This window comes from Mus musculus, chromosome 6 (genome assembly GCF_000001635.26).
Source record: "Mus musculus strain C57BL/6J chromosome 6, GRCm38.p6 C57BL/6J".
Classification (NCBI taxonomy): Eukaryota; Metazoa; Chordata; class Mammalia; order Rodentia; family Muridae; genus Mus; species Mus musculus.
The window spans coordinates 117,657,482-117,801,660 of NC_000072.6; the positions used below are offsets into that span (position 1 = coordinate 117,657,482).

Consider the following 144,179-nt stretch of genomic DNA (forward strand, 5'->3'; position numbering starts at 1 on the left):
GTGTGGCTCAGCGTCTTTCCTGTCTCACTGCATGGGTGGAAGCTGTCAAAATCCCCCACCCCCCACCCCACCCCCAGACGCAAGGTGAAAGCCCAAAGACCCAACCCCTTCATAGCATTCAGAGTTATTAAGGAGCTGATGGCCATGTCAAGAGGACATTGATAATGGCACTGATGCAGTTCCTTGCTGGGATTGCCTCCATAGACTGCCCAGTCCTGTCTGCCTGCCACCAGGTCTGTTTTGCATCCCAGTGCTGCATAAGAACCCAGCTCAGCAGCCACAACCACACCTCAATCCAGCCTCACGGAACTGGGGAATTTTTCCCCTCTATGTGTGCCATCTCACATAGGGTGGAATTGGAGAAAGATTCTTTGTTATCCATTTCTGCTTCTCCCCTGCCCAGCTAGGTTGCAACCAAGTACCCCTCTCAGCTGCACAGTGCCCATCCCTGTGTTCAATAGACATTTCTCAGTTAACAGAACCTCTGTTCCACTCTGCCTGACCACAGCCAGACCTCTTTCCCTTTTCTCTTATTTACAGCCCCTTCGCTAGAAGCAGCTGAATGTCTCAGGACACCAAATGTCACCTACTTGGTGCCTGCCAGAAGGCATAGCCACAGTGCCCTGTTTGCTTAAGAAAATTGTCCCAAGGCTAGAGAGATGGCTCAGTAGGGAAAGTGTTTGCCATGCAAGTGTGAGGACATGAGGTCAGAACCTCAGAACCCATGTAAAGCTGACCATGGTAGCGAGACTCTGATCCCAGCATTGCTATGAGAGCTGGGGTCAGAAGTCTTGGGAGGGTGAGGACCAGGACCGTCTAGCCCAGCACTTGCAGCAGCAAAAGGGAGACTCTGTCTCAAAGAAAGTGGAAGATGAAAACCACACCAAGGGTTCTCTCTCTCTCTCTCTCTCTCTCTCTCTCTCTCTCTCTCTCTCTCTCTCTCTCACACACACACACACACACACACACTCACACACACACACACACACACACACACAGGATGAAGCAGGAAGCAACTAAGGAAGGAGAGGTAGAAGGAGGGGTTCCCAGCTCTGCTTTTCTCCATCATATTTGAAGTTTGAAAGAAAGAATGCTTCCTAGGAAGTGGGGGTGCCTTTGCTTTGCAAGTGTAAACCCCTGAGTGATTGGAAACAGATGTTCTCAAAGACCTTAGAAAGTCCTCATTAATTCCCAGGCAATATAAATGAGAGATATGACCTCCATTCCTGTTCTCACTGTGATTCTAAGACTCGGCAGTGTCATTGCATGCACCTTTCCTGGAGACACAACCTTGCTCAACCCAAACAGGACAGCAGTAGACAAACTGTGATTCCACCAGAGTCCACCTTAGGCCAATGGGTTTACTGGGCATCTTCACAGAGCCTGGGAAATGGGTTACTTACAGGAGTTTGAGTGATCTCCACACAGCTCCATCGCCACAAGGTCTCATTCCATCATAGATGACTGGTACCCTTTCCGTTAACCTTCCATTTCCTATATACTCTCATATCTACCAAGTAGTAGTTGGAGACAAGAATCTTATGTGAGAGTCTTGAGACCCTCCCTTCCCTCTCAAAAAAAGATTGTCAACAGTTCCATTAGCATTAATGTAGACCTGACTACCTCCATATTGTTCTGCTCATTTGGTTGCCATGTGTGATGGTTTGCATATACCAGGGAGTGGCACTATTAGGAGGTGTGGCCTTGTTGGAGTAGGTGTGCCACTGTTGCCTTGGGCTTTAATACTGTTGCCCTAGCTGCCTGGAAGCAAGTCTTCCTCTAGCCGCCTTCAGATGAAGATGTAGAACTCTCAGCTACTCTTGCACCATGCCTGCCTGGATGTTGCCATGTTCCCACCTTGATGATAATGGACCGAACCTCAGAACCTATAAGCCAGTCCCAATTAAATGTTGTCCTTATGAGAATTGCCTTGGTCATGGTGTTTGTTCACCCTAACTAAGACACCATGGCTACTTGCCATGATATTCTTTGCCCCAGTATGACACGGAGTGAGTATGTTATGCCTGGAATGAAAAGGTCCAGTTCAGCAATCAGAAAGACAGCAACATCTTTGCAGCCAAGAACTCTGGATTCCTAGATCTCTCAGCTTACCCTGAGTAAAGGTGCAGATAGCTGGGTAGAGCTGTTGTCCTCTCCTGATCTAACTCAGTAGGGTTTGAGACCACATCAGAAGGATGAGGGCAGATATTCCTGTGCTAGCATCATTCAGGAGCAGGTGGTAGCAGCAGTGATGGAGCCGCCCAGATGCCTCTATCTATGAATGATGTTTCACAAAGAGTTGCTTCTACTTCCAGGGCAGCTGAAGCTATCACAATCATCAGAGTCACATTTGAGTCCAACTGTGCCTTAGCATCTGCTCCTGGTGACACCCAGACTCTGGGGGTGCTCTATCTCTTCACTCAGATTGGGCTCACAGAGTAAATATGCCAGCTCCTTGCTTTCCCACCTAGATGGTGAGGTACTTGGGGGCTAAGGCCTTCTCCTACCCAGGCCTGAATCTCACTGGAAACTGAACTTGATAGTGACACTACCGTGAGGACCTCTTTCCTGCAAAGGGGATGACTGATTGAAGGTTTTGGGGGTGTCATCTTTCTGGGGCTTGTCCAGGGTCCCTACTTCCAATTCAGTTCCCATGTTGAATGAGATATTCTTGGAACACTCATTTTATAAGAGCCCTAGCTGTTCATCTTCCTTCTTCTAAAGGCTCATTGAGGTTTTTCTCTGTTTAAACGTCTATAGTCCATTCTGAATCATCTTCTAGGGTCCAGACACAATTCTTCTTGTCTCCATCTTAGGAAGACAGAGAACAAGTTCACCACGATTTTAGCTAGAGGCCGTCACAACCAAAAGAAAAATCAAACATATGGTTCTGGAAGATTATATAAGTCACACACACACACACACACACACACACGCACACACACACACACACACACACACACACACACATGTTTTACAGAGCCCAATACACCAAGGCACTCCAGCCCTATGGGGCTCAGAGGCCACAGGACTCAGAAAAGGCTGGCTATCCTGTGTTAAGAAGGAGAGCACACATTTCCAGAAAGTTTGCCCTAAGATATTTAAAAACAGGAGTGTTAATCTTCTCCTTTGTGACCTCTCTAACACACTTTTTCTGCCTATGAATGATTTACAAGTTCTGTGAACCAATTCTTCAAGGCACCCTTTACAAATGACCTTGCCTGGTTTCTGGTGCATCCTTGCCTGTTACCAACAGAGGGAGCTATTTCCTGTGGGACACTCATAGTGCTGCCAGCCACACCCTCTTTCTGAAGGCAGCCCTAGAATGGCTAGCTCCACGGGGCTGGGGGGTGGTAGGGGGGGGGCATGGATTCACAAGCACCCAGCCTCAGCTACACCAGTGACTCCAGGGCCCAAGATAACCCCATCCAGGCCCAGAGTGACCTGAGTCCAAGGAGCTTAACAGGTCAGCCTTTTTCTCTAAGCTTACCTTTCCTTATCACTCAGACCAAAGCACCTGCCTTGAAGCCTGATGACCTTCAATTTTAAGACCCATATGGTTAAGGGAGAGCACTGACTCCCAGGAGCTGTCTTCAACTTCCGCAATCATGGCTCGGCATGTATACCATGACAACCACAACCACTTTAATTAATTAATTAATTAATTGTAATTATTTATTAATACAATTATATAATTATATGCCATATTGTTATATCTATAATATATTGTATGAATTATATTATTTATATAATTAATTATGAATACATAGGTGAGTGAATAAATAAATGTAATCAAAAATTTAAAACACCATAGTAACATTCCCTAACAAGAACAACCAAGTTTGGATACGAAATGCAAGACACAGTGTTCAAAAGAACAATTATAAATAAACATGTTCAAAGAGCTTAGAAAATTCAAAGGAGACACAAATAAACACCTGAATTAGCAGAGAAAGGACAGGAATAAACTAATTGAAGCTCAGAAAACACAAACAAAGAGCTGAAAGACCTAAAGACAATCCAGTACATGAAAATAGAATTCAATAGAGATAAAAATACTGAAGGAAACCCAAACTGTAATGAAGCTGGATATAAAAAGAAATTCAATAAGAAAAGAAAAAAGTCTCAGTGGACAGAAAGCCCAACCAAAGGATGGCTCACACAGGAAGAAGAAAAAGGCTGGAGTCTGCAGACACGGTGGAGGAACTGGATCATTCAGTCAAACGAAAACTCGAACAATAATATATGCACAGACTACGAAAGATCCCGAGACACCACGAAATGAAACACTAAAGGTCCAGAACAAGGGTGGGCATTGGTAGCTGACAAAGAAAGTACCTATGCCTTCTATAAAGACAGCAGTTAGAGTCACAGCTGGTTCCCAATGGAGATCTTGAAGATTTTGTTTTGTCATCTTGTGTAGACATGTGTGCTGAATATCGGCTTGTGTTTGTAAGTTTAGTGCCCACAAAAACAAGAAAGGGGGAAGGGGTAGACCTGAGGGAGATGGAAGGTATTGGGGTGTACTGGGGGGAGGGAAAACTGCAGTCAAGATGGGAGAAGAAGAAAAAGAAAGAAGAGGAAAAGAAAAGAGAAGGGCATTTGCTCCCCTGGAGCTGAAGTTAGAGGTGGTTGTGGCATGGATCACTGATGTGCTGGGAGACAAACTCGGGTCCTCTACAAGAGCAGTGCACACCTTAACCACTGAGACTTTTCTCCAGCTCTCAATGAAAACTTTAAGAGCCCCAAATGCTTGGAGCAACGTAATTCAAGACTTGAAAGGACACAGACATAGAATTTTAAGCATGCATGTACCAAACTTGAGCATGCCCAATTTCTCAAAACAAATACTACCAGGGCATTAACCCACAGATTAATCCGACACTGTTATAGGAGGTGACTAATATCCCACTCCCACTGAGGGAAGTAAATCTAGAGGCTACAATGAGGGCAGTCCTTTCTCCAAGCTATCTCACATTAGAGAGACCTCAAGTTAATGACTTGGTTTCACATCTGTGGCTGGGAAAAAAAATATCTAGACAAAAAGGAACTTGGTGGACGAAGGGACTAATAGGCTCATAATTCCAGTAACAACCTGTCTTAGTCACTGTTCTGTTGCTGTGAAGGGACATCCATAAAGTCTTTAAGAGAAACAAATGATCAGACCTTGAATCTTAAAGGAAAAAAATAGTAGTAGGGAACAGCTGGACCTTACTCCAGGGGACAGCTGGATCTTACTCCAGGGGACAGCTGGGCCTTACTCCAGGGAACAGCTGGGCCTTACTCCAGGGAACAGCTGAGCCTTACTACAGGGAACAGCTGGACCTTACTCCAGGTGACAACTGGACCTTACTCCAGGTGACAGCTGGGCCTTACTCCAGGTGACAGCTGGGCCTTACTCCAGGGAACAGCTGGACCTTACTCCAGGGGACAGCTGGATCTTACTCCAGGGAACAGCTGGGCCTTACTCCAGGGTACAGCTGGGCCTTACTCCCAGTAATCCCTGCTTCAAGTACCAAGTGCCCAAAATCGCAGCTACTCTGCTTCTGACTAATGGCAAATGTGGCACACTTGCTACCAAAGATGAACACAGCAGAATAAACCAACAGCTACTTCAAGTAAGGTGCTACAGGGTCAGGAAGGCTGGAACAGTGGCTCAGTGGTTAAGAGCAAAGACTAGTAGTCTTTCAGAGGACTAAGGTTCAATTCCCAGCACCCATATGGCAGCTCAGAGTTTTCTAACTTCAGCCCTAGGAGATCTGACTCCTTCTTCTGGCCTTCAGGGGTACCAGGCATGTTGATGATGCACATACTGACATGCAAATAAAATGCAATACATATAAATTAATTTTTGTATCATTTGGTGCTTTTTCTACAGTGACATACAACCAGAAACCTTTCTATCCTCCTTAAGTACTGTAAGAGGGGAAACTAATAACTCCTGGGCGTAAGAGACTTCTCTTCAGACACCTACAAACATCCCCCCCATTTTCCTCCCCACTGAAGTCTGAAAAGCCTAACTTCTGTGAAGAAGTATGCCACTTTACTCTTACAGAGCTTACTGCTACCTCAAGCAAGAGATCAAATGGCATAGAGACATGGCTAGGGGCCTTGCTCATATGGTGGGTTTCTCTGTCATACCTCTGTTCCCCGTTCTGAACCTGTACTTTGGGGACCATATTGATCCTAGCATCAGAATGCAGTTGATAGAATGTCCTGGAAGACAAAGGTGAGTTAGCATGCTAAGATAATATTAATTGGTTAAATTCGTTACATTTTTAATTGTTAAAAGTCAAGTGCTCAGAGACTTCAGACGGTCACATTTGCACAAAACTGTGTTTTAAAACAGAAGACTGGATGCTGAGTTGACAAACAGTTAGTTGAAAGGGGTCCATGGGGAATACAAGGAAATGGTGTTTACTGAGTGACTGTGATGTGCTGGGCACAAGACTTTAGGAGGCTGTTACCAATATTTGCCTGTCATTCATAGGAACATGAAGATGCCCGCGGGCGAGTGCTTTATGTGTTAATACACATCTGATCATAGGAGCTATTCCACAGACCCCGGTACCTCAAAAGGAGTGACGTGGAAGTGGGCGGAGTGCCCAGTGCTTTTAAATCGTGATCTCAAGAGACTTCTGTCATCCCTGGGAGTCTCTAACTCTGGGATGTTTTACCTGGTTAAGTCAAGGGGTGTTCTCCATGACTTCATGCCTTCCTTCTCTGATACTTCTGAGACTACGTTCCCCTCAGGGGATCTTTCCCTCACCCTTTACACACTTTCATTCTCCCTTCATCCCCTAAACTCCTGCCCCGCACCCTCATCCTGCTGTAGTGAAATGTGTCTGCTTTGTGTGGTTTTTCTCTTTTTTCTTTCTTTCTTTTTTTTCCAGGAAAGAAAATTACTTATGTCTTCCAAAAACTTTCAAAAATTTGGACCCAACTACTAATTACCCCACATCTGCTTTGTCTCAAAACTGAGCCTGGACAAGGCAGGTATTATCTGCAGACCTCTCGGCAAAGCTCTCAGCACCAGAGGATAGATGAGCCATCACCCCATTAACAGATTGCACCCAATTTTGCAGGACTCCCACAGGCGGCCTCACAGCCAGCAATTTGCTAAGACCTTGTAAGAAGTAATTGACTCCAACCTTGGTCACACCAAGGGCAACGAAAACAACTAGAACTCTTAAACCAGAGAGGATAGAAAGGAAAGTCCAGACTGTCCCTGATTTATGGTGGATCTACTTAAGTCTTACCCACTCTATCAAAGGGCAGAGGTGTATCCATGCAACCGGTCTGTTTTTCGCTTTCAGAAAAATCGCATATGATATTCAACGCTTTGGGTTGATGGTTTTGCACAACAGAAGGCTGGAGTGAGTGTTCTGTGCATATTTAAGATAGACTAGGCTAAGCTATGGCATGTTGGAACTAAGTGTATTAAATGCATTTTGATATGAAATTTTTGATTTGGGGTAGGCTTATTAGGGATACAACCTATCATAAGTCAAGGGATATCTGTAATCCCCAGGTGCATACATTTAACAACAACAACAACAACAACGAAGACAGCCCTGCTGAGCTTGGTGGCACACTCTTACAGTGCCAGCATTTGGAAAGCTAAGCAAAGGGGCTGCAAATTTTAGGACAGCCTAATCAACACAGTGCAACACTATTTCAAACACAACAGCAACAACAATAACTCAAGGCCCTGCGTAGGTAAAGGAAGAAAGCAACAGTTAAGTGGGGTCTATAGAACAGGGGACGCTGCTGCACGCAGAACAGAGAACACGACAAAGGTCTCTGGTCGCCCCACCTCACTGCCCTACTCCGTAAATCTCCATGACCTAAAATCTGTCTTTAAGCATGAACACGAGACCTGGCATGCAGTTCTCCTCACATCTGGACCTCAAGCCACCTGCGTCTACAAGGTAAGCAGAATGGGACTGAATTCCAACCTTTCCAAAACCTGAAGACTTATATCTGAGCCACTCTTGCAAACACAATCCAGAGAGACAGTTCGCAGATTTGTTTAAGGAGCAGTGACAATTCGGATCCCAGATTCACTCTCAGGCTCTGATCTAATCCTCTCTCATTTATGCATTTAAAAGAAAGGCCAAGCATATGTTAGAAAAAAAGTTCAAATCTTTTATAGAAGGTAAAAAAAAAAAAAAAAAAAAAAAGACTAGTAAAGCCCTCCCCCTCCCACTTACAAATCACAGCCCCAGGCTTCCTGCATAAGGGAACCATTATGAATGGTATCTACGGGCCTCCAGGAAGGTCTTTGCATATGCAAGCCCTGGTGTTTGTTGAGTGCATTCATAGTCTCTTCACATAAAATAAAGCATCCAGTGCCCATTGTAACGTATTTTATCTCTGCATCTGCATGTTCAGGAATGCTCTGTGCTTTTTTAATTGTGCTCTTTCTTTCTTTCTTTCTTTCTTTCTTTCGTTCGTTCGTTCGTTCGTTCGTTCGTTTGTTTGTTTGTTTGTTTTCTGAGACAGGATTTCTCTGTGTAGCTCTGGCTCTCCTGGAACTCACTCTGTAGACCAGGCTGGCCTCGAACTCAGAAATCTGCCTGCCTCTGCCTCCCAAGTGCTGTTTCGTTTTATAGAAAGATGAGAAAGTATCTCCCCAGACTCCTACAGATTGGCACTTAGGTGCCTTCTGTTCTCCACTTTGCAGAAAATACCACACCTGTGCATGCATGTAAGCTCTGCACATACATTAACATGCCTGTGTGACACATACTTAGAGAGGGGACCTCAAGGTCCTTTGTCCATCTACTGCAAACTACTAAGTTGTTCTCTAAGAACATTGTGTAAATGTGCACTTACAGCAAAGCACAGGTAGCCTGTCACCTTTGGCTTACCAAACTGGCTTACCTACTCTCTGCCTGGCTGACAGGAGGCAATGTCACCCTACAATTTGTCTTCGTGGTCTTTTCTTTTGCTGCAGATTGCCTGTGCAATTTCCTTCTCAATCTTTCCATTGAGTTTCTGGGTTTTAGAAATGGATTTATATAATTCCTGACTTTATCTCATCTGACATATTTGGCAAATATTTCTCAGTTTTATGCTGTAACTTCAGTTCCATCGTCCTTCCCATTGGTAAACTTTAACCTTGTTATACGCTCATATTCATTGGTGTTTTCTGCTACACTTTCTGCACTTCACATTGTTTAAGGAAGCCCTACACACTCTCGGGAAATATGCATAAAGACTAAAGTAGAAAGACATGTTTGTCTGGGAGAGGAACTCCCACTTTCTATCCTGTATTGCTGTGGCTTACCTTAGAATACAATGCTGTGACTTTCTCCTAGAATACAATTTCTTAAAGCTGTAATTGGCAGAGTGGTCCTGTTGGGCAATGGTGGGAACTTTAAGAGGCGGGGACTAGGGGAGGTCTTTACATTATTGTGGGTGTGTCCTTAAGGAGAATTGTATGGCCCTGGTCTCCTCCTCCTCCTCCTCCTCCTCTTCCTCCTGTTCTCTTCTTCCTCCTCCTCTTTTCTTCTTCTTCTTCTTCTTCTTCTTCTTCTTCTTCTTCTTCTTCTTCTTCTTCTTCTTCTTCTTCTTTTTCTTCTTCTTCTTCTTCTTCTTCTTCTTCTTCTTCCTCTTCTTCCTTTTTCTTCTTTCCCTTCCTATACTGAGGCAAGATTTGCTCTCTTGATAGCCAGGTGGTCATGAGAATGAATGGAAATCTGCAACTGACAGGGGTGGAGAAGTGGCAAACATCTCCAGGATGAGACCGAGACCTGGGATAAGGGAGGCTACCAAGAATCAGTGGGGGTAACCTTAGCTGTGACTCACAGCATTAGGAACATGGAACCTGAAGAGGCTACCTCCTATAGCCAGGCAGAAACTCCAGTGGAGTGATAAGGATACCAACCCACCCACAAAACTTTTGACCCAAAATTTATCATGTCTACAAGAAATCTGGGGACAGGGGTTGGAGCTGAGACTAAAGAAATGGCCAACCAATAACCAGCCCAACTTGAGACTCATCCCATGGGCAAGCACCAATCCCTGACACTATTAGTGATATTTTGCTATGCTTATAGACAGGAGTCTGGCACGGCTGTGCTCTGAGAGGTTCCACCTAGCAGCTGACTCAGACAGATGCAGACACCCACAGTCAAACAGTGGATGGAGCTTGAGGACTCTTATGGAAAAATAGGAGGAAGGATTGCAACCCCTAATGGATAGGAACTCCACAGAAAGACCAACAGAGTCAACTAACCTGGACTCTTGAGGCTCTCAGAGACTAAACTACCAACCAAAGAACATACATGGACTGGATCTAGGCCTCCCTGCACATACATAGCAGATGTGCAGCTTGGTCTTCCTGTGGGTCCAAAACAACTGGAGCGGGGACTATCCCAAAAGCTATTGCCTGCATGTGGGATATGTTCTACTAGCTGGGCTGCCTTGCCTGGCCTCTGTGGGAGAGGATGCTCCTAGCCTTACAGAGACTTGATGTATGGGGGGTTGGGGAGGGATAACCCAGGAGGCCCCCTCCCACTCAGAGGAGAAGGGGAGGGGAGTGGGGAGAAGGATTGTGAGAGGGGGTGACCAGGAAGGGGCAGTGAGCAGGATGTAAAGTGAATATGTAAAAAATATTTAAATTAAAAGAAAAAGATTTACTCTCTTAATCTGATCTAGCCATGTTTGCCCTGCCATTGCTCAAATTGATAAGCCAACCAAACATGGGTCAGGGAACCTTGAGGAAGAATAATGAGAAAGATGGTAAGAGTCAGAGGAACAGTAATGCCAGCTGCTAGATAGTGTCTTCTAGATATGACAAAGATGCTGAACCCATAAATTTTCAGTACTGTAGCTGCCTAAACAAGTCCTTCACAGTGTCAACCTTAGTTGACATGCCAGCATGAGTGGGGGAAATTTCATAAGGTCACATGACTATGATGAACTGTAGACAAATGGTGGCTGCTGAGAGAGCACTGTTATATAATCTTAGTGGCCATCTCTCAACACTCGGGTATATGAGCAGCCCTAGTAGACTCAGTAGATGATGTACATAAGCTGTGTGGCTGAGGCAGTAATAACTAAAGAAGGTGTCGTGGATTTAGGAGGAGGAGCTGGAGGAGGGAGGGAGGGCATAGAAATGACATAAACAAGATCCTCATATGACATTCTTAAAAAATTAAAGAGAAATAAAATTACAATAGAAGTCATTGAGAATGTAGGACAGGAGAGAAGGACACTTGTTTGTCACCATTGGGAGTATGAACTGTTACAGCCACTATGGCAATAGGCATGGAGGTTTCTGGAGAAACTAAAAATGTAACTGTCACACAATCCAGCTGTACTACCTAAAGGAAACAGGACCCTAAGTCCTCTCTGGGAGGTACTTGTCACCCTGTGTTTGTTGTATAGACTGTTAACAGCAGCTAAGCAATGTGCCCAGATAAGACGAACATCAGCAGAGGAGCGCACAGAGACCATGTGGTGCACACACCCAAAGGACTCTCATCCAGCCAGAAACAACAGTGAAATTGTGCGTTTTGAGGCAAATGGAGGGAAATGGAAAGTATTATGTTAAGTGCTATAAGCCGAACTCAGAAAAATAAGTATTTCACACTTTCTCTTACATGCAGATCATATATTTTAAATTGTTTTGTTTTGTTTTGTTTTGTTTTGTTTTGTTTTGTTTTGTTTTGAAACAGGGTTTCTGTGTATAGCCCAGGCTGTCCTGGAACTCACTTTGTAGACCAGGCTGGCCTCAAACTCAGAAATCTGCCTGCCTCTGCCTCCCGAGTGCTGGTGGGATTAAAGGCGTGTGCCACTACGCCCAGCTATATTTTAATTTTTATCTATCTGTGTACATACGCTGGAGTTACAAGACAAGAAAGGGGACTGTGTGAATGGCATGTTCCTCTCAGTAATATTTGGATATTTGAAGACTTCCCAATTGGTGGTGCTGTCTGGGGAGCTTTAGGGGGTATATCTTGTCACAGCAGGTGTGGCACCAAGAGCTGGCTTCAAGAATTTAAAGATGCATTATTCCGCTTTGGGTTTGAGGTTCAGGATGTAAGCCCTCAGCTTGCTATTCCAGCCACTGTGCCTGTTGCATCCCCTTTATGGTGATAAACTCCTATTCCTTAAGACCTTGTGTCCAAATAAACCCTTCTTTCATAAGTTGGTCATGGTGTTTTGTCACAACAATAGAAAAGTAACTAAGATAGAAGTTGGTGCCCGGGAATGGGCTATTCTTGAGGCAGAGCAGACCATGCTGGAGTGTTTGGGGTTTTTGTTGTTTTGTTGTTATTTTTTTATTTATGTTTGTTTGCTTGCTCTTTGATGGGATTTGCTCATTTGTAGTTTGTTTTGAAGAATGCAAAAGACTGAAACTTTGGACTAGAAAGGTGGCTGATGCTCACAGCCAACTATTGGACTGAGTGTGGGATTCCCAATAGGAGCTAGAGAAAAGACTAAAGGAGTTGAAGGGGTTTGCAACCTCATAGGAAGAACAACAATATCAACCAACCGGACCCTCCAGAGTTCCCAGGGACCAAGCCACCAACCAAGGAGAGTACACATGGCTCTAGCTGCATATGTTGCAGAGGATTGCCTTGTCAGGCATCAGTGGGAGGAGAGATCTTTGCTCCTATAAAAGCTCAATAGATGCCCCAGAGTAGGGGAATCGAGGGTGGGTGGGTGGGTGGAAGAGCGCCCTCATAGAAGCAGGGGGAGGGAGGATGGGATAGGGGATTTCCCGGAGTGGGGGAAAACCAGGAAAGGGGGTAGCATTTGAAATGTAAATAAAGAAAATATCCAATAAAAAAATCTGATAGAAAAATAGAAATTCTGATAATCTTCCAGCCTTAGCTTCCTCCTGCATGCTGGGAACTTTTTTTTTTGACATGAGACACCATGCTTAGCCACTCCCAATGATGATGAGGGGTGGGGGTGGGGGGACACAGGGAGCAGAGGAGGAGGCAGTGGCAACAAGGAGCGTTGGTGGTGGTGATGTTATCAATATCTTACATGTCCAGGCTCACCTCAAACTCACTACACTACATAGCTGAATCCTGAATTCTCCTACCTGGACTTTCCTAGTTCTAAGATGGCAGGGCAGGCACATGCCTCCATGCCTGGCTAACATAGGGTTGCTAAATTGTCAGTTTTCATCATGGCTTGAAGGACAAACTAACAAAAACACTCTCGTTCCTTTCCAAGGCTGTGTTACTAACAGAAAGGTCTGACTGAACCCCCTCGGTCATCTTTTGTTCTTCAGAAAACAAAAAGCCCTGTTTTGGATCTAGGTGCCTCTGTACTGGGAATTGTACAGAAGCTGGGCATGCGCTCTGCCACAGAGCTGTATATCCCTAACCCAGAACCCACAAAGCTTCAGGGACAAAGAGAAAATCTTAATACTTGAAGCAAGAAAACACAATATATAGAACAAAATTGTAGCACCCCAAAATATCTTGCCACTGTGTACTGCGTTAGGGGCCTGGCTTCCCGTCAGCCCCCACTCACAGGGGGAAGGTGAGCCCGTAGCGCACATCTGGCTGAATTCTACCAGCTAACACCACTGCTCCTTAGCACGGAGCCATGCGGTGACTTTACTGCCATCTCGGAGTAACATCCAACGGCCAAGAGGTTTTGAAGCAAGAGAACCTGAGGTCTGATGGATTTTCCATCCTGTCTGTGCAAAATGGCTTCTAGTGAGGAGCACTGCCGATTTATTTAAGGTCCAATGGAAGATGAAAATAAACAAGTATTAATCCTGAGAACTTTTCTGGGGAATTATGAAAACAGTCTGTTATAAAATACATCCAGATGTCAGCCAAGGCTCAGGCAATTGGGATAATAGCTCCAAGTAAAATCAGCGAAGGTCAGCAAGCCAGGAGGAGGAATGCCTGGTTCACGGCGGCAGGGGAGGAGCGGATACCAGAAGGCCAGCCCGGAGCTGTCCAAGACATAATTGTTTAAATGACCTACGAAAAAAAGTTATGGATACAGCGGGTCAACACAGTTTTTTTTTGTTTTTTTTTTTTAAGATTAATTTTGTCACAGAGTAGGGGTAGGTTTACAGACCAAAATAAAAAGAATGTCATTTGATAATTTAAAAAAGCAGAAACAAGATGAAACTTTTAAAAACATCCTCTTGATTTGAGGGTTATTAAATTTTTATTTCAGTGAAAGAGAAAGCCCAAAGACTTTTAATTTTCTTCTCGTTAGTATTACACTCACCTAGTTCTTCTAAGATTCAAAAACCTGTAATCTAATCTGTGTGCCCGTGTGTGGCATGTTGGTTGGGTAAATGACAGTAGCTGCTGTCACAGAACAAAACACACACCTGAAAAGGGAATTGGCCTGCTGTGAAGGGCTGGAAGTACACCTTCCACAAATGAACTGCCCAAGGGCAGGGAGCAAGCCTTAAATTCACCACTGCTTCAATGTCTTTAGTAACAACCCACGTTTCTCCCTGTGTGCAGGGGAAATTCTAGAAAGCCTGTGTGTGGAGGCTGGTGCTGGAGAGAGCACTAACGTCTGAAAACAGGGAAGGTTTACTTCGTATACTTGTTACACTGCACTGTGCTGGCTGAAACTGTTACTCTGGGCGGGCATTGCTTTTGAAAAGTGTTTTGTTAGGAGATGGAGAGAGGGACGGTTTACTTCGTATACTTGTTACACTGCACTGTGCTGGCTGAAACTGTTACTCTGGGCGGGCATTGCTTTTGAAAAGTGTTTTGTTAGGAGATGGAGAGAGCACTGGCCCTGGCTGCCATTCCCATGTGGCAGCTATCTGTAACTCCAGTCCCAGAGGATCTGACGCCTCCTCTGGCCTCCTTGGGTAACCAGGCTCACACATGGTCCACAGACATACATGCAGGCAAAGTACTCATACACATAAAATAAGTAAATAAAACTTTTTAAAGTGTCTTTTGTATTTAGTTTTTAAAAGCAGGCGACGGTTGGGAGATACTGAGAGTCGGGCATTTGGTGAGCTGGTTCTCAAAAGGAAGCAGAAACCCATTGAAAATCCTGACACCCTATGAAATGTTAGAAGTCCCACAAGAAAAATAGTCTGACTCCTTATGCTTTCCAAAGAGATCGCTAAGTTGTTACATTTATTTAGTGCCCAGGGACGTCCAAGACCCAATCATTATCTCGTTAGCCTGATGGTTAGCCTGATGGGGCCTTCACTTTGAAATGTGAGAAAGGAGGGGTGGGGAGGGAGAGCTTGGAGGAAGGAAGAGATCTCAGACACGCTGTGAAAGACTTCCATCATTGGCCCCTATCTAGAGACCGACCTTCCTTCCTTCCTTCCTTCCTTCCTTCCTTCCTTCCTTCCTTCTTGGGACAGCTGATGCCAAAGGTGCTGAGCACTCCAGACAGAATATGTTGGTACAAATTCCTAAGGCCACCTCGTGACTGAGATCATATCAAGTCTAAGACAGAGCACAGGCTGTAATCCCAGCACAAGCAGGGCAGATCTGAGTTGGAGGCCAGCCTGGTGTACAAATTGAGTTTCAGGACAACTAGAACTTCACAGTGATATAAGAGAGAGAGAGAGAGAGAGAGAGAGAGAGAGAGAGAGAGAGAGAGAGAGAGAGAATAAAAAAAGAAAGAAAGAGTGGGTGGGCAAGCCCAAGACAGTAAATGTTCCTCCCTGGCACATCGGTAGGGTGGGCCAAATTCCCCCCGAACTGCACAACTGGCCAGAATCCTTGCTAACTTGTGTTAGAATAAGAAGATTTTACAAAGAACATCGGAAATGGCACAATCAAATGTTTAATGTCCAAAGACGCCTCAAAAGTAAGTCTGAGGGTATATTAAACTGAAAGACAGGGAAATGGGGTGATCCAGGGGACTGGGAGGATCCCGGGCACTGGGACATGCACTCGGAGCTGTGAGTTGAGGTTAGAAAGAAGAGAAGGACCATTCTTGTGGCTTATCTTCACTTTCCAGCCAGGTTCCACTTACAGACCCAGGGATGAGAGGGTCACCCCAACCCTGGGTAGCACAGGAGCCTAACAGTTTGGGGTATCCTGAGGTGTCCCTGAGGAAGAAAGCTGGGTTCCAAGTGCTTCAGAACTGAAAGAAGTCATGGTCCCTGTGGACTGTGCCTTCCTGTGGCTTTGTCACACTCCCAGCCTATGGCTATGGCTCCATGCAATGGTTAGTTAGCAAAAGCAAACTAGATAGTATGCACAGCTGTTGTGAATGTTAACATGTCCTTCCAACTTGACTAAGCCATGGGATGCCTTGACACCTGATCAAACTGTACCCTGCAGATGTGTCTAAGAAGGTGTATTTGGACAAGAATAAATCTGAACTGGTAGACTAAGTAGAGCAGATTGTCCTCCACATGGAGTGGATGCATCGAAGCAATCAACACCCCAAACAAAGGAAAAGCTAAGCATGCAGAACCTGCAGCTGGAGACTTTTCAGCCTTTGTGATTGTGTGAGTCAATAAGTCTCTTATACACACACACATGCACAAGCATACACACACACAAACACATACACACATAAACACACAAATATACACACACATACGCAAACATGCACACACATACACAAACATACACACACATACATACAAGTATATACATACACATACATACACATACATACACATACAAACATACATAAACATACATATATACACATGCACATGCCTGTACACATACATATATATATATATACATACATATACATACATGCACAAGCATAAACACACACAAACACATACACACATAAACACACAAATACACACACACACATGCAAACATGCACACACATACACAAACATACACACACATACATACAAGTATATACATACACATACATACACATACAAACATACATAAACATACATATATACACATGCACATGCCTGTACACATACATATATATATATGTATATATATATACATATACATACATACACACACATACACAAACATACACACACATGCACTTATACACACGTACATGCACATACTCACACATGTACACACACTATTGTTTCTGTTGCTTGGGAGAGCTCTAAGGCATCTGTCTTTATGTTTGTAGAGTTATCTCCTTAGAGTAAACGCACCAGGAGAGCTCTTCCCCAGCACCATCATGGGCTTCCTGGATGGACAGTGCACGCCCACATTTCCCCTTAGAAATGCTGACCTTCCCAGACAGCTCCAGCTCTCAGCCGCTTTGCCTCTGCCAGCTATGCATGCGTGCTTAGTACTGTTAGTCATCTAGTTTGCATTTCTCCTTTCATTCCTTTTGTGATCTGTGCTTACGTTTTTCATACATTTTATTTAGTTGGTGTCTCCTTAGAATTAGATAAATGTCTTCCAACAGCCCATGTGACAAAGTCTGAGCCCCCAGCATGATGCTATGGAAATGATAACGTTAGAGGTACATCCCATGAGAAAACATTAAGTCTTGGGAGCACATCTTTAAAGGAGACATTAGCACAGTCCGGTCCCATGGACCAAAACTGTGGGCCAAAACCAAATCTTGTCTTCTTATAAATTATAAGTTAATGATCACCGGTGTTCTCTGTCACAGTGACAGAAAGCTGACCTAATCTCTTAAGTCACACTGTCTAGTAACCAGACTCTGACGTGACAGTGTATGTGCATGCAGCAGGTTTAGCTGATGGGGTGGTTGGCCTGAGAAGGCCTCCGTATGCTCAGGCATCTAAATACTTGGTCTCTACTGGATGACTATCTGGTAGGTTTAGGAGCTGAAGGAAGTGGCCTTGCTACAGGAAATGTGTCACTGAGGGCAGGCTCGGACATTTCAAAAGACTCAAGCAATCCCCACCTTGTTTTCTCTACTTCCTGTTTGTACTTCGAGATGTGAGCTCTCAGCTCCCAGCTCACGTTGCCACACCTGCCTGCTGCCACATTTCCCTGTCATGATAGGGACAGACAGACCCTTATACCTGTGGAGCTGGACGCCCTAAATAAGCCCTTCATGTTATATGTGGCCTTGGTCCTGGTGCTTTATCACAGCATAGAAAGTAACCGTACAGCAGGCTTTCTGAGCAACACCTTAGCAACACCATGCTGCGACGTGGCCAAGTGCTCAGATGGCCATTGCGTGGGCACGATTCCTGACTGCCTTGGCTGCCACTAGGAGGCGCTGCAGCGCTTAGACCACAGCTTTCTCCAGCAGGGGGCAACTCTTGGGAAGGTCCTGGAGAGCTAACACTGGAGGAAGTGGAGGAAGGGATGGGTGCTGCCCTGCAGAAAGGGCGTGGGCGTGGGTGGTAGCAATCAAGACACTGGGATTTTACATATTTGTTTGAAAGAGCTCTGTATACAATCAAATTCATCTTCCTTTCAAATGGTCCCAGCTCAGCTTTAGGAGCAGAGGCAGAGTGAAGGGAGAGCATTTTTCTGGGATGCCTGAGGCTGGGAGGCACACATAGCAACACACACACTCACACACAGCACCACACACCCATAGGCACACATACATACAAATATACACACACACACACGCGTGCACGTGCACGCACACACACAGTACCATATACACATACATAGGCTGAGTGCCACATACAGTACCACACACACATACACTGGGTCTCACACATACATACACATACACACACACACACAGAGGCTGGGTGCCACATACAGTACCATATACATATACATAGGCTGGGTGCCACATTCAGTACCACACACACATACACACACACGCACGGGCTGAGTCTCACACATACACACACACACACAGGCTGGGTCTCATACATACACACACATACACAGTACCACACACACAGGCTGGGTCTTACACATACATACACACACACACACACACAGCAACACACACACAGGCTGGGTGCCATACACAGTACCACACACACATACAATGGCTGGGTGCCACACACACACAGGATTCAATTCTGCTTTATTTCAATGTTTATTATCCCGTTTCCATCCTGAAGATGTTTTGGTGGCAGTTGTGCGGTTTGCTTGTTTGTTTATACAGTTGGTTCTGTCCGATCTACCTCAAGCTCTGAGAGTCTGGCTCAAGGTTACAGTGTGGCCCTGTACTTCCCTCTGACTCTCTGTGGTTTTCTATCTCACATTTCACTAACTTGATAAAGATCTCAGTTTATTGCTGCTGTAAGTTTGTGGCCAGTGTCTTGCCAAATACATAATGAGTTGTGCTAATATATTTTACCGGGTAATAGCCCTTTTCCAAGTGTGATTTAATGTCATTCTTATTGTTCAGGAAATCTTCCTGCGTCTATCCACGTTTCTAGGCACGTGCTTCTGCCCCGCCTCCCCTGAGGTCATTTCAAGGGTATTCTGATCACTGAAACACAGCTCTGTGCTTTAATAGCTCGAGCAATTACCAGACAATTACCCAGGGGTTCCTGTGCCCCTTCTTCCCCCCCCCCCACCCCCGAACTTTCTTGGCTTTCTTTAGAGTCCTGGATAAACCTTAAAACCTTTTGGTTAAGTTCTAAAAAGAAGCCCTGGAACAATCTGTCTGTCTGTCTGTCTGTCTGTCTGCCTGCCTGTCGCTGGGAAGAACAGAAGCTGCACCACCCTGTGTTTTCTTCCTGGACCCTTCAGCAGTTTTATGCTTCAATCACTGTTTTCCTCTGCTTCCTATTGGTTCTGAGCCATCTTGTTTAAAGGAACCTGAAAATGGGATTCCCTCCTGCAGCAGGATCGGGAACATCTTAGGGAGCAGACGACCATTCTTCCTAGACACATCCTCTCAGCAGTCACTACTGAAGCGTCTGCATCAAGTGCATGTTTTTCTGTGACAGGAAGAACTTAGGGTCCTTTGATGTTTCCGGCTGTGTCTGCCTATCCTTTTGCCACTTCTGGTTTTGTTCCATTTACAAGCCCTGAGCACTGCACGCAGCACAAGCCCACAATTCTGTCCCTGCGGAGTCTCTCCTGGTCTCTAGTGGGTTCTCGCCTTGGTCTCCATTCTCTGTAAGCCTCTGTAACTTTCCTTCCCTGAGGGAGGCCTTGGGCTCTGTGCTTTAACAGCCGCCTGCTAATTCCTGCCAACTGTTTGCCCGTGCTGCCTTCTCCACCTGGTCCCTCCTTGATGTTCCTGCACAGTTTTATTGGGGGTAACCATGGTTTTCGATTTAAATATTTTTTGTCACATATGATGTCTTTCATAGACTTACACTGCTCTGACACTATCCTGAGATTCCAAATCTGGATTTTCAAATGATTTGTCCTTTGTCTTGGAATTGGTCCGTTTCCTGAAGGAGCACTGGCCCTCACCACAAATCGAAACCAATATGGTGGATTTGTTGTTCTTTTTCAATCTTGTCTGGATTTTATAGTACTTGGGCTTTTTACGCTTTTGCCTATATACATCTTTATAGAAGGAGGCCCACGTAACCTCGGGAGGAACTGTCACAGAGAGTTGGCTCCAAGCTAAAGTCTCCCCTGCAAAGATTGGAGAGCAGAGAAGTCAGAATTAACAGCACTCTGTTTTCCAGGCAATCTTCTGGGAAGGTCTGGGAAGCAGGACTAGGATCCAGAGTGGCAGGGCTCATGCTGAATGGTTTGTATCCTACATTCCAGCCCTTGCCAAGCTGAACAGGCTGCCCACAGAACTGCCTGTGTTACACTTGGACTTCTGCTCCCATAGACAAAGGTGCTCTGAGAAAAAAGACACCCTGGCTCTACCTCTAATGCTGCTTGCTGCCTGACCCTGCCCCACAGAACTCACATGTTTTCTTTGTGGCTTTTTTGCTGGGTTATAGAGTCTGGGATCCCCTGCCCCTGTTTCTTGTAGATACAAAGCAGACTTTTAAGCATCCTTCTGTTTCCTGTAGAGAGGGTTTTAGAGATCTGTTCTTTGTCCAAGTCCTCCAACTAGCTCTGCTTTCTGGAGCTTCAGCATGATCTCAAGACGATTTCGTTTTAATCTTTGCCCCTCTTAGAAAACAGCAAAGCCACGTCTCCAAGCTTGGCCTCTGCGGACAAGCACAGGATGTAGATTGTCTTGGGCCATTCACTCTTCACATTCCCAGGGGAGGTCAGCAGCCCCATCCAACAACTGTCCAGAGAATTAATAGAGCCCTTGGCCCCATCTTCCCTTCAAGCAGTCTCCCGGGTAGAACTGGTCACAGATTTCAGTATGGTGATGGTGTCTCCTGGGGATGTCAGACCCCATTAAGGATCTGTAACAAATAAAATCTGCCCACCACTTCATGCCTAACCCTGTCTAACCCCCATCTCTGTGATGAGACTGTGATAGATTAGAAGACTGTGCTTTGAGATATCGACTAGTTCTTGAGGATGGAGGAGATCAGAACCCTTATAAGAGAGGCATTCGAGAGCTGCCTCCCCTCCTGCTATGAGAGAACAGAGTGAGGAGTGTCATCTTGCCTCACCAGGCAGCAAATCTGCTGGTGCTTTGATCATGAACTTCTGGCCCCCAAAACTCAGAAATAAGTTCCTATTGTTTATAAGCTACTCCATCTATGGGCTTTTGTTACAGCAAGCAAATAGACAGACATCTCTCATTTCTCCTCTTGCGTTCTCTTTTTATAAATAAAAGTCAGAACCGGGCTATTCTTGTGGGAAGCTGCATGTAGCAGGATGCTGAGGACTCTGTATACATTAGTCCCCTTAATCTTCATGGCAGCTCCACAGAGTGGAGTGAAGGGCTGTTATTATGAAGCTGACTTTATGGATGGCGGAACTGAGCTCAGATACATTGACTGAGCAGAGACCACACAGAGATTATATATGGAATTCCATTCTATTAACAGTTATCAGCCCCTTCCGAAGGAGCACAACAATCTGGGACATAGAGTGCTCTTCACAGTGGCCTTTCTGCCTAAGAATAGATGGGCAAGTCAGGACCCTGGTCATAATACCTGAAAAAAAAGAACAAAACCAGGGTTTACTTTGGCTTAGTTTGAGGGTACCATCCATCGTCGCAGGAAAAGTGGGTGTTGTCATAAATTTTTACAACCTACTTTTAATAAGAGTTCAATCTCCCCTCTAGCCTACCATCCAGCAGAGGTAAGAGAAGAGAAAAGTTATTAAGATGTGGGGGAAGTGGCCCTGTTCAGCAATGGTTCTTTGTGGGTGAGCTCTTTCTTCTTCTGCAGCTACAGAGCAGTCCTCTCTCGGCAGGCAGACACCAGGGATGAAACAGCAGCTGTAGTTCAAACCTGAAGAAACCACCAGGCTCAGCAACCAGCCTGAGGCAAGGCCGCAGAAGTGGCAAACTACCCTAGGAACCACACAAGCAATTATTTGGCAAGTTTCTCTCAATGGCAGCTTTGCCACATGTTGAGCTTAACAACGCTATATAAGGTGAACCAATACATGTGTGTCTTTAGCAAAGAATAACAAGGCGGAGCAAACCAACACTCAGCGCTCGTCCCCCACTGTCTGTGGGGTCATATTTATACTCCTTTATCACAGGTGCTTTCACGTGTTTGCTATATCAAAACATCCTTTCACATGTGTGCCCCCACCAAAACATCATTTAACATAACTAACTTTCCAAAGAATTAGAAGTTTCCACTTCAGTTTGGATTTTATTTCTGTGAAGAGACACCATGACCATGGCAACTCTTATAAAGGAAAGCATTTAATTGGGAGCTGGCTGACAGTTTCGGAGGTTTAGTCCAGTGTAGTCATGGTGGGAAGCATGGCAGCGTGCAGGCAGACATGGTGCTGGAGGAGCCAAGGGTTGAACATCTTGATCCACAGGAATCAGAAAGGGACTGTGGCTGGGTGTGGCTTGAGCATAGGAGAGCTCAGACCCTGCCCCTATAGTGACATACTTCCTCTAGCAAGGCCACACCTTCTAATATTGCCATTCCCCATGGGCCAAGCATTCAAACACAAAGTCCTATACAAACCACCACAACAGGGTAGCAGGAGCTTGGGGTGGCTTACCACACTGTGGCTGAGGCCAAGAAACAGAGAAAATGTTGATGCTCCACTGGCTTTTCCCCTTGGTTCTGTCTGGGACCCCACCTATGTAATTTCACCTCCTACATTTAAGGTAAGTCTTTCTGTGCCAGTTAACCACTCTAGAAAAGCCTTCATAGCCAAGCCAGGAGGTTTGTCTCTTATTTAACTCCAAATCCCATGAGGTTGGTAATCAACACTAACCACAAGCCCATCCCTTGTTAGTATGCTATGTTATTATGTCACTTTTGAGCCATATTCTTCTACCTTTTATCCCCACAGCCTCATGGCCATCTCATAATGTAAAATGTATCCAGTCCAACTCCAAAAGTCCCAGTTGTCTTTAAGAGTCCCAACACTGTTCAAATAGGTAAGCACAGTGCCTCTTCAGACTCAGTGACTGAAGTCTTAACTCTATGAACCTCTAGAAAAAAAATATAAAAACAAATTATTTATTTCCAATATACAATTGCACATAAAAGTCCCATTACAAAAGGCATAAATGGGTGAAGGGCAGGGAATGATGATGGAAACAAGGTAAACACAGCGAACGCTAAGTCCTGCAGTCCCAAGTCCAGCACAGAAGACTCGTGATGACGTCACCTGAGATCCAAAAGGCTTTGTGTGTCACTGCCTCACCAATTCTGCCACCTACACACATAGCCCCTCTCTTGGGCCAGCTCCACTCTGTGCCTTCAGCTTTCCTTGGTAGGTATCCTATGACCCTGGCATCTTCAGCATCCCAGGATTTCCACCGCAACTAACACTTCACCTTCAGAGCATCATACAGTGGCCTCCAAGTGCCTCCTTGCAGGAATACAACCCTGCTCCACTTGCTGATCTTTCTCACTATAGACCTGGGTGAGAGCAGTGAGCAATGACCATGCCACAACCTAAATTCTAGCCTGTTTTGATATTTCCTCCATCAGCCAAATTATTACTTTTCAATTTAACCCAAGTCAAATTCTCAGGTTATGCACAGAATACAACCAAATTCTTTGCCAAACTATAACTCAAGTGTCCCCTATCTAAGTTCCAAATAGAATCCTTATACTTCCCCAAAAGTTCATGAGCTGGGTTTCTACTGCCCGCAGTTCTCTCAGGATCCGAATTTTCCAAACTCCCATTAGAGCAGCCTATTAGGCTCTGCTCTAAGGTTTTTCTAGCCTGAAGCTCCTAAACTCTTCCACATTCTTCCCACAAACCAGCTCTAAATATAAATAAACCACAGGGCCAGGCTTATCATAGCAGCGACTCCGCTGACAAAAATCACTTGAGGAAGAGTATGTTTGGCTCACAGTTTGAGGGTTCACAGTCCATCATATCAGAGACGGCTCTACACGAGGCAGCTGATCATGACACACCCCACAGTCGGGAAGCAGGGTAAGAATAATGCTGATGTCATTTGTCTTCTCTTCTCTACCCAGTCCAGGAATCCAACTCAGGGAAGTCGCGAATCACATCAAGACCAAGTCACCCTCCCTCAGCCAGGACAATCTAGAAATGCCCCCACTAATGTGCCTAAAATTTGCTTCTTAAATAATTCTAGATCTCATCAAATTTATAATCGAGTTTAACCTTCACAAATGGGATATTGTTTTTCCATGCCTTTTGGGGGGGGGGGGGGAGAGCCAGTAAGAAACAGGTTTATGAGTGCAAAGGAAATTCACAGTCTTTTTTCCTGAGTTCTGGTTACCCCTCCCCCTCCATTCCTTCCTGGCTTTTGTTTGTTTACTGTTTATTAACCAACATGTGGTTTAGTTGTTTGCTTTTCGCTGCTTGTGAATACATCAACTGCTCATTCAGCCCCAACAAGAGCAGACAGTAGAATACCCACAGTGTTGGTCAGGAAGGTCTTAAAAATTATGTAGTAAAGAATAGTCTCCAAATCTCTGAGGCTTAAAACAACACAGATTTATGTCTTAGTCTGTTCCATGTCCATTTTAAATTCAAGGTGCCCTGCTCCTCACAGAGAACCCTGACTTCCAGCAGCTGCCATTTCAAAGATTCTGGTCACTAGGCAAGAAGGCAGGAGCCCTGGGAAGATTCTGATGCTGACAGTTTAAAACTCAAAACTCCGAGTTCGAGGTGTATCAGCTCTTCTGTTCATATTCCATTCCCCAGAAATAATCCCATGCCTCTACCCAACCACAAACAGACTAAGACGTATAGCCCTACTGTGTGCTTACAGAGAGGGGAAAATGTGGCAAAGTATTCATAGTGGCAACTTCCAGCTACGTCTGCCTGTTGCAGTCAGCAGTGTCAAGATCATGTGATTCACAAGTCTCCCAGATGGCTGCGACAAAATTAGGAGGCAAGATCCATCTTGTTGTGAGAGGAGAAGCCATCTCTGGCCAGGGAGAAGGCTTCTTCTCTAATGGTTTTAATTTGTCTTTCTCTTTTGCCTGTGTTTGAAATCTAACTTTTCTATCTGAGTTATACTTAGCTCATGGAATTAGCTTCAAGGATATCATCAACTGTAGATTGCATCTTGACTAAATGAGAGTGAACTCTGTGCAGAACCAAGCTGATGTGTCCTCCTTCTGTTGTCCCAGCCTCAGTCCTCTGCACAGGGCAGATTTGCTGGCTGGCGGGCAACAGGAGCTCCCCAGGTTGTTTTCTTTTCAGTTATGTGAAGGAGTCAAGCTACTAATCACTAAGAGGTTTTGTTGGAAAATGTTGGAAATGTAAATTATTAAGGAATTTCAGTTTTCACTGCTATTATAACTAAAACAAATAACCCTGCCTTCTCAGTCGGTGTTTCATTCTCCCTGGGCTCTATAAACGTGTGTGTGTGTGTGTGTGTGTGTGTGTGTGTGTGTGTGTGTGTGTGTAGACATACATATTCTGAAGCCCCTTTCCTCACTCAGAGCCTTTTCCCTGGGGAGATACTGTCTCCTGTAAGCACCCACAGCCTCCGGTGGCACCTTTAGAATTCCAGACAGACACTTCCAAGCTGCTGCCCTGCACCTCCCCTGCCTTCCCTGTAAATGTCCCAGGTTAAATTATCTCAGGCTGAGCATCTCGCCTTCTGCTCGATTAAGATCATCTACCTCAGGAAATAACCACCTGTGATGAAGACCAAGCACTTTTTCTAAACAAGCCTCCCCCTCCTCCTCCCCTACCCCTCCTCCTCTCCTGCCCCTCCCCCTCCCTCTCCTACCCTCCCTTCACCTTCCCCCTCTCTGTTTCTCTCTCTTCCCCCTTCCCTCCCTTCCCCTTCCCACTCTCTGTCTCTCCCAAGCTCTCTCTGTGTCTCTCCCCCTCTCTTTCTCGTCCCCCTCCCTCTGCCCTCCCACCTCCCTCTCACTCCCATCCTTCCCATACCATAATGATGACCCATCTTAGCTCTGGCAGGCTGAACACACACTCCCCTCTCTGCCTCACCATCCTACGGTGGAGCCAACCTTGTCCAGCTCGTCACTGTCACTCCTCACTTGTCTTTGTGTTGCAGCTCTCGCCCCTCTCCAGTCCTCGTAGGACATGTTTTTTTTTTTGTTTTGTTTTGTTTTGTTTTATTTTGTTTCTTTCCATCATACATAGGTTTTTTTTTATTATGTATTTTCCTCAATTACATTTCCAATGCTATCCCAAAAGCCTCCCACACACCCCCCACTCCCCTACCCACCCATTCCCATTTTTTGGCCCTGGCGTTCCCCTGTACTGGGGCATATAAAGTTTGCCTGTCCAGTGGGCCTCTCTTTCCAGTGATGGCCGAATAGGCCATCTTTTGATACGTATGCAGCTAGAGTCAAGAGCTCCGGGGTACTGGTTAGTTCATAATGTTGCACCTACAGGGTTGCAGATCTCTTTAGCTCCTTGGATACTTTCTCTAGCTCCTCCATTGGGGGCCCTGTGATCCATCCAATAGTTGACTGTGAGCATCCACTTCTGTGTTTGTTAGGCCCCGGCCTAGTCTCACAAGAGACGACTATATCACGGTCCTTGCACCAAACGCTTGCTAGTATATGCAATGGTGTCATCATTTAGAGGCTAATTATGGGATGGATCCCTGAATATGGCAGTCTCTTGATGGTCCATCCTTTTAGGACATGTTTTTTAAAAGGAATGTTTATTATTTTAAAGCATGGATTGAAGATGGGTGGTGTGCCATGCACTTATAAACCAAGCCTTTCCCTAATTCAACCACAGGGGCCCCCCCGACTTCAGTCCATTGATTGGATGTAAGATTAACACTTATTTCCAAGATTAGTTGCACAGTTGGACGTTCCACAAGGACAATAGTCCTGCTGTTTTGCTCAAGACTTTGTTCAGCCCTTTGTCCAAAAATTAGGACAGACTTTTGACATATAATAAGCACCAAGAAAAACCTACATACAATGTGAGATCGCCGTGTCCCTACCACACGGAATAAAAAAATCAATAATGATGACTTCTATATTCAGTTTCTTAGCCAAAAAGCAAAAGGACATGGCACAAAGCTGTTTATTTCTAAAAGAAAGAAATGGAATGTTCTTCCCAGTGTTCCTCAGTGGCATCCACACCAAACCAACTGATGTACCCCCTGCTAGTGGGTCCTGCACCGTTAAAAGAGGCTAAAAGGGGTCTTTGTATGTTGTTGCACCTGCATTGTGCCTAATAGCAAGTACAGTGTGATGCCTTTCATCTAAGGAAAGAGGTCGTGTGCTATGTGGAAGCCTGCTCTCTTTTGTCTAAAATATGAAGAAAACAGTATTTAATTTAAAATACATAAAGAAGAAATCAGGAGCAAGAGCAGAGTGCTCCCTATGGCTCGCTGGGCAGTTTAGCTTCGGAATCTTGCCATGAAGTTAGAAGATAAAACTAAACCAAACTTTGGGGGAAATTCTCACAAATCAAAACAAAATAAAGGAACCTGTTGAGGTGGTGTGCGACCACACAGAGAAGAAACATTTTTAAAGAAACCTAAGCCATAGGACAGGGGCTACTCATACATATTTGTCCAGTTGAAATTATGGATAAAGGATGCAAAGACATTCTCAGTAGCTTTTGGTTGTCTTGTTTCGTGGTATGATTGGTGTAGTTTTAAAGTTATATGCCTGCACTCTAACACAAAATGCTTAAAAACAAAAAGCTTTTACTATAAGACTAAAGTAAAGCAATATAAAAAATTGAAAAAGCTAAAATCCCTTGAAATCTTGCATTTTATTTAGAAATATAAACATGAACTCACAACACACTTTTCTTTTCAAATAAAAAGGGCCACATATTTACTAGAGCAGTAGCAGATTTGATTTTCAAGAAAAATGACAGAGAGCATTGTGTCAGTTATGATGCTCCCCAATATCTCCACTTCTGTCTCTGTGTATGTTAGGGTTCCATTGTAGAAAAGGGGAGCCTGATTCATCTCTCATCAGAAATCACATGTACTTAACTCTAGATTTGGAAAACAAGAAAGCTAACCAAGTTATCTGGGAAATCTCTAAAATATCCAGGGACCAAGCTGGAAGGTTTCCCACTAACTGATAACAAGATAACTTAAGCATCAGAGAGACCATTGAGTTGAATTATGTGAAACAAGTTAGAACCCATGGGTTAAATGATGGTGACAAACTACCTGCATTGGTCACACCAGATTACTATTCCCAAAACTGGTAAGTAGAAAGGAAAAGATGATTTATGTGGGCTTTTCTATATATACTCTCTGTGAAGAAGTTGATCAGTAAATGTCTGGAAGTTCCCTGTCTAGAGAAAAAGTCCAACTAACAGATGCAGGAAGAATGGTTGTATTAAAATACCACTATCTGAACTCCTCAGAAAACCATGGATGTGCAACGACCATAGACAGCCAGCAAATCCGATACGTGGAAAACTGAGAAGAAAACTCCCACTTATGGAACCATATATCCAAAAAGGAGAGGGGCCAGGCTCCCAGTGCCCTGGTGGCAGCCAGTGGGAGGAGCCCAGAGACACATAGTAAACATTTCTGTGAAATAAAACCCAAGCCGATCAAGCCAGTTATCAAATCATGCCAGACAGATGGCAGTGTCCCGAAATACCGTCAGCCAAACGCAGCGTGTGGAAAGTTTCATAAGACACTGCATCGAGTTTCTCCAAGTGAATCAAAAGGCGAAACAGGGCGAGCATGGATGTGTATGTATATAACAAATACAAGTGCACTCTTCTATTTCCTGTTACTAACTGTGAAAAGAAGCAGGGAATTCTGATCGCTGACTGGCTCTTAGGTGATATGAAGGAAATACTTCACATCTCTAGTGTGATAACGATAAAATGACTTATCTTTTTCAGTAGCCCATTTCTCTTACGAATGCATAGTTAAAAATTTATAAATAAAACAGTATAACCCTGGTTTTCTTTTACATTACTTATTGAAAGCGTTGCAGTAGAAATGAAGGGGATATTTTTCTAGGTAAAGCAAGAGAAAGTTGTAGCTAAATGCTTAGACTCAGTTTCCCCGATCTAAATATTTCTTCTCAATAGATATTAATAAAGTAGCTCTTGGCTGCAGCACTCAAGAGAACAGGCGGGCCCTGTACCATGCCTGGGTAGCACAGTAGAGCTGGCCCTGGTGGCAGAAGAGGGGTGCACAGGTGAGCCACACCCAAGAGCATGAGCAGTAGATCCCTCTGCAGCTTGGTAGCAAGGGAGAGACCCCCACCACCTGTGGCAAGCCAGAGAGCTGACCCTGGTGTCTTGATAGTGGGAGAGCTCGCCCTGCTCCTCACCCTCTGTAGCACTTGAGAGAGCAGAGCCACACCTCACCTGAACAGCACAGTAGAGCTGACCCTGGTGGGCTGGGTGCTAATAATCCAATCCCGAGGGCATGAGAGCAGGAAACCTGGCCCCCTGCCCTTGCCAGCTGTGGTATGGGGTGAGCTAGCAGGGGCAGTGTTGGAGAGCTCCCCCTGGTGGTGAGGGTGCAGGAGAGCTAGCAGGCTGACCAACTCAGCTATAATCCAGGGTAGATCCAGGGCTTTGAGTTGCCCCACCCCAACATCTACCCCATCTATGAACTGCTGAAGCACATAAAAGGAATAGTCCTACAGATCCAAAACTACAGGAGCTCTATGACACTGGGCAGCAACAGGAGAGCAGATGAGGGGTCCCAGTGAGGATTCAGTATTGATAGTGTAGCAGAAGCCAGAGGCCTTAAACCAGACCAATGAGTCACATGCATCACTGTGCACACAAAGATGTGTGGACAAAGGGTATAGTGTGGGACACCCTTAACAAATTACAGCTTCCATGACAAGATGGATTTGTTTTTAGGAAAGGGGTTGTTTTTCATTTTTATTTTTTATTCCTTTATGGGAGGAGTTTGTAAGGGTAGAGGGCAGATATGAAGAAATGGGGAAATGAGTGGGATTGCGGCGCAGAATGTGAAACTCACAAAGAATCACTAAAAGTTTAAAACCTATAGAGGCATCCAGAAATAAAGCCTTTACGAACCAATAAATAAATAATAAATAGCTCTTAATTCTATCAGAGAATAAGAATCACGTGGGTTTTTGTAATATTTTAACTTTATATTTAAGACTATAAAATACCTCCTAAAGTTGTCACTCGGCCCAACTGTAATAGACTGGCAAAGCCAGAAGCCTGTCCTCCACGCCTGTGTCTCTTGCTGGGACAATAACTCAATGGTAGTCACAATCAGGATGTCTCCCTTGCTCGCACCCCTGGCCCGGGCCAGGCCCTGCAGTTTGCACAGAGTACTCGTGTGAAGACATGCAATCACTTGCTAGCCCAGCTCCTGTTTGTGGCCTCCATTTCCAGGCAAATTGTAAGGGTTCCTGGCATGTTTCCTGTTCCATTTCCTGATATCTCCCAGACTGCTCCTACCTGCTCCCATTGGAGAGTTGATAAAGACACACTTTTGATAAGCCAACCTCTGCCTCTCCTCAGAGAAAGGTCATCCCCAGCCTTTTCTGGTACATCCCTGCCTTGATGAGCAGGTCAGAGTGGTCGCTTTACATTCTCAGCATGAGGTATAATGTGGTTTCCATGAACATCTAACAAATGTGTCAATGGCCAGGGCACGAGGAGCTCGGCCAGTCTGAGTTTGATGCAACCACAAATGATGAGCTGCTGGAGGTTAGAGGCAACCATATCAAAGACACAGCAGCTGTCCAGCACTGTGCACCCTGTGGGTGTGAAAGTAGGTAAGTGACCAAGACCCTCTAGGACACAGCTTTTGTGTTCAAAGTGACCTGTCATGGGAGGGACATACGATGGTGTAACAGGGTGGGCCTGAACCTGGAAATCAGACAGATGTCGGCTGGAACTCACACCAGCTTCTCACTAGATATCTTAATGTGAGCAATAGCTTTCACTTTCGGGGCCTCACACTCTTCCTTCCTGTGCTCACTTGCTGTAAAACAAGCCCCCTCCACCAAGCCTTTGTAAGGGGCCCAAGAGAGGCTCCTCGTGAATTTCAAGAGAGTTATTTTGGCAGCAGAAGTGGACTGTTTGGAACATCGTGTCCATGTAAATAGTCCATCCATCTTCTCATCTCGTTCCAGAGGTCCTTGCATAGATTTGGGGGTTTCTGGCTCGGATCTCCAGCTCTGAGAACCTTTGGCCCCAGCTCTTTCCAAGTTCGGGACTATTACATTTATCTAGAATCCTGGTCACTTTCCTCAGTAAGACATCGTGGGAGGGACAATTCCAGAGGGGGCAACCGCAGCTGCCACACTGGTGCAGAAGGAGGGAGGACAGCTGGGTGGCTCTGCAATCTCTACTCATCTGAAAATGATGAATGACTTCCTGCTCAGGCCAAGAAACTTGCTAATTAACAATCTAGTATTGTCATGTGCAGTCTGCTGCCCAGCTCATTTGTCTTTCCTCTGTAGCTACATTAAATGCTGGAGATATCACTCCGTGCATGGGTTCCTTTCTAGATGCTTCTTTAAGGTCTGGAGGCCTGGAGGAAATGCTAGTGTGGAAGGGTCAGTGTGTGTCACAAGCATCCTGGGGACATCTGAGGCATAGGAGCAGAGAGAAGTGACATTACAAAAGAGTCACTTGTGAACCAGAAGAAACTAAATGTACAAGGGAGTCTGAAGAGATGTGTCCGAAGGGACTTGCTGCTCTTGCAGAGGATCTGAGTTCAGTTCCCAACACCTACATGGCAGCTCACAAAAGGCCAGCGTCTTCTTCTGGCCTCTGCAGGAACCTGCATACACATGGTGCCTATACATGCACTCAGGTATGCATACATACACATAAAATAAAATGATAAAATAAATATACTTTTAAAAGAAATTACAACACCCTTGCCATTTCCTCTTCCACCAAATCCACAGAGCCAGGAGGTGAAGTGCAGGGTCAATGCCATTTGGAGCTAAGCAAACTGATCTTCAGAAAGGGCAAATAATGTTCTCAGGGTCACATAACTATAAATGCTTCATTTTATATTTCAGCACAATTGATTTGATTCCAGAACCACTGTTCATGACAGCTAGCTACATGATACACTCCTCAATATAACCAGCAACTGTAGACTTTAAACAGCATAATGAAGATGTAACACACATGGAAAATTACAAGCAAAATAGATTCAAAAATTAGGATCCCATAGAAGGAAGGAATGGAACCTGAGAAGAGTACAGAAAGCGTCTCATGTTTTATGGCAAATTCATAGATGTTCACAGTGTGTGCATGTGTGTGTGTATGTGTGTGTGTGTGCATGTGTGTGTGTGTCTGTGCATGTGTATATATGTATGTGTGCATGTATGGATGTGTATGCATGCATGTGTGTGTTTTATCATGTGCATGCATTGTATGTGCATGTATGTGCATGCATGTATGCATGCATATGTACATGTGTGTGCACTTATGTGTGCACTATGTGTCTGTGTGTGCATGTGTGCATCTGTAATGTCTTTCTGAAACCTAAAAGATGGATTCATAAGCGTACTTTTGGATTCACCAAAAATAAGATAAGCTCAAATCCACATATCACAACTACTGTACAAAATTATACCTGATGCTGCTAAGACTTTGTAACACACACTTAAAACTGTGTTTGCTGAAAAAAGCATTGACTGAACTCCAGCCCATAAGGAGATATCTGCCTTCATTTTGCATCTGTATTTTACTTGGGGCTGGTTACAGACATACCCAGTATGTGGGAATGCTAACCACTCAAGAAGTCTATGTTTAATCTAGTGAACACTAACCCCTCTTATTCCCCTACAAGCTGAGGCAAAAAGATAAAAGAAACTGAGGCTTTTTTTTTTTTGGTGTTTTATTTTGTTTTGGTTTGGTTTGTTTTGGTTTGGTTTGGTTTGGTTTGGTTTGGTTTGGTTTGGTTTGGTTTGGTTTTTTGAGACAGGGTTTCTCTGTGTTGCCCTGGCTGTCTTGGAATTCACTCTGTAGACCAGGCTGGCCTTGAACTCAGAAATCTGCCTGCCTCTGCCTCCCAAGTGCTGGGATTAAAGATGTGTGCCACCACTGCCCGGCTAAAACTGAGACATCTTACCATCAGCTTTCACGGTCTCCCTCCAAATCTCCAGAGGCAGCGAGAGATCATGGGTCACTGTCCTAAACCTGAGGTCACCTCAGATTCCAGAAACAGCAGAGACTATGGAGAGACCATCACTCCATCGTGAGACAGTCTCATGCAGAAGCAATCATCTAATGAAAAGCAGATTGCTCCCCTCAAGCAAGAAGGACTTCTTTGAAGCATCTTGTAGACCCATGGCTGACACAATGATCAACTTGACCACACTCTGACCAGTACTGCTCAGTTACATAGCCTCTCATCCCTGCTCAAGTTGCTCCATACTTAAAAAGTCATGTCTGTCTCCAAAAATGGGCTTTGGGTTATTGGACCTCGTAATCTTTATACTGTCTCACATTGTTGGCCCCTCTCTTCCCTGTTCCCTATTCTCTGTATTTGTGGTACAGGTGTGGATAGGTGGCCCAGCCTGGCCTGTTAGGCCCCCAGATCCTTCTGCCCCTAAATGCCAGGAACAACCTGAAATAAAAAGAAACATCAAGTTCCTGTCTGTGTGACACAATGCCTTAAGTCTAGACTAGCATGTGTTAACATTATTGACCACCTCTGAGGATGTGCAGCTCAGAAAAAGCTGCAATTCTAGCCTTGCTCCTGGCACTCCACTTGGCAGACCTGTGTGGTTTCTGTTTGACTTCTCAAGCCTGTGACTGCTCCTAGGGAACCTCACTCTTATCTCCCTGTTGTCCTCAGTCAAAAGGCCAAAGGGGACCATGAAGTGAGGAGGAGCCTGTGTCCTGAGATGCTTCTTGAGTGCCTTTGCATGAAGAAGGCCCCTGTCGTAGAGTTCCTATTGCTTCAATGAAACACCATGACCAAAGCAATATTGGGGAGGAAAGGGTCTGTTTGGCTTCTGTTTTCACATCACTGTTCATCATCAAAGGACAACAGGACAGGAACTGAAGCAGGGCAGGAACCTGGAGGCAGAGCTGATGCAGAGGTCATAGAGAAGGGCTGCTTACTGGCTTGCTCCTCATGGCTTGCTCATCCTGCTTTCTTGTAGAACCAAGGACCATCAGTGCCACTCATGGACCGGGCCCGCCCCCATCAGTCACTAATTAAGAAAATACCTTATAGGCTCACCTACAGCCAGATCTTATAGAGGCATTTTCTCAATTGAGGCTCCCTCCTCTCAAGTGACTCTAGCCTCTATTAAGTTGACATAAAACTAGCCAAGACAGTCGCCCACAAGATGTAGCATTCCCGAGACAGCCGGCCACCTTCCTGGTGAGAGCACGGGGTCTGCCTGGCCTGAGAGGTTTGTGGCACAGGCGCCGGTGGGAGCCTTCTTGGCTCCGGGACTCCGCGGAGGGCAGGCTGCACGGGTGACCGTGTGGAATACAGAGTGCCAGCTGTTTCTGGGACGGGCGAGAGAGTCGCAGAGCTTCTGGGCGGCGCCATCTTCAGCTCCAGACAGCCGGCCACCTTCCTGGTGAGAGCACGGGGGTCTGCCTGGCCTGAGAGGTTTGTGGCACAGGCGCCGGCGGGAGCCTTCTTGGCTCCGGGACTCCGCGGAGGGCAGGCTGCACGGGTGACCGTGTGGAATACGGAGTGCCAGCTGTTTCTGGGACGGGCGAGAGAGTCGCAGAGCTTCTGGGCGGCGCCATCTTTAGCTCCAGACAGCCGGCCACCTTCCTGGTGAGAGCACGGGGTCTGCCTGGCCTGAGAGGTTTGTGGCACAGGCGCCGGCGGGAGCCTTCTTGGCTCCGGGACTCCGCGGAGGGCAGGCTGCACGGGTGACCGTGTGGAATACAGAGTGCCAGCTGTTTCTGGGACGGGCGAGAGAGTCGCAGAGCTTCTGGGCGGCGCCATCTTCAGCTCCAGACAGCCGGCCACCTTCCTGGTGAGAGCACGGGGGTCTGCCTGGCCTGAGAGGTTTGTGGCACAGGCGCCGGCGGGAGCCTTCTTGGCTCCGGGACTCCGCGGAGGGCAGGCTGCACGGGTGACCGTGTGGAATACAGAGTGCCAGCTGTTTCTGGGACGGGCGAGAGAGTCGCAGAGCTTCTGGGCGGCGCCATCTTCAGCTCCAGACAGCCGGCCACCTTCCTGGTGAGAGCACGGGGGTCTGCCTGGCCTGAGAGGTTTGTGGCACAGGCGCCGGCGGGAGCCTTCTTGGCTCCGGGACTCCGCGGAGGGCAGGCTGCACGGGTGACCGTGTGGAATACAGAGTGCCAGCTGTTTCTGGGACGGGCGAGAGAGTCGCAGAGCTTCTGGGCGGCGCCATCTTTAGCTCCAGACAGCCGGCCACCTTCCTGGTGAGAGCACGGGGTCTGCCTGGCCTGAGAGGTTTGTGGCACAGGCGCCGGCGGGAGCCTTCTTGGCTCCGGGACTCCGCGGAGGGCAGGCTGCACGGGTGACCGTGTGGAATACAGAGTGCCAGCCGTTTCTGGGACGGGCGAGAGAGTCGCAGAGATTCTGGGGCGGCACCATCCTCAGCTCCAGACAACCAGCCACCTTCCCGGCAAGAGCCACAGAGCTTCTGAGGCTGCGACATCTTCGACTCCAGACAACTGGCCACCTTCCTGGCCAAAGCAACACAGCTTCTGGGAAAGATCCTGTTTTGGGCCTTCACCTTCAGCCAGGAGGAGGTCCAAACACCAGATAACTGTACACCTTCCCTGAGAGAGGAGAGCTTGCCTACAGAGACTGCTCTGACCACTGAAACTCAGAGAAGAGAGCTTGTCTCCCACGCCTGCTGATAGAGGGTAACAAAATCAACAGAGGAACAATCTTTTAACAAAGACAACTATAACAACTAACTCCAGAGATTGCCAGATGGCGAAAGGTAAACGTAAGAATCCTACTAACAGAAGCCAGGACCACTCACCATCATCAGAACCCAGAACGCCCACTTCGCCCAATCCAGGACACCCTAACACACCTGAAAAGGTAGACCTGGATTTAAAAGCATATCTCATGATGATGGTAGAGGACATAAAGAAGGAATTCAACAACTCACTTAAAGAAATACAGGAGAACACTGCTAAAGAGTTACAAGTCCTTAAAGAAAAACAGGAAAACACTGCTAAAGAGTTACAAGTCCTTAAAGAAAAACAGGAAAACACAACCAAACAGGTAGAAGTCCTTATAGAAAAACAGGAAAACACATCCAAACAGGTGATGGAAATGAACAAAACCATACTAGACCTAAAAAGGGAAGTAGACACAATAAAGAAAACCCAAAGTGAGGCGACGCTGGAGATAGAAACCCTAGGAAAGAAATCTGGAACCATAGATGCCAGCATCAGCAACAGAATACAAGAGATGGAAGAGAGAATCTCAGGTGCAGAAGACTCCATAGAGAACATCGGCACAACAATCAAAGAAAATGGAAAATGCAAAAAGATCCTAACTCAAAACATCCAGGAAATCCAGGACACAATGAGAAGACCAAACCTACGGATAATAGGAGTGGATGAGAATGAAGATTTTCAACTCAAAGGACCAGCAAACATCTTCAACAAAATTATTGAAGAAAACTTCCCAAATCTAAAGAAAGAGATGCCCATGAACATACAAGAAGCCTACAGAACTCCAAATAGACTGGACCAGAAAAGAAATTCCTCCCGACACATAATAATCAGAACACCAAATGCACTAAATAAAGATAGAATACTAAAAGCAGTAAGGGAAAAAGGTCAAGTAACATATAAAGGCAAGCCTATCAGAATTACACCAGATTTTTCACCAGAGACTATGAAAGCCAGAAGAGCCTGGTCAGATGTTATACAGACACTAAGAGAACATAAATGCCAGCCCAGGCTACTATACCCAGCCAAACTCTCAATTACCATAGATGGAGAAACCAAAGTATTCCACGACAAAACTAAATTCACCCATTATCTCTCCACGAATCCAGCCCTTCAAAGGATAATAACAGAAAAAAAACAATACAAGGACGGGAACCACGCCCTAGAAAAAACAAGAAGATAATCCATCAACAAACCTAAAAGAAGACAACCACAAGAACAGAATGCCAACTTTAACAACAAAAATAACAGGAAGCAACAATTACCTTTCCTTAATATCTCTTAATATCAATGGACTCAATTCCCCAATAAAAAGACATAGACTAACAGACTGGCTACACAAACAGGACCCAACATTCTGCTGCTTACAGGAAACCCATCTCAGGGAAAAAGACAGACACTACCTCAGAGTGAAAGGCTGGAAAACAATTTTCCAAGCAAATGGTCTGAAGAAACAGGCTGGAGTAGCCATTCTAATATCGGATAAAATCGACTTCCAACCCAAAGTTATCAAAAAAGACAAGGAGGGACACTTCATACTCATCAAAGGTAAAATCCTCCAAGAGGAACTCTCAATTCTGAATATCTACGCTCCAAATGCAAGGGCAGCCACATTCATTAAAGACACTTTAGTAAAGCTCAAAGCACACATTGCACCTCACACAATAATAGTGGGAGACCTCAACACACCACTTTCATCAATGGACAGATCGTGGAAACAGAAACTAAACAGGGACACAGTGAAACTAACAGAAGTTATGAAACAAATGGACCTGACAGATATCTACAGAATATTTAATCCTAAAACAAAAGGATATACCTTCTTCTCAGCACCTCACGGGACCTGCTCCAAAATTGACCATATAATTGGTCACAAAATAAGCCTCAACAGATACAAAAATATTGAAATTGTCCCATGTATCCTATCAGACCACCATGGCCTAAGACTGATCTTCAATAACAACATTAAGAATGGAAAGCCAACATTCACGTGGAAACTGAACAACACTCTTCTCAATGATACCTTGGTCAAGGAAGGAATAAAGAAAGAAATTAAAGACTTTTTAGAGTTTAATGAAAATGAAGCCACAACGTACCCAAACCTTTGGGACACAATGAAAGCATTTCTAAGAGGGAAACTCATAGCTCTGAGTACCTCCAAGAAGAAACGGGAGAGAGCACATACTAGCAGCTTGACAACACATCTAAAAGCTCTAGAAAAAAAGGAAGCAAATTCACCCAAGAGGAGTAGACGGCAGGAAATAATCAAACTCAGGGGTGAAATTAACCAAGTGGAAACAAGAAGAACTATTCAAAGAATTAACCAAACGAGGAGTTGGTTCTTTGAGAAAATCAACAAGATAGATAAACCCTTAGCTAGACTCACTAGAGGGCAAAGGGACAAAATCCTAATCAACAAAATCAGAAATGAAAAGGGAGACATAACAACGGATCCTGGAGAAATCCAAAACACCATCAGATCCTTCTACAAAAGCTTATACTCAACAAAACTGGAAAACCTGGACGAAATGGACAGGTTTCTGGACAGATACCAGGTACCAAAGTTGAATCAGGATCAAGTTGACCTTCTAAACAGTCCCATATCCCCTAAAGAAATAGAAGCAGTTATTAATAGTCTCCCAACCAAAAAAAGCCCAGGACCAGATGGGTTTAGTGCAGAGTTCTATCAGACCTTCAAAGAAGATCTAATTCCAGTTCTGCACAAACTATTTCACAAGATAGAAGTAGAAGGTACTCTACCCAACTCATTTTATGAAGCCACTATTACTCTGATACCTAAACCACAGAAAGATCCAACAAAGATAGAGAACTTCAGACCAATTTCTCTTATGAATATCGATGCAAAAATCCTTAATAAAATTCTCGCTAACCGAATCCAAGAACACATTAAAGAAATCATCCATCCTGACCAAGTAGGTTTTATTCCAGGGATGCAGGGATGGTTTAATATACGAAAATCCATCAATGTAATCCATTATATAAACAAACTCAAAGACAAAAACCACATGATCATCTCGTTAGATGCAGAAAAAGCATTTGACAAGATCCAACACCCATTCATGATAAAAGTTTTGGAAAGATCAGGAATTCAAGGCCCATACCTAAACATAATAAAAGCAATCTACAGCAAACCAGTAGCCAACATCAAAGTAAATGGAGAGAAGCTGGAAGCAATCCCACTAAAATCAGGGACTAGACAAGGCTGCCCACTTTCTCCCTACCTTTTCAACATAGTACTTGAAGTATTAGCCAGAGCAATTCGACAACAAAAGGAGATCAAGGGGATACAAATTGGAAAAGAGGAAGTCAAAATATCACTTTTTGCAGATGATATGATAGTATATATAAGTGACCCTAAAAATTCCACCAGAGAACTCCTAAACCTGATAAACAGCTTTGGTGAAGTAGCTGGATATAAAATTAACTCAAACAAGTCAATGGCCTTTCTCTACACAAAGAATAAACAGGCTGAGAAAGAAATTAGGGAAACAACACCGTTCTCAATAGTCACAAATAATATAAAATATCTCGGCGTGACTCTAACTAAGGAAGTAAAAGATCTGTATGATAAAAACTTCAAGTCTCTGAAGAAAGAAATTAAAGAAGATCTCAGAAGATGGAAAGATCTCCCATGCTCATGGATTGGCAGGATCAACATTGTAAAAATGGCTATCTTGCCAAAAGCAATTTACAGATTCAATGCAATCCCCATCAAAATTCCAACTCAATTCTTCAACGAATTAGAAGGAGCAATTTGCAAATTCATCTGGAATAACAAAAAACCTAGGATAGCAAAAACTCTTCTCAAGGATAAAAGAACCTCTGGTGGAATCACCATGCCTGACCTAAAGCTTTACTACAGGGCAATTGTGATAAAAACTGCATGGTACTGGTATAGAGACAGACAAGTAGACCAATGGAATAGAATTGAAGACCCAGAAATGAACCCACACACCTATGGTCACTTGATCTTCGACAAGGGAGCTAAAACCATCCAGTGGAAGAAAGACAGCATTTTCAACAATTGGTGCTGGCACAACTGGTTGTTATCATGTAGAAGAATGCGAATCGATCCATACTTATCTCCTTGCACTAAGGTCAAATCTAAGTGGATCAAGGAACTTCACATAAAACCAGAGACACTGAAACTTATAGAGGAGAAAGTGGGGAAAAGCCTTGAAGATATGGGTACAGGGGAAAGATTCCTGAACAGAACAGCAATGGCTTGCTCTGTAAGATCGAGAATTGACAAATGGGACCTAATGAAACTCCAAAGTTTCTGCAAGGCAAAAGACACCGTCAATAGGACAAAAAGACCACCAACAGATTGGGAAAGGATCTTTACCTATCCTAAATCAGATAGGGGACTAATATCCAACATATATAAAGAACTCAAGAAGGTGGACTTCAGAAAATCAAATAACCCCATTAAAAAATGGGGCTCAGAACTGAACAAAGAATTCTCACCTGAGGAATACCGAATGGCAGAGAAGCACCTGAAAAAATGCTCAACATCCTTAATCATCAGGGAAATGCAAATCAAAACAACCCTGAGATTCCACCTCACACCAGTCAGAATGGCTAAGATCAAAAATTCAGGTGACAGCAGATGCTGGCGTGGATGTGGAGAAAGAGGAACACTCCTCCATTGTTGGTGGGATTGCAGGCTTGTACAACCACTCTGGAGATCAGTCTGGCGGTTCCTCAGAAAACTGGATATAGTACTACCGGAGGATCCAGCAATACCTCTCCTGGGCATATATCCAGAAGATGCCCCAACTGGTAAGAAGGACACATGCTCCACTATGTTCATAGCAGCCTTATTTATAATAGCCAGAAGCTGGAAGGAACCCAGATGCCCCTCAACAGAGGAATGGATACAGAAGATGTGGTACATCTACACAATGGAGTACTACTCAGCTATTAAAAAGAATGAATTTATGAAATTCCTGGCCAAATGGATGGACCTGGAGGGCATCATCCTGAGTGAGGTAACACATTCACAAAGGAACTCACACAATATGTACTCACTGATAAGTGGATATTAGCCCAAAACCTAAGATACCCAAGATATAAGATACAATTTCCTAAACACATGAAACTCAAGAAAAATGAAGACTGAAGTGTGAACACTATGCCCCTCCTTAGAAGTGGGAGCAAAACACCCTTGGAAGGAGTTACAGAGACAAAGTTTGGAGTTGAGATAAAAGGATGGACCATGTAGACACTACCATATCCGGGGATCCATCCCATAATCAGCTTCCAAATGCTGACACCATTGCATACACTAGCAAGATTATGCTGAAAGGACCCTGATATAGCTGTCTCTTGTCAGAGTATGCCTGGGCCTAGCAAACATAGAAGTGGATGCTCACAGTCGGCTATTGGATGGATCACATGGCCCCCAATGAAGGAGCTAGAGAAAGTACCAAAGAAGCTAAAGGGATCTGCAACCCTATAGGTGGAACAACATTATGAACTAACCAGTATCCCGGAGCTCTTGACTCTAGCTGCATATGCATCAAAAGATGGCCTAGTCGGCCATCACTGGAAAGAGAGGCCCATTGGACACGCAAACTTTATATGCCCCAGTACAGGGGAACGCCAGGGCCATAAAAGGGGAGTGGGTGGGTAGGGGAGAGGGGGTGGGTGGCTATGGGGGACTTTTGGTATAGCATTGCAGATGTAAATGAGCGAAATACCTAATAAAAAATGGAAAAAAAAAAAAAAAAAAAAAAAAAAAAAAGATGTAGCATTCCCAACAGCGAATGAGCCAGTGCCATCCATAGGCATATAATTCACTGCTATACCCGGCCGCCTTGGCTGCTAGAGGAGTGTGTCCTTATAGTCAGGCACATCACACCACATGGTGGAACTCCCTTGTATGCAAATGCAAACAAGTGTAGCATTGGGGAATAAAGGCAGCTGTTAGCCCCTCAGGGTCCTCTTGTCTAGAGAGTTCCAGTGCCAATGGCCTTGGCCTGGGTTCTACAGACTAACTACCCTCGGGCTGTCTACCAAGCCATCAGCCAGTGGAGGGTCACCTGTGACTCTCTAATCCTTCCTTTGTCATCTGAATGTGGCAAATACAGTCTGAGAGGATGCGGGGCTGTGTGGGCATTTACTGTGGCGCTTTCTGGAGTCTGAAGACCTGCCTGCCACCTCGATGCTGTCACTGTTCCTTCTCTGAAGTGTGTAGGCCCCACTCATCCATCTTCTTCCTCTTCTTCACCCTCCGGGCTGGGCCGCAGGCCAGGGGCCCTTGTGGGTCTGCGACTTCCAAAGTCCCAGATGGTAGAAGGACTCCCTCTCTGCCTAGCACAGGTCACACACAGTCCAGGCCAGACAGAAAAGTCGTGTGTTTGATGCCCAGTCATGTATTTGTGAGGAAGCCTCAGAAAGAGGCAGCCCTCAGCCATGCACACGGCCAGCACTATCAACAAGGTCCTTCAATGCAAAGAAGAGGCCTAATGGCACATGCTGTCTACATGTCACTCTGTCCAGTCACCTATATCTCCCACTGGTGCCTGAGGCAGAAGGAAGGGTAAGGTGCAGCCTCAAGGAGCTGAGAGTTCTCCATTTAGTCATTCTTGCTGATGCCTCTCATTCAGCCAGAAGTGAACCTGGTCAATTTCTATCTGTGTGAAGTAAGTCCTCCCAGGGAGCACTCCAGTAAGTCCTCCCAGGAGAGCACTACAGCTTTCCCGCCAAGTCACTAACCTAACACAGGAAAGTTTTCTCTTTGATTCCTCTCTGTGACACACAATCCCATGCTCTCTGCTGTTTCCATCATGTGTAACCATGGAAACTAACGAAGCCAGAAATGATGAAGCATTGCATCTGCCAAAGCCTGGGCCTCTGGGTAGTTTCTCGAGTGACATTGAGGCCTTCTCTGGGGATTCCAATAGTTCCAGAAGATGTTCATCTATTATGAAACCTGACAGTTCTGCGAGTATGTGTGTTAGTGTGAGTGTGTGTGTGCACACTCGCACTCTAATAATTCAAGCTAGATTGAAAGAAGAATCTGAGGTAATCATTTCATAGAAGCATCATTGCCAAGCCCTGGGGAATGACGACTTCCCAGAAGTCCTTATCTGCCCAAAATTAGTTTTATCTGCCCAAAATTATTCTTATCTGCTCCAAATTAAGAGAAGTTTAGATTGCAGCAAGTTGGGGGAAAAGAAAAGAAAAGAAAAAAACACCCTGAGTCCTGGCACAGAAGACAGTTGACCCGTCTCCATTCCTTCTATTAGTGAAAGTTCTCTTCAGTTACTTTTACAAGAGCCACAGGCCTGTTCCAACTAGCCCCCAATTGCAAGTATCAGTCATGAAGTGAGGATAAGGTTGCGGCCATCCCTTACTTCTACTGAAGCACACACAAAGGTCCCTGACAAACATCTTAGACTAGTCACCATTACTGTACATACCCACATATAATTTTAGTATTCCTTACACGGCCACCTGCTTACTGACTAGCACCTTGAATAGCCTGTGAGCCCACTGAGGGTAAGAACTCTGTGTGGTGTCCTGGCCACCCTGTCTCAGTCAGCGCCCAGAAGGTATGTATTACTGAATAGCAGATGACGACCTTATTCCTGACGATTCTGAATTCCCTTCTCTGCCCTCGCTGATGACCTAGAAGGTAAAGTCCGTTCACATTGACTTGAATGACCTCAAAGCACTCCTGAGAAATTCCATAATGTTGAATGAGCCCAACTGCTCAAGTTCAAACCAAAGTTCAAAATTACGTTCCAAAATCAAGGTCTAGTAAAAATAAATAAATAAATAAATAAAATTTTTAAGAAATCAGAACTCACTCATCTGGTTCCGAATGATAGTTGTTGTGGTGGAGTGCACAGGCACCTGGAGGGAGAGATCCTAAGGAATTGGACCACTGTGAAGGCCAACCCCTAAGGTGGGAGCTCTCCTAATGCATTAAAGACCGAGGGCACCATCGTCAGGGGTAGTGCACAGCGGGGGAGAGGTTTGCTCTGAGATAGCCCTGGAGGGGGTTGAACAGGATTGTTATGCTCTGACATATTCTAAGGTCTTACTGTAGTTACCAGTGGAGGAAGAAAGAAAAGAGAGAAGAGGGAGGAGGCCAAGCATCACTGATGCTGATGTTGACCTAGTGCCAGGCTGCAGTCTGAAGGTGTCATTCTCCTGAGCGAATCTGCAGAGACTGTCTGGGGAACTGGAAGGGAAACAATTCTCTGTTCAACTCAGAGAGCAATTTGCATATGAGATGTAATGGTTTGCATTGTACCCAGGGATTCGGAGCCCAGAGAGATGCCAATGTCTCCCTTGAACAGGGCTAGCATAGTTTCTCTGACTCAGGTTAAAGGATACGCCAGTCAATCATTGATATCCTCTTGAGACTTTCTAAGAATCAACTACTGCTCAGACATGGCTGCCTAAAGCTCTGACAGCCAACTGCCATGTTTGGAGAAGTGACAATCATATAGACTCAGCCACTGTCCCTCCAAACCCATCTTAGGCTCAGATCCTGCAGGGCTCTGCACAAGATTCTCAGTTCAGCTCCTGAGATCCTCGTATGTGTAAAAATCCCTCCACGACTCCTGAGACCGGTTTAGTGCCCATGGTAGGGACATGGCAAGGGTGCAGGAAGAGCTGGACTGGCATTCACAGCGCCCCTTGCTGACTGGAACCTGAAAGGCACCGGCTTTCCAAGGGGATCCCCATCATTCTCTGTGAAATGCAATCGGTTCCTTTGGTGACCTCAATGAGTTGTTAGAAATGTGTATCAGAACACACTCAGTGTGAACCACTGCTATCTGTACAAAGTATTCCCTAGAGATAATTATAGGAGAAAGGTAAGGCTATATCTTAAATTCTTACCAGGTTACCCCTCCAATCCCTTTTTAAATGAAAACTAAAATGAACTGTTAATCATAGCACTTACCCTTTCTAGTTTCCTGAACTTTTTAAGATGGGTCTCAGGTTTCTCAAACTCACCTAAGTGTCTTTTAGAGTTGAAGTTGTCCTGGATGGGCTAATGCTTCTGATTGTCATGTCTGACAGCCCAGCAATGAGGAGGGATACTGTATGCATACATTCCTGAAAGAAGACGGAAGAAAACCATGAACCCCATTCCAGCCCTCTGTGACTTCTGCCAGCCCAGGAAAGGTTGGCCACACATCACCATGATTTAAATATTTGGCAGAATTCTATTTTTATTCTACTGGACTCTCTGATACCCTGAATACCTGTAATGTGAATAAACATGTCCCTTTGATCACACACAGGATGGATGAAGGAGACCCATTATCCTCAGCGCCTTTACTGTACCACAGCAGGAGGTAAATACACCAGGCCTGGTCTGCCTTGCCCCATACCAGTGCTTGCCCGTGTTCAGTAACTGTGTGATGAAACTGATGAACACCAACCTCTCAAGGTGGTCTCGACAATCGGCATGACAGATTGAGGGACCCTGTCAGCTAGCTGTGACAATTATTGATACCCTCATAACATGCAGAAGCAAAACTCTAATGCTTGGTGGAAAGGTCAAGTATTGAACAGACCTGTTGCAAATGTTCAGGGGAAATGACCTCTGCTAGCGCATGACCACCTGGCTCCCTGCTCTGAGGAACAGGATTAATTGGCATCTGGAGGGCATCAGGAAAGAGCTTTGGGCCAGCCGAGGTCATGGTGACCACAAAGCACCCCTCCTCCATTCCTCTGTTAATTGGGTTGCCAGAATTACCTGTTTTTCTTTTTAAAACCTCCATAGACTCTGGCTCCAGTCCAGCCCCCTCTGCTCTAGCTGACACTACACCTCTGGGGAAAGGGTCCCACCTCTGAGCCCAAATCAAGTCCCACCCACCCCTGCCCACACGGCAGCCACCTGCCAGCACTCAAGTCACTTTCTGAAACATAGTATTTGCGGGGATTTCAATATGACTGGCTGTCTTCTCAACTCTGTGGGTTCGTTCTTTCTTTCTTTCTTTTTCCTCCAAAAGGGCTTTTCATCACCTTGCTAGGTCCCTGCCTACAATGGATTTACAGGCTTAAAATGCATAATTTGATTCAGGTATTTGTAGACTTAGAGATAATCCACTTCATTAACTATATAAGCTTGTTATCAAGGACCAGCACAAAACAGAGAGTAATTAGCACTGCAAAACAGAAACTGTGGTTAGTAATAACATACCAACAAATAACAATGCAACATAGTAACAAGTTGCTAGGAAGGGTTACTGCAGTGGTTTCAATGAGCAATGTCGCGGGGTGTGGTGGTGCATGCCTTTAATTCCAGCACTCGGGAGGCAGAGGCAGGCGGATTTCTGAGTTCAAGGCCAGCTTAGTCTACAAAGTGAGTTCCAGGACAGCCACAGCAATACAGAGGAACTCTGTCTCGAAAAAGAAAAAAAAAAAAAAAATCAATGAGCAATGCCCCTTGTAGGCTTGGGTATTTGAACACTTAACAGAGGAAGTATGTCACAAGGGCTTTGAAAGTCTGTAGCCTCCAGCCATGTTTAGTTTGTTTGCCTAGCCTTGGGTGTGAAGGAGCCAGCTTCCTGTTCCTGCCGCCTGCTGCCATGCCTTCACCTCCACATGGACTCCTCTGGCTCTGGCTCTGGCTCTGGCTCTGGCTCTGGCTCTGGCTCTGGCTCTGGCTCTGGCTCTGGCTCTGGCTCTGGCTCTCTCTCTTCCTGTGTCTCTGTGTCTGTGTGTGTCTCTCTGTCTCTCTATCTCTTTATCTCTGTGTCTGTCTCTGTGACTATTTCTCTCCTCTCTCTCTCTCTATCTATCTATCTCTCCTCTCTCTCTCTCTCTCTCTCTCTCTCTCACACACACACACACATGCATGCATGCATGCATGCACACACATACATGCACGCGTGAACATCCACATGCACCCATGCATGTGCACCCTCACACACACATTGACATTAACTACATATGACCACACACAGTTAATCATATTATTATACTCATTGCAGATATTTGAAAGGTGATGACAAAGAATCACCACAAACTTGCCATCATCAACATTCCAAATGTATCTAGACCGCAAAACTGAGATCCTCCGGAATAAGCAGCTTGGGACTCTGCTCTCTCTTTAAACTTAGTGTTGCGCTATGAACATTTCCCTATGTCTTAAAATAGCTCCCAAAGCATGCATTTCACAGTATTGCTACAGCAGAAAGGCTAGAAGCTAAATCCCCTTGAAAGGCCCTTCCCCATCTGGTTGAGATTGTCGGAGGTGTGAATCTCCAGTGTGCTTCAGTCCTGTGATGGAGATGCCTGACAGCCAGGAAGCCCTCTGGACCCCGGCTGAGGGTGAATTCCTCACACTTCACAATATAAAGAACCTGCATGCTGTTTAGTGTGGAAGAGGGGCCTTTTGTCTTAAGGGTGTACACAGGCTCTGGTGGATTTTCGTCTAATAGAATCAGAGTCAGAATTTGCATATTCAGACCCTGATGTGACATAGTTGCTAGGCTCTGCCTGAACTCATGAGGCAGTAGGGGGTACCTGGGGTGTCCAGATTCAAGGTCCACAAGGTTAAGGTGAAAACTCTGGGTTTTGTTGACACCCCCTCCCACCGAGAATTCACCTCAGAGGGCAAGTGGTCTCACAGTGCTGCATTGAGAACATTTACTTGTAAACTGCAGCAAGTCCAAGCCCACTCCCCCCACCCCAACCCTGCGAGTTTTGGCTGGGGAGTGACAGGCCTTTTCAACTATCCATCCCTCCTGACACAGAAAATCTGGGCTGAAAGTGGGTTGCAATGGAGTGAAACAGCCAACAAATAGAACACATGCTAGCCAGAAGACATTTCATCTGACCAAAATCATGCAACCAATGGGACTTCTAAGTTGCTTCTGGCAGGAGCAGCACAGTCAGCTCCCTCTGAGTCCCAGCAGATACAGGCAACACCATCATCTTTACCGAAGGTATATGCTTCCACGGAGCTGGAAGGGAAGAGGGCTTAATTTCTGTTTTTTAATTTGAGAAAAAAATGTTTTCTAAAATTCATGTCTCTTGCCAACTTATCAGAGCCTGGTCTTGGACAGTTTATCAATCAGATGGCTCTGGGAGACAGTTTATTGCTGCAGAGGATGCAGTGCTATGAAGAAAGTGGCTAAGCTCCCTTAGATGGAACTGAGAATCCCCGTGAGCTGTCAGATGCATTTGCAGAGAGGTGCCCACCCTTGGGCATGAGCTCCTTGGACCAGCTTCCTCAAGTAGTAGCAGGTCAACGCAAGGTTCAAGTTGCTGGGACAGAAGGGCTGAGGGAAGCCTGATGTCAAAGAACAGAGCAGCCAAGAGGAGGAGGAGAAAATGCATCTACCTAAGGAACTAGCCTTCCTGGGTGTAGAAAGAAGTCCTGATGTTAAAATCCTGTTCCCCAGTTGGTTCTTGATTTGTCAGTAAAGAAGGTTGGAGGGCCAATTGCTGGGTGGAAGTTACAGGCAGGACTTCCCAGTCCCAGGAGGGAAGGGAGAGACAAAGAAGGAGAGAGGAGCCTTTCTGCCATGCTTTGGAGGAAGAAGAATGACGCAATCGTGTGAGGCCTCCACTACAGGCAGGTGGGGCTAGCCACTGAAATTTATGACAGGTGTAGAAACAGAGATAATAAATTGGTAAGGGCATGCTTTTCCAGGCTGGAGATAATAATGCCCAATTGTGCTGAGAAGTCAAATTGTAAAGGAATTAGCTCTCTCTGTGTGGTGTGTGTGTGTGTGTGTGTGTGTGTGTGTGTGTGTGTGTGTGTGTGTGTGTGTGTGTGTGTGTGTGTGCTGAGAAGTCAAATTGTAAAGGAATTAGCTCTCTCTGTGTGGTGTGTGTGTGTGTGTGTGTGTGTGTGTGTGTGTGTGTGTGTGTGTGTGTGTGTGTTTTATCCTCGGTTTGAAGGATCTCAGGAGGAAGCTCCTAGCACAGTCACCTCCCAGAGCAAAGGCTGATAAACAAAGGGGAAGCCATGAAGAATGGGTAGTGAGGCCGATCCTGGGCAAAGGAATTTTTGATAACCAGCGAAGTCCAATTTGTAACAGTAATATTTTTATCTCCATTACCACTGATTGCATATTCTCAAATCTCTCTCAGGCTGTTATTGGTGAAAATGCTGCAAGCACAGGTGGGATGTGAGAGTTCTTGGGACTTAAGATTGGCACGCCCCTCTCAGTACGGCAGCTATTCTGCTGACTTCTCCCACAGCAAACCCTAAACACAGCTTCTGAGAATGACCTTAGGGAAATGGCTGCTTCTGTTCATGAAATTCACTAACTATCTGTGGTGGCTGGGGCCAGTTTACTGGCTGTGTCAGCAACAAACTTGTTCTAACTGTAGTACTGGGATGTATATTTTATACTTGAGGTGGAAAAAAGACCACCACGGTAGAGTGGTGCGGAGAGCCACACCATCAGTCCCCTGTCAGGGCTCAGCCTGTCAGTCAACACTGCCCAGCTTAAAATTTGCAGCAAAACCTGGCATTTAATTCAGTTTTATTAGGCAGTCAGTAGGGTAAGGCAGCACAGTTGTGTTTCCGTCTTGCCCCCATCAGACACACTGGACACCATTGTTCTTTCTTAGGGACAGGAACAGCTTTTTACCCAGCTCTCTAAATTTCTACACTAATTATTCCCTTTGAGCCGGACACCAACGTGTGAGATTGTTAAGCAAGGACCGCGTAGCGGGAGCTAAGTGGTTGCCCAAGGGCCATAAGACTTGAGGGTGTGGGGACTGAACTTCCGACCCAGACTGAACTCATGTATAGAAGCAGCCCCTTGACCCTGGACCACGCTGCCCACAGAGTCTCATGTTATCAGCCTGCTCCACCTGTGTCCGTAGTGCACGTGATTTTCTCCAAGGGTTGCAGTGATTACCAGAGCTCCATGTCCTTCAAAACAAGATGCTGTCTCTGGCAAACTGAACCTTACCAGCAGAAGTAAGTTAGCCCCTTTCCTTACTGCATTGTATAGTTGATTTATTTGCATATGAAACTACCATTTGTGAGCACCTGAGGGCAGGGGCTACCTCTGAGACAGATGAGAAAATTGGTCTTTGGAGGCAGGCTGCCTAGGATAGACCCCCAGGTTTACCTGAGGCTAACACTTAGGAGAAACCCACTTAAACATTATGTGCCCTTGTCCGCATCCGGAAATAGGGGTTTGGAAAATATTGCCAACCGCACGGGAGTACTGTGAAGATGAAGAGTAAACACGCTTGCACTGCAAACACTATGGCATGACCTAGCCTGAGTGAGGACTGGAACTGACTGCTTAGATACGAGCACCCCAGCTGCACAGGAAAGGACACACCTGTGCACAGCACCAGCTGAACACCCCAGCTGCATAGGAAAGGACACACCTGTGCACAGCACCAGCTGAACACCCCAGATGCATGGGAAAGGACACACCTGTGCACAGCACCAGCTGAACACCCCAGATGCATGGGAAAGGACACACCTGTGCACAGCACCACCTGAACACCCCAGATGCATGGGAAAGGACACACCTGTGCACAGTGGCCTGCTCAATGCATCTCTACTTACTACCATGACTGCCACTCAGTAGGTCCTTAAGAAAGGCTCCCGAAAGAAAGAGCAGTCAGGGACTGGAGTGAGATGGAAATGTCACTTAGCCTAGTTTGGAGCAGTCATGGCTCCCTGGCTGATGTACAAAGAACTAAGATCAGGCTGAAGGGAGCGTGTACTGCTCTTGCAGAGAACCCAAGTTCAGTTCCCAGGACCCATGCCAGGATGTTCACAGCAGGAACCAGCAATCAGGTTCCTGAACTCTGCACATATAACACAGAGACACACATATGTGTAATTAAATAAAATAAACCTAAGAAAAGACATGAGGCTCCTACTCCCTCAACAAAAGTGTGTGTGTGTGTGTGTGTGTGTGTGTGTGTGTGTGTGTGTTTCCTATGCAACTGAAATATTGAGTCACTAAAGGGAAAGTTAATACATTTAAGGAGTTTGTAAAGACAAGAAGGAATGACAAACGCACACTTTTAAATTTTTTAGATTGATTTATGTGTATGAGTGTTTTCCCTGCATGTATATCTGTGTATCACAGGAGAGCCTGGTACCCACAGGGTCAGAAGATAACACTGGATTCCCAGGAACTGGAATTGCAAATGGTTATCCAGCACTATGTAGACACCGAGGATTGAACCCTGATTCTCTGTAAGAGCAGTCACTGCCCTTGACTACCGAGCCATCCATCTCTCTAGCCTCGAACTGTAAAAATAAATAAATAATAGCAGGTACTTATGATCCAAAGGAAAAAAACAGAACCTGATATTTTTATATGACATTCTATTTACAGCTTTATAAACGTATATATTTATACATTAACACCAACTAAAATGCTTCAGAATTTTACTGTATTCTTTTTGTTATAGTGAAAAATTCCCCATAGCAAAACCTCAACAAAATAGACAAATTAAGAAACATATTGATAAAAGGGTAAATGTTATACAGAAATTATAAAACTGTATATGCATATATGCTTGATATATAAACATGGATATGTTTCGAAATGAAATCCCATAGCAACATAATGCTATTTATGGGATAAGCCTTGCAAAATTTTTTAAGCCAGGAGCTTTCAGTGGCATGACAGAATACATCAGCTGAATTACATTCAGATCTCCCAGACTCTTTCAATTAAACCAATGAACAGGAGAGTGAAAAGGGTAAACACCCTCAGCAAATGAGGTGATAGCTAGTCCCCCACACCCCAGGGCAGGGCGGGCAGTGTACACGGGCTGTCTTGGCTGTATTTGCAACATAGGACTCTCATTAGACACATCAGAGGAATGCCCCACAAGCTGCTAAGCAGAGAATAGAAAGAAAACAACAACAAATCTGAATTGGGCAATCCTACTAGAAGAATTCTGGGAATACAGCTATAGTGACCTATGCATAGATGTGAGTCCCTCCCTCCTGGGGTCCCTCCCGCATAGACAGTACTCAGAGTAGGAAAACCAAAATCCTATAGGCAGTATCTACCAAAGCAGTCAGACAGTGGCATGCTTTCATGAACCCCAAATTATAAATGCACAAGAACAAGGTACCTGCACAACACAGCCTGCATGAGACACCTACAACATCAACAGCTAACAAAATAGTACCAAGTAGGAAGTGTCTGCTGACAATCAGAGAACAGTAGATGAAAATGGAAACCAATACAATCTTAGTTTTTAGTTATTATTTAAGTGAAAACACCAGGTCATTTAAAGGGAAAAGATCGGGTGTCAAACATTTAGACAGTAACACTCTTGCGTGACTTAAGATGCCCAAAGGCAGGAAGGAAGCCAAAGACCTTATACAAAACAAAACCAACTGTTTAATATAAAGGCTGAAAACAATCTTTATGTAGGAAAATGCAAAGACAGAGCAGCCAAAATAAATGGACCCAATTCACAACTTACAATAAATAATCAAGATGTTATTAAATGGGCATAAACACCCACAAAAAGCAGCATAATGCAAGAGAGGGACTAGAAAATAATCCATGGGTGTGTGTGCACGTTCTACCAAGGTGCACAGAAGATACACTGGATAAAATGGTAGCAAAGGGGACCAGTGAAATGGCTCTGCATGTAAAGGTGCTTGCTGCCAAACCTGACTCCCCTGAGAGCAATCCCTGAGCCACACACACTGCAAAAACTGACTCCCTAAAGTTCCTTTCAGGCCTCCACACATCCTCCAGGGTACTTGTGAGCATGAGCGTGCATGGACATACATAACACTAATTAACTAATTACTTTTTAAAAGGGGAAAAAGGACAAGACCTTGAGGATGTGGTTCTGTGGCAGTGCCTTTCCCCAGATGCACGCATCTCTGCATTTCACCAGCAGCACCATAAGAAAGCAGAAAACACAGATGAAAGACTATTGGGAGTCAGTTTCAGATGGGCAAGTGCCCACAACTCTCAAACTCTGTTTGCCATCTGTTCAATGTTAAAAGAGAGTAAAATAATTCAACAGATGCTTTACTGAATGAAGAGAAAGAGACAGGATAAATAGACGGCTACTGATTGCTTCTTGCTATTAGCCCAGAGTGCAAGGATATCCCTTGAAGTTGGTAAGTATCGAATGTACTAACAACAACAAAAAAATCCACTCTATTGTATAAAAGACAAAACTAAGCCAAAATATCCAAAGAGGGAGACTGATAAAGATGATCTAAAAAGTCAAATGAGGCAAATTCTGATGTCAAAGTAGAATTCTCATCAAAAAGCAAGGCAAAGAAAAAGGATCTATAATGCTAATAGCTATGATCTATGACAATAAAACATTGATATTTCTACTCCTGGAAATGTATTTGCCAAGCAGTGATTATAGATCAAAAGAACTTTCCAAACATAGATATGCTGATCTCAGAGAAGGAAACATGGTATTAAATACGTATATTGAGTGTAAATGAGAGGAAGGCTATATGAAGCTTCACCAGTTCAGCTGCCTAAACATGAACTGAACAATAACACCACCAATAGACTTTTTCTTTTGTCATATTGTTGTGGGGGGCCTGTTTGATCTTTTGGGGAGAATTGGTTTATTGAGACAGGCCCTCTCTATGTAGCCCTGGCTATCCTGGAACTCATTCTGTAGACCACGCTTACCTCAAATACAGAGACCCACTTGCCTCGGCCATCTGAATGGTGGGTCACTGTCTAGTGAGTTCTATTGCTATGAAGAGGCACCATGACCAATGTAACTCTTATTAAGGAAAGAATTTAACTGGGGCTAGCTTACAGTTCTGAGGTTTAGTCCATCATCATCATGGCAGGGAGCACGGTGGCATGCATGGTGCTGGAGCAGTATCTGAGAGCTTTACATCCTGATCCACAGGCAGGTGGGCAGAGAGAGACAGGGAGCCTGGCATGAGCTTTTGAAACCTCTAGGCCCACACCCACAGTGACACACTTCTTCTAACAGGATAATAGGGTACAGTATGGAAATTAAACACATGCATGTTGACCATTAATGACCATTTTCATAATCCTATAGCTGCTTTATATCAGCTCCCTCTAACACAGCAGCAAGGTGATATCTGGAAAAGCACCTGCAGCTACAGATCTTCAAAACCTCACTTGTGAAAGGAAGTCCTCCCCATACCAGGGACAGTGGCACATGCCTTTAGTCCCAGCACTCAGAAGGCACAGGCAGCTGGATCACTGGTGATATGGATTGGAAGGCAAGAGCCATTGCTATTTCACACCCTGAGGGAGAGTATGCCAGTGGCCACTCTGAACTAGTTTGGTCAGTGACCAAGGAGTAAATCATAAAACAGTTGAATGAAGGACCTGTGCAGTTTTGTCATTTTTGAAGGAAAGTACCTTTGAGACAGGGTGGAAAGGGGAAAATAATCCGTATTTTTCACTGCTCTTCAGCCTCTGTTGTCAGGCAAAGTAAAGAAGTCATGAGAAATTATGCCACAATCAAATCCTTATCAAAGAGGGGAGTGACAGGCAGGAGTGAGCAAAAAGAAGGAAACCTCTCTCAGCCCAGAGAGTCAGGGGAGACACCTCTCAACACAGAAAGCTGGGGGGGGGGGGGGGGCAGGGGAACACTTCTCTCAGCACAGAAAGCCAGGGATGGGGAGAGCATTTCTCAGCACAGGGAAAAATAACCTCTCCTAGAACTGGAGAAGTTCCTCGGCACAGAGAGGTGGGGAGATCTCTCTCAGCACAGAGGGAGGACCACTCTCAGCATGGGGAGTGGGGGTCAGGAGGAGAACCTCAGCACAGAGAGCAGAGTGACACACAAGCCACAGAAAGAAAATGTTCCATTTCCTATGACAGTCTCCAAGGGGATTACATCCAGGGCCTCATGCACAGTAAGTGCTCTACTGTTGTGTCCGGCCAGCAGATCACAGCCTGGGTTCTAGCCTGGAAAGGCATTTTGGAAACCTGGAAGAGAAGAGGGGCTAGGCGACGAGAGAAAATGATGCCGCTAAGACAGGCATTCTGATCAAAGCTCAATTTTACTATATCAGCACGCAGTTATAAAGGAGAGGAAGTAGGGGCAGATTCCCGCCAAATAGTCCCGGGGACCAATAGCAGGATGTCCACATGTATGGCTCCGAACAGCAAGGGGGCAGGTTCCAGCAGTGGGCGTGGCAGAACGATTGAGCCGGCAAGCTCCATCCAGGTGTAAACAGTGGAACCCTAAGGCTGGAGGAGGGGAGGCTACACTCTACCACTGAGCTATATCCTGATCTTAATATTCAAATACATTAAATACCAGAAACTAGGACCTGGAGGGATGGCTCAACAGTTAAGAGCACTGGCTGCTCTTCCAGGGAACTTGGGCTCAACACCCACATGGCAGCACACAACCATCTGTAACTCCGGTCCCAGGTGATCTGATGTCCTAGCCTGGCCTTCATGGGTACTAGGCATGTTCACAGCACTCAGGCATATAGATAGATGATAGATAGATAGATAGATAGATAGATAGATAGATAGATAGATAGATAGATATGCAAAACATTAATATACATAAAATAAAAGTAGTTTTAAATACCAGAAAGAATTTTTTTATCTTGGAATCCCCAGTAATGTTCACAAAACATGGCAATTTGTTTAATCAAAGCATGTCTTTTCATTGCAGGGTTAAAAGGTGGCATGGTGGAATTGCAGTTGGAATCCCCAGGTCTCCGTATTTGGATGTCAGTCAGCTGTCACTACCAGCCTGGATGCCTTTTGGCCCTGGAGGTCCCGTTCACTGGCAGGGTCATGCAGAGGAAGCAGAAGAAGGCAGAGTATCTGGGGACAGCCTTATACTCATTGTCCCACTCAGGTAAAGGCCTCCCCAGTAGGTTTGAGTCAGAATGACAGCCTTGGAGCTATTCTGGCTGCATTCTTGACCTAAGACACTTTTCCTGTTGATAGTTTTGACTTGGGTTGTTTGGGTCTCTCCAGCAGGAGACCAGATGAAGATCAAACAGGCAAGCCCCTCCAGCTGAAACAAGAACAGCCTGAAACAGCCAAGAAAGTCAAAGCTCCTGCTGTCGGAGGGTGGGAAACGGGATAGAGAGTCTTTCTCTGTGGCCTAGGGAAACACTGGTCAAGAAAGGCTGGCCTGCCCTGAGCCATATAAAGCTAAGGTCACCACGCCAGCAGCTTGGAGGTCAGGGTCTCCTGGGTCCCCTGCAGACAGTGAGTCACCCTCTGAGACCTGAGTCGGAATGACCAGGCCCAGACTGCTGTGATAGGCACACCACCTTCACACTGGCTTATGTAATGCCTGACACTATTTGTAGCCCAAGTTCAGGAAGTCCAGGAATAAAGAAAAAGTAACACAGAAGAAAAAGCCTTCCCTGGCCCCTGTCAGACTCTGTCTACTGGAATGATATTCTTACTGAAATAGTAGGAGATGCTGAGGAGGGTCCTGAAGGGGCCAAATCATCTCCAGGCCAAGGACATCTCATTCTCAAAGGGAACAATGAGATGTGCTGGCCAGGTGTGGTGGGGCACACTTGTGATCCAGGCTTTGGGGATGTAAAGAGAGGAGGACCACAGATCTGAGGTCAGCCTGGATTACATAATGAGATCTGTCTCAGAAAAAAAAGGAGGAAGAGAAGGAGGAAGGGGGAAATGAAAGAGGGAAGGAAATGGAAGAAGGAAGAAAAGCTTACCTCCTTGCCAAGGACACTGAGACTGAGCAGATCTGTCTAAGCCAGAAGTAAAGAAAGGGGGTATCTGCACCACTATGGGATGGCTGTGGGGTCCACCACTGGATGAATAAAGAGACTGGCAGAGACATACTGTCTTAGTTAGGGTTTCGTTGCTGTGAAGAGACACCATGACCAAGGCAACTCTAATAAAGGAAAATATTTAATTAGAGCTGGCTCATAGTTTCAGAGGTTCAGACCATCATCATCAGGGCAGGAAGCATGGCAGCATGCAGGCAGACATGGTGCTGGAGGAGCTGAGAGTTCTACATCTTGGTCCACAGGCAGGCAGAAGGAGGCTGTAACTGTGTGCAGCTTCAGCATAGGCGACCTCAGAGCATGCCTCCAACAAGGCTAAACCTCCTAATAGTGTCACTCCCCATCCAAGCATTTAAACATGTAAGTCTATGGGGACCATACCTATTCAAACCACCACAAGTACCAGCCTGGTACCTGATCCTTAGTGTCATTAACTGGGGCAGGGACCTCAGTCAGACCTGATCTTTATCCATATTTGGGTTGTAGGGCCAGGAGAGTGGCTATAATGCCTAAATTAAGGCCTTGACATTTCCCGAAGAGCCAGTGTCGACACAGTGAAGGGGACTGAGGGGCTTCCCTGTCCGTTCTGCATCTGAAGGAGCTAAGACTTTCATGTTCCATCTGTACATAGACCTGCAACCCGGCATCCATGCTGTCTTTGTCAACAGGACCTGAATCATCCACACAGCCACAGAAAGGTGGCCATGGCATGCAGCCTGGGCTTTCCCAAAAAGGCTTCAGCTCCATGGCCCCAAGGCCAAGGCTTCAGTCCAGGGCAACAGCCTCACCAGGGCTGCAGTACAAATCCTTCTCAGTGGCTAGAGGCATCTGGCCAAGATGTCTTCTTTCATGACAGATGAAAAACTGTAAAGAAAAGTCTCGACATCTGGAAAACGGTGCCTTTGTTGTACAGTTAATAAGAGAAAGCCATGTGTTAAAACAAGATGGCTCTTGTCCGAACAATTTTGAATGAACTGCTCCAAGACGTGGATGAGCCAGGAGACAAACTCAGCAGGGAGACAGAGACTTCTGAATTCAGGGAAGTGCTTTCTCCACTTATATGTAAGTAAAAACATCATTTCACTTAGATAATTAAGGCTCAGAGCCTTTGTGCCAGGAGTACTCGCAGGAGTCCAGGTGCCTGGGTCCCATCCAGACCAATTAAACCAAACTCTGGGGAAGGGGATGTAAGGGGAGCAAAGAGCATGGGGAGCCTTGCAGGGGGGAGGGGATGGGTGGAAGCATGGAGGTATGGGAGCAGGCATCTGTTTATACTTCGGAGATCACTGATGCTACACTCACTAAGGTTGGAACTTTTTCCACTGAGCTTACATTACTATAACAGTCTTCCTTCTGTGACTCCAGGCACAGGGTCCTCTCCATACCCAGGGCATCCAGGAGGCTGAACCTGGCCATAGAGACCCAGTTGTAAATGCATTTCTCCTCTGGATCCTTAAGTCCAAGGCTGGCAGCAGAGGTATGGATGCTGGTCACAGGATCCCTCCATCCCAGGTCTGGAGATTCTCCAACCTTATTACTCAGTGTACATGTGAGTGATGACCTGCCAGGCAGCTAGATGCCCTGGCCGAGATGGTGGCCTGGTCAGTGTCAGGCAAGAGAACTGAGTTAACTGGGACAAAGCTCTGGATGTGAACCCAACCGAGGAATGAAACAGTCTTCCTGCAGCCACTAATGGATGAAGAACGCCCTGGCTGTAAGTCCAGAGCCACTTTCACAGGACGGTTTCTTTTGCCTGGGGCAGCATCCTCTAGCACAGCTTCCTAATGTGTAAAACGGGATGTTCTCCTTGAAGAGGATTATAAGAAAGTGAGTGTGCAGACAATGGGCAACATCATGTAGCATATCCTAAGATGATACAGATGTGCAGAGGATAATTACAAGCATACTTGAAGAAACATTGAGTCATACTTTGAACTGATGGCCAGTCAAATGACTTCCCTGGTACTCCTTCCTGTCCATCAAAACTAAACAGATAGTTCCGGCAGAGAGCGCAGCGAGCTCGGGAGTGTGGCCTTCTTCGCCCCGGGCCCCTCACGGCCTCGGCCCGCTCCGGGTGAGCCCGAGGGGCCCGGGAGCAGCCTCGGTCCCTACTCTGCGGACGCCAGGAGCCCTCGCCCTCGAGGCAGCCACCGGCTAGGCCACGCGGCCATTCCGCAGCGACTCTTGCCCTGCCAACGATGCGCCTGCATGGCGGCGGCCTCCCCGACTCCACCGGCGCCCTCTCTCCAGGGCCGGGCCCACCGAGGAGTCCCAGCCAGGCCTTCGAGGACGCCTCGAAAGTGGCGGCGAGCGTGGCATGACGGGAAGAATGGCATCCACCTGAAGGCCAAGGCTGGGCCTTCGGGGCTTCTGCGGCCTAAGGCGGCGGGTCTGAGCAAGAACACTCTGCCATCGCCGGCTCGGGACGGGAGGCCCACCCGTGGCCGAGCACGCAGACCTGGATGAACCGAGGCCTCGATGGGCCTGGACGAAGGTGAGCGGGGCCCCGAATCACGGCGAGAGGAACGATCGATTCTTGGGCCGCGGGTCTTCCCTCCACCCGAGAGAAGCCGAGACGCGACAACCGCAGGCGGCCATTCGGAAACGCTGTCGCCGTAGAAGTCCTGTGTATATAATATGAAAAAGCTGCTCTCAACCTTTCCCCCGACCCTTTTTAGACTTCTGGCTAAATCTGGACGTCTAACTGTAGAGATTGCCGACACAGGGTAAAGGAGAGGTAGGAGATGACGTGAATACCCAGTCGCCATAAAAAGAAGATCGTGGACACGTCTTCTGCAAGTGATTTTGAAATGGAATTGTTTAGGCCGCCTCTAGAAAGACCCAGCACTCGTCCCTGTTTGTTCAGTACCTTAGAGGATCCAGCAGGAGGAGGAAGAGGCCCGGAGCCAGATTGGTCGTGTGAAGAAGACGTGTCTCTCTTTTTTATCCTATTGTATTGTGTATGCATTTTAGTCCTCATTTCTTACCCCCCACACCATGTTTGCGTGTGTGCCTGTGTGTGTGTATTTGAGTGTGTTTGAAAATGCCAGGTTTTGGGGGTAATGTCTTTCTAGCTGCTCTGAAGTGCCTGCCATATTTTATAAGTAGTAAAACATGCTGTAAATACCTTTTTGTTAGGATTCATTTGAATTATTGTTTGGAGAAGAAAAGCCAAACCTCTCCTGAGTTGACCGCATTGTGTTTGTGCCCTGGTTCACAGAAGGAAATCCAGAGCTCTAAGCTACTGTGGTCCGTGAGTGGAAAGGAACCACTATCTCCCACTATCCCATTTTGTTTGGCTTTTCTTTGTACATAGTGTATGTAAAGGACAAAGGGGGCCTAATTTACAACATCTAGTCACTCTAGATGTTAAAGAGGTTGCCAGTGTATGACAAAGTAGAGTTAGTAGAACAACACTTTTTTTTTTTTTTTTACATTTTGTGTTAAAGTTGTAATTACTCTTGCTACGTGTGCCGTTTACTGACTGCTGTGTATATAGTGGACAACAGTCCTTACTTGAAACATCTGGTCTATCTAGATGTTTAGAAGTGCCCAACGTATGTTAAATGTAGAGGTAGTGAAATATCACTTTGTAAATATCTTTTTGCAAACACTCATGAGTCGTTGTCTTTGGGGAGTGGGGTGATGAGCCCTCTGAGCAGTACTGTCTTTACTTGCTCCGGGGTTTGGAGGAGGTGTTGGGAGGCAGTGACAACGGCCATGTAGTGTGTGTGTATATGGGACCTTTTCAGATGCCATTTTTATATTCTTGCATTTTGTTTTGCTGTGTGTATACTGTATATAATGGACAAATATGTCTAAATTTTCAACATCTAGACTCTAGATGTTAAAGAGGTTGCCAATGTATGACAAAGTAGTAAATTTAGCACATAGTGTACACCGTTAAAATTCATAGAAAATTTTGTTCTGTAAATGGCTTGGGGATAGGATTTGCTTAGCTGTATCTAAGCATTACACATACCTATATTTGTCTATTGGTTTGAAGGGAGAAGAAAGTGGGTCGAAGCCCAAATGGTTATGTTTAGAAGATACCTCAGATAATAACCATTGCTTTGCATACAGTTTTATTTACCAGTGCCATGTCAATAGCAGATAAGTTCTTACATGAAACATCTAGTCTTTTAGATATCTGAAAGTGCTTGATACATTTAAAGGTACAGGTAATAGAATAATATTTTGTGTATATAGTTTTTTTAAACTGGAGAAATGCTGTGTGTAGAAGTAGAATTGTTAGCCCGCCTCTGAGAACAGTGTACCGGCTGTGCTTGTTCAGTGGATCAAGGAGGTGGGAGGGAAGGAACTGCAAAAAGATTTCCATTTGTGTGCTAGACATTTTTAGCTTACCCATCCCCCTGTGTGTTGTGTGCATCTCATGTAACTTTGCTATGCTGTATATATTGTACATACTGGACAAACGAGTCCTATGATATCTAGTCTCTAGGTATTAAAGAGGTTGCCAATGTATGACAAAAGTAGTTAGTAAACTCACACATTCTGTATAAAAAAAAAAAAAAAAAAAAAAACTAAACAGATTGTGCTTTAAATGCAGGCAGCTTATTCCATCTCTGATATAGCTTGATAAGACTGTTTAAACATTCTGAGTGCGGGTTCCTAACCACCTGCAGTCATGACCCTCTGAGCCCCACAGATAGTCCCTGCTCTTTACAGCAATTGTACTTAATAGTGACGTTGACCAAACCCATAGACATCACCAAAGATGCCTGGGTAAGCTCTGCCGCAGTCACTGGCCGAGCAGTCGCCATGCGCTCACCACTGTTGGGAGTGCTTAGAAGAATGTCTGCTCTCCCTCGGAGGTCACAGTGTAGAGAGAGGGAGCCTGAGACACTTGTGGAAAACTAGAAACTTCAGAACAGAGCCCACAAGTGGTGGGAGCACTGCAGGGTAGCCACTGTGGGAATCACACGATGTCTCCTGAAAAGGTTAACGAGGAAGTGTGTGGCCAGGTATGTAGCAGCATCAGGACGCATGAAAGTGTTCTCCAGCAGGTAAATGGATAAACATAGGCAGTGTGTGTGCAGTGGAACAGCATGCAGAAGGACAAAGGAAAGACTTGCTAGCTTGTGCTACATTATGGTGACCCTGAGGACAGGGTGCTGAGTAACATAAGCCTGCCGCAGAAGGACAAAAGCTGTGTGATGACACTTATTGGAGGCCCTTGGAGTAGTCACATCTGCAAGGATGGCAGTTTCCAGGGACTAGAGGAATAGAGGCAAGAATTGCTCAGTGAGTTGAGTTCTGCATAATAACACTGAGCAACCAAGATAAGAGAGAACAGAGGCAGACCTGAAGTGTCCTGGTCAAGCTAGCGCTGAAGCTGTAACTTCACAAATGCCCAAGATTGCCAAGTCAGTTTGTCTCACCTTCTGGTATCTCTGGCTTACACCATTCCTTCGGGGAAGGGGAAGGGGAAAAGGGGAAGGGGAAGGGGAAGTGGGAAGGAAGAAGAGGGAAAGGGGGAAAGGGGAAAGGGAAGGGGAGTGAAAAGATTGAGGAGGAAGGGAGGGAAGGGGGAGGGTGAAAGGGAAAAGGGAGGGAGAAGAGGGAAAGGGGGAAGGGGAAAGGGGGAGGGGGAAGGGAAAGGGGAAGGGGAAAGGGGGAAAGGGAGAAGGGGGAAAGCGGAGGGGGAAGGGGGAAGGGAGAAAGGGGGAAGGGGGAAAGGGAGAAGGGGGAGGGGGAGGGGGAATAGAAGGGGGAAGGGGGAAGGGAGAAGGGAAAGAGGGAGGGGAAGGGGAAAGGGAAAAAGGGGGAAAAGGGGAAAGGGGGAAGGGGGAAGGGGGAAAGGGGGAAAGGGGGAAAAGGGAAAGGTGAAGGGGAAAAGAGGGAAGGGGGAGGGAGAGGGGAATAGGAAGGGGAGGGGGAAAGGGGGAAGGGGAAGAAAAAAGGAAGTGGAAGGAGAAGGGGAAAGGAAAGGAAAGGAAAGGAAAGGAAAGGAAAGGAAAGGAAAGGAAAGGAAAGGAAAAAGGAAACTTCAGGGATAGGCCAGGCAGGCCTCTTCAAATTTCAGGGATACGACCAGGCCTACCAGACCATCTCTTCATGCTATAGGCCCGGGCCTCTTCAAGGGTCATGAATAGGCCCAAGCCCTCATCTCTTCTTTCTTTCTTTCTTTCCTGGGCCTAATGAAAGAAGTGATATGTGTCCGGGCCTACTCCTGCACATTGAAGAGGCCTGGACAAAAGTAAAAAAATTGAGGTCCAGGGTCAAAATCAAGAAGTGATGGAGGCCTGGGCCTATCCCTAAAGTTTGAACAGGCCCTGGCCTAAAGAAGTAATGGAGGCCTGGGCCTATCCCTGAAATTTAAAGTGGTCTGGGCATAATGCAAGATGAGAAGAGGTCCTGGGTCTATGACTGACCCTTGAAGAGGCCTGGGCCTAAATAAAGCAGTGATGAGGGCCTGGGCCTATCCCTGACCCTTGAAGAGCCCCTGGCCAAAAGCAAGAAATGATGTGGGCCTGGGCCTTTACCTAACTTTGAGAGGCCTGTCGCTTCTGTCTCCAACCAGCAGAAAAGAGCGATGACACAGCGTTCTTCTCAAAGCAGTTTATTCAGGAACCTTCCAACATGCATGCAGGAATCTCTCTCCAGGAAAAGTGTGTTCGCCCCCAATCACAACCCCTTGTATAACCCCTCAACCACGCCCCATCAGCCCAGTCCACGTAACAGCAGTCCGTTGGCCAGAATCATCACTCGTCATATGGTCAGATTTTGCATCATGGTGCACCTACGCAGTTCTCATGATGGCCGTGGCTTATTTTCAGGTGTATGAGGAAGTCAGGTGCAAGTCATAAGACTTGGCTGCAGTCCCGGGCACCATCTGGGACTGCTGCCACACCCACTCCTCAAATCTCCCCCTTCTTTACTTATTGGCAGAGAGAATGCCTGTCTTAGGTTGCCCCCTGCAGCAATGCCGCGTACCCATCATTGGGAGACAAACAGCATTGGTTTGATCCCTGTCTTGGGTTGGTGACATGCCCAGGGAGTCTTACCCGTCATTGACTACTTCTCTAACATGCCAAGCCACACTTGAGGAGATTGTCCTGTTTCCACTGCCGCAAAAGCCTGTATCATCAAGGCTTGGGCTCTGCACTGAAGACTCTGTATGTGGCAGATACACCAGAAGGCCAGGATGCTGATTAATATCAGACACAGGGCAAGTCCATCAATTCTGGCCCACTCTTTCAAACGGGAGACAGCTGTCAGCAATCCAAAGCTTCTGCAACACCCGCAGATAAACCCGCCACGACAGTTTGTAAGGGATATGGTCACAGCCATGGATGCAGTGGCAGAGATTGCTACAGCAGTGACAATGGCCGCAGCAATGCCAAAAATCCCTCTTAGGTCTAAACAAAGTCATAGCAGAAGTAGCTTGAACAGGCCAAGGTACAAAGCGAGGCATCCTAGTCACAACAGCCAAATGATATTCAGATGAATTCCAGCACATACTATAATAACAAATATCACTACTACAATTAACATTATTCTCATAACTACCATTATAAACAATAAACACAAAAGGAGGCCACAAACAAACAGGCATAGCCTTAAAGGAAGCATTGCACTCTCCAGCAAGTTGAGATACAGAGGTTTCAAACACACTAGACCCATTCCAATAAAAACTTGCATTGCCCCAGGCCCCTCCCACTAGCATACTCAGAGGAGAAAGATCTGTGCAACTACCATTCACACCACATAACAACCATACATTAAAAAGGATTACTAGCTCCTACTTGAACTGAATTTTTGATATGTCCAATTATACCCTGAAAAGGAACTATTATGGACTATACCTATATAAGAGGAAAAGGAAAAATAATTCTTCACTGCCCAAGCTACTTTTCTAGATTGACAGCTGGTACAAGGTAGAAGGGAATCACGAACACCCCTACAAAAGGGGGCCCATCTAGGTTGGGAGGGTATAGTGCCATTGCCCTTGGATATACTGGCAGTCCACACCCCTCGAATCCAGGTAGCATTAGCTTTAGTAGAAATATTAACTGGCATATCAAACCATGCTGTGGTCTGATTATATAACTGAACACAATCACTCATCTGTGAAATATTTTGAATCATCTGAAAACACAACAATCCCTTTAGCTGAAGCAGCATAGATTCCTGCACTGGAGCTATCTCTCCACCCCATGGTAAAAAAGGCAATTGTGGCGAAGCATTAGATGTAAAGAATCAAGGAAACACTTGCACCGAGTGCGTCAACAGCATGGGTTTCAGGAACACAGACATAATTCCCCAATGTAGCTCTTCAGTTCTCACTAGCAGGAGCATTCCCAGCCACAGGAACATCCACATCCTCATCACTCTGCTTGTCCTGAATTGCTCTGGTCAGCCACTCTGGGACCCACAGTGGTTGTCGGTGATCCTGGGGAAATACACAAACAGACCCTCTCTCCCAAACCAACACTGGGTCAAGGCCCTTCCAACAACCAGTCAAGACATCCTTCCACATGACCATGCCTTTTGGAGAAATATCAGGATTAAAGTGTCGCTCAGCTGCAACACGCCTTTGTTTATCTTCATTCAAAAAATTCAAAGTAAATAAGGCAATGGCTAATCTCTCTCTTGGTGTGAACCCAGCAGGGGCAATTCCCCCCTTCTTGTTTAATTAAACATTCTTTTAAAGTACGATGGGCTAGTTCAATAATGCCTTGGTCCTGAGGGTTGTATGGCAATCATGCACCAGACAGACGCCCATTATCTTGCAAAAGGAAACAAAAGAGGCTGAAGTATAGGCTGGTCCATTATCAGTCTTTAGTTCTTTAGGCTGTCCCCAGGCACCCCAAGCCTCAGAACAATGTGCAATGACATGGCGTGCCTTCTTGCCTGTCTGTAAGGAGGCAAAAATAATGCCGGAGGCTGTATCTATGGAAACATGAATATATTTTAACTTTCCAAACTTAAGAAAATGGGTAACATCCATTTGCCACAAATGTAGGGGGCACAATCCCCGGGGGTTAACCCCCACATTGACTTGAGGCAATAAAGGGGCACAGGTTTTACACACCTTCACAATCTCTCTCGCCTCTGCTCGAGAAATTTTAAATCGTGATGACAAAGTCTTTGAATTAACATGAAATTGTGCATGAAAATCATGTTCCAAATCAATAGATGAGGCCATTAAAAAGGCCATGCATTTTTGGGAAGCTTTATCAACTATATCATTCCCTTCTGCAAGGGGTTCTGGCAATCCAGTATGAGCACGAATATGTTGAATAAAAAAGGGTGAATGCCGATTCAAAATAATTCTTTGCAACTTAATAACTAATTCTTCAATGGTAAATCTCAATTTTATTTTGCCTACTATCTCCAAACACTGCAGCATATTTATAACATACTGGCTATCAGAAATCAAATTAAAGGGACCTGGAATTAATTCAAATACTTTAATCACAATTTGCAATTCAATGATTTGTGGAGATACAGGGGGAAACTGAATGGTAACTGGGGATAATCCTGTTATTAAATAGGTTCCTTGTCCTGTTTTAGAACCATCTGTAAAAACAAGAGGAGCATCTGGTAATGGATCTCTAGCAGTAATACGAGGAAAGATTACTAAATGTACTTTAATCAACTGTAATATTGGATCCTTGGGGTAATGATTATCTATAAGGCCTTGAAAACTACACCTCAAAATAGCCCAATTATCCTCCATGGCTGTTAACACTTCTATTTGCTTAGCATTATATGGTACTATTAGACTTTCAGGTGCAACTCCAAAAAACTGCATGCTTTGCTGTATACCAATCAGAGTCAGCTGAGCTACTGAGGCAGGATAATAAACAACTGTTTTGGCTGGGGAGATTTTTGGGTGTATCCCTGCCATAAAACCCCAGTGGGTTGTGACTCTGTTTGCAGTACACACAAGATAAACTGTTTGGACTCATCTCGGTGTTTCAAGGCAGTACTCTGAATACTCTGTTCTACTAACAAAGCCTTCCTGGCAGCATCAGTAAGATACCTGGGAGAATTTAAATCTGTATTGCCTGGTAAGATATCATATAATGGCTGTAATTGTTTATTGGTCAAACAGAGATAGGGTCGGACCCATTGAATATCTCCCAATAACTTTTGAAAATCATTCAGGGTGCATAATCCATCTGTGTGAAACTGAATCTTTTGAGGGGACACATATTTCACCGTAATTTTTGTTCCTAAATAATTCACTACAACATCCTTTTGCACCTTTTCTGGGGCCACTGCTAAATTCTGTTCCTTCAACTGTGTTACCACAAAGCTATAAGCTTCATCAAGCAAGGCATCCCTGGGAACGGCAAGAAGTATATCATCCATATAGTGATAACACTTCATGTTTAGAAATCGCTTTCGAACTCCTTTTAGAGCTGCATCAACATAGGGTTGACACATAGTGGGACTATTCGCCATCCCTTGTGGCAGAACTATCCACTCAACCCCTTTATCAGGTTCAGCATGATTTTGGGAGGGAACAGTAAAGGCAAATCTTACCATATCATTTGGATGCAACGTGATAGAGAAAAAAAAACAATCTTTAGTATCTAAAACTATAATGGGCCAATTTCGGGACAAGGCTGAAGGCAATGGCAGTCCCCTCTGTACCATCCCCATCAAGATCATTTGCTTATTTATTTCTCTCAAATCACGCAAAAGCCTCCATTTTCCTGATTTTTTCTTTTGGAGTATTCCAGGGAGATGTAGAGGGCCGAATATGTCCCAACTCCAATTGTTCTTGTACCAGCTCTTTCACAGCTTTTAATTTTTCTGAGGGGAGTGGCCACTGAGGAACCCATACTGGATCCTCAGTCTTCCATGTAATAGGTAATGCTTCCTCAGTGGCCCCTAGGAAAAACCCAGTCCGGCCCGATCATTCTTTTTGCGAACCGGCACTGGATAGGTTCTACCTTGCAGAAATTGCCCTAACCCTTTACTGGGAATATATCCCATGTCTAGCATCATGTCATAGGCCTTGTTGCCATAGCCTCCTACATTAGAACAAAGCCCATCTGAGTTATCAAATCACGGCCCCACAGAGAGACCGGAACAGCCAACACATATGGCTGAAACTGTCCAGAGTGTCCTTCTTCATCATTCCAATATAGGAAGCAGGAACTCATTTCGGGCATCTGAGCGTACCCGAGTCCTCTCAGAGTTTGTTCTGACTGTTGCTTAGGCCAACCAGAGGGCCAATCTCTGGTAATGATGATACTACAATCAGCACCAGTATCTAGTAGACCAAATATAGCTTTTCCTTCAATCCTGAGCTTCAATAGGGGTCAGGTATCAAGATTTAGAGAGCAAAATATATTGGAGGTCCCAGTAGAGCCAAATCCCTTGTCTCCCCGTTCTGAATCTCTGGCTGGAAATTGAGAGAGTGACAGCTGGGAAAGGGGAGCAATTGAGCTATTTTATCACCAGGGGAAATGGCAACGATGCCTCTAGGGGAAGATACCATAATCTTAACCTTTCCTGTAAAATCTGAATCAATTACTCCTGGATGAACTATTAATCCTTGCATGTTAACAGAACTCCTTCCCAAAATCAGTTCCACCGTATCAGCTGGCAGTGGGCCTTTAAAGTCTGTGTCCACCAGTTGGACTCCCATGTGGGGTGTTAATACGAGTTGGGGGGTGGAACAGAGGTCTAGTCCTGCAGTCCCTGTTGTTGCTCTCCGGGGTGACTCCATTGCATTGGTGGCCATCCCTCGGCTACTGCCCCACATATTTGAGGGTCCTGGGGTCAGGGGTCCCTTTTCAAGTTTTCCAGGAACAAGAGGCTGTCCATGAATATCTTTAATTGACCTACACTCACTGACCTGGTGATTTCCTTTTTTGCATCTAAGACAACCTGGGCACTTTTGGTCGCTGGCTTCTGGCACCACTCAATTGTGGGCATTGACGTTTCATGTGGCCTGGCTGTCCACATTTAAAACAGTTATTATTCTTCTGGCCTCCTTTTCCTTGTGACAGAATTAGACCAGAATTAGAAAGAGGTCCTCCTATTTCTCTGCATATTCTCATCCAGACCTCTAATCCTTTATGCTTATATGGATTAATTGCTTGCCTGCATTCTTTAGTACATTGCTCAAAAATCAGCTGCTTCAACAAAGGCATAGAGGTGTCAGGATCTCCAAACACATGGCGTCCTGCCTCTACTAAACTAGCCACAAAATCTGCAAATGGCTCCGTGGGGCCTTAGACGATCTTGGTTAAATTCCCACTCACTTCCCCTCTATTAGGAAGGGATTTCTATGCTTTGTTCCTATCTTATTGATCTGTTCATAAACTTGGATGGGATAATTTATTTGAGCCGCTACAAATCTTCCTTGCCCTAACAACATGTCCTGATCCCAGGAGGGCTGGCCTGTACCCGCATTTATTGCTGCTTGCTCTGCTGCAAACTCAGTGAAAAATGCCTTCCAGTCTAAATGTTGGCCTGGTGACAAGCAGGCATGAGCCAGATTCTGCCAGTCACTGGGAGTCAGGCAGCAATGATACAAAGACTCTAATTGCGCTACTACAAAAGCGGCACTAACACTGAATTGATGAGGTCCTGGGCCTATCCCTGACCTGTGAAGAGGTCCAGGTTAAAAGCAAGGAGTGATGTGGGCATGGGCCTAACCCTGGCCCTTGAAGAGGCCTGGGCCTAAAGCAACAACTGATGGAGGCCTGGGCCTAACCCTGACCCTTGAAGAGGCCCGAGCCAAAAGGAAGAAGTGATGTGGGCCTGGGCCGATCCCAGATCATTGAAGAGGCCCAGGCCAAAAAAAAAAAGTGATGTGGGCCTGGGCCTAACCGTGACCCTTGAAGAGGCCCGGGCCAAAAGGAAGAAGTCAAAGTGCCTGGTCCTATCCCTGAAGTCTGAAGCAGCCCCGGCCTAAAGAAAGAAGTGATGTGTGCCTGGGCCTATCCCTGAACATTGAAGAGTCCCGGACTAAAAGCAAAAAAATTGAGGGCCAGTGTCAAAAGCAAGAAGTGAGGGGGCCTGGGCCTATCCCTAAAGTTTGAAGAGGCCAGGGCCTAAAGAAAGAAGTGATGTAGGCCTGAGCCCATCCCTGACGTTTAAAGAGTCCTGGGCCAAACACAAGAAGTGAAGAGGGCCTGGGACTTAAAGAGTCTTTTTACCATAAAAAAGTCTTTTTGCCATAAAGAGTCTTTTTACCCTGGGACTCTTCATGGGTCAAGGATAGGCCCAGGAACTCATCAATTCTTGCTTTTGACCCGGGCCTCTAAAAGTTAGGTAGAGGCCTGTCGCTTCTGTCTCCAACCAGCAGAAAAGAGCGATGACAAAGCGTTCTTCTCAAAGCAGTTTATTCAGGAACCTTCCAACATGCATGCAGGAATCTCTCTCCAGGAAAAGTGTGTTCGCCCCCAATCACAACCCCTTGTATAAGCCCTCAACCACGCCCCATCAGCCCAGTCCACGTAACAGCAGTCCATTGGCCAGAATCCACTCGTCATATGGTCGGATCTTGCATCATGGTGCACCTGCGCAGTTCTCATGATGGCCGTGGCTTATTTTCAAGTGTATGAGGAAGTCAGGTGCAAGTCATAAGACTTGACTGCAGTCCCTGGCACCAACTTGGGACTGCTGCCACACCCGCTCCTCACAGAGGCCCAGGCCAACATCATTTCTTGCTTTTGGCCAGGGCCTCTTCAAGGGTCAGGGATAGGCCCAGGCCCTCATCACTGCTTTCTTTAGGCCAAGGCCTCTTAAAGGATCAGGCATAGGCCCAGGCCCTCTTCTCATCTTGCATTAGGCCCAGGCCACTTTAAATTTCAGGGATAGGCCCAGGACCACATCACTCCTTGCTTTTCGCCCGGGATCTTAAATGTTCAGGAAAAGGCCATTTCCCCATCACTTCTTCCTTTTGTCCCAAGGGTCTTCAAGGGTCAGGCATAGGCCCAGGACCTCTTCACTTCTTGTGTTAGGCCTAGGCCTCTTTAAATGTCAGGGAGAGGCCCAGGCCTACATTACTTCTTTCTTTAGGCCAGGGCCTCTTCAAACTTTAGGGATAGGCCAGGCCTCCAACACTTCTTGATTTTGACCCTGGACCTCAATTTTTTTTAATCTGGGCCTCTTCAAGCAGGAGTAGGACCAGGCACACATCACTTCTTTCTTTAGGCCCAGGACTCTTCAGACTTCAGGGATAGGACCAGACACTTTAACCTCTTCCTTTTGGCCCGGGCCTCTTCAAGGGTCACGGTTAGGCCCAGGCCCACATCACTTTTTATTTTTGGCCTGGGCCTCTTCAATGATCTGGAATAGGCCCAGGCCCACATCACTTCTTCCTTTTGGCCCAGGCCTCTTCAAGGGTCAGGGATAGGCCCAGGCCCTCATCTCTTATTTATTTTGGCCTGAACCTCTTTAATGTTCAGGAATAGGCCTGGGAACATAAAACTTCTTTCTTTAGGCCCAGGCCTCTTCAAACTTCAGGGATAGGACCTGGCACTTTAATTTCTTTCTTGTGGCCCGGGCCTCTTCATATGTCAGGTATATGCCTCTTCATGGATTGGGGGGATAGGCCTATGCCCACATCACTTCTTCCTTTTGTCCCAAGGCTCTTCTAGGGCCAGGCATAGGCCCAGGCCCGCTTCATTTCTTATGTTAGGCCCAGGCCTCTTTAAATAACAGGGATAGCCCCAGGCCCACATTAATTCTTTCTTTTGGCCCAGGCACTCATCTTTTTTGTTTTTTGTCTGGGCCTCTTCAAAGGTCAGGAATAGGCCCAGACCCTCTTCATATCTTGCATTGTGCCCACACCTCTTTAAATTTCAGGGATAGGCTCAGGCCCACATCACTTCGTGCTTTTGACCCGGGACTCAAGGATCAGGCATAGGACCAGGCCCTCTTTGCTTGTTGTATTGGACCAAGGCCTCTTTCAATTTAAGGGATAGGCCCAGGCCCCACATCACTTCTTGCTTTTGGCCCAGGCCCTCATTTTTTTGCTTTTTTCCAGGCCCCTTCAATGTTCAGGAGTAGTACCGGGCACATATCACATCTTTAAACCTGGGACTCTTCAAGGGTCAGGCATAGACACTGGCACATACCATTGTTTTCTTTAGATCTGGGCTTCTTCAAACTTCAGGGATAGGGACAGGCCCCCATCACTTTTTGATTTTGGCACAGGCCCTCGCCTTTTTTAACTTTGGTCCTGGCCTCTTCAAAGGCAAGGTATAAACCCAGGCACTTTAACTTCTTTCTTTTGGCCCAGGCCTCTTTCTTTGGGCCTGGGCTTAAGGGGAAGGGGAAAAGAGGGAAAGGAGATGGAGGGAAGGGGAAAGCAGAATAGGGGGAAGGGGGAAAGGGGAAGAAGGAAAAGGGAAGGGGCAAGGGGGAAAGGGGAAAGGGGAAGAGAGAAGGAGGAAAGGGGGAGCGGGAAGGGGGAATGGAAAGAAGGAAGGGGCAAGTGGAGGGGATAGAATAGGGGGAAAGGGGGAAAGAGGAAAGGGGGAAAGGGTAAGGGGGAAAGGAGGGGAGGAGGGAAGGGGACGGTAGATGAGAGAAAGGGGAAGTGAGAAGGGGGAGGGGAATAGGAGTGGGGAAGTGAAAGGTAGGGGAGGAGGTTGGGAGGGAGGGGAAAGGGGGAGGGGAAAGGAGAAGGGAAGGGAAAAGGAAACGGGGAATGGGGAAGGGGGCGGGGAAGGGGGAAAGTGGGAGGGAGGGAAAGAAGAGATTGGGGGACAGAGGGAGGGAGGGAGGGAAGGGGAAAGGGCTAAGGGAAGGGGAGGGAAAAGACTGCGGGGGGAGGGAGGGAAGGGGGAAGAGAAAGGGGAAGAAGGACAAAGGGGAAGGGGAAGTGAAATGGGAATGGGAAAGGGAAGGGAGGAAAGGAGGAAGGGAGAAGTGGAAGGGGAAAGGGGAAAGGAAAGGGGAGTGAAAAGTTTGGGGAGGAAAGGGGAGGGAAGGGAAAAGGGGAAAGGGAGGGGGGATGGGAAAAGGGGGTCTACTGGCTAGTTTTGTGTCAAGTTGACACAAGGTAAAGAACCAGTCACTTTAACTTCTTTCTTTTGGCCTAGACCTCTTTCTTTGAGCCTGGGCCTAGGGGGAAAAGAGAAAGGGAGAAAGGAGATGGAGGAAGGGGGAAGGGAGAAAGCAGAAAAGGGGGAAGGGGATAAGAGGAAGGAGAAAAGGGGAAGGGGAAGGGGAAGGGTGGAAAGGGGAAGGAGAAGGAGGCAGGGGGAAACGGGAAGGGTGAAAGAGGGAAGAGAAAGGGAAAAGAAGGAAAGGGGAAGGGGGAAAGAATAGGGGGAAAGTAGGAAAGCAAGGAAGGGAAAGGGGAAAAAGGGGAGGTAGGTAGAGAGGGAGGAAGGAAGCAAAGAGGTTGGGGGAGGGAAGGAGGGAAGGAAGAGGAAAAAAGAAAGTGAAGGGGAGGGAAAAGATTGGGGAGGGAGGTAGGGAAGTGGGAAGGCAAAGGGGAAGAAAGGAAAAGGGGAAAGAGGAAGGGGAAAGTGAAATGGGGAGGGGAAAGGGGGAATAGAAGGGGAGTGAAAAGATTGGGGAGGAAGGGAAGGAGGAAGGGAGAAGTAGAAAGGAAAGGGGAAGTGGAAGGGAAAAGGAGAAAGGGGAAAAGGAAGGGGAGTGAAAAGATTGGGGAGGGAAGGAAGAAACGGGAAGGGGGAGGGGGAAGGGGAGTGAAAAGATTAGGGAGAAAGAAAGGGAGGGAAGGGAAAAGGGGGAAGAGAAGGGGAAAGGGGATGTACTGGCTAGTTTTGTGTCACCTGACATAGCTGGACTTTTCACAGAAAAAAAAAGAGCTTCAGTTGAGGAAATGCCTCCTTGAGATCCAACACTAAGGCATTTTTTCAATTAGTGATCAAGCAGGAAAGGCCCCTTGTGGGTGGGACCATCTCTGGGCTGGTAATCTTGGTTCTATAAGAGAGCAGGCTGAGCAACCCAGGGGAAGCAAGCCAGTAAAGAACATCCCTCCATGGCCTCTGCATCAGCTCCTGCTTCCTGACCTGTTTGAGGTCCAGTCCTGGCTTCCTTGGTGATAAACAGCAGTATGGAAGTGTAAGCCGAATCAACCCTTTCCTCCCCAACTTGCTTCTTGGTCATGATGTTTGTGCAGGAGTAGAAACCCTGACTAAGACAAATTGGTACCAGCAGAGTGCGGTATTCCTGTGACAACCTGACCATGTTTTGTGGAGGACTGTGGAAGGACTTTGGAACTTTGGGCTTGAAGATCCATTCGTTGTTAAGAGCTCTGTCAGGTGTTGTGTAGGAGCTTGAAAGATAATGTTGAGAACAGTACAAAAGATGGAGGTCTGGCTTGTGAAATTTCAGAGGGAAAATTAAAGACTCTTCAGGGCCATTCCTATTCTGATTGGGAAGATTCTGTGGTTCTGGTTAGCTGGGGCTGAAGAATCAGCTGTGATTAACAAGATACCAGAACTACTAAAGCAAAACACTTTGCATTACTGGGACTATTGATGCTGGTTAGCTGGAGCTAAGAAATTAGCAGTGATTAAGAAGGGACCAGCATCTTTGAGGTGACATCTTCTGGGAAGTGTATTCTGAAAGCACAAAGAGGCCGTGTTCCAGAGATAGCCAAGGTTGTACTCCTGCTGCAGCGGGACTTGGTAATGTGTAAGGGTCACCCGGGTGGTACTGGTTTTGAAGGCATGAAGGAGTCATGCAGAGCAATTGAGGCTGGGCACTGTGAGAGGCCATGGAAGGCCATTGGTGAAGGTGCAGCCTCAGTTGCAATTGATGGCCCAGGACTGAAGGGGTCATGCAGTGTTTTGGAGATGCCAGTACCATGAGATGACCACCAAGAGCAGCAGCAGTGGAGTACAGACATCTGGAGCCTAGAGGATGATGCGTGTGCTACAAAGGGCATGGCTGGAGACGTGAACCAAGCCCTTGGAGGAGCCCAGAAGATCGTGAGTTGGATCCCAGACATTGGATGGTTAGAGATTGATTTTTGCTTTTGATTGTGACTGTGCCCTGATATTTTCCCTCTTGAAGGAAGAAACTATTTTAGGGAAGCCCACAGTTAAGAGACTTTTAATTGTAAAGAGACTTTGGATTTTAAAAGATATTAGACATTTTAAAGAGATTGACTTTTAATATATAAAAACTGTGGGACTTTTAAAGTTGTTTAGATCTTGGGGATGAATAAGAAATTAAGGGTTGAGGCTTACTAGGGATGTGTTTGTGTGTCAACTGGACAAGGGGTCAATTGAACTGGATAGTTTTGTGTCAGCTTGACAAACCTGGACTTATCGCAGAAAAAGGAGCTTCAGTTGAGGAAATGCCTCCATGAGATCCAACTGTAAAGCGTTTTCTCAATTAGTGATCAGGGGGGAAAAGCCCCTTGTGGGTGGGACCATCTCTGGGCTGGTAGTCTTGGTTCTATAAGAGAGCAGGCTGAGCAACACAGGGGAAGCAAGCCAGTAAAGAACATCCATCCATGGCCTCTGCATCAGCTCCTGCTTCCTGACCTGTTTGAGTTCCATACTGCTATTTACCACCAAGGAAGTATAAGCCGAATCAACCCTTTCCTCCCCAACTTGCTTCTTGGTCATGATGTTTGTGCAGGAATAGAAACCCTGACTAAGGCAGGGGGAAAGGGGAAAGAGAATGGGGCTGAAAAGATTTGGGAGAGAGGGAGGGAAGAGGAAAGGGGGAAGGGGGAAGAGGGAGGGAAAGGGAGAAAGAGGGAGGGGGAAAGGGGGACAGGGAAAAAGGGAGAGGGTAAGGGGAGAGGAGAAGGGGAAAGGAGTAGGGAAAGGGGACAGGGGAAATGGGAAGGGGAAAAATAAAGTGGAAGGGGGAAGGGGGAAGGGGAAGGTAAAGGAAGGGAAAAAAAGGGAAAGGAAAGAGGAAACTTCAGGGATAGGCCCAGCCCCCATCACATGGTTCTTTAGGTCCAGGCCTCTTCACGGGTCTTACATAGGCCAGGATCTCTTCTCTTCCTTCTTTTGGCCTGGGCCACTCCAATGTGCAGGAGTAGGCCCTGGCACATATCACTTCTTTCGTTAGGCCCAGGACTCTTCAAACTTCAGGGATAGGACCAGACACTTTAACTTCTTTCTTGTGGCCTGGTCCTCTTCAAATGTCAGGTATAGGACTCTTCATGGATCAGGGGGATAGGCCAATGCCCACATGACTTCTTCCTTTTATCCCAAAGCTCTTCTAGGGCCAGGCATAGGCCCAGCCCCTCTTCACTTCTTGTGTTAGGCCCAGGCCTCTTTAAAGTACAGGGATAGCCCCAGGCCCACATCACTTCTTTAAGCCTGGCCTTCTCAAATTTCAGAGATAGACCCAGTCCCACATCACTTCTTTTGGCCCAGGCCCTCATTTTTTTGCATTTTGTCTGGGCCTCTTCAAAGGTCAGGCATAGGCCCAGAACCTCTATATATCTTACATTGTGCCCACGCCTCTTTAAATTTCAGGGATGGGCCCAGGCCCACATCACTTCTTTAAGCCCAGACTTCTCAAATTTCAGGGATAGAGCCAGGTCCTCATCAATGCTTGCTTTTGGCCCAGGGCTCTTCAAAGGTCAGGTATAGGACCAGACCCACTTCTGTTCATTCCTTAGGCCCTGGTCTCTTCAAAGAATGGATAGGCCTAGGCCCTCATCACTTCTTTCTCTAGGTTACGGTCTCTTCAATATTCTGGAGTACTCCCTGGCACATATCACTTCTTTAAGCCCAGGCCTCTTCAAGGGTCAGGCATAGACCCTGGCGCATATCACTTTTTTCTTTAGACCTGGGCTTCTTCACACTTCAGAGATAGGAACATGCCCCTATCACTTCTTGATTTAGGCCTGGGCCTCTTCAAGGGTCAGGATAGGCCAATGCCCACATCAGTTCTTCCTTTTGTCCCAAGGCTCTTCATGGGTCGTGCATAGGCCCAGGCCCTCTTCATTTCTTGTGTTGGGCCAAGGCCCCTTTAAATGTCATGGATCGGCCCAGGCCCGCATCACTTCTTTCTTTAGGACTGGTCCTCATCAAACTTCAGGGATAGGCCCAGGCCCCCATCACTTCTTGCTTTTGGCCAGGGCCCCTACAACAGTCAGGTTTAGGCCCAGGCCCACATCACTTCTTGCTTTTGGCCCTGGCTCTCATCTTTTTTGCTTTTGGTCTGGGCCTCTTCAATGTTCAGGAATAGACCCGGGTACACATCACTTCTTTCTTTAGGCCCGGGCATCTTCAGAGTTCATGGATATGCCCAGGCCAACATCACTTCTTCCTTTTGTCCCAAGGCTCTTCTAGGGTCAGGCAAAGGCCAAGGCCCTCTTCACTTCTTGTGTTACACCCAGGCCTCTTTAAATGTCAGGGATAGGCCCAGTCCCACATCACTTCTTCCTTTTGGCCAGGGCCTCTTCAACAGTCAGGGTTAGGCCCAGACCCACATCTGTTCATTCTTTAGGCCCTGGTCTCTTCAAAAGAATGGATAGGCCTAGCCTCTCATCACTTCTGTCTCTAGGGTGAGACCTCTTCAAAGGTCCCAGATGGGCCAAGGCCCAAATCACTTCCTGCTGTTAGCCAGGACCGCTTCAACATTCAGTAGTCCCTGGCACATATCACTTCTTTCTTTAAGCCCGGGCCTCTTCAAGGGTCAGGCATAGACCCTGGCACATATCACTTTTTTCTTTAGACACAGGCTTCTTCACACTTCAGGGATAGGCCCAGGCCCTCATCTCTTCTTTCTTTAGGCCTGGGCCTATTCAAGGGTCAGGGATAGGCCAATGTCCCCTTTACTTCTTCCTTTTGTCCCAAGGCACTTCATGGGTCAGGCATAGGCCCAGGCTAACTTCACTTCTTGTGTTGGACCCCAGGCCTCTTCAAACTTCAGGGATAGGCCCATGCCCCCATCACTTCTTGCTTTAGGCCTAGGCTTCTTCAAGTTCAGGGATAGGCCCAGGCCTTCATCACATCTTTCTTTTGGCTCCGACCTCTTTAAGGGTCAGGATAGGCCAATGCCCACATCACTTCTTGCTTTTGGCCCAGGCCCTCACCTTTTTCACTTTTGGTTCTGGCCTCTTCAAAGGTTAGTCTAGACCCAGGCACTATAACTTCTTTCTTTTGGCCCGGGCCTCTTCATATGTCAGGGATAGGCCCAGGCCCATATCAATTTTGTTTTTCGGCCCAGACCTCTTCAATGGTCTGGGATAGGCCCAGACCAACATCACTCCTTGCTTTTAGCCTGTGCCTCCTCACGGGTCAGGGATAGGCCCAGGACCTCATCAATTCTTGTTTTTGGCCAGGGCCTCTCAAATTTAGGTAGAGGTCCAGGCCCACATCACTTCTTGCTTTTGGCCAGGGCCTCTTCAAGGATCAGGGATAGGCCCAGGCCCACAACTCTCCTTGCTTTTGGCCCGGGATCTTCACTGTTCAGGAAATTGCCCAGGCACATATCACTCTTTCTTTGGCACTGGACCTATTCAAGTGTCCGGGATAGGCCAATGACCCTTCATTTCTTACTTTTGTCCCAAGGCACTTCACAGGTCAGGCATAGGCCCAGGCCCACTTCACTACTTGTGTTGGGCCCAGGCCCCAATCACTACTTGCTTTGGGCCGGGCCTCGTCAAGGGTCAGGGATAAACCCAGGCCTTCATGACTTTCTTTTGGCCTAGGCCTCTTTAAGTGTCTGGATAACCCAATGCTCACATCACTTCTTTGTTTAGGCACTTGCTGCTTCAAACTTCAGGGATAGGCCCAGGCCCCCATCACTTCTAGCTTTTGACACAGACCCTTGCCTTTTTTATTTTTGGGCCTAACCTCTTCAAAGGCAAGGTATAGAACCAGGCACTTTAACTTCGTTCTTTTGGCCCGGGCCTCTTTCTTTGTGCCTGGGCCTGGGGGGGGGGGGGGGGAGGAGGGGATAGGGCCCTCTAGTGAGTCTGTCTAAGGGTTTATCTATCTTGTTGATTTTCTCAAAGAACCAACTCCTCGTTTGGTTAATTCTTTGAATAGTTCTTCTTGTTTCCACTTGGTTGATTTCAACCATGAGTTTGATTATTTCCTGCCGTCTACTCCTCTTGGGTGAATTTGCTTCCTTTTTTTCTAGAGCTTTTAGATGTGTTGTCAAGCTGCTAGTATGTGCTCTCTCTAGTTTCTTCTTGGAGGCACTCAGAGCTATGAGTTTCCCTCTTAGAAATGCTTTCATTGTGTCCCAAAGGTTTGGGTACGTTGTGGCTTGATTTTCATTAAACTCTAAAAAGTCTTTAATTTCTTTCTTTATTCCTTCCTTGACCAAGGTATCATTGAGAAGAGTGTTGTTCAGTTTCCACGTGTGTGTTGGATTTCTATTATTTTATTATTATTTTTTTTTTGTTATTGAAGATCAGCCTTAGTGCATGGTGATCTGATAGGATGCATGGGACAATTTCAATATTTTTGAATCTGTTGAGGCCTGTTTTGTGACCTATTATGTGGTCAATTTTGGAGAAGGTACCATGAGGTGCTGAGAAGAAGGTATATCCTTTTGTTTTAGGATAAAATGTTCTGTAGATATCTGTCAGATCCATTTGTTTCATCACTTCTGTTAGTTTCAGTGTGTCCCTGTTTAGTTTCTGTTTCCATGATCTGTCCATTGGTGAAAGTCGTGTGTTGAAGTCTCCCACTATTATTGTGTGAGGTGCAATGTGTGCTTTGAGCTTTACTAAAGTTTCTTTAATGAATGTGGCTGCCCTTGTATTTGGAGCATAGATATTCAGAATTGAGAGTTCCTCTTGGAGGATTTTACCTTTGATGAGAACGAAGTGCCCCTCCTTGTCTTTTTTGATAACTTTGGGTTGGAAGTCAATCTTATCAGATATTAGGATGGCTACTCCAGCTTGTTTCTTCATACCATTTGCTTGGAAAATTGTTTTCCAGCCTTTCATTCTAAGGTAGTGTCTATCTTTTTCTCTGAGATGTGTTTCCTGTAAGCAGCAAAATGTTGGGTCTTGTTTGTGTAGCCAGTTTGTTAGTCTATGTCTTTTTATTGGGGAGTTGAGACCATTGATGTTAAGAGATATTAAGGAAAAGTAATTGTTGCTTCCTGTTATTTTTGTTGTTAAAGTTGGCATTCTGTTCTTGTGGCTGTCTTCTTTTAGGTTTGTTGAGGGATTACCTTCCTGTTTTTTCTAGGGCGTTGTTCCCGTTCTTGTACTGGTTTTTTTCTGTTATTATCCTTTGAAGGGCTGGATTCGTGGAGAGATAATGTGTGAATTTGGTTTTGTCGTGGAATACTTTGGTTTCTCCATCTATGGTAATTGAGAGTTTGGCTGGGTATAGTAGCCTGGGCTGGAATTTGTGTTCTCTTAGTGTCTGTATAACACCTGTCCAGGCTCTTCTGTCTTTCATAGTCTCTTTCATAGCATCTCTTTCTTTAGATTTGGGAAGTTTTCTTCAATAATTTTGTTGAAGATGTTTGCTGGTCCTTTGAGTTGAAAATCTTCATTCTCATCTACTCCTATTATCTGTAGGTTTGGTCTTCTCATTGTGTCCTGGATTTCCTGGATATTTTGAGTTAGGATCTTTTTGCATTTTCCATTTTCTTTGATTGTTGTGCCGATGTTCTCTATGGAATCTTCTGCACCTGAGATTCTCTCTTCCATCTCTTGTATTCTGTTGCTGATGCTCAAATCTATGGTTCCAGATTTCTTTCCTAGGGTTTCTATCTCCAGTGTTGCCTCACTTTGAGTTTTCTTTATTGTGTCTACTTCCCTTTTTAGGTCTAGTATGGTTTTGTTCATTTCTATCACCTGTTTGTATGTTTTTTCCTCTTTTTCTGTAAGGACTTCTACCTGTTTGATTGTGTTTTCCTGTTTTTCTTTAAGGACTTGTAACTCTTTAGCAGTGTTCTCCTGTATTTCTTTAAGTGATTTATTAAAGTCCTTCTTGATGTCCTCTACCATCATCATGAGATATGCTTTTAAATCTAGGTCTAGGTTTTCGGGTGTGTTGGGGTGTCCTGGACTGGACGAAGTGGGAGTGCTGGGTTCTGATGATGGTGAGTGGTGTTGGTTCCTGTTAGTAAGATTCCTACATTTACCTTTCGCCATCTGGTAATCTCTGGAGTTAGTAGTTATAGTTGACTCTGTTTAGAGATTGTTCTTCTGGTGATTCTGTTACCGTCTATCAGCAGACCTGGGAGACAGATTCTCTCTTCTGAGTTTCAGTGCTCAGAGCACTCTCTGCTGGCAAGCTCTCTTACAGGGAAGGTGTGCCGAAGAAGAAGGCCCAAATCAGGGCCTTTCTCAGAAGCTGTGTTGCTATGGCAGTTCCCAGAAGCTATCAGCTTCTGTGGTGCAGACTCTCACCTGTGCAGACTAAATTCCTAAGTTCCAGGGAGTCCAGGAACCAAGATGGCGACCGCTGCTCCTGAGGCTGAGGCCACCTCCCAAGCCAGGCGGACACCTGTCCTCTGGTCCAGACGGTGGCCGGCTGTCTGCGGCCCGCCAGGGGTGCTGCCTCAGCGGCTCTGTGCTTCCGCCTGTCCCAGAAGCTGTCCGGTTCTCTGGCGCACCCTTTCACCTGTTCAGACTAATTTCCTAAGTTCTGGTGAGTCCCGGAACCAAGATGGCGACCGCTGCTCCTGAGGCTGAGGCCACCTCCCAAGCCAGGCGGACACCTGTCCTCTGGTCCCGACGGTGGCCGGCTGTCTGCGGCCCGCCAAGGGTGCTGCCTCAGCGGCTCTGTCCACTTTTTTCTTTAGGTCCAGGCCATTTAAACTTCAGGGAAGGGACCAGGCACTTTAACTTCTTTCTTGTGGCCCAGCCTCTTCATATGTCAGGGATAGGCCCCGGCCCACATCACTTCTTTCTTTTGGCCCAGGCCTCTCAAAGTTAGGTAGAGGCCCAGGCCCACATCACTTTTTGCTATTTTCCCGCGTCTCTTCAAGGGTCAGGCATAGGCCCAGGCACTCTTCACTTCTTGTGTTGGGCTCAGGCCTCTCTAAATGTCAGGCCTAGGCACATATCACTTCTTTCTTTAGGCCCGGGCCTCTTCAGACTTCAGGGATAGGATCAGGCACTTTAACTTCTTCCTTTTAGCTCCAGCCTCTTCAAGGGTCACAGGTAGGCCCAGGCCCACTTCACTTTTTGTTTTTCAGCCCGGGCCTCTTCAATTGTCTGGGATAAGCCCAGGCCCATATCACTTCTTCCTTTTGGCCCGGGCCTCTTCAAGGGTCAGGGATAGGCCCAGATCTCATCTCTTATTCATTTTGGCCTGGGCCTCTTTAATGTTCAGGAATAGGCCCGAGAACATATAACTTCTTTCTTTAGGCCCGGGAATCACAAGGGTCAGGGAGAAGACAATGCCCACATCACTTTTTTCTTTAGGCCCAGGCCACTTCAAACTTCATGGATAGACCCAGCCCCCCATCACTTCTTGCTTTAGGTCCAGGCCTCTTCAAGGGTCAGGGTTAGGCCCAGGCCCCCATCACTTTTTGTTTTACAGTCTGGGCCTCTTCAATGGTCTGGGATAGGCCCATGCCCACATCAATCCTTACTTTTAACCTGGGCCTCTTCACAGATCAGGGATAGGCCCAGGCCCTCATCACTTCTTGTGTTGGGCCCAGGACTCTTTAAATGTCATGGATAGGCCCAGACCCACATCACTTCTATCTTTAGGCCCAGGCCTCTTCAAGGATCAGGTAGGCCCAGGCCCACATAACTTTGTTTTGGGGCATGGGCCTCTTCAATGGTCTAGGATAGGCTGAGGATGACATCATTCCTTACTTTTAGCCTGGGCCTCATCACAGGTCAGGGAAAGGCCAGGAACCTCATCAATTCTTGCTTTTGGCCCAGGCCTCTCAAAGGTAGGTAGAGGCCCAGGCCCACATCACTTCTTGCTTTTTGCCCGGGCCTCTTCATAGGTCACTTTTTTCTTTAGGCCTAGGCCTCTTCAAGTGTCAGGCATAGGCCCAGGCCCCTTCCTGTATTGCATTAGGCCCAGGCCACTTTAAATTTCAGGGATAGGCCCAGGCCCACATCACTCCTTGCTTTTGGCCCGGGATCTTCAATGTTCAGGAATAGGCCCGGGCACATATCACTTCTTTCTTTAGGACCAGACCTCTTCAAGTGTCTGGGATAGGCCAATTCCCCCATCACTTCTTTTGTCCCAAGGCTCTTCAAGGGTCAGACATAGGCCCAGGCCCTCTTCACTTCTTGTTTTGGACCCAGGCCTCTTCAAACTTCAAGGATAGGCCCAGGCCCCCATCTCTTCTTTCTTTAGGCCTGGGCCTCTTCAAGGGTCAGGGATAGGCCCAGGCCCTCATCACTTTTTATTTTTCGGCCCGGGCCTCTTCAAATGTCAAGATAGGTACAGGCCCACATCACATTTTGCTTTTGACCCAGGCCTCTTCAAGCCTCAGGGAAAGGTCCAGGCCCTCATCGGTTCTTGCTTTTGGCCCAGGCCTCTCAAATTTAGGTATAGTCCCAGGCCCACATCACCTCTTTCTTTTGGCCCAGGCCTCTTCAAGCATCAGGGATAGGACCTGGCCCACATCACTTCTTCCTTTTTGCCCAGGCCTCTTCAAGGGTCAGGCATAGGCCCAGGCCCACATCACTTCATTCTTTAGGCCAGGGCCTCTTCAAAGGTCAGGGATAGGCCCAGGCCCACATCACATTTTGCTTTTAGCCCCAGCCTCTTCAAGGGTTAGGGTGAGGTCCAAGCCCACATCATTTTATTTTCTGCCCAGCCCTCTTCAATTGTATGGGATCACACAACACTCCTTGATTTTGGCCTGGGCCTCTTCACGGGTCAGGGATAGATCCAGTCCCTCATCAATTCTTGCTTTTGGCCCGGGCCTCTCAAAGTTATGTATAGGCCCAAGCCCATATTACTTCTTTCTTTATGCCAGGTCTCTTCAAAGGTCAGGGATTTGCCCAGGTCGACATCACTTCTTGCTTTTGGTCCAGGCCTCTTCAAGGTTCAGGGACAGGTACAGGGCCACATCAGTTTTTGCTTTTGGCCTGGGCCTCTTCTGGGGCAGGAATAGGCCTAGGCCCATATCTCTATTTGTTTTGGACCTGACCTACTTCCAGGTCAGATTTTCCCATTGCCCACACTCTTTTATTCTTCTTTGGCCAGGCCTCTTTCTTTTCAGTCCTAATTATCTAGGTCCAGAAATCCTCACTATCATGGTATATGATTCTTTTTATGTTTGAAGTAGTGGATTCTTTTGAGTTCAAATTTGTCCAAATCTTGTTTTTAGCCTTGATCTTGGTCAATATTTTGGGGGAAAAGGAGACAGATATTGATGTATTTAGTGTTCTTCTCTGGCATCTCAAATACACTCAGAACATCATTGTCCTATCCACTAGGAAACATGCTCAGAGTTTACACTCATAGCTTACAGTCCAGGTAAAACAAATAATACACTATACAATTAGAAAGATTAATAAAAAAGATTCCTGTTGCATAGCTGCCCATGCCTGTGGTAGAGTGTACCCATGAACTCACGTGGAAAGATTGTTGCTTCTAAGTTGTGAGAGCCACAGGAGAGTCTCACCAAGGCCCCATGATGCATAACCCTCCTTCCAGAGGTCCCATGATGGAATATCACAGGAAGTTAGGGGAAACAATAGAGGTTAGTCCTCCAAATTTCTTGCTAAGGCACTGAAGGCTGTGCAGATCTTCACAATTTTCTATATGGGATGGGTCTTCTTTCTATGTGTTGTATGTACATGGTCATGCTCTGTGAGGATATCCCTCTAGTCCTTGCTATTACCATGTCTGTCCTGTCCATCAAAAGCCCTCAGATATTGAACTGTGCCTTACTCACCCCTTTCACAAAAAGCCCTCTGTCAAGTACATGTCCTGATGTGAGATCAGGTCTTTACCCAAAGATTTTCCTGCACTGACTTACCTAGAAAGAATCTCTGCAACCTTCTCCTATCATGAACTCTGCTGCCCTCAGAACTAGGGTACACCCATAACCATGACAGTGAGACCTCCCTTCTGTGAGGTCTCAGAGGCCAAGCCTCACTCTGTTTAGGAAAGCTCAAAGGGTGTCCAGGCACACATGTGCCTTTTGGACTGGTATCAAATTGATTGAAATTTTGGCCTCCAACCTGTCTCTTCACCACCATTAAACACAGCTTGTAGTAGATTTCCCAGAAATCAGCATTTCAGGAAGTTTCCCTCCCTGGCCTCATCATGATAGTTGATGACTTCTGAGAATGTCACTAAAGAAACAACTGATATGATCCTCTACACATACACAGAGAGAGAGGGGGAGGAGATATTCATTCACAAATACATTAACAGCCAAAAATATAAATATGTTAAGTAGATGAAGAAGGGATGTGATATCAATGTCTGTGGCCATGCAGGAAAGGGCCTGTGAGTTGAAAATAAAGATTTCCCTTCTGGTCGGTGCCAGCACTGGGTCACCTGGGCACAGAGTCAGTGGACACCCCCAAGGTCCCTAGAGGACAGCTTCTGAGACAGAACCCGTTTCAGGCTCCAGTCATCAGGGCACCTTCCCTGCTAGAGGAGAGGTGTCCGCCCTGCCTGGGAGGGCTTTGCCAGAGAACTTGGGGAGCCATCTTGGTTCCCGGATACCTCTGAGACTAGTCTGTGCAGGTGAGAGTGTGGACTACAGAAGCTAACAGCTTCTGTGACAGGTCTTGTTTGGAGCCTTAATCTGCCAGGAGGGAGGTCCGAACGCCAAATATCTGTGCACCTTCATTGTAAGAGGAGAACCTTCCTGCAGAGAGTGCTCTGACCTCTGAAACTCAGAGGATAGAGCTAGTCTCCCAGGTCTGCTGATAGAGGCTAACAGAATCATGAGAGGAACGATCTCTAACCAGAGACAACTATAACAACTAACTCCAGAGATTACCAGATGGTGAAAGGCAAACATAAGAATCTTACTAACAGAAACCAAGACCACTCACCATCATGAGAACGCAGCACTCCCACCTTGCCCAGTCCTCGGCACCCCAACACACCCAAAAAACGAGACCCAGATTTAAAAGCATATCTCATGATGATGGTAGAGGACATCAAGAAGAACTTTAATAACTCACTTAAAGAAATACAGGAGGACACTGCTAAAGCGCTACAAGTCCTTAAAGAAAAACAGGAAAACACAAGCAAACAGGTAGAAGTCCTTAAAGAAAAACAGGTGATGGAAATGAACAAAACAATACTAGACCTAAAAAGGGAAGTAGACACAATAAAGAAAACCCAAAGTGAGGCAACGCTGGAGATAGAAACCCTAGGAAAGAAATCTGGAACCATAGATGCCAGCATCAGCAAGAGAATACAAGAGATGGAAGAGAGAATCTCAGCTGCAGAAGATGCATTCCATAGAGAACATCGGCACAACAATCAAAGAAAATGCAAAATGCAAAAAGATCCTAACTCAAAACATCCAGGAAATCCAGGACACAATGAGAAGACCAAACCTATGGATAATAGGAGTAGATGAGAATGAAGATTTTCAACTTAAAGGGCCAGCAAATATCTTCAACAAAATTATAGAAGAAAACTTCCCAAACCTAAAGAAAGAGATGCCCATGAACATACAAGAAGCCTACAGAACTCCAAATAGACTGGACCAGAAAAGAAATTCCTCCCGATATATAATAACCAGAACAAATGCACTAAATAAAGATAGAATATTAAAAGCAGTAAGGGAAAAGAGTCAAGTAACATATAAAGGCAGGCCTATCAGAATTACACCAGACTTTTCACCAGAGACTATGAAAGCCAGAAGAGCCTGGACAGATGTTATACAGACACTAAGAGAACACAAATGCCAGCCCAGGCTACTATACCCAGCCAAACTCTCAATTACCATAGATGGAGAAACCAAAGTATTCCACGACAAAACCAAATTCACACATTATCTTTCCACGAATCCAGCCCTTCAAAGGATAATAACAGAAAAAACAAATACAAGGATGGAAATCACGCCCTAGAAAAAGCAAGAAAGTAACCCTCAACAAACCTAAAAGAAGACAGCCACAAGAACAGAATGCCAACTCTAACAACAAAAATTTTAAAAAGCAACAATTACGTTTCCTTAATATCTCTTAATATCAATGGACTCAATTCCCCAATAAAAAGACATAGACTAACAGACTGGCTACACAAACAGAACCCAACATTCTGATGCTTACAGGAAACCCATCTCAGGGAAAAAGACAGACACTACCTCAGAGTGAAAGGCTGGAAAACAATTTTCCAAGCAAATGGTCTGAAGAAACAATCTAGAGTAGCCATTCTAATATCGAATAAAATCGACTTCCAACCCAAAGTTATCAAATAAGACAAGGAGGGACACTTCATACTCATCAAAGGTAAAATCTTCCAAGAGGAACTCTCAATTCTGAATATCTATGCTCCAAATGCAAGGGCAGCCACATTCATTAAAGAAACTTTAGTAAAGCTCAAAGCACACATTGCACCTCACACAATAATAGTGGGAGACTTCAACACATCACTTTCATAAATGGACAGATCGTGGAAACAGAAACTAAACAGGGACACAGTGAACCTAACAGAAGTTATGAAACAAATGGACTTAACAGATATCTACAGAACATTTTATCCTAAAACAAAAGGATTTACCTCCTTCTCAGCACCTCACTGGACCTTCTCCAAAATTGACCATATAATTGGTCACAAAACAGGCCTCAACAGATACAAAAATATTGAAATCGTCCCATGCATCCTATCAGATCACCATGGACTAAGGCTGATCTTCAATAACAACATAAATAATGGAAAGCCAACATTCACGTGGAAACTGAACAACACTCTTCTCAATGACACCTTGGTCAAAGAAGGAATAAAGAAAGAAATTAAAGACTTTTTAGAGTTTAATGAAAATGAAGCCACAACATACCCAAACTTATGGGACACAATGAAAGCATTTCTAAGAGGAAAACTCATAGCTCTGAGTGCCTCCAAAAAGAAACTAGAGAGAGCACACACTAGCAGCTTGACAACACACCTATAAGCTCTAGAATAAAAGGACGCAAATTCACCCAAGAGGAGTAGACAGCAGGAAATAAACTCAGGAGCAAAATCAACCAAGTAGAAACAAGAAGAACTATTCAAAGAATCAACCAAACAAAGAGCTGGTTCTTTGAGAAAATCAACAAGATAGATAAACCCTTAGACAGACTCACTAGAGGGCACAGGGACAGCATCCTAATTAACAAAATCAGAAATGAAAAGGGAGACATAACAACAGATCCTGAAGAAATCCAAAACACCACCAGATCCTTCTACAAAAGGCTATACACAACAAAACTGGAAAACCTGGATGAAATGGACAGATTTCTAGACAGATACCAGGTACCAAAGTTAAATCAGGATAAGGTTAATGATCTAAACAGTCCTATATCCCCTAAAGAAATAGAAGCAGTCATTAATAGTCTCCCAACCAACAAAAGCCCAGGAACAGATGGGTTTAGTGCAGAGTTCTAACAGACCTTCAAAGAAGATCTAATTCCAGTTCTTCACAAACTATTCCACAAAATAGAGGCAGAAGGTACTCTACCCAATTCATTCTATAAAGCCACAACTACTCTGATACCTAAACCACAGAAAGACCCAACAAAGATAGAGAACTTCAGACCAATTTCCCTTATGAATATAGATACAAAAATACTCAATAAAATTCTCGCTAACCGAATCCAAGAACACATCAAAACAATCATCCATCCTGACCAAGTAGGTTTCATTCCAGGGATGCAGGGATGGTTTATTATACAGAAATCCATCAACGTAATCCACTATATAAATAAACTCAAAGAAAAAAAACCACATGATCATCTCGTTAGATGTGGAGAAAGCATTTGACAAAATCCAACACCCATTCATGATAAAAGTCTTGGAAAGATCAGGAATTCAAGGCCCATACCTAAACATGATAAAAGCAACCTACAGCAAACCAGTAGCCAATATCAAAGTAAATGGTGAGAAGCGGGAAGCAATCCCTAAAATCAGGGACTAGACAAGGCTGCCCACTTTCTCCATACCTATTCAACATAGTACTTAAAGTCCTAGCCACAGCAATTCGACAACAAAAGGAGATCAAGGGGATACAAATTGGAAAGGAAGAAGTCAAAATACCACTTTTTGCAGATGATATGATAGTATATATAAGTGACCCTAAAAATTCCACCAGAGAACTCCTAAACCTGATAAACAGCTTCAGTGAAGTAGCTGGATATAAAATTAACTCAAACAAGTCAATGGCCTTTCTGTACACAAAGGATAAACAGGCTGAGAAAGAAATTAGGGAAACAACACCCTTCACAATAGTCACAAATAATATAAAATACCTTGGCGTGATTCTAACTAAGGAAGTGAAAGATCTGTATAATAAGAATTTCAAGTCTCTGAAGAAGGAAATTAAAGAAGAACTCAGAAGATGGAAAGATCTCCCATGCTCATGGATTGGCAGGATCAATATAGTAAAAATGGCTATCTTGCCAAAAGCAATCTACATATTCAATGCAATCCCCATCAAAATTCCAACTCAATTCTTCAACGAATTAGAAAGGGCAATCTGCAAATTCATCTGGAATAACAAAAAACCTAGGATAGCAAAAACTCTTCTCAAGGATAAAAGAACCTCTGGGGGAATCACCATGCCCGACCTAAAGCTGTACTACAGAGCAATTGTGATAAAAACTGCATGATACTGGTATAGCGACAAACAAGTAGACCAATGGAATAGAATTGAAGACCCAGAAATGAACCCACACACCTATGGTCACTTGATCTTTGACAAAGTAGCTAAAACCATCCAGTGGAAAAAAGACAGCATTTTCAACAAATAGTGCTGGCACAACTGGCAGTTAACATGTAGAAGAATGTGAATTGATCCATTCCTATCTCCTTGTACTAAGGTCAAATCTAAGTGGATCAAGGAGCTCCGCATAAAACCAGAGACACTAAAACTTATAGAGGAGAAAACTGGGGAAAAGCCTCGAAGATATGAGTAAAGGGGAAAAATTCCTGAATAAAACAGCAATGGCTTGTGCTATAAGATTGAGAATCGACAAATGGGACCTCATAAAATTGCAAAGCTTCTGCAAGTCAAAAGACACCGTCAATAAGACAAAAAGGCCACCAACAGATTGGGAAAGGATCTTTACCTATCCTAAATCAGATAGGGGACTAATATCCAATATATATACGAAGAGCTCAAGAAGCTGGACCCCAGAAAATCAAATAACCCCATTAAAAATGGGGCTCAGAGCTAAACAAAGAATTCTCACCTGAGGAATACCGAATGACTGAGAAGCACCTGAAAAAATGTTCAGCATCCTTAATCATCAGGGAAATGCAAATCAAAGCAACCCTGAGATTCCACCTCACACCAGTCAGAATGGCTAAGATCAAAAACTCAGTTGACAACAGATGCTGGCGAGGATGTGGAGAAAGAGGAACACTCCTCCATTGTTGGTGGGATTGCAAGCTTGTACAACCACTCTGGAAATCAGTCTGACAGTTCCTCAGAAAATTGGACATAGTACTACCAGAGGATCCAGCAATACCTCTCCTGGGCATATATCCAGAAGATGTTCCAACTGGTAAGAAGGACACATGCACCACTATGTTCATAGCAGCCTTATAATAGCCAGAAGCTGAAAAGAACCCAGATGCCCCTCAACAGAGGAATGGATACAGAAAATGTGGTACATTTACACAATGGAATACTACTCAGCTATTAAAAAGAATGAATTTATGAAATTCCTAGGCAAATGGATGGACCTAGAGGGCATCATCCTGAGTGAGGTAACCCAATCACAAAAGAACTCACATGATATGTACTCACTGATAAGTGGATATTAGCCCAGAAACTTAGAATACCCAAGATACAAGATACAATCTGCAAAACACATGAAACTCAAGAAGAACGAATACCAAAATATGGACACTTTGCCCCTTCTTAGAATTGGGAACAAAACACCCATGGAAGAAGTTACAGAGAAAAAGTTTGGAGCTAAGATGAAAGGATGGACCATCTAGAGACTGCCATACCTGGGGATCCATCCCATAATCAGCCTCCAAATGCTGACACCATTGCTTACACTAGCAAGATTTTGCTGAAAGGACCCAGATATAGCTGTCTCTTGTGAGGGAGGCTATGCTGGGGCCTAGCAAACACAGAAGTGGATGCTCACAGTCAGCTATTGGATGGATCGCAGGGCCCCCAATGAAGGAGCTAGAGAAAGTACCCAAGGAGCTAAAGGGGTCTGCAACCCTATAGGTGGAACAACAATATGAGCAAACCAGTACCCTCCCCCCCCCAGAGCTCGTGTCTCTAGCTGCATATGTATCAGAAGATGGCCTACTCAGCCATCATTGGAAAGAGAGGCCCATCGGTCTTGCAAACTTTATATGCCTCAGTACAGGGGAACGCCGGGGGGGGAGGGTATGAGGGGACTTTTGGGATAGCATTGGAAACTTAAATGAAGAAAATACCTAATAAAAAAAGAAAAGAACAGAAAGATTTCTAGGAAGGTTCATGTTTAAAAGAAAACACAGAGAAGGTCCTGGGAAAGCACTTCCTTATGAACCTGTGTAGCATATGTTCCCTGAAATAATGGCATAGGGGGCAATGTAAGTATTTGATCACTTGTGTGAGTTTTGAGTCTTAAAAGCAGGCACTGACTTGACAGTTTCTTCCAGAGGCCTCCATTCCTGGCACGTGTATGGTGTCTTCTCCCTGAGTCTATGTATAGCATGCCATTCGGCAGGCACCCTTGTATTTACTGCTGCTCTGGCTTAACAGAACTCCTGTTGTGTTAAATAAGGAACACCTCAAGAACTTCACGGAGCCCCTGTCACTGCCATTCAGGTCCTTGCTCCTGCTCTTTCCTGCATGCCTTTATACCTTAAGGCACATGTACTCCCGTATATACACTCCCAGACCATGCACACTAACATACAATTCAAATATAATTATGTATAGTGTGCAGGGTTAGGTAGAGTGCTGGAATAATATGTCCTGTTTGTGGGACAATGGGCTATACACAGACAGTCTGGTCTCCAGTCAAGCTGAGGTCTGAACTCCGGAACCCAGTGGTGATAATTCACCTACATGGGACGGAAGGAGTTCTCTCATGTCTCCTGGAACTCTGGCTCCTGTCAAAGTTACCGCCCCTCAGCCCCCACAGGAGAAGCATGGTTAGTAGTCATATAGGCAATGCCCCAAGCTTCTGACCTTCCGGCTAGACTCCTCCCCAGTTACCTAGCAACAGTAAAGATAACAGCATACCATAAGAGGGGCTGTTTGGTCCCTCCTCACTCTCACTCTTCTTGCTCTTAATCCCCTTACTCTCCTCTCTCCTTTCCTCTTTCTTCGTCTCTCTCCCTGTTACTCTCTAGACTTTCTTCTCTATCTCCCTTTCCCCTTTGTCTCCTCTTGGCCATGGCCGGTCGGTCTCTCTCTTTTACCTTCTATCCTTTCTCCCTGCCTTTCTATAATAAAGCTCTTAAACCATAGACTGTCTCTGCTCATCAAGGCCCGCTGCAACCTCACCTGTGTGGGAGCCTCTCTCCCTCAGCCCTCACTCCCATAACCCCAGGGCTACAGGGTGTCATTCCAGGGCCCCCAGTTGGGGGCTGCCCCTTTTCCACCCCCCATTGAGTGGGGTCAGTGGCTTAGATGCCCACCCGGGGCCGAGTGGAAAGCATCTGACAGCCCTCCCATGTCTGCCTGCCCAGAGCATAGGTGGAACTCTGGCCGACATGGGCTATCCTCCCTCCCCCTTCTTCCCTAGCCTCCCTTTTAGTTCCCACACCTGTTGAGTACCTGCTTTCGGTCATGCTAGAGACAACCCCTGGACATACAAGACAAGATTATTACTGTGAAGAAGCAAAGTCCCTTCAGAAGCCCAGACAGTAGGACTCTGCACCATCTCCTACCTGCCCTGGACACAATGGGCTGCCATAGCTGATAGTTGTCCATGGCTTAGGGCACAACAGCAGAGCTTCATCCTGAACTAGTCTGGAGCCTGGAGTCTTTTCATGTTGTACAAGCTGGGTGTGACCATTCCCTATGCTTATTCTCTGGTGAGTTGTAGGTGTTGTCTCCCTGAGTACTTGTTTGGCAAGTTCTTTAGCATGTGCATGTGCATATGCACACACAAACACACACACACACACACACACACACACACACACACACACACACACCCTGCTGATACTTACTGCAACAGTTTCTACTGCTTTAGCACAGGCCCTGCTAAAGGCCACTTCAAGGACCACATTAGGCTTCATACACTTCCTCACTCCTATCTCCCAGTACAGCACAATGAGGTTTAGTCAGGACTTCATCCCAGGGATCTGTATATATTTCTCCCAACATACAGCCCAACAAACCTGCAGTTCCTTCCAGATCCCATCCCACCCCTGAGCTCCATCACACCAACACCACAGCCTTTAACCATGGCAACAGGCTATATGAGGTAACAGAGGCTGACCACACCTCTCTCCAGCTTCTTCCCATGTGCCTAGATGTAACATGAGGAACGACTGTGCTTTCTCTCTTAACATAAAGTACCCTGACTTGTGTAACTACAACTGGTGAGCTGTAGGTGTTGTCTCCTTGAGTGTTTGGCAGGTTCTTTAGCATGCACATGTGCACACACACACACACACACACACACACACACACACACACACATACACACACACACCCCTTGCTGATACTTACAGCAACTGTTTATACATATTTGTAGCAAGATATGTGGCATCATTCCATGTCCTCCTCATGCACTTTCACACATATGGATGTGGACCTGCAGACATGAGCACATACATAAGAACATATACAGCACACCTACAAAGTGAAAACATGTATTTGAGTATAGAATGAGAGGGGAAGGTGCTGTCATGGCGTTTCCTGTGATACTGGCATTGATGTTTGACTCATATTGTGGCAGCTCTTTGTGTACACATGCAAAGATTGCTACTGCCAGGGACTGAAGTCACCAGGGAAGATCAGACACCAGTGTCAGGGATGCTCTGCCTCCTTCCCTGGACAAGCTATGTGTGATGGTCAAATGTGGGCATGGCAAAAGCACTGTTCCCTCCTTCCTGGCCTAGGCTGGGGGCTCTAGTCCTGGTCCAGATATATATATGTGTGGCTTCTTTCCAAGGCCTCTCCTCATGGTGAGTGAGGGGATCTTCTTCCTATAGTCTTGAGTGGCCATTCCCACTACTGTGAGACTTCTGATCTGTTTCTAGCTCTCCTTAGCTCTCTTGAAGACAGTCTTAGAGCTGTCTTCAATCAGAAACACTTTAAGTCCCTCTCCCAATTTCCACCTCCCCTGCTTAAGACCCCAGTGAAGAAGTGCCTCGCACTGAGTGAGCTACTCACATGATGAATTTCAGGTAGTCCATCCCAGAAAACAGCCCAAGCCGAGGCAGACACACGTGCTCAGTGTGAATCCCAGCCCTCCTTGCTGGGCTCTGAGCTATCCTCAGGCTAAGCACTCTGCTATTACTAAGGCAGGGATTTACCCTGTGAAGTCACAGAGGGCTCACCTCATGGCACTCTGAGAATCATAAGGGACATCTGGTGCTCAGTCATCTCCCAGTTTGGTCCATCCTGTTCTCTACACAACTGTTTCAAGCATCTTTGGAAACACTTAGCTTTGGGAAAGTAGCTGAAAGTGTTTCTCAGACACCTCCCTGGGAATCACCTACAAGCATCTCCTGTCAGCCCTCCATCTTCCCACATTACCTGCATCCTTGAGAGGAGGAACACAGTGGATAGCACTGCTTCCTCAGCTCAAGTGTCTGTCCTCACCATCTCAGAACCTCTATTGCCATCATGGTTTATTGCTGCCCCTCACCCAGCAGGGTGCCATCATCTGCCCCTTGTTTCTGACTCCAACTGTAACCATACATACATAAATACATACATAATACATTTAATTGATTTTTCTCTTATTTTAAACTACCCAATCCATCACATTTGTTAAAGAAAATGACTTATCTTGTATACTAGAGAAGTGTCTCAGTGGCTAAGGTCACTCGCTGCTCTTGCAGGGGACCTGAGTTTTAACCACAGCAACCACATGGCATAGCTCACAACCATCTGTAACAGCTACAAGAGATTCAGTGCTCTTTTTTGGCCTTCTTGGGTACTTAAGTGCACAAACCCACATTCAAATATACACATAGACATATAATTTTAAAAATAAGCAGCCAGGAGATGGCAGCACATACCTTTAATCCCAAAATCTGGGAGTCAGAGGCAAGCAGACCTTTTGAGTTTGAGGACAGCCTGGTATATGCAGCAAATCTCAGAATAGCCAAGGCTACACAGAGAAACCCTGTCTTGAAGAAAAAAATCAATAACAACAACAATAATAATAAATAAACAATTTAAAAAAGAAAGTGGTTTATCTTGCCACTTCTGTTATAAGATCTTAGCAGTTGTAAAGAGCTAAACAACTAGCTATAAGAACAGTACGAAGACTAACCAATGCCCAAGACGTTTACAGTTAGCCTAATACTGCCACAGTGAATTAGAGATCAGCCTGAAAAGGGACAGTCTCAGGCAGCGTAAGAACCTGAGGCTCCTGGGACTCTGAGAGCCAGCTGTGTCTGTGCAGCTGAAAACACAGGGAAACCAGAAGACTGAAATGGTAGGCAGAGTTCAGTTCTCTTGTTCTAGGTTCTTTAGACTGTAAATGAAAAGAAAACTCCGTTCAGAATTAATCCACTGGATAGAGATTTCTAGACTATATTGTAGAATTATAGAACTTAAGAGAGAAAACCAAAATAGTATGGTAGTTTGAATAGGAATGGCCCCCATAAGGCTCGAGTATTTGAATGCTTGGTCATTAGGGAGTGCCACTACTTAAAGAGATTAGGAGGTATGGCCTTGCTGGAGGAAGTGTGTCACTAGGTGTGGACTTTAGGGTTTCAGAAGCCCAAGCCAGGCCCAGTGACTCTATTTTTCCGATGCTTGTGGATCTGAATACAGAACTCTCATTTTTCCGGTACCACAATGTCTTTGCACACGCTACCATGCTTCCTAGCCATGATGACAATGAACTAAACCTCTAAAACTGTAAGCCAGCCACAATTAAATGCTTTCCTTTTTAAGAATTGTTATGATAGTGGTGTTTCTTCACAGCAATAGAACACTGACTAAGACACTTAGGAAGATTAAAATTATAGAAATGTCATTGGGTCTCCCTAATTATTTTTTTCCTCCTTCCTTTCTTCTCTTTTCTCTCTTCCCAACTTTCCTTAGCCATACCTACTCTATCCTTCCTCATCTCTCTGCTGTTGTACCTCTCAATGACGTCTAGGTTAATCCATGTGCCATCTTTCATGTATTATAGGTTAGAGTTGGCGGTAGAGCTCTGGACTCATGCCTCCCCAATTTTTCTACCAGAAAAAAAAAGGGTCCTATTTTCTTGGTTCTTATTTTAACCCTCCAGAGAATCCATTTGAGCCTGGCTTGGATCCAGTGCTCATTCCATGGTGGGGAAGAACATGAGAAATGAGCTGTAGTCAAGTCCTACTGTTAGGGCAGGGAGTGGGGAATCTCCCCCAGAACAGAATACAGTTTCAGTGAAAGTCAGGAAGGCATGATGGCTATGAGAACCCTGAAAGAGCCATGAACTTAGAAGAGGAAGGCAGATTTTAGAAGCATTTCAAACAACAAAGAAAAAATTGTGCATAGGAATTGCACTCATAGGTGCTAGAAAGATGTGCCTCTAGCTGTCCCCTATCATAGGATATAACACAGTTGCCCTTCAGTGATTAGAACAGTCCTGCCCTCCCTGAGGGAAGATGGAAGAAAAGCTAAAAGGTAGTATAGAAAGAAAAGACAGTATTTCTCCTCACAGAAAGTGAGTTCCAAGATTCATCACCCCAGAAGTACACTTTCTCTCAGGCACAAAGTCCTTACTGCGCCAAGAGGAACCCTGTAGAGCTCCAAAAGCCACTCAGTGTCTGCCTTACAGCCATCCACTGATCCATCTTGAGAAGTTCTGTGGCCTTAGCAATGTGTGGGAAGAGATACACTGAAACACTCTGTCTTAGTCAGGGTTTCTATTCCTGGACAAAACATCATGACCAAGAAGCAAGTAGGGGAGGAAAGGGTTTATCCAGCTTACACTTCCATACTGCTGTTCATCACCAAAGGATAACAGGACTGGAACTCAAGCAGGTCAGGAAGCAGGAGCTGATTCAGAGGCCATGGAGGGATGTTCTTTACTCGCTTCCCCTGGCTTGCTCAGCCTGCTCTCTTATAGAACCCAAGACTACCAGCCCAGAGATGGCACCGCCCACAAGGGGTCTTTCTCCCTTGATCACTAATTGAGAAAATGCCCCATAGCTGGATCTCATGGAGGCATTTCATCAACTGAAGCTCCTTTCTCTGTGATAACTCCAGCTGTGTCAAGTTGACACAAAACTAGCCAGTACAGTTTGGTTTGGTTTTTTTCTTTGAATTGGATTTGGGGAAAGCACCTCTTTGCCACACATTTTCACCCTTAGAAATGCATGATCAGGAGATGGACAGTCTACTATGACCCTGGCCACCTCTGGCCTCATTTAATTAATATAATAATTAGAATAAGCATTAATGAATTTGCAGCATGCTGGAAGCATATTTGAGAAATCATGGTGCATGTGAAGGACTAAGAGGAGCCCAGCCAAACACAGGCAGGGAGAAGGGGGAGACAGTTTCATATCTCTTCTGACTCTAGAATGCTGTCCCTCTCCTTTCTAGCCCCAAGTCTTTCGGTCTCTCCTGGCTTGTCCACCTGTGGCTAGCTGCACTGTTCAGTGTGTTTTCCATGCATAAGACAAACACCAGGTCACACATTCAAGCAGCTGCCTTAGCAACCTCATTGCCAACCCTATCACACACAAAGGTTCTGCTGACTCTCACTTGCTCTGAAGGTGCCGATACAGATGAAAGAACTTGTAATCCTCTTTCTCTTCCTTAAGTATTTCTCTAAGTCAGCAGGACTCAGGAGCAACTTAGGGCCAAACCAAGTCTAGATAGAAGACAAAGTGACTTCTCATTGCATCTGAGACTAGCAGCTGGTCAGAAGTTGCCATACAGTGAAGGACACAAGGTTTTCAGCTATGTGGTTCCAGGAGCTGTTCATGTTGAGCTCAGATTTCTCAGGGCAGTGAGAAATAGACCAAGGCATGAAGATACAGAGACCTAGGAGGAGTATCTGATCTCTTTTTTTGTTGTCTTCAGAGCCAGGCTTCCTCACTCCAACCTGATAGCCTTGACAGTCTACAGTGCTTCAGTCAATGGAATCATTCATATAACACTCCCTCAAGATGGCCTAGTAGTCCACCAGTGGGAGAAGAGGCTCTTGGTCTTGCGAAGATTATATGCTCCAGTACAGGGGAATGCCAGGGCCAGGAAGTGGGAGTGGGTGGGTTGGGGAGCAGGGCAGGGGAGGGTATAGGGGACTTTTAGGTTTGAAATGTAAATGAAGAAAATATCTAATAAAAAATGCTCCCTCAATGAACAAAAGTTCTAAAGGAAGAACTGGAGTACCCATAGCTTCACACACACACACACACACACACACACACACTTGTGTCTGATAAGAAAACTAGTTCCCTTTTCTTGTTCAGCTACCAAAAGCTGCCTCATTCCTCAACCCTTCCGAACCACACCATTCCTGCTGATTTCTTTAATGTCACAGTGCCTTCTCTTCACTCCGCCTCCCTCCCACAGGGGCTCCTGTGATTCCCTGAGATCTCCATAGATAGTTCAAAATAATCTTCCCACCTCTTCCATACATCTTCACAGATCCTCTTGCTGTGTTCAGGTCAGCAGAGCTAGGCAGTGGGTGTCTCACCATGTGTCCACCATATCTCTGTTCTGGGGTAATTCCAGCACTGTCTCTGCCATCCATCATGAAGAAACCTGGTGTGACATTGTTCCACTGAGAAGTTCTTCATGCTTGGAAAGGGACACCACGGTCTTGCGGCAAACCATCAGCAAGAAGTGCTGTGAAGATGCACGTAAGAGCCGCCACTTCCCTTCTGTGCTGCCATAGCAACACCTCTTCACCAGCTCTGTGCCAGCCCATCTACCGCCAGCTTCCTTCCCAGAGCAGGCCGAAGGGTGAGCGAGCAGAGAGGGAGAGAAAGCAGCAGTATGAAGTAGGGGGCGTCTCACCCCTGGTGGGGAGAAGTGGGAAGAGTTCTCTTCTCTCCCAGCATGCCTTCTGCTGGTCTTTTCATTGAAGAATTTCCTCCTACCTCCCAGCATAACTCCGTGCTGTTAAAGGTCACCATTTGCCAAATTTTACCTGTTATATATCACTTCCCTAACGAGTAGATAATGTGGACTAGAATGATTTAGTATTGCCCTGTGATGTCTGTCCCTTTTGTTGTCACTATTGTTGTTTGTTTTTAAGACTCTCACACTGTAATCCAGGCTGGTCTTGAACTCACCATGTATCCTAAACTGATCTCAAACTCACAGCAATCCTCTGCTTCATATTCTAGGACTCCAGGTATAAGCCACCATGCCTGACTAATTTTTTAATTACTTTATTAATGAATTAAAACTAGATATAGTTGTATTATATCTTTAGATATGTGGTTCTCAACCTTCCTAATTTTGCAATACTTTAATGCAGCTCCTTATCTTGTGGTGACCCCTAACCACTAAGTTTTCTTGTTGCTACTTCCTAACTGTAATCCTACTACTGTTATGAATCATAATGTAAATATCTGGTATGCAGAATATCTGATATGCCACCCCAAAGAGGTCATGACCCACAGGCTGAGAACCACTGCCTAGCTAGGTAACCATTAGTTGACTAAACCAAAACTTTTGAGGGAGCCATTATTGTTTCAAAGCAGAGTGAATAAAGTTTCATTTTTAAAAATGTGAATCTTAGCACCTTTATCCAAGCTACTGGCTTCATAGATATTGATGATAAATACAGGGGTTTCTTTAGCCTTGAGCTCAGTACAGGTACTATGAAATGACTCTCATGAAAGCCAAGTCCGTCTAGTCTGAGCCCTTAGAAACAGCTGAGAAGAAGAGGGGGTTCCACGGTGTGCAGTCAGAAGGTATCTTGGGACTAACTTCACTTCTATGACCATGGCTTTGAGAAGAGCACTGTCAAACGTCAACAAGATTGTTCTGAGCACCTGTCAGGTGCTGGGAATGGTATAGACCCTTTGTGCACATATTTTTTCTCTTTCTGTGTGTGTGTGTGTGTGTGTGTGTGTGTGTGTGGCCACTCTACATGCATGTTGAGGCCAAACACCAAAAATTGACATAGGTCCCTCCATCACTCTCCATCCTTTTTTTTTAAGGCAGGGTCTCTGTTGAAGGAAATATCTAAAGAGTAGAGCCGGCACGCTCCCACAGTAGTGCCTCTGCCCTGGCAGCCTGGCTGGCCATGCACTGGCCGGCAAAGGCTGACCTGTTTTATCTCCTGGAGATTCTCTGGCCTGGAGCTCCCGAAACGTCTCCACCCAGCTCACTAGGTTCCCACTGTCAGGTTGTTACCACGCCAACCTCGTGCTTCAACCCCCCCCCACAGCCTTTGTGGTGCACATCTGGCAAACCCATGCTTTGCCACTGTACCTCTCTCTCTTGAACCCAGCTGAGCTCCTGCCTAAAAGAAAATGCAACACAGACTTAGTTCAGAAACAATGGTAACTCAATCTCCCCAGACACTAAACACTAAAATTTGATATTTTTAAAGGTTGGACTTATTTGCTCTATAGAGCATGCATATAAACATTGTTATATTGTGATATATATCCAAAAATTGAATGATAATTATCCGGAAACTGACAAGTGATTCAATTATACATTTACTATAGACAGAGAAAAAGTTCACAATACACTGTGAAGTTAAAAGAGGGCAGGGCAGGACTGGAGAGATGACTCAGTGACCAATAACACTGGCTGGTTTTTCAGAGGACCCAGGTTCAATTCCCAGTACCCACATGACAGCTCACAATCCTCTGACGTCATCCCTAGTGTATCTGATGCCCTCTTCCCACCTCTGTGGGCACTAAATGCACATGGCACACAGACATGCATGCAGGAAAAACACCCATACACATAAAATAAAATACTATTAGTTGGTTTCTACTCATTTTTGAATAAATGAAAAAATATAATTATCATTAATTATCACTGTATGCTATTTTTCCAGAATGTTTACATTATTATATTTCTGTGGCATATATATATATTGTTTTATCCAGTTTTAAAGCATTAGCAAAATATATTATTTAAAAATTGAGTGAAATCCACTCTATGTATATTAAATTAAAAGAATTTTTAATTTTTTTTAATCCTGGCTTTTAAAAAAAATGAAATAGTTAATGGGTTTAACAAGGGAGTGCTGCAGTTACCCATGTATGCCATCAGAGGGCGCCAAAACTGGCCGCTGATAATTAGCTGCAGAAATGCTGTAGCTCGATCCCAAGGCATTTCTAGCTTAAAACGGGCAAAAGTTTCTCTGAATAGAGTAAGCGTTTGTTAGTGATATATTTTAGTACACTTTTTCAATGTACAAAAATTTAACAGTACCACTTTCCTAAAGGTGGGATTCTCAAAATTTCTGGAAATATGTAGACGAACACTTAACCCTGACTGTTCGATGATTTAAGTTACAGGGGAAGGTTCCAGACAAACAGTAATAAGGAATGTCTGTGGTGGCCAATTGTGAATGGAACGTACCAGTTTCCAGTGTAGTGCACTCTTCAGAGAAGTCCAAGGTTCCCATGTGCTCGGGGAGGCTGAACCTGACTTATGACCGCCCCTCCCCCCGCCTCGACCCCCCCCCCCCCCGCCCCCATCCCATGACCCTGAGCTGGAATGGAAGGTTCTTCCAAAGAAAGAGTGTGTCAGGCTCAGTATTCCCCATTACTAGGAGTCATCTCTGGGTCATACTTGGTAGATTCCAGGGAGTTTCTCTGCACTTACTTTACACACACACACACACACACACACACACACACACACACACACACACACACTTCCAAGCATCTCTTTCAGTATTTTCCCAGTACAGTGAGTTCCCAAGCAGAAAAGTCCAGGCATGCTGGAAATGCCTCTGGTAACCCACGGCACCTCAACCCCAGTATCTGAAATGAAACTTGAACCCAACTTGCTCCAAATGTCTATATACAAACATGTCTGTGCCTCCCATTCAGACCTTCAGGAAAACCCAGGAGACAGCTTCTCTACTTGTGACTGACTTGTCCCTCAGCCCCCTCCTTACTGTGAGATGATAGCTCTCCAAAAGGGATCCCCCTGCCTCTGGGGTAACCCTTATTCATTGTCCATGCCATGTTCAAGATGTGCTTGTGTTTAATTGCATCTTCTAAGAAAAATTTAAATTCTGGTATTATATAAAAGATTCTTCTTCATGTAATATCCTTTGCCTGCTCAGAATAGTTTCTACTTCAACTAACCTCCCCAAAGTCCCTCTCTCTCTATCCCTGTCTGTCTCTTTGTGTATGTGTATGCATGTGTATATGTGTGTATGTATATGTATGTGCTTTAAATTTTATTTTAAGTGTATGAGTGTTCTCTGACCTCCTGAATCCTTCTGCATGTATGTCTGTGTATCATAGCCATGCCTGGTCCATCTAGGACCTCTTATAGGGCACTGGACCATCTAGAACTGGTGTCACAAATGGTCATATGTTTTCCTGTATTATCTTACCACCGCACAAGGAGAACTCTTCTTTAAAATTTTTATTTTCATTATTATTTTACTTTACATGTAATGATGGTTCACTTTCATGTGTGTTTGTGCACCGTGTGTGAACCTGGCACCCATGAAGATCACAGAGGATGGCAGATTCCTGGAGTTACAGATAATTGTGAACTACCATGCTGGTGGTAGGAATTGGACCTAGGTTTGATTACTGGGACCCAGTGGTAGGAAAATAGAACTTACCCCTTTAGGTTGCCCTCTGATCTCTAGTAGTGCACTGTGGATTTGCGGATTTGTGCAGTATGTATGTGAGGGTTGAGAGTTGGAGAGATAGCTCAGTGCACAAAGAACTTGCCCAACAATCCAGAGGAACTGCGCTCAGATCTCTATTGACCAAGTAAAGGCAGATGCAATAGTTTGTCTGCAGTCTCAGTAATGTTATAATGAGTTGAGATGCAGAGACAGGCAAATTCTCCAAATTTTGAGACTCTCTCAAATAGAGGCAAGAAGAGAACCAACACTCAAGGTTGTTTGCTGACCTCCACATCCTTTATAGCACACACTCACCCATATGCATATTCATGAGCAAGCACACACATACCTGCATAGATGACAGAGTTGGGAGGCAGATTTGTTTGTATGTGTGTATGTGTAATATATATGTGTGTGCTATATATCATATATATGTATATATGTGAGATATATATTTTATATATATTTCTTTTAAAAACTTTAGTGAGACTAATCCATGCTAAGCTGCTGAATTGCTTGTTACCCTTTACCCTCTTAAAGGACAATGGGAACTTATCTTCTTAGGAGATGGCATGTCTACATAAGAGTAACACACATAGTGCTTTAAAGTATAAAGTCATATCTCCATAACTGCCTCATTCCCACCCCATATCACCAAGCATGCTCCTTGGCCCTTCTTTTGACGGGGGATGAGGAGTTGGTAAAGTGCTTTCTTTATAAACGTGAGGGCCTGGGGTCATATTAACAACCTCAGGCAGATCCTTGGAGCCTGTTCATCAGCCAGCCCTAACCTACACAGCAAGTTCCAGGTCAGTGAAAGGCTCTATCTCAAAAGAAGCAAACAGAATCTCTCTTTTCTTCCCAGCCTGTTTTCTTGGTGATAAATGTTTCTCTCCATGCCCCCCCCCCATTTCCTTTATTTCAATTTTGCTTTTGTTTTTATGTTTCTTTGATTGACTCAATTTGCTCTTTTCATACCTCTCTCTCACTGGCTTAGCATGCTGTGAACTATAGTAACTGTACAGAATGGGGGATCTAGTAATATCTATGACACCCCTGTTTATGTTTCACAAATGAATTTCCAATCTCTGAATATTCACACCTACTTCTATTGCATTTCAAAGAGACAAAAAATGCATTCAGGTTATTTTTCACTGTAGTGTCCTTTGTCTAATATAACATATATATGTAATTAATATAATTATATTAGTTATAGTAACTCTTACTAGTAACACTGTATTTTATATTCTATTCTACATTCTATATCATATATTATCAAGTATATTAATTATTATTTATATTATTTTATATATCACATGTTATATATTGCATATCATATATATTATGTTATATGCTATATGTTATCTGTTGTATATGATATATGATATATTATGTATTATGTATTATATATTATTATATAACTATATTAGTCATAGTAAATATTTTATATATATACATAGCACCAATATAGAAAAAGGCTGATTTTTGTTCTTATAATTATATTAGAAAAAGTCTTGCCATGTTGTCTGGTCTGCTCAGCACTTGCTATTGAGAACAAACTAGCTCTAAGCCTTCAATCCCCATGCCTAGCCCTCCTATGCTTTGGCATTACAGAATGAGTCTTACCATGCCTGCCTACTTGTTAATTTTGATCATTCATATTGCATTAGTATCTTTTCCTATTTCTATGACCAAATATCTGATAAACAACTTTTAAAGAAAAAGCATTTTTCTCATATTATGATTATTGCTGTTATTCTCACTTATACCTTAAGAAATATTGTCCATCAATTCAGGGATAGAAAGTCACGTTAAATCACATTATATCCACAGCCAGAAGATGAATGCAGCTGCTCTGCCCACTTTCTCCTTTTTGTTCGACCTGGAGCCCCAGCCCAGGGCTGCCCACACTCAAGGTCGGTCTTCTCTTCTCATTTAACCTATCCAGTCAAACCTAAACATGTGGGTCTGGATACTAGAGGTTTTCCACAGAGACCTCTGGTCAGTCCTGCTGCGAGGGTCCTGCGAAGGGAAGTGAGTGCAGGCAGGGAGATGAAGTCTCTGCCTTTTCTTCCAGGTCGTTCAGTAACTCCAAGCCGGCCATGCACTGAGTCTTGTCTGGCTGAGCCTATGAGAAGCCAAACTAGTGAGGCCTGAGGAAGGACCTCAGGGAGATCTTCTTCAGGAGAGAAGATCTCTTCCCAAGTGTTACAGCTCTTGGAACAAAAAACTCAGGGGACAGAGTAGTTCTCGCTCACCTTTAATTTCCTGGATAGAATTTATATACAGTTTTGGGGGTGATTCAAGCTTAGACAGCAGAGTTTGGGGAAAACCTTATTTGCATGTGGGAAGGTTTGATGGTGCTCCTACATAACTGATAGCCACACACCTCTCTTGTGGGGGCTGTGGGGGTGGTAACTTCGATAGGAGCCGAGGGTCCAGAAGACATGATCGAATGTCTTCCGTCCCATATAGGTAGAAATCACCACACATCGGTTCCCCCCGGGGTTCAAGACCTATGCTCGACTGGAGACCAGGCTGTCTATGTGCAGCCCATTGGTCCACATAAACATACTTTGTTTCCACAATGATTCTAAAACCAATCAGGTAGACAATGAAGATTAACCATTGTAATAACACTGTGTGCCAATTTATGACGCATTCTAGCTGTTAGGTAACTGACTATTTCTCATTTTTACATTTGATTTCGTTGGTTTGTTGGTAGTGCTAGGGATATAACTTAGAGTCCCAACATGTTAGACAGGAGTCCCAGCACTAGGTCACACCCCTATCCTTCATCTTTACTATTTTTAAATTGCTCCTTACTTTATACCACTTTCTCTGCCACAAGAGGTATACACAAACATTTGAACGCATTAGTAAGTAAATATACAAAATAGTATATTCTAATTTATATCTTCAGCCCCATGAGACAGTAATCAAAACAAACACAGCACCAAGTAGTACTTGCCCTCCTGGTACACTCCATTTTCTATCATGCTGATTCTGGGCATGAATCAGAAACTATATTGTGACCTTGATGTTTCAAAGTCCAACCACTTATAACACCTATGCTCATTTTCTGCCCTCAAGCAGCTTGTCCACCACTTCAAACACAATTAGTCTCAGAGTTAACAAGGAAAACATCCCAGTGCCTCCTGTTCAGTTCTGATGTTCAGCTTTGAAAACTTCAAAGAAATCCCAAAGTTTGTGGAACATGTCAGCAATGCTAGTACTTCCAAGAGAGAGGTAGAAAGCTACTGAGTTTGAAGGCAGTCTGGGACCCATACTGAAACGCTGTACCCAAAAATAAAACAACTGCAAAGAACCCAAAATAATAACAAATTAAAATTTTTCTATTTAAATACCTTGATGAAGACACCATGTACATGAGAAACAGGGTTCAGAGGCCCCTAAATTGCCTAAAAGTCTCCTCTCTGAGGACTAGCTTTCATGATATCAGAAGTCATCATACAAGCTTCCAAAGGAGGGAGGCAACCAATTGTCCTTCCCAGCCATGACACCTATGAACCACATAAACAACCAGCATAACATGATAACCGCAATGGTGCAGTAGTGCCACACATAGCTTGGTGGTAGCCAACAGCTCTCTAATTTGATTTAGGACTTGCTCAACAAGGAGGCCATGTTGGTGCTGGAAACTTAACTAACACCTTAGTGTTAGTAAAGTCCTGGTTACAAGAGGATAATCTATACAACCAAAGATTTACTAACCCAGCATAATCTCTAACAATCTATGAACATTTATCTTCACCCTTATTAGAGAAACTTCTCTTTGCAACAGACAGACACTGCCACATTAAAACACAGCCTATCAAAATGCAGAGTTGTGGAGCCTTGTCTCATTGGATACACCTACAAAATGTTCCCAATCTGAAAGTTTAGGAAACACTACAGAAGAAAGGTCAGGGAGTTTGCTATGAGATTGTGTCTCCTAGTAACATCAGAATCTACACCTATAATCTCATCAACATGACTCTCCAAATTGGAACCAAACCAGGATGACATGAACAAACATGGAAAACAGGATAGAGACAAAAAAAAAGCCCATGAGGCTTCAACACTGAGTGCTACAGTGAACTGGATACGATTTATATACAGTTTGGGGGGTGATTCAGGATTCGATAGCAGGTGAGTCGGGAGTTGGGGAGGTTATCTTTTCCAGGCAAGAGCACCTCAAATGCTTGTCTGGTTCTAAGCTGAAAACACATATACAGGTAGAGTGTGTGTGTGTGTTTGTGTGTGTGTGTGTGTGTGTGTGTGTGTGTACAAATATATAGATAGATGATATAGAGATAGACATAGATATGTATGTATGTGTACTTACATGAATGCAGCAACAACTGGAAAACAAAGAAGCTATGAATTTGAAGGCAAGTAGGAAGTAGTATATGGGAGAGTTTGGAGGTAGAAATAGAAAGGGGAAATATTATAATAAAATTATAACTTCAAAACAAAACAACAACAACAAACCACTTCAAAGAAAGCCTAGTGTGGTGGTCCATGCCTGTAAAGCACTTACAAAGCTAAAATAGAAAATTACTGAATTTGAAGCCATCCTGGGTCACATAACAAAAACAAAACTACATTTTTTTAAAAATTTATAGATCTATTTAGTGGAGGTCAACTCTACAGTTTATCCATGTTAGGCAAGTGCTCTAATCCCTGGGCTATACTACACCCCACTCCTACAGGGTTTGCTGTATTTGGTTTAGTTAGTTCCAGAATCAGAATGTGATGTGGCCTTGATGGTTGATCTTCAACATATAGACAAAGAAAAAAGGGTCAGTTTTGTTTGTTTTTCTTGATTGAGTCAGCTTGAAGCTGTGTGTTAAGATAAACCACTAATTTCACTGCTTTTTGCTTACTTAGCAAAAAAAGACCTAGACCTGGTAGCTCACAGACCTGCTTCAGATTCCTAAGTAGCTTGCACCACAATGCCAGGTTACATTGGGGATTTTTTTTTTAATATTGACTATTTTTTACTTTCCTGTTTGGTGATTTTTTTCCCTTTAGTGCAAAGTCTGAGATATCTAGCAATGAAGCATTGTGAAATTCCATAAACTTGCACTGTGTTTACAGACCTGATTGCCCCACCGTGCCACTGCTTCTGATGTTACAGAGTTTAAGGTACAAACCTGGGCCCTAGCAGCCTTAAAAAGCAAGGTTTGCATGCCAGTCCTCAGTATACCAACAACAGGTGCATGCTCTAGTGAAAATCAGAGAAAAGAGATTTATTCAACTAGACACATTGGGAAGGGAACAAATTCAGGAGTCCACACACACCATATGAATACCTTCTAGATCTTGAGATATACATACATGCATACATTCAGTTTCTTAAATAGTCAACCTGAGCCTGCCCTATGACCCACTGCATACTTACCTAAGAGAAACTGTGATGCCACACATGGCGAGTCTCTGCTTTTCAGTCTAAGCCCTAATCTTAATGTGGCACAATTTCTCCTAGCTCCAGCACTGCCCAGCTTCACAATGGTAATCAATCAGTCATCCTCCAACTTCATTGATTTTCTCCTCTTCAAGATGTTGATGTCCCCAGCAGCAGTCACCTGACTCCAAAGGCCTCATATAACCACCTCTGGCCCCAGGAGCCTAAACTGCTGCACCTGCCAGCATGCCTCCCTCCATAACACCTGGCAGCACACCTGCCAGCACACCTGCCAGGACACCTGCCAGGACACCTGCTAGCACACCTGCCAGGACACCTTCCAGAACACCTGCCAGCACACCTGCCAGCATACCTCCTTCCAGCATACCTCCTTCCAGCACTCCATGCCGTCACTTTTCAGTGTGCCTCAGCTTCACACCGAATCTGTCAATGCCCACCTCCCTAGTGACGTGGTCATCCTCACTCAGCTTCATGGCCCATCTTTAATATCCAGCTTAAGGTCATGTTTCTGGGAGCCTTGCTGGTACTAAGTATCCTGGACCTTTTCTGGTGGGATTCACAGAACTCTCTGAGATCTGTGTAGAGACAAGGTCTCAGGAATGGCAGGTGGCAGTCACACTTCTAAGGGACAGAAGTTGAACTGCAGGGTGGTTACAACAGAAAGCCATGATGCTGTGAAACTCTGTGTCTTGAATGGCTGTCTGGTAGTCTTCCATCTTCAGACCCGAGATCTGGATCTTTCTACCTCTTGCCTCTTCATGTAGTTATTAGATACTGGCTTCCCAGAAGAAGATAGCAGTCCAGGGTAAGGCAGAGGGAATTCCCAGAGGAATATTTAACTGAGAACCACCAGCCCTTACCATAGCCTATTACAGTCTGGAAGGGAGTCCTGCATGGCTACCACAGCATCACTAAGCTTGTTTTGTTCTATGAGAACACAGAAAAGTACATAGGTCTGCAATAATTGTACAAGTAGAAGAGAGTCGACACTTGTGAGTATTTTCTTTTCCAGCCTAGGCCTCTTTCCATTGAGTATATTAAGAGACTCTCAAACAAAAGATAACATGGCAGGAGGATCCAAGCACCATCAAGCACAATGTGGGTTTTAGCTCATCACGAAACAGCCCACAACTTTGATCAAAAGGAATTAAACCCAGATACTATTGCATATGCCACCAAGATTTTGCCGATAGGACCCTAATATAGCTGTCTCTTGTGAGGCTATGCCAGTGCCTGGCAAATACAGAAGTGGATGCTCACAGTCATCTATTGGATGGAACACAGGGCCCCTAATGAAGGAGCTAGAGAAAGTACCCAAGTAGCTGAAGGGATCTGCAACCCTATAGGTGGAACAACAATATGAACTAACCAGTACCCCCAGAGCTCGTGTCTCTAGCTGCATATGTAGCAGAAGATGGCCTAGTCGGCCATCATTGGGAGGAGAGGACCTTGGTCTTGCGAAGATTATATGCCCCAGTACAGGGGAATGCCAGGGCCAGGAGGCAGGAGTGTGTGGGTTGGGGAGCAGGGCGGGGGAGGGGGAAGGATATAGGGGACTTTCAGGATAGCATTTAAAATGCAAATGAAGAAAATATCTAAGAAAAAGGGGAATTAGCTATTAAGCACTTGTGTGTGTGTCAGACCTTGTTTCAAACATTCTGTATTTATATGTGTATGTGCATACATCTATGTAAATATATACATATAAGTATATGAAACTGTGTTCATAGAACCCTAGGGATAACTTCCTAAGAAAGCACCTCAGTTATACCATTGCAGATAAGTATACAGAATCCTGGGGTCAGACTGGCCTCTTCAGCATTTTTAGAGGTTGCGACACAATCCCATTTCATTGTCCTTACCAGGGGTGTTTCTTAGAGACCAGTTTTTTACTACCTCCGAAATATGACCTTTTCACGTGTATAATAAGAATGACCTTTCAACATGTACAATAAAAAAGGTTATTGCTCTGGGCAGATGGTTATCCCTGGTTTCAGTGTAAAGCATCTCACAGATCACAGCACCAGCAGCATGACCTAGAGTGACCAGGGTTATCACACCTAGGTCTCTGGGACAACACAGTGTGGGTCAGCAAGGGGCAACGTTTCTGCAAGAGGATAGGTAGGACATAACCGATTCTATGGGGTCTGCTCAGAATGGAGAAAGACCCACACAAGCAGGGAGGGAGCTAGCTGTTCACATGCATGCCTTATGACTGTCCCCATCCCCAGCATTCACTGTCCTTGCTCCTTATGACTGTCCCCATCCCCAACATTCACAGTCCTGTCCCTTGTGCCCATCACACAGATCATGGTCCGAAATACCAGGCCTAAAAACCCAATGACAGGGCAAATTTCTCCATATGGGAGATATGTGTCCAAAGAGAGGTATGAATGATGCCAAAAAGTGATCTTACTATGATTTTTCTTCCCTAAAGCTCCCTGACCTGTTTCCAGTACTACCAGCAGCACCATTGTCTACCCACCCAAATGAGAGCACGGGACTGCCCCGCATGTCATTCTTCTGCCATGGTTCCTTCTGTGGGTTAGTAACCCCACTGACACCTCATTCAGCAAGAGCAAGATCACACAGGACAGTCTCACAACAGCCATTCCACATCCTGCGCTTCTATTTACCTTACCAAACCTGGCAACTCTAACGAGGTCTACAGCATAATGATGATGACGATGACAATGACAATGACGATGACGACGACGATGATGATGATGATGATAACAGCAACAACAATGACAAACTTCCGGGATAAACTCAGTCAAATCAGTTCTCAGGTAATTTTGGTCATCAGCTGGGCCTGGGGATGCTGGCAAGGAGACAATAGTCATAATCCAGACCCAGCTACATGTGCCCTCAGACTCAGAACTTGGCACCTCATACCCAGGGGCATCAGTTGGCACAGTACCAAACCTTTGCATGGGGCCAGGATGCCAGGCAAAGCTGGCTCTTGATTTGTTTTGCGGCTTTGAGGAGTACTGTGGCATGCCAGAATTAAAAATAAACAAAATTAAAGTCAAAAGAACCAAGCTCCTCTGCTGCCTTCCCCACTCAGCAGCTGTATAAACTTGAAAGCTGCACTTGAGCCCCCATGATCCCCCTGCATTTATTTTCTTCCCTAGGGGAATGTTTATTGGGGCTTGGGAGATGGCTCGGTAATTTAAGTGCCTGCTGTCCAAGCAGAAGGACCTGGGTTCAGATCCCAAGGCCCCACATAAAAGCCAGAGCTGATGGCCCACATGTGTAACCCTAAGGAGGTGGATGAAACAGGTAGATCCCTGAATGATGGATAAACAGACTCTCCACTCTGTAGGCTCTGGGTGAGTACGTCTCTAGTGAGAGGCTGTCATTAAAAATAAGGACTAGCAAAATGAGTCACTGGCTAAAAGCACTTTATCGATCAATCGATTGAGCCTATGACCTGAATCCAGCCCTCAGAACCCACTGAGAAAGTAGAGAACAACTGAATCCTGAAAGTTGTCTCTGATCTCCACATGCACATGCTCCCAAGCATGCAAAGAAGCGCACACGCACACACACACACACACACACAGACAGACAGACATACACACACCACAGTCATAATAAGTAGGTACTCAAAATTAAACAATGTGGAGAGCTATAGAGAAAGACACCTGATGTTGACCTTTGCCCTCTGCATGCATATTCACATACTGGCACCTGCACACACATGCACAGACTACACGCACATAAACAGTAAAATTCAGAAGGAAATGCGAGGACTAGAGAGATGACTCTGTGGTTAAGAGCACTGGCTGGTCCCCCAAAGGAACGGGATTCAATCCCTAGCACCCACGTGGTTGATTACAGCTATGTACATCCAGTCACAAGGGAACTGAGCCCTCTTCTGGCCACCACAGGCACCAGGAACACACATGGTGTGACATACTTGTAAATAAAATACTCATACACACAAAATAAAATGAAAAGCAATAAAAGAAAAAGATTTGTTGATTGACTATTGATTGATGATTGATTGATCAAGTGATCAATCAATTTTCATGCCCTTTATTAGTGACTTCTTCTGCCAATCCTGGGATAATAGTAGACAAGGTAGGTGTGGTCCTGCTCTCAGGGAAGACACAAAGATGCATCACCCTTGTCAGCCTCATATCACAGGTTCTGCCTCAGATTCCCATTGGGAACTGTTGAGACAAAAAGTGTCTACACTGAAAGTGTACTGGCCTCTTTTTTTGTTGTCTTTGAAGGTATTACTTAAAAAGTCACTATTGTGCTGAGACATGGTAGATGACAAAAAGCCAGCTGTGAGGGGAGCCCACTCTAGACATCAGAACTGGCAGGAGTCATGAGCCATGCATATTAATCACATCTTTTATGTTCTGTGTTCTGAAGCTTTGCAATCTGGTGCCTTGCTGACCCCAGAGGACCGCCCATTCCGGGGTTCGCCAGTTCCTGTAGATATCAAACATTGGAGGTGTGTGTGGCCTTCATGTGCAAACCAACCAATGCAGAAGCCACACCCACAATCCTCCATTATTGCGTTCTTCTGCTTCGCTGACCTCCTCGCAGGTTTCCAGGAGGGAGTTGCTTCCAAATCACTTAGATTCGTTTTCTCTTTTCTTTATGAGCCATGTGTCTTTCTTATCCTTTGTTGTTTATTGTTTTGTGCTAGAACCTCTAGCGTAGAGTTGAGTAGTGTCTTAGTCAGGGTCTCTGTTCCTGCACAAGCATCATGACCAAGAAGCAAGCTGGGGAGGAAAGGGTTTATTCGGCTTACACTTCCATATTGCTGTTCATCACCAAGGAAGTCAGGACTGGAACTCAAACAGGTCAGGAGCTGATGCAGAGGCCATGGAGGGATGTTCATTACTGGCTTGCTTTCCCTGGCTTGCTCAGCCTGCTCTCTTATAGAACCAAGACTACCAGCCCATAGATGGTCCCACCCACAAGGGGCCTTTCCCCCTTGATCACTAATTGAGAAAATGCCCCACAGTTGGATCTCATGGAGACACTTCCCCAACTGAAGCTCCTTTCCCTGTGATAACTCCAGCCTGTGTCAAGTTGACACACAAAACCAGCCAGTACACGTAGTCACCAAAGCACATGTTCTTCCCTTTAGAAGAGAACCTGCAGTGTGCTCTTGCTTGCCCAGGTTCTTCCTCTCTCTGCCAAACCAAGGATGTTTCTCTTCTATTTCTGCTCTTCTGATTGGTTGTGAAGAAATACTAGATTTGTGCATGGTTTTCTTTCTGTTTCACTTGCTGTAACGATGCAGTTTTTCAACTTTAGCCTGTTAGCAAGTGCAGAGAGAATATCTTATGTCTGTAGGGATGTGGTACCCAGCAATAATAAATCTGATGGCCTATGGCTTAGGGCAGAAATAGGAGCTGGGATATCCAGAAGGCAGAAAGGATTCGGAGACAGAGCAAAGCATGGGAGATTTGTCCAGGGAAGATGTGATGAGAGGGACTATGGTACCTGAGCACAGAATACAGAGACACATGGCAGAATGTAGGTTAAAGTAAATGGGTTATTTTAAGTTATGATCTAGTCAAAGAAGAGACTAGCTATATGTAGCAAAGAAGAGCCAAGGTATTTGTAAATATACTTTGAGTCTGATTCTTATTTCTGGGAGCATAGGGCTGGGAGAAAGAACCAAGAAAAGAAACATTAATTGGTTTTGAATGCTAAACTAGCATTGTATCCCCAAAAGGGGGAGGGGAAGGGCAGGACTCATATAGAGCATAGTGTATTAGCCACATACCTGACATGCTCTACGAGAGCAGCTGAAGTGGGGAAGGGTTTGTTGTGTTCCATGTCAGGAAGCAGAGCCTGACTACAAAAACTCCAAGTCCAAACCTAGTTACCCACCTCTGCCAGGAAGGCTTCACCTCCTAAGGCCTTACAGCCTTCCAAAACACTACCACCAGCTGGAGACCACGACTCAGATACACATGCCTTTGACCTTCACATTCAAACTATGAAAAATAGCTCATAATGCTTTTGCAAACTGCCAAGGTCACTTGCAAATATTTTATACCACGTCTAGTCTGGGTATCAGGCCAGTGTGGGTTCGTGCTACCAGCTTCACAAAGGCGCTGCCAAGTGTCCACTTATGTTTCCTGGGAGTGACTGGGTAGGAACTGATGCTGAGTCGTGCTTAAGCTTTTAAAAGACGCACCCAACCAAACGCATGGCTTGGGGGTTTCTTTGAAGAGTGGTTTTATAACAAGTTCAATTTTCTCTTGAGTTACAGGACTAACCGAATTATCTATTTCATGTTTAATGACCTGTGGAAGTTTAAATTTTAAAGAATTGATCAAATTTATGTGTGTAGAGATGTTTGGATCATATTGGGGTCTGCAGGTCTTATGTGACATACCAGCTTCACTCCTGATGTTGGTAATAATTGTATTCATTATTTTTTCTGTCCTTTTATAATTTCAATTAACTTTATTGATATCAAAGATCTAGATTCTTTGATTGTTTATTTGTTTATTTTTTTATTTGGTTCTGGTTCTGTTTGTTTGTTTGTTTGTTTGTTTGTTTAAGAGAAGGTTTCTCTGTAGTCCTGGCTGTCCAGGAAATCACTTTGTAGACCAGGCTAGCCTCAAACTCTCAAGAGATCCACCTGCCTCCTGCCTCTGCCTCTGCCTCTGCCTCTGCCTCTGCCTCTGCCTCTGCCTCTGCCTCTGCCTCTGCCTCTGCCTCTGCCTCTGCCTCTGCCTCTGCCTCTGCCTCTGCCTCTGCCTCTGCCTCTGCCTCTGCCTCTGCCTCTGCCTCTGCCTCTGCCTCCCAAGTGCTGGGATCAAGGGTGTGTGCCATCAGCACACAGTGAAGACCTAGCTTCTCTCACAGATTGTTCTTTACTGGTTTTGTTTTTGGCTGCATGCCAGCCACTCTCTCTTCTTCCCTTGATACAGCTTGCTTTCAGAAGTTGCCAAAGTTCCCAGCCAGGGCTTTGGTTACTGGTGTCTGACTCCCCTTTTCTGGCCTATGCAAGGGAATGTGGAATTCCCATCACTGCTGTGCTGTGGTGAGTGTGCCCACAAATTCTAATATGCTGTATTTTCACTTTGTTCAATGCTGGCCTGAACCCCTTTGAGAGTCCTCTTTGACCCGTAAGTTTTCCCAAGTATATGTGTGAGTTCCCTCTTGTTTGGACTTATTTTTTCCTGCTGCTTTTCTGAATTGTTTTCTGTTCAACTCTGATATAGCAAAAATAGGACATATGAATTTAATTCCTTTAAATTTGTTGAGGTAATTTGATGGCTTGGGTTATGGTCTATCTAGGCACATAACTGTGGGGCCTGTGTTCTGCAGGTATAGAATTTTTTGTAATTGTGCTCCATGCAATTGCCTGATGGCCTTATTCCTTCACAAGCTTGCTGGTTCTTTGCCTACTTGCTGCACTGACTGTTAAAAGAGGAACATTGAGCCAAGTGGTGATGGCAGCGCTCACCTTTAATACCAGCAGGCAGATCTCTGAGGCCAAACCCAGCCTGGTCTACCGAGTGTGTTCCAGCTCAGCCAGGCTACATAGAGAAAGCCTGTCTCCTATGGCCGGCTGGGGATAGGGGATGGGGTGGCCAGTGACTTGCCAATTCCACTTGTGGATGTGACCACTTCCCCTTGTGATTCTATCAGGTTTTACTTCACTCTGCAGTTCTTCTCAGATAACTTTGTTTTCATTATGGAACCTGTCCCTCACTGTCTCTGGCCACTCTCTCTTTTTTTCTGAAATACACTGCATCTCTTAGCCGTGTAGCCACCCTTGCTTTCCTTTGATAAATACTCATGGAGCATAGCATTTTTCCCTCTGTCATTCCATTGTATTTAAAGAGAATTTCTTATATACACCACACAGTTAAAGTCCTGCAAAGGAACTCACACAATATGTACTCACTGATAAGTGGATATTAGCCCAGAAATTTAGGATACCCAAGATATAAGATACAATTTGCTAAACGCATGAAACTCAAGAAGAACGAAGACCAAAGTGTGGACACTTTGCCCCTTCTTAGAAATGGGAACAAAACACCCATGGAAGGAGTTACAGAGACAAAATTTGGAGCTGTGACAAAATGATGGACTATCTAGTGATTGCCATATCCAGGGATCCATCCCATAATCAGCTTCCAAACACTGACACCATTGCATACACTAGCAAGATTTTGCTGAAAGGACCCAGATATAGCTGTCTCTAGTGAGACTGCGCTGGGGCCTAGCAAACACAGAAGTGGATGCTCACAGTCAGCTACTGGATGTATTACAGGGCCCCCAATGGAGGAGCTAGAGAAAGTACCCAAGGAGCTAAAGGGATCTGCAACCCTATAGGTGGAACAACATTATGAACTAACCAGTACCCCGGAGTTCTTGACTCTAGCTGCATATGTATCAAAAGATGGCCTAGTCAGCCATCACTGGAAAGAGAGGCCCATTTGTGGGTAGGGGAGTGGGAGGGAGGGTATGGGGGACTTTTGGGATAGCATTGGAAATGCAAATGAGGAAAATACCTAATTAAAAAAAAAGTTACAAAAAAAAAAAAAAAAAGTCCTGCTTTGAATCCACTCTGCCAATTTGGTTTTTTATTTGCTTCATTGAGATTGCTTGGGTTTGATGTCATTGCTAGCATTACTTGGGTTTGATGTCATTGCTAGCATTACTCGGGTTCGATGTCATTGCTAGCATTACTTGGGTTCGATGTCATTGCTAGCATTACTTGGGTTCGATGTCATTGCTAGCATTACTTGGGTTTGATGTCATTGCTAGTGTGTCGGGGTTTCCAGCTGCTCCATTCATTGTTTTCTGCTTTTCGTTCCCCTCTTGTTCTGTTTAGGATTGCTGTGAGTTACTTGGACTTTCTTGTTCTGTATAGCTTCCTACTGGTTTTGAATATCTGCCTGTATAGCTTTTCTACACATGGCCATTATTGCATGATATTACAGATTGAAGGCACCACAGTCTTTGGCACCATTAGTTTTCCAGTCCAGGAGAAGTATAAGCAGTAATCTTCCCTTGCAAGACATCTGTCAACAAAGTTGCCTCAAGTCGCTGCGCAGGGGGGAGAACGATGCTCATCAAACACCTGGCTCAGATGCTGAGACAGATGGCTCCCCACACCCTCGGAGACAAAAGTGTAGAGTCGGGACACACAGTGGACTTTCCCAGAATGCCTAACAGCAGCCAAGAGTGGCTTAGGAAAGCTGGAAAAGGAGTGGTCAGGTAAGCAAGGCTTCCTGCCTGGAGCTGGAACTTCAGCCTTCACCATCGTTTCACCATCGTTCCACCACCAGGAGACGGCAGGCTTCCTTGCCAGCTTGCTCAGAAGTGGGGAGGGGTAGGGAAAAGCAGCTGGAGTTGACTCTGTTATTCATGATTTCCTCTACATGTGTGTAAAGCTTTTTGTATATTAAATAGATGCTTTCCCGTGAACCACTTTAACTCTCTTGCTTCCTAAATGCTGCCTTAGCAGATGTGGGTGGATTATAACCAACCAACATTTTTTAACACATTTATTTATTTTATGTGCACTGGTGTTTTTCCTGCATGTACATCTGTGTGAGGATGATGGGACCCCTGGTACTAGAGTTACAGCCAATTGTGAGCTGCGATGTGGGTGCTGGGAATTGAACCCCAGTCAGGTCCTCATGAAGAGCAGCCAGTGTTCTAAACCACTAAGCCATCTCTCCAGCCCTATAACCAACATTTTAATGTAAAAGCGTAGTTCAGACTAATGCCAATTTAATTTTGATACTACACAGAACTCTGCTTCAATGCTGCTCCACGGTTTCCATCTCCTTTTGGGCATGTCTTTGTTGTCATGGAAACGACAAATGTCTGTATTTTTTTGCATGCCTATTGACCTACTTCTATAGTTACTGCTTTGCACTGTCTTTTAAATGAGGAAAACAAGAGAAACACAAAACATGGGCCTTTCTATTTACATTTTTCTGTGTTTGTATATTCATATATATCTGTGTGTTTGTGCATTTGTGTGTATGTGTTTGTGTGGTTTTTGTAAGTTGTTTATATAAGTTTTCTATGTTTTCTTTGTGAGGTTGTGAGAAACTATATTCATTTTCCATGACAAACAGGCTTCCATGTTCAGTATCTCATTCATACGTGTCCGGAGTCTTGCAAGCTCACTGCCTTATGCTGTCCTCCAAATGGGCCAGGAGTGCTTGATCTAGAGGCTGTCACACAGAAGCCGAGACACGCCCTTGACGAATGGGCAAGCCTCCACTATCTAGAAACTGACGTTCTGTGAGCGTACAGCTCAAAAGGGACGCAAACAGAGCAGTGCAAGCAAGTGCCCAGAGACCCATGCCAGGAGACAGAAGAGACAGAGGGTGACAGATGCAACAGCCAGGCTACCCTGACACCAAGGTGTTCTATGTTATCTCCCTGAGAAGTTAAGCTGCCACCTACAGGCCTTTCATCCCATCCTAAAGACGCCTTTTTTCTGATAAGTCCCAGCAGCTTCTGCTTATCTGGAACTCTCCTAACCCACCTCCATTTTTATTAATTTTTGGGGTTTTTTTTGGTTTTTTTTTTAAATGTTAGCAGTCAATTTTTTTTTCATTTATTTACTTATTTATTTATTCACTTTGCATCCTTATAGCAATCCCCCTCCCTCTTGTCCTCTAAGCCCCACCCTCACAAATCACCCCCCCCATTGCCCCCTCCCCTTCTCCTGAGAGAAAGAAAAGCCCCGCCTTGGGTACTGGCCCTGCCCTGAGACATCAAGTCACAGTGTAGTTATATGTGCCTCTCACCATTTTAAGTGCAAATTTTCTGTCTAGGAAAGGTTTGGTTGGGACGTTTCTTCTTCCTACAACCTGAATATGTCATCTCACAGTCTCTGCCCCATCTGATAAGATAGCAGCTGTTAGCCAGACTGTGCAGATACGGGATCAGCCACTTCCTATCGCTGCCCTTAAATTGCCTTTGGTTTGGCAGTGTGTATGTGTGTATGGTTTGTGTCGGGGGAGGGAGGATGGTCTTCCGCAGTTAGGATGCTTGAAGTTTGTTGCCTTTCTTGAATATGGACAAATACCTCTCATCAAACTTGGGAAATGTTCAGGCAATATTCCGATTATTCTTGCCCCCACCCCTGCCTTGCTCACCTTCCTGTGCCCTATGTGGTATACTTCTTAATCAGTGCTTAATGGGGTAGGGCCCAGCCCACTGTGGGTGATACCACCCTGGGCAGGTAGTCCTGGATGCTATCTAAAAGCAGGCTGAGCAAGCCAGTAAGCAGCACTGGCCCAGGGTCCCGCTCTGCGTAAGTTCTTGCCCCATCTTCCCAGCTGGGACTACTATGCTTACCTGCAAGTGTAAGATGAAATAAACCCTTCCCTCCCTAAGTTGCTTTTGGTCATGGTCTTGATCCCAAAAATAGAAACCCTAACAAAGACAAGCAGGTACTAGTTAGTTAACTCAGACACACACAACTTGTCAAAGTGCTGGGAACTGGTGGGTATGAGTGCTCAGCTGTAGCTGGGCACTCACACTCACACATGTTGCTAGAGGGTGAGGTCAGCTGTGACTGAGACCTGCCTGAGGCTAAGCAGTCAGCATTCCAGCATGGATGGGGCAGGGCTCCAGTGCCCCACCCCCCACCTCCCACTTCCCACCCCCAACTACCCCCCACCAGCTGAAGAACTATTGGCAGTTGATGGTTGGTGAGGATAGGAAAGACATCTTTTCTTAGGGTTGTGGCTGCTGGTAGATTGCCTGTACCCCATTAGAAAACCCCACCCCACACCCATTCACCCCAGTCACACATGGTCAGCAGTAACTGAACTTAATGGGGTCATTAATTAATTACAGTAATTTTTTAAAGGACATGAAGTCCTGAGTGAGGTGGGTTAGTGGATCCTAGAGGGAGTTGGTAGGAGGTAGTAGGAAGTTGATAAAATCAAAATACTTCATTCACATACACGTATGAAGTTTCCAAAGAATAAATTTTTAAAGTTTTTAATTACTGCTCTGAACATCACTTCCTTGAGATTTCTAAAAAGGAAGGCAATCTATCCTGCGCTAGTCCCTAAGAACACAGTGAGAAGGACATGAGCAAGCATATGCTGAGAAAATCTGCATACCTCGCAAGCCCATACATAGCACATCTGCTTACCCAGCAAGCCCAGGTCCTTCCCCTCTGTGCCACAGCCCTTAGAGGTGTGATATTCACTCTGGAAGACAGATGTGACATGGTGCACATCATTTAGAATTCATGGCTACGTGTTCTCACTCAAATTTGGCCGTGTGTTCTAAGTAGATTCTTAAGAGGAGAGGAGGAAGAGGAAGAGAGTAAGGAAGGAAAAGGAGGAAACACAACAGCAGCCAGAAGGACAAGGCAGGCCCTCACTGGGCCCCTCTGCCAGGTGAGAAGGAACTTGCCCACCTGAGAGACTGCAGCCAATCAGCTAGTGACAGTGAGGAAGCTGAGGGTGCCTGTCCCTCTAGCCTGTGAGGGGAGGCGGGTGACAGGGTGACCTGGGCTCTAGCTGGTGTAACAGAGGCACCTTCCATAGGCTGATGAAAAAGTGTATTTGTCATCTGGGAACAAAGGCCACTTGGGACAGGTTGCAGGAGCAGGCAGGCAGCCCCAGCTGGCCAACTGAGTGACATCAACTTCAGAAACCTGGGTAAAGGACACAAAGGAACCCCAGGCACAGGCTCCGGAAGGGACTATGCAGAGGGGATGATTTCATCCATCATGACTTAAGGAAAGAGAAGACAGTTTCCCTGAGCTCTGGGGGAAACTGTACTCAGAAGCCGGGCCTTGTTAAGAGTGCTGGATGAATATAATACTGATCTCAACTGTAGCTGAAGTCATCGATGGGGACAATGGTCATTGTGCCCTCAAGAATCAGGCCACGTGTTACCTCTAGGTAAAAACTATTTTTAAGGTGCTTCATAAATCAGTGCCAAGGTCAGCCGCAGCGAGCATTCCAGAACGTTCAGGGGAAGTCTCTGTGGGTGTGCCCTGAGCTCCAGGCTGTGGCCATCCATTGTTTGATGGTTTCCTGCACTGAGCTATCCCAGCCAGACAGTCTGCAGGGCCTGCAGAGACCTGCCAGGAGGACTTCACAGCTGGCCACCACACCGCCACACAGGTATGGGGGGCGCCAGTCTGCCCCACCACAGGCAGTGCGACAGTCTCTAAGACTCCACCTTGCAGGCTATGGTCTCCAAATCCCACAGGGGACCACTGCCATTCTGGGTGTGGTAAGCCACGGAGAAGCAGGGACAGCGACTTCCCATCCTGCTTCTCAGAGGATCTGTGCAGAATGGCAAGTAGATATGGGAGTTGTTCCTTCTCATCTGGCCACTCTGGCTGCCATGCCTCAGTGTGTTAAGCTCTGTGTTTAGCCCAGGCACCCTGCTTTGACACATGTTTGATATGTTCATGTTGATATGGTTCATGAGTCGTATGCTGTGAGTGGGTGAACTCCCTGTTGCAGATACAGAGTAAGAATCTACAAAGCTGTCTTAGGCGCCCTCCTTTCTACAGAGGCTGGTGGCCAAGGACACATAGAAACTGTAAGTGGAGAACAGACGGAGGAAGGCTGGCTGACACTGCCAGGAGCCTTTCCTGCTCCTCTGCCGCTCTTCTGTCCAAGCTGAGACCACGGATGGAATGGCTGGAGTGCCAGCAGCCATCACAGACTCTGAGTTGACAGTGAAGATGGAAGTCACGTGCTAAGGGATGGGAAAATGCAGAAGGAGGCGCTATGTCTCTCCACCGCATCTCTGTGCCCACCTTGCCCCAGAGCATACATCTTACTTCTCTGTGATAGGCTGGAGTGTGGTGTTTCTGATTTCAACCACTCTTGTCTGCTATTACTAGATTTTTTTTTCATCCTAACTGTTAATAAATTCTGTGTTGTTATCACCTTGCCTCCACCCCGGCCTTGCTCACCTTCCTTGCCCTATGTTTCCCCTGACATGGAAGTACACCAGCCTTCCTCAGGTCTACCTTCCTCAGATTAACAGCAACATGCCATCAGCAAGTTCTTGCTCTGGGTGAGCACAGCCCATCAAGGCTCATCCTCCCACACTCCTAACAAGTGTCGGTCTCGTGCTTGAACACATTCAGGAGGCCTCAGCTCTGCTCTTACTCTCTGTCCCCATACGACTAAGAAGAAAACCCAGATTACCTCACCATGTGCGCAAGGCAACCTTGTCTGCCCTCACCCACCTCCCTGCCCAGGCCTGCACTATCTACCACAGTGACTGCCCAGAGACAGTGACCACCTTGCCACGATGATGGAATCACCACATGAGAGGGTTCCAGCAGGCATCATGCAGGGACAGGAACAGCAAGAAGAGATAAGGATGAAAACCCATCGTGGACTGACTTCGCCAACCTGGATCAGACTCCGGGAAATCTAGTAACAGGCAGATTATTTGCAATGTACTTAAGTCTGGTACAATTTGAAGGAAAAAAAAAAAGTTTCCTGGTGTAATACAATCCCTGGTGCACAGCAAAGTATAATTACATTGAAACTCAACTCAGGGTGCATGTCATTTCTTCCCAGAAGATGGGTTCTAGAGACACACTACCTGTACTAACTTTAAGGCCTAAGAGTCTGGCCTGGTCTCAGTCATACTGATAGCATATGGTCATTTGGGCCATTAGGCACCTCGGATCCTGTGTACTAGCTGGTTTTATGTGTCAACTTGACACAAGTTGGTCATGAGAGGAAGGCGCCTCAGTTGAGTGAATGCTTCTATGAGATCCAGCTGTAAGGCATTTTCTCAATTAGTGATCAACAAGGGAGGAGCCAGCCCATGTGAGTGGTGCCATCCCTAGACTGATGGTCATGGGTTCTACAAGAAAGCAGACTGAGGAAGCTATGGGAAGCAAGTTAGTTAGCAGAATCCCTCCATGGCTTCTACATCATCTCCTGCTTCCAGGTTCAGCCCTGCTTGGGTTCCTGTCCTGACTTCCTCCAATGATAGATTATGATGTTGAAGTGTAAGCTGAATAAACCTTTTCCTCCCCAACTTGCTTTATAGTCATAGTGCTTTTGCCTCAGCAATAGAGACCCTAACTAGAACATTCTGGTTATGGGAACTTGGGGAAGCCTCTGGCTCTAAGGGTCATTGAGATTACTAGCCACCTCTGGCCACCTCTGGCCACCTCTGGTCCTGGTTGTAGGAGCTTGATGCAGTCTTGCCCAACAGATAGCAGATGACCAGGATGTTAATGACTTCCAATTCTCAGCTTTCTGAATGGAAGAACAGGTTTTTCATCTTTCCTACTGGAAAGACAATCCTGTGTGCCTAACAGACATGGTTTCTCTGGAGATCTATGGATGCAAGGACCTTCATGCTATGTTCAGCAGCCACACTGATGGCCTCACATGGTGACGACCTCATCGTGGTGGCCACCTCTCCATGGTGATAACCTCATCATGGTGACCACCTCTCCGTGGTAACAACCTCACCACGGTGAACACCCCCCACCATGATGACAGCCTCTCCACAGTGTCAGCCTCACCACAGTGACTGCCTTGCTCACAGAACTAGCCTCGGGCCCTGCTCACTCTCCACTCCCTGAATGCTTCCCTAACATTACCACATGACAGACACTTCAACTCTCCAGCCCAGAGACACCTCAAGGGATGGGTCTAGCAGCCTCTACCCTCACCTGCACCAGCCACCTTCTGTTATTATCTCTGTAACTTCACCGTTCTCTCAAACTGTCCCTTCGCTTCTTTGTTTTCCAGTGTCTTAGGAACATCACACCATCCGGCAGGAAATCTGTTTATCTTCTTTTCGTTGGCTCCAGTCTGTAAGCATCCATCAGGATCAAAGCACATGCCACAGTAGCACATCACAGTCTTTGTTCATTCTGTGTCTTTAACCTCCATTCTGCTGGCAGCTTCTTCTTCACCCTGTGTAGACAGTAAGAGTTGACACATCCGGTCCCGGGTGTTTGTGTTTGAGTCTTCCCTCATTAATGGTGCTTGTGACACTTAACATCCTTCCAGAGCCCTTGCACACCAAAAAGGCTTTATTGTCACATAAAACTTAAATTGGAGGGGTAAGCAAAACACAGCATGACTTTTCTGAAAACTTTGAACTTGTCCACTGTCTTCTTCGTCTGCTGCCACGATGTTCTATCTCTGTACTAACTCGGGTTGGAAGCTTCTCTGTGCATCTGAGTCGCTGACTGAATTAACTGGTGATTTTGAATCTCTCAGCGTAAATGGCACACCTTCACTGAAGTTACTCTCTGGACCAAGCCTCACTGTGCTCAGTCCCGGAGTTTTCAAACATTGTGTCTTTGATTATTGCTTCTCAGCATAAATGGCACACCTTCACTGAAGTTACTCTCTGGACCAAGCCTCACTGTGCTCAGTCCCGGAGTTTTCAAACATTGTGTCCTTGATTATTGCTTCTCAGCATAAATGGCACACCTTCACTGAAGTTACTCTCTGGACCAAGCCTCACTGTGCTCAGTCCCGGAGTTTTCAAACATTGTGTCTTTGATTATTGCTTCTCAGCATAAATGGCACACCTTCACTGAAGTTACTCTCTGGACCAAGCCTCACTGTGCTCAGTCCCGGAGTTTTCAAACATTGTGTCTTTGATTATTGCTTCTCAGCATAAATGGCACACCTTCACTGAAGTTACTCTCTGGACCAAGCCTCACTGTGCTCAGTCCCGGAGTTTTCAAACATTGTGTCTTTGATTATTGCTTCTTCTCAGCTGTGTTCCTTCCTCGCAATAGCCTGGAACTCCATAAACCACTTCTTCTCAGCCTCCATAATGTTACAGTCCTCTGTCCCTCATCCTATTGTCCTCTTGTCAACCTTAGCAAACCTAATAATTATATATATATCCTTATAGCTCATAGAAAGCATGAAATACCAATCCTTAGATCATTGTTTATTTCTTCCTAAAACTAGCATTTCAAAAATTGTATTTTCAGCTGTAATCACTGTGTACAGCTTAGACCACGATCATTGGTTCAGTGTATCTATCCAGCTGTCTCTGTAAGGATCTCTATGGGTGACAGCATGCTGCATGGGTCACTCTCTTTGCCTGCTCTCTGACCCCTGATCCCCTAAAACTCCCCTGGGAAGCTACAGCTAAAAGCAAAGCCAGCTCTCTCTGGGCCCGAAGTCATGACCAGTAGTATGTCAGGCCCTTGATTTCTCCATTTGAGAGAAGCCGTTTTTTCTGACATTGAAGGTAAGTGAATCCCTGTGAGTGGGGACACTTGGGGACTGCTCTTTCACACACAGTTCTGCCTAAAAGGCAGAGCCAGGCTCATCTGAGCTCTGCCAGCAGTAGTGCACTTCGGGAGTACCGTGCCTTTCAACATGCAGTGTAGCCAACCAAAACTTTGATTTCTGTCTGGATTACAAGCAGGCTGGGAGACAGGGTCCAGACTCACAGCCACCCCCACTGAAGAAAGGAATTTTTCAGGCCCCTCAGTGACTTCTTTAAACCTTGACTAGAGCCAAGACTTCTTCCACCTTTGGCCAACTGAGCCACTAACAATGAAAATGTTCCCAATTGTCCTTCTGGTTCCCTCATTGTCGCTGAAAATAATGGGAGTCCTGGTCAAGGCTAGCAATTGTTGATACTATTCCTGGGTAGTTTTGTGTTGTGTTTTTGGCCATTTTCAGTACTCCCATGTATATTTTTAAGTATGAGTTTAAAGAGAGATCACTTGAGGCTAAGTGATTTCAGGTCCCAGCCATCCTCATTCTCTGAATTCCCAGAAACAAACCTGAGACCCTGGAGCAGCACAGGTTCTTAGTAAGCAAGTTTCCACTAAAATATCTGAGACCAGAGCTGATTTGGAACCAGGCTAGGATAGCCCAAGGCAAGGGTGTTGGAAATATATAGATCCCAAGCAAAGAAAAACAATACAAAGTCACTGCCTGTGAGAAGCAACGACGGTAGGCAAGCAATCTGGCCAGGTGAGAATTCTCACTGGGGAGATCTGCTATAGCAGATATTCCAGTTCTGTGTGAGCTACATGCGTATAAGGGCATTAGGAAGGGTTGGGATTCCCTTGTAGTCTCAGTATGGCTCCCATAGTCCATGTGCTGTGAGCTTAGTCCCTAGCACGGCAGGGTTGGGAAGTAGCGTGTGTTAAGAGGTAGAGCCCAGTGGCAATAATTAGGTCATGGGGAGTTGCCCTTGGGAGGAAGTGATGAAGTTCTCATGAGACCCTGACTTGGGCTTAAGAGATGTCGTTATGAAGGAGCATGGCTGATCCTCCCTGGTTACCCTCAAGCTTCTGTTTTTTTATTAGATATTTTCTTCATTTACATTTCAAATGCTATCCTGAAAGTCCCCTATACCCTCCCCCTCCCCCGGCTGCCCTGATCCCAAACCCACCCACTCCCACTTCCTGGCCCTGGCATTCCCCTCTACTGGAGCATATGATCTTCACAAGACCAAGGGCCTCTCCTCCCACTGATGGCCGACTAGGCTATCCTCTGCTACATATGCAACTAAAGACACAGCTCCTGGGGGTTACTGGTTAGTTCATATTGTTGTTCCTTCTATAGGGTTGCAGACCCCTTTAGATCCTTGGGTACTTTCTCTAGCTCCTTCATTAGGGGCCCTGTATTCTATCCAATAGATGACTGTGAGCATGCACTTCTGTATTACCCTCCAGCTTCTTGTCACACCATGTGACTCTCACGTGCTATTATGATGCCATCAACTGCAAAGTCTCACCAGAACTAAGCCAATGCTGATGAAGAGTCATGCCCCTTGAACCTTCTGAACTGTGAGCTAAATTACCCTCTTTCTTGATTGTTTTTGGTTGATTGGTTGGTTTTTGGTTCTTGGTTTTCAAGACAAGGTATTCCTGTGCAGCCCTGGATGTCCTGAAACTCACTCTGTAGACCAGGCTGGCTTTGAACTCAGAGATCTGCCTGCCTCTCCTTCCCAAGTGCTAGGATTAATGGGTGCACCACCATCACCACCCAGTATAACCCCTTTTCTTTATAAATGGCCAAGCCTTGGATTCATTGTTGCAACAATAGAAAACTAGATGGCTTAGGGAGCCTGGGTCTTCCTTCAGGTCCTCCCTGTAGATAAAGGCTAATGAGAACTCAGCAGAGAGAGCCACTCATGCTGGTAGGCTTGGGGGACTACAGCTAAACTCATGGCTTCTCACAATGTTACCTCCATACATGAGTTTCCAATTCTATGTGAATTCCTCAGTCCTATTCCAGGGTAAACAGCTGGCCTTGGCTCTAAGAAATCATAGTTACAGCTGCTGTTCTTAGTTACACATGTGACATGTCTCTAAAGCTCCTTCACCTTCTACCTTGAAACTTTCAGGTTAAGATCATAGAAACTGAGCTGTCTCCTTTTTGTGCATAAGGCAGGTCTGGTGGTTTAAATAAAAAGGGCCCTCATAGATCTATGATGTCCACAGAGAGTGGCACTATTAGAAGGTATGACCTTGTTGGAGGAAGTGTGTCACTGGGGGCAGGCTTTGAGATCTCAGAAGTTCAAGCCAGGTCTAGTGTGTCTCAGTCTCTTCCTGCTGCCTACTGATTCAGATGTAGACCTCTTAGCTCCTCTCCAGCACTATGTCTGCCTGCATGTTGCCATGCTTCCCACATGATGATAATGGACTGAACCTCTGAACTGTAAGCCAGCCCCAATTAAATGTTTTCCTTTATAAGAGTTTCTGTAGTCATGTGCCTCTTCACAGCAATAAAACCCAAACTAAAACAAGCTTAAACTAAGCCCAAACTAAGCAGGGCTTCTAGATGTCCAGGCTCTGCGGTGCATCTCACAGAGTGTGCACACACTTGAGGAAAGCCAAGGGCAATGTCGGGAGCTAGCTGTGACCAAGCAAGATGGAAGCAGAGTGCAGGGGTGCTGAGCCAGGGAAAGACTAGAAGAAGGGTTCTCATTCCCCACCCAGAAAGGAGAAAAAAAGAAAGAAGGAAGTCTAAAAGAGCCAGTAACCATCTACTGTGTGATAGAGAAGAGTGTCTTTCTTCAGGCAGTAGCCAGTTGCCCACGCCCACAGGAATATGCTCCCTTTTCCTTCCCCACTTACCCTGGAGAATAAGCCATTCCCAAGCAACTGAGCAACTGTTGCACATTCTGTTCCTTGGAACTCTAGCAAACATGAAACATGACAGTTAACACTCTGGATACAGGTACTGGCCATCCATGGCCACCACTGTGTCTGGCTCGGCTGAGGTCTTGCCAACAGGGTCCTGTCCCAAGCTTCCACAGCTCCACTATCCCATCTCCTGTAGCAGCCCAGAAGGATTGTCCATGAGTGCGTCCATGAAAGACTAATTCTTGAGACCCAGTGCTGCTTGTCCATTTGCGTTGTCTACGTTCCCACGCCTCATCTAACCTCTCAGTCCAGCCAGGTCTGCTCATCTTACACTAGTCTAGCTAATGAGTCTATCAGGTCTCTGCCTCATGAATATTCCCCCAAACCTCCAGATTTAGCCCAGGACCTACAGCCTGTGCCCCAGCCTAATCTGGACAGCTCTGTTTGCACCTTCTGTAGCCTACTGGCCTTTTGCATGCCACATCCAACCACTCAGCCCACTTGAGCCAGGGTTCTAGCCAGGTGAGTCAACCTGATTCACCCCTCCAAGAACTCTCCCAAACCCCCAGTTCTGCTGCAAAGTTCCAGGCTGGGACCAGGCTACACATCCTGTACCCACCTGACTTCATCCCACCTTAGCCGTATCCAACCTTCAGGCCCAACCCAGCCTAGATATGTTGCACTCTGCCCACATCAGGCAACAAACTAACAAAAGAAGTCTATATATCCAGATCTCATAAACAATATACAGACAATGTAATAGATCAAGGCCGTAACTCCTTCCCAAAATCTACCAGTCATAAAGAAATGTTTTCCAATGAGAATTACCTAAGTAGACAGAACACAGAACTTAAAGAGGCAATTATAAACTTATCAAAGAATTCTCAACTATAGTTCCTAATTCCAAATCTTCAGATGTGAGTGTATAACCTGAAGTAACTCAGAAAGCGGGAAAATAAAAAGGGACCATGGTGGAGGAAGAGCAATAGAGAAAGGGGAATAGCGCTGTCAATGCTCTCCCAAAGAGCCATAGACTAACAAAACCTCCAATATAAAGCATGAATATCCCCCTCTTGAGCTGTTGGTCAGAAGAATCCGAGAGACTCCCACAGTATTATAGACTATTGCTGTTGCCTTCAGTTGCCGTCCAGAGGCTGAAGTTAAGTCCCTATTACTGTGGGCACCATGTGTACTTTGGACACAGGACCTGAAGAAATCAAGCACAATCTTATCAGAATGTGTATCAGAAGGTGCCACACTGGGTTCCAAGAGAGAGGAACAACCTATGGACCACAATGGCCACCATGGCATAACCCTAAGGGTGCAGCAGTGGCACTCCTGTCTTGGAAGGAACCAATAGCTCTCCAATTGGGCTGATGGTCCACTCAACGAAAGAGAAAACATGCCTGGTACAGAAAAGCTAGCACACTACTGGGACTAATGTAGCCATGGGTCTTACAGAGGAGCCTACAACTACCACTTTACTAAACCAACCTAATCCCTAACTACATTCTATTTACCCTATTCCCACAAGTATAACTCACGCCCTTCAACAAAGACACCTTTCTTTGCAATAGATAGAGACCATTACAGAAAACCACAACCAATCAAAATTCATAAAGCAAGTAATAGTGTGGTGCCCAGCCCCAGCTAATCAATTACAATAGAACATCTGCACCCGAGGCTCAGGGAGCATCTCTGAAGGAAGAGAAACAGGCTCTGTGTGTGTGTGTGTGTGTGTGTGTGTGTGTGTGTGTGTGTGTGTGTGTGTGTGTGTGTTATATCAGAGAGACAGAGAGAGGGGAAGGGAGGGAGAGACAGACAGAGAGAGAGAGAGAGAGAGAGAGCATGGATTTGAATTTGAGAGAGGAAATCAATGAAAGTATGATTACATTTTAATTTCAAAATTAAGAAGAATAGTTCTTTTCTGACTTGTTTTATGAGACAGGGTCTCACTTAGCCCAAGTGACCTAGGACTTGCTATGACACGGAGGATAAACTTGAACTCCTACCTGGCCTCTCAAATGCTGGGATTGCAGGTATGCACCCCACCACACATGGGTAAAGTAATTCCATATTGGGACATTCTCAGCTGTAACTAGCTGTTCTCCAGCACATTCCACATAAGCACTGAAAAGATGTTAAAGGCCATGCCTCTACCATAGAAAGAGACCTCTAAAACTCCAAAACCCGGACTCCCAAGAACCTCTCTAGCAAAGCAGAGGCTGCAACCTCCTGTAAGGTGACAATATGGGCAGGTGGGGCGAGAAGCTCAACAAACACCCCACTCTCCTTCCTGTCACCCATGTGCTAGAGACACAACCACATCAGGAAAACACAAATATACCAAGTGCCAGTTCCAAGAAAGCACCAAAGCAGAGAGGTCACACTCACAATAGAGGAAAGGAAAATGACCCCACCGACATTTCTAAGTCACCAGACCCTACCTCTTAAAGGTCCTACCACAATGATAAAGTTTGATTTCTCTTGAAAATAGCAGTTTAATACTGCTATGGTCAATCCAGCTGATAGCTTTGCCATTGGCCCTGTCAGTCACTCCATACAGCCTGTCACCCTTCCTTGCCTCCTACGTCGTCATCTTACCCCACCAAAAATCCCCCTCCCCATGTTGCGAACTTGTATAAGAGAGAGGCTGATGCCATAAAGTTGACTTCCTGCTTCGGCAAGACTCCTGAATCGGTGTGTTTCTTTTGGGCTATAGACACTCAGCATCCTGCTCAGCCCCAGAGAGGTGGGACTGGAACCTCTCTTCTTTGACCTGGACCTGCCGGCAAGGAACCAGAAGGTGTCTGCTTCCGTTCATCTACAAAACACACACACACACAATTTGTGCACACACCTGCACACACACACACACAGCTTAGCAAGACTGCTGAAACTGAGGAGTACAATGTGTTTATCTGGATCACTAAGTAGTCATGAAACAGCAGACAGTGCTCAGGATCTGCACCTGACCCTGGGTCCCCTCGGAGCCTGCCTCCCCTGGGACTTTGAGCTTGCTCACAGGGCCTATGTGTGTCCACACACAGAAATGGCCCCGTGCCTGCCCATCCGGACTTTGTGAGTCCATCTGCAGGATGATTAAAAGGCAGAGGGAAAGATGACATGTGAATAGCAGAGAAAATGGAGCCTTGTTTACTTTTACAAAGGAAAACTTTTGCCAGTATCCCCAAGCCCCCATTTCCCTAAAGAATTTCTTCTACAAATAATCTGTGATAAACTCCTAGTGGTTTTCTCACAAGGCTTTCCAAATACTTTAAAGAAAACAGTGAAGCACGCTCCAAAAGAGCATTCCAGCAGGATACTGGGCCAAACCGCCTTCTGCTGGATTTCGGGAGGGAAGGAACGGGTAGGAAGGACAGCATCTGGTAGCTTCTAAGTAATATTAAGTGAAGGAGTGATCCTTCCTGTCTCCAAGACATGTCATAGACCCGTCTAGGCAAATATAAATTCAACACTCGCTCTTCCCTGGTGCATCTGTTCCTAGGCATACAAGAACACAAGCAGATCTGTGCATGACCACACCCTGGCTTGACACGCCCACAAACACTGAAGACATTCTGGAGCAAGCACAGCCATGGTACTCCATGGATGGATTGTGTCAGCTTCCTGTCATGCTGTGAAAGTGTAGGTCCAGACTCTCAACCACCTCTCACGGAGACCTACCGTCTAGCTTGAAACAGAGAAGTAATAGTGACTCAGCCTCTGACCCCACAGGAAGAGAGACCACCTAGTGGGTCTCCTCTCTTCCCACCTGCTCTGAACACTCTCATCCCTAAAAAGCATAAAGCATTAAATGCCCTTGGGCAGCCTGCAGAAACCCAAGCCTGACAAACTAGAGAAAGCAGCCACTGTTTGGCGTCTCTGGCACCTCTTTAGAGATTCTTCATTAGGTACAAACCGTTTGAGGCAGCCGCTATTTCTGACACCCAGTCTCTCCTTTTCATCTCATAAACACCTCTACTACAAAGGTAGTCAACTTACTTAAAAGTAAATGAATAAATACATAAATATATAAATAAATAAATAAAGCTTTTCTGTACACAAGGTGGCCGGTGTCAGCCTCACAAATTGACCTAGAGTAGGAAGGTCATGGGTTCCCTCCCTGTCCTTCCAAGGAAGGCAGAAACAGCGGCTACTGTGGGCAAAGGTGATTTGCCAAAAGACAGACAAAACCACAAAGGACTGTGCTCGGGCTGAATGTGTGAGCCTGATGCAGATCCAAGAGGACACTGGCCATTAAGAGGTGCAAGCGTGGGGCTGGAGAGATGGCTCAGCTGTCAAGAGCACCGACTGCCCTTCCAGAGGTCCTGACATAAATAAAAAGTAAATGGGGGGGGGGTGTAAGCATTCAGAACTAAGAGGAGACAAGATGAGAAAGGGCCAAGCAATCCAGTTCTAAAACTTGTGTCTTCTGAGAGGAAAATGTAGTCAAAAAATTACCTGTTAGGAAATAAAATTATTTTTAGTCATATCTTAAAAAAAAAAAACTTAAATATTATGCCAGGTGTAGAGGCTAGTGACCTCAGCTGGAAGGCTGAGGTGGGAGGATCTTGAATTCCAGACCATTAGGGCTACCTAGTGAGACTATCTCAAAATAAAATAAAGCCAAAAATAAACTAAACTTGGATATGTGGCTTTGGAAAATAAATTACTTTGCATAGGACATGATTCCAATCATTGTTCTCTGTTCCACATTCCCTCTCTCTCCTGCAAGAAGGGAAACCTGTGTCTCCTATGGCCAGAGAGTTATCAGCCTTCGTGAGGGAAAGGCAGAGCAAAGATGCCCCGTGGGAAAGAGGCGGTGGTGACCACTGGAACCCTTGCAGCCAGCCATTTGTCCTTACTGTTGCTTAAAGCAGATATAGCCAAGTACAAGAAACTAAGGCTGTGCATTCAAATGTTACTGTCACATCTCTCCACTGGAAAATCAGGGATTTGGGGGGCGAAATGGGGCTGTCTCCTCAGAGCCTGACCTGCACCACACTGCAGTGTGGCTCTGGTAGAAACAGCACTAGGCTCCGGCAGAGGCTGGCTGGCATCCTTGAGGAGGGCCTGCCTCCTCCATGTGCTGATACGGAGCCTGCGGAGTTGGCCCTGTTGCCATCCAGGAAGACACAAGCAGGCAAGGTAGAGCTGCCTCTGGCCAGGACACTCATTCTTCTCTATTGAAGGAGGTGGTACTTGATACGGTCCGTATTCCCAAAGATGCATCTCCAAATAATAGAAAACTAAAACAAAGACATGCACACCATAATGCAGAATGAGCATGGGGCTTCTCAAATGTGTTTATCCTAGATGCTTAAATTCCAAATAAATTGAAGCAAAACCTAACCTTACAAAGTCAACGTGGTTTTTTTTTCCTCAAGATATTCGCCATTATGCCTTAGGAAACCCTCCAGTGTTGTTACAAGTGGAAAGAGTAGGGATAACTTGTCTTAGTTTTCCTTGGGAAATATTTGCTGGGTTGTGGGAAAGCACATTGAGCTCCTCTCAATTATAGAGAATAACCCAATGAGACAGGATTCAATTTTCTTCAAAGCCGGAAAGGCCAACGTGAGACTGTAAAGCCACCAGCAGAAAGCGCAGGGCAAGCATTTCAAGATGTTGCTTTGGGAACGGATTCTCTGGTTAAGAACCCAAAACAAACGTGGGCAGCCCGTGTCAGACACACTAAGGAGCTGCCGACCTGCAAAAGGGATGAGTCGGGCAGCAGAGAAGAGTGGGCCCATGGGCTGCAGAAACACACTCATTGTAAAAAGGTTAGCAGCCGAGGGAGAGAGCTGGAGGTGTGACTCCGAGGAAGAGCACTTGCTGGCATGGACAAGGCCTTGGGTCTGATATTAGCCACTCCAATAAAGAAAGAGAAGAAATACAAACGGAACTTTAAAACTAGTGAAAAAAAAACTATGTAATGAAACCTCAAAGCAGGGCAAGTACATAACTAGACACTTGTGAGAGAAGAAATTCAAGTGATTAATTTATGAAAAATGTTCAGTTTCATTACACATCAGGGAAGTCTACAACAAATGGCAATGAGCTATCTAACGGGAGTAGGATTATCAAAAAGACAATGTGAGAGATAACCGTGGGGTCTCAACCATGGAGGGTAGTGCCTGGACCATGGAGGAGCCCCGCAGCATGGACAGCAGCATGAGGGGGAATCGGGAGTGCATGACAGCTGTGCAAGTCACTGGGGTGCAGCTAGGACTCCGGCATCACAGGGAAATAGCTCTATCCCAAACCCTGTCCCAGATTTTCTGTTGCAAAGGAACTGACCTGGACACAAGCAAGCCTCTGACTGAAAGCCAGCAATTAAACTCACGCATAAGAGGCAGTGGGATTAACATAATTTACCATATGTGTTATGAACCTAGAGATTTCAATTCATCTGCCTGTTAAGGAAGGACAGTGGCACCCTCCTACTGGCAGGAGTGTCCAGCGTGTTATCACTGAGACAAGTACTGTTATCTAGCAATGAGCTGGACCACTTCACAGATATCCTGAGAAGTGTCCACAGATTGGACACACTGCAACTAGACTGTGAGGTGACGATTTCATCCAAGGATAGAGGCAGGATGAGAAATGGATGAACCCTGAAAACAGACACCTACAGCTCCGGGAGGAAGAAGGGGGCAAGGGTCAGCAGGATTCAAAGCATCAGGTTTCAGGAATTCAGGTATGGAACACGGCAGCTTTGCCCCCAGAGATTGCAGCCCCATGCTGCATTAGCCAACAAACATCCTTGTGGACAGCTGTCACCTCGCCAGCTCAGAGTGAACTTCCAACACAGACCAACACTGAGTCGTTCAGTGGATGGATAAGGAAAACTGTGGTCCATGTGCACAATGGAATATTACTCAGCTGTGAATTAAAAGTAAAATCATGACATTTGCAGGTGGATGATGGAACTGGAAAACACACGAATGAGTTTTTACTTAGGCCCAGAGAACAAAGGCCACATGTTCCTCCCATGCAGATCCCAACTTTAAAACTCTATTCTGTATGTTTAACTTGAAGCCAGAAAACTAGAAAGGGGCCTCCAGTGGGGGATGCACTAAAGGATGCGGAGTGCAGACTATAGGCCAATCAAAAGCACAGAGGAGCAGAAAGAACCAGGAAGAGGCATAGTAGTGTAGTGTGTGTGTAGTGTAGTGTAGTGTGTGTAGTGTAGTGTAGTGTGTGTAGTGTAGTGTAGTGTGTGTAGTGTAGTGTGTGTAGTGTAGTGTGTGTAGTGTAGTGTAGTGTGTGTGTAGTATAGTGTAGTGTGTGTGTAGTGTAGTGTAGTGTGTGTAGTGTACTGTAGTGTGTGTAGTGTAGTGTAGTGTGTGTAGTGTAGTGTAGTGTGTGTAGTGTACTATAGTGTGTGTAGTGTAGTGTAGTGTGTGTAGAGTGTGTGTAGTGTAGTGTGTGTAGTGTAGTGTAGTGTGTGTAGTGTAGTGTAGTGTGTGTGTAGTGTAGTGTAGTGTGTGTGTAGTGTAGTGTAGTGTGTGTAGTGTAGTGTAGTGTGTGTAGTGTAGTGTAGTTTGTGTAGTGTAGTGTAGTGTGTGTAGTGTAGTGTAGTGTGTGTAGTGTGTGTGTAGTGTAGTGTAGTGTGTGTAGTGTAGTGTAGTGTAGTGTGTGTGTAGTGTAGTGTAGTGTGTGTGTAGTGTAGTGTAGTGTGTGTGTAGTGTAGTGTAGTGTAGTGTGTGCAGTGTAGTGTAGTGTGTGTAGTGTAGTGTGTGTAGTGTAGTGTGTGTAGTGTAGTGTGTGTAGTGCAGTGTAATGTGTGTAGTGTAGTGTAGTGTGTGTAGTGTAGTGTAGTGTAGTGTGTGTAGTGTAGTGTGTGTAGTGTAGTGTAGTGTGTGTAGTGTAGTGTAGTGTGTGTAGTGTAGTGTGTGTAGTGTAGTGTAGTGTGTGTAGTGTAGTGTGTGTAGTGTAGTGTAGTGTGTGTAGTGTAGTGTAATGTGTGTAGTGCGTGTGTAGTGTAGTGTAGTGTGTGTAGTGTAGTGTAGTGTGTGTGTAGTGTAGTGTAGTGTGTGTAGTGTAGTGTAGTGTGTGTAGTGTAGTGTAGTTTAGTGTGTGTAGTGTACTGTAGTGTGTGTAGTGTAGTGTAGTGTGTGTAGAGTGTGTGTAGTGTAGTGTGTGTAGTGTAGTGTAGTGTGTGTAGTGTAGTGTAGTGTGTGTGTAGTGTAGTGTAGTGTGTGTGTAGTGTAGTGTAGTGTGTGTAGTGTAGTGTAGTGTGTGTAGTGTAGTGTAGTGTGTGTAGTGTAGTGTAGTGTGTGTAGTGTAGTGTAGTGTGTGTAGTGTGTGTGTAGTGTAGTGTAGTGTGTGTAGTGTAGTGTAGTGTGTGTGTAGTGTAGTGTAGTGTGTGTGTAGTGTAGTGTGTGTGTAGTGTAGTGTAGTGTGTGCAGTGTAGTGTAGTGTGTGTAGTGTAGTGTGTGTAGTGTAGTGTGTGTAGTGTAGTGTGTGTAGTGCAGTGTAATGTGTGTAGTGTAGTGTAGTGTGTGTAGTGTAGTGTAGTGTGTGTAGTGTAGTGTGTGTAGTGTAGTGTAGTGTGTGTAGTGTAGTGTAGTGTGTGTAGTGTAGTGTGTGTAGTGTAGTGTAGTGTGTGTAGTGTAGTGTGTGTAGTGTAGTGTAGTGTGTGTAGTGTAGTGTAATGTGTGTAGTGCGTGTGTAGTGTAGTGTAGTGTGTGTAGTGTAGTGTAGTGTGTGTGTAGTGTAGTGTAGTGTGTGTGTAGTGTAGTGTAGTGTGTGTAGTGTAGTGTAGTGTAGTGTGTGTAGTGTAGTGTAGTTTAGTGTGTGTAGTGTAGTGTAGTGTGTGTAGTGTAGTGTAGTGTGTGTAGTGTAGTGTAGTGTAGTGTGGGGGGAATCAGGGTGGGACTGAGACCTATGCTCTCACAACCCAGTCTAAAAAAATGTGCATGAAGAGCTGAGTGGTGGCTTGTTGTGTCCGGCCAGCAGACCACAACCTGGGTTCTTGGTACACATACAAGCAGGCATACCAATTAACATAAATAAATAAAAATAATTAATTAATTAATTAAATTGTTTTCTTTAATATAAGGGACTAGAGAAATGACTCTGTGGTTAAAAGTACTTATTGGGGCTGGAGAGATGGCTCAGCAGGTAAGAGCACTGGCTGCTCTTCCGAAGGTCCTGAGATCAAATCCCAGCAACCACATGGTGGCTCACAACCATCCATGAGATCTGACGCCCTCTTCTGGGGTGTCTAAAGACAGCTACAGTGTACTTACATATAATAAATAAATAAATCTTTAAAAAAAAAAAAAAAGCCTTAAAGGAAAAAAAAAGGTACTTGTTAATCTTGATCTTCCGGAGAATGAGTTCAATTCCCAGAACCTATATGAAGAGTTGAGTTCCAGGGCCCCAGTACCATCTCTGACCTCTGCTGGCAGCAGACATGCACATGGTGCACAGATAAACAAGCAGGCACCCATACACATGAAACAAATGGTTAAATAAAATAAATCTTTTTAATTTAATTTTCAAGGTCTGCACTGCTGAATTCCCCATACACTTTAGCCTCAGAACCTAGAGAAATCACTCAAGCTGAGCAGGAGACACAATCGCTGCTGGCTAGCTCTCAGTACCAGACGGTGCTATCCAAGCTGCTGAGGGGGAAAAGACATCAGAACTACCCAGAGTTAAGCCCTGTGTGCTGCAGTGCAGGCATGCCAGGCAAGGGGTGCCTGCTGGTTCAGTAGAAGCATGGTTTCTACAGGGCAGTTAACATAGACATAAACTGGATGGGATTTTAAGGTCTGTATTTCAGGAGGGAATTCCACACTTGGTACTGTAATCCTGTCAAAAGCCTGTGGCTAGGGAAGTTAAAGCCGTCTTAGTTACTTATGCTGTTATAAGACACCATGACCAATGCTACTTACAAAATAGTGTTTACTGGTGTTTATGAGCTCAGAGAGTTACAGTGTATGACGGCAGAGCAAAGGCATGGAGGTTGAAACAGCTGAGAGCGCACATCTTGATCCACAAGTAAGAGGCAGAGAGGGGAAGGCCTAAGAACCTCAAAGCCCATCCCAATGATCCCGCCTCCAGCAAGGCCACAGCATCTCATCCTTTCCAAACAGTTCCACCAATGAAGACTGTCTTAATTAGGGTTTTATTGCTGTAAAGAGACACCATGACCATGGCAACTGTTACAAAGGAAAGCATTTAACTGGGACTGGCTTACTGTTTCAGAAGTTTAGTCACTACCATGGTAGGAAGCATGGCAGCATGCAGGCAGGCATGGTGCTAGGGGGGCTGAGAGTTCTACATCCATATTGGCAGGCAGCAGAAAGGGATCATGATCTGGCTTGTGCTTCTGAAACCACAAAGGTCATCCGTTAGTGACTGTGGTGGTTTGTATATCCTTGGACCAGGGAGTGGCACCATCTGAAGGTGTGGCCTTGTTGGAATAGGTGTGACCTGGTTGGAATGGGTGTGTCACTGTGGGTGTGGGTATAAGATCCTCACCCTAGTTTCCTGGAGGTCAGTCTTCCACTAGCAGCCTTTGGATGAAGACATAGAACTCTCAGCTCCTCCTGCGCCATGCCTGCCTGGATACTGCCATGCTCCCACCTTGATGATAATGGACTGAACCTCTGAACCTGTAAGCCAGCCCCAATTAAATGTTGTTTTTTATAAGACTTGCCTTGGTCATGGTGTCTGTTCACAGCAGTAAAACCCTAACTAATACAGAAGTTGGTACTGGGAGTGGGGTAATGCTGTGATAGGCCTGACCATGCTTTTATTTGAAAGAATGTGGATTTTGGTACTTTGTATTTGGAAAGCAATGGAATGCTTTAAATGGGGCTTAATGGGTCATCCTAGTAGGAATATGGAAGACTTAGCTGCTGGGAGTAATTTGAACTGTGTTGACCTGGCCCAAGAGATTTCAAAGGAGAAGAATTTCAGAATGTGGCATAAAGACTGGTTTTGTGGTATTTTGGTGAAGAATGTGGCTACTTTTTGCCCTTGTCTGAAAAGTTTGCCTGAGGCTAAGGTGAAGAGACTTGAATTAATTGCATTGACAAAAGAAGTTTCAAAAAAGCCCAGCAGAGACTTTGTTCTCTGGTTAAGTCTTATGAAGAGAAGTTTGAACAAGCGTAGCAAGCTTAGAAAGGAAAAATATAAAATATATGGTTCGAGTATTAAAGGGGTACCAGGAAGTGAAATTGAACTAATTCCTGTGTTCTAGGAGATAACAGATTAAGGGAGTGGGACCTTGGGGCAAGATCCTATGCAGCTAAATTAAATCCAGGCATGGTGGTACACACCTTTAATCTCAGGAGACAGGCATGCTGATCTCTGCATTCAAGGTCAATCTACAGAGCAAGAACCAGGATAGCCAAGCTTAGGCAGTGAAGGATTTAGAAAACATAAAGTTAGTGATAATGTAATAGTACAAGGGGATCATGTTCTAATTCCTGTAAGCAGCAGAACTCGGCAGCTTCAGCCATGTGGCTTTGGCTCTAGAGTTAAGAATGGAAGGAACTACTGAGAAAATTGATGCTGGTTAGCTGGAGCTAAGGAATTAGCAGTAATTAAGAAGAGACCAGCATCACTGAGGTGAAATCTTCTGGAAACTGTTTTCTGGGAACACAAAGAAGCTATGTTCCAAAGATAACCAAGGTTGTACCTCATGCTGTGGCTGGACTTGGTAATGTGTAAGAGTCACTCAGGTAGTACTGCTTGTGAAGGAATGAAGGGATCATGGAGAGAAGCTGAGGCTTAGCACTGTGAGAGGCCAGGGAAGACCATTGGAGAAGGTGAAGCCTCAGCTGTAGTTGATGGCCCAGGAGTGAAGGGGTCATGCAAAGGATTTGAGTCTTTGCACCCTGAAGAGAGCCTATGAGAGGCTATTGGTGAAGCCTAGTTGGAGTGGAACACCCCCGTGTATTGGAGATGTCAGTACCATGGGATGATCACCAATAACAGCAGCCGTAGTGGAGTGGATCAACCTGAACTTAGAGTGCTACAGAGGGCGGAGCTGGAAAAGTGATGTCAGCCCTTAGGAGGAGCCCAAAATATCAAGTGGAATCCCAGACACTGAAACAAGAAGCTGTAACATTGAAATTGCCTTGCTCCCACCATTCAAAGATGTTAAAGATGCCAGAGTCATGGATACATGCTGAGGAAAGCTGCTAACAGGGAGTGGAACCAGCCCAGGAGAAAGCAGTTTGTTGCAGTCAACAAAGATGAAAAAAGGAGTGGAGATCTGAAGACCGCTTTGACATCAGCCATGGAGATGCAAAGTTTGGAGTTTGCCCGGCTGGTTTCCTGCCTTGCTTTGGGGAATTACAGCTAATTAAGTTGAATGAATCTCAGAAGAGACCTTGAACTTTGGACTTTTAACATTGTTGCAACTGCTATAGACTATGAGGACTTTGAAAGTTGGACTTAATACATTTTGCATTATGCTATGTTTAAGTATGGCCCCCATAGACTCATGTTTTTTAACAAGTCTATGGGGTCCAGGGAGTGGAATGTGATGGTTTGTATATCCTTGGACCAGGGAGTGGCACCATCTGAAGGTGTGGCCTTGTTGGAATAGGTGTGACCTGGTTGGAATGGGTGTGTCACTGTGGGTGTGGGTATAAGATCCTCACCCTAGTTGCCTGGAAGTCAGTCTTCCACTATCAGCCTTTGGATGAAGACATAGAACTCTCAGCTCCTCCTGTGCCACGCCTGCCTGGATACTGCCATGCTCCCACCTTGATGATAATGGACTGAACCTCTGAACCTGTAAGCCAGCCCCAATTAAATGTTATTTTTTATAAGACTTGCCTTGGTCATGGTGTCTGTTCACAGCAGTAAAACCCTAACTAATACAGTGACACATTTCCTCCAACAAGGCCACACCTCCTGACAGTGTCATTCCTTATGAGCCTAGGGGGGTCATTTTTATTCAAACTACCACAAGGACCAAGTATTCCAACACATGAACCTGTGGAGGCCATTCTCATTCAAACCACCACAGAGGCCTTAGGGTAGAACTGCTACTATTATTTTGCTAAATGCTCCTGACATCAAATTGCCTTTGAAATAATTATGCTTACACCCATAGATCTGAACTACATCCATGAAGTTTCTTTTCCCAGTGAGCAGCAGTCTGTGGAAAGGTGTGTGGCTGGTCAAGGTTCAGACTGAGACTTATCCTAATCCACCGCCAAGGCTCAGGAAAGATTTCAAAAAACGAAGGTGGAAAGAATGTAAGAGCCAGAGGGTGGGAAGGAGGACTTCAAGGTGCTGTCTAACGTCCAGGCATAACGTGGGCTGAACTGAGACTGAAAGAAAAGGTCAGAGATCGCTGAGAGAAGCATAAGAATTCCCTCACACAGTGGAGGCAAGGCTGAGGCAGGGGAACAGAGTTTGCTAAAACTGCAAGGGGGTTTCGAAACAGGCCATTAACGGCAATTATCATCGTTGAGACCAAATGTCCCCTAAGAAATTGGTTCTAGAGAGCAAGCAGGCAGCCTTGGGGGGAAAGTTCCATCAGCCGTATTAAGTTAGATCTTGAGGACTCCGTTATGGCTTTCCTACCCTCAGCTAAAGAACTGCTGATCCACACTGCAGAGCAGAGTGCTGCTGTGGTCCACAGATATGACAACTGTGATGTGTGGAGTTATTCCAGTACATACATTGGGGTGGAGAGAGCCAGGAGAACTGCCTCGAGCCCTTTATCACACTGCCACTGTTGCCTCTGCTCCCACGTGACTTAACTTTTCCTTAAGGCAAACCCTTCACCAGTCTCACCCCAGGTTCCTGCCTGGAGTTTGGTCACAAAGAGTCCTTCAGACACTGTCGCATTGACATCTCCAGAATCCCATCTTTTTGGGTTAGCCATGGCATGTCATTATTTCCTCTGAAGATAAGATGACTCGGTGTGACCAGGCAGAGTGTTTATGGTACAATTTCTTCACGGTGACCCTCCTGCTGAAACTTCCCTACCATTGAACACTCTTAAAGAGCCATCAAGTGTGTAAAAGGTAAAATCCAGGGAGGGTTGAAAGGCCAGCCAGAGAGTCAGCAAGAGAAGAGGATGGAGGGCTTGTCTGGGAACCAGGATGATAGATTCCAGAGTCCTTCTTGAGTGTGGATTGTGTACTGCCCTGCTTAGCACCAAAGGGCCGGCTGGAACTCATACTTATCTATTCAGCAGGCAAGAAGCAGTAGTTGATGAGGAGAGAGAGTCTCCAGAGACTTAAAACTTAAGTAGGCCAGGATTAGGAGATGGGTGCAGGAATGGTGAACCTGGAGAAGCACACAGCAAGGGGGAAAAAAGCAGGAGAAGCCATGGAGCCCATACACTGTGTCCCAGTGTGCTTTCTGTTGCTATGACAAACACCATGATCAAAAGCAAGTTGGTGTGGGGAAGGGTTTATTTTATCTTACAGCTTATAGTTCATTATGAAGGGAACCAGGGAATCAAGGCAGGAAGAGAAGCAGAGACCAGAAAGAAGCACTGACTCCTGCCTTGTCCCTGTGTCTTGCTCAGGTCACTTATACAACCCAGGGTGCCTTGCTCCGTTTGCTTCATTGTACAACCCAGGCTCATCTTTCCAGTGATGGCATTCATTACCCACAGTGAGCTGGGGCCTCCCACATCAATCATTATCAAGGAAATGACCTGCAGACTTGCCTACAGGCCAATCTGACAGAGGCATTTTTCTGTTAATGTTCCTTCTTCCCAGATAAGTCCAGCTTGTATCAAGTTGGCAGGGGACCTAATCAGGGCACTCTGCATTGCTAGCACCCTGCTTCCCTGTTAGAATGTGAAACAGTTCCCCAAGAGAGACTCTAGGTCTCAATGCTGCTACACCAGCCCAGGTAGTACAAAAAGGCATCAATCCAAGAAGGGGCACAAGCAAAGGTGGGGCTAGTAGGTGAAGACTTCTGGGCAGAGAAGAGCTAGGAACTAATGGGCTTTTGTGCCAAGGACAAAAGCTCGAAGAATTAAATCGGGGAATTAGCAATATAAATGAAAACTCATGAAAGACCTGTGAATCCCAAAGGCCTTCTACGGTGGGGGCTCAGAGCAACGGCATGACCCTTGGAAGTGGTGTCAGTGAACCTACCAACAGGACAAAGGAACACACATCAAGGGAGGAATTAATCTCTGTCCTGACCCTCTCTTGTGCAGCTCGCTGGGGCCCTGGACAATAGGGGATGGAGTCTGCATGAAAGTTCCTGAATGTGTGTGACTCAGAGGAGCATCTGTGCAGAGAGCTATGCAGAGCAAAGAGTGAAAATGTGTGAGAGTTGTATGCCAAGAAGAAAGATCTGTTTGCCAAGGCTGATGAAGAAGACGTGACAAAACCTACAAACGGGGAACTAAAACCCAGACCTGTGAGCATCGCAAGCATGAGATGGAGGATGGAGAACCGAGCTCATCCTGAGTGACACCTGCTCATCTCTAACACCGCTTCCACTGTCCCGAACACTCTGGATTAGTCACTGCCTTCTGTATTTGAAAAATGAATAAAGTGAGCATCCAAACAAATATGGTGGAAGTCCAAAGTCACACAGTTATCCCTGGTGGGGGTGCCACTGAGACTGACCCTCAAACACAGGCTGTGTGTGTCAGCATCAGGATTGCCACAGAAGAACAGACCTCACACCTTCAGAATCTGGCAAGATATCGGGCATCTCTAACGATGGAGATGAAGGTTGGAGGGTAGGAGCACGACTGCACAGTCTGATAGAGAGGCTCGAAGGGGAGGTGTGTGGCTGAAACTCCACTGTGAGCTTGAAGCAGGCATCAGCACGGTCTTCCTAACAAGAGCAGTTGCTGCCGTTAACATCCTAAACCTTGCTTGCCCATCACCTGCAGGGAAGGAGTTGAGGAAGGAAATATGGGGTTTGAGAAAGCAACAGCTTGAACATAG

General features: G+C 45.5%; 1 long non-coding RNA gene across 1 annotated transcript; it reads right to left on the reverse strand.

Annotated features, from left to right (window-relative positions):
• Positions 1 to 21,725: 21,725 nt before the first annotated feature.
• 1700030F04Rik (RIKEN cDNA 1700030F04 gene) lies at positions 21,726 to 94,288 on the reverse strand. Its single transcript, NR_045731.1, has 4 exons — positions 94,195 to 94,288; positions 93,529 to 93,613; positions 45,141 to 45,242; positions 21,726 to 21,862 (listed from the first exon to the last, which is right to left on the reverse strand). It is a non-coding gene; the product is annotated as an RIKEN cDNA 1700030F04 gene (long non-coding RNA).
• Between the last annotated feature and the right edge of the window lie 49,891 nt (positions 94,289 to 144,179).